At 37.5% G+C, this 118149-nt stretch overlaps 2 protein-coding genes across 5 annotated transcripts; one reads left to right on the forward strand and one right to left on the reverse strand.

Annotated features, from left to right (window-relative positions):
- Positions 1-2827: 2827 nt before the first annotated feature.
- HMGCLL1 (3-hydroxy-3-methylglutaryl-CoA lyase like 1) lies at positions 2828-81076 on the forward strand (the record flags this gene model as incomplete). Of its 4 annotated transcripts, XM_082303406.1 has the most annotated exons (10): positions 2828-2932; positions 24650-24727; positions 25696-25803; positions 29179-29274; positions 31005-31153; positions 45975-46038; positions 50518-50706; positions 75446-75571; positions 79693-79786; positions 81000-81076. In XM_082303406.1, 10 exons carry the CDS (start codon positions 2828-2830, stop codon positions 81074-81076), a joined length of 1086 nt encoding a protein of 361 aa, XP_082159532.1. The 4 variants fall into 4 exon arrangements, with proteins under 4 accessions (XP_082159532.1, XP_082159533.1, XP_082159534.1 ...); XM_082303407.1 differs by lacking the exon at positions 81000-81076 and having other exon boundaries at positions 79693-79830; XM_082303408.1 differs by lacking the exons at positions 29179-29274; positions 81000-81076 and having other exon boundaries at positions 79693-79830.
- A 6955-nt stretch (positions 81077-88031) lies between these two features.
- On the reverse strand, positions 88032-114507 carry GFRAL (GDNF family receptor alpha like; the record flags this gene model as incomplete). Its single annotated transcript, XM_082302598.1, has 10 exons — positions 88032-88119; positions 89133-89214; positions 94643-94741; positions 97768-98027; positions 100695-101022; positions 101649-101705; positions 102398-102835; positions 104332-104490; positions 111181-111315; positions 114486-114507. 10 exons carry the CDS (start codon positions 114505-114507, stop codon positions 88032-88034), a joined length of 1668 nt encoding a protein of 555 aa, XP_082158724.1.
- Positions 114508-118149: the final 3642 nt, after the last annotated feature.

Here is a 118149-nt window from a genome sequence, read left to right on the forward strand (position 1 = left end):
ACTCTGCATGTTACACAAATATGCCTGTTCTCCCCATCTGGTTGGCTTGATGGCATGACTTCTATGAGAGATTATTTATTTTAGTGAAAAGCATTCCTTTTAATAAATGTTTTAAAATCTTTGACCAGAATACAGTGTGAGCCAATGACAATGATAAATTCAGAGGAGTATCAGAATGATAAACAGTTTTAAGAGACAGATGGAAAGCCAAAAGCCAGACATGGGCAATTTCTACTCACTATCCTGATATAGCACTAAACACATCTGAGCCCTTCCATGTGTTCTAGTAAACTGAAGTTGTTCCAAAATGCTGTTGATGAGCAAAAGATATGCAGAATCAAAATAAGGCACAGCACAGGGCACATAAAAGTCCAGGCCATGAGAGGCCCACATGCTGTTACAGAAAGATCTGCCAGAAGTGTCCATTATTCTTTACATGATTCTGCAAACCCTTCAATTAGTTAATATACTGGTACTATCACATGACAAGGGTATCTGCCTTCATGTTAACTCATAAAGTGGGGTGGAGTAAGTTTTGTAGCCTCTGCAAGCAAAGAAGAGAATCGAGATGATTTTATGTGCCTAAAACACAATTCTCTTGGAGCTTCTTTCACTCTGTGCTGTCCCATGAGTCTCATGTTTAGCAATAAAAATTCATTTTAGCTCTAAAAGTTCTAACACACAGGGCCTTTTTCAACAGAAGAATTACCACACCCTTCTCCCAAGAAACATGCAAGTTTCAGACGAATGTGTTTTATTTATACATCTCTTGTTTTTGAAACAACTCCTTGCATTTAGAAGGACCAGTTGAAAAATCCAGTGCTAAATTGGCAAGGGTGAAAAACCGAATTCTGATTGCAGGGAGAATGAGAGGTGGAACAGAAAAGAAACAAGAGAAACTGTTTCATGAGAACTGAATTTGGGATTATGTTAGAATGTATCTGTTATATTCTCCTTCTCTGGCCAATGACCCCAGGATTTCAGATAAAGATGTTCCTTTTTGGCATATTTGGTGGCACTCTGAGCCTTGAAGCAGGTTTGTGACAGTAAACATTCACACTGGATGTAGGCTGGAAGTGCCCACTGAGGTTTTAAACCGTACAAAAACAAAACAGTACAGACATAGAAACAATACCATTAGAAGAGATTTAATGCGGAGAAAACAGCAGTTTGATGTAAAAGCTACCTGCAGAGCATTACAATGCAGCTAATTTCAGAGGTATTTGTAAGAAAGATGGTTAAAGGCCATATGAAATTTGACTTTGGAACTGGAGTAACTCGAGAACAGGCGAGGTAGGAGAACTACATTTTGTTCACAGTCATACTCTAACTTTCTTGTGATTGCAGTTTTTATACTTTTTCCAGCTTGCTATGAAATGTACAGAAAAGTGAAAATGAAATTATTCATCTTAATAAAGTGTCTTTCCCTTTACATATACCACGACTGATAAACTTTCTCTCACTGGGAGACAAAAAAGAAAGGCATGATTTTTTTGCCAGCTTCTCTATATTTTATCCCTAACTTTACAGGTAACAAGACCAAAGCAAGTACCCAGAGTCAGCATTTAATGGAAACTTAGTGGAATTTTGAACTGTGAAAATAAAAGAACACTGAATTCACAAATATTTTACTGGGAAAAGGCAGAAAAGATACTAATTGTATCAGATAGTAGTCAATAAAAAAACCTCCTGGCACTTTTCAGTGGCCAGATTTGCAATTGCAGAGGTGACCACCAGCAGTATTTTTAAATTTTTACATTGTATTTTAAATATCTTATTTCTGAAAAACCATAATTATCCTCGAAAAACAAAAGCTTCCCAGCCAATCAGTCAGCATCCAGTTTTGGTTTACAATGGCTATGGAAATATAATTTTTAGTTGCCCAGAACAGCAAGCATGAAATACAAAACTGTGAAAGATGGGGCTTTGAGAGCATCATGTCTATCTGTGAACGACTGAAACAGAGACTTGGTGGTAAGCCTGATAATCTTTTGCAGAAAATGATAGAGGGAAAGGTTAATATATTTAACAAAATGTCCCTGATATCCCAGAAAACAAATGATCTAGAAACAATTTTTGCTTGCGAGGAGTTTGGAAAGTTGGCTGGCACGATAAATGTAAAGGAGCTGACAAAATACAACTTGCTGCTGCGGAGAGAGGTCTTAAAACCTGAACAGTATGCCATTTACTATGCTCTAAGTTTCTGCTACCCAAATAGAAAGCAGAAATGCCAGCGCGTGCACGAAGCCCCGTGTCAGCTGGACGACAGAGCGAGCACGACCTGGTGTATCCTGCATCGTTTGCGAAGTCCCGGGATGCCGAACAGGACACGTAGGCTTGGTCTGGAAGCTGCCTTGTCCCTTCCCCTTGCTCCTCTCTTTCCCCCCTGCTGCCTAAAGCCCTGCCAGGTCAGGCTGAGCCCCGTGTCCCGCGGGCGTGCCAGGGAGGATGTGGAGCAGGACGGCTGGCTGTCCCTATGCTCTTCCCTCCCCGCCTCTCCTCAGCGGTTTCTCCCGCACGCACACCCCGCGATTGCAGGCAGCCGCGGCACCGGCCGAGCCAGCAGCGAGCTCGGGCACCCACTGCCGCGGCTCCTCAGCCGGGAAGGCGAGAGGGGCAGAAGGCCAGGGGCGCACAAGGCGAGAGGGGCGGAAGGCGAGGAGAGGCAGGAGGCGATCCCCGGGGCCCGGCGGGCGTGAGGCGGCGGCCGCCGCAGCCGCGCGGGAGGGGACGCGGCGGCGCTCGCGGTCCGCCAATCGCGGGGCTGCTCGCCTGCGGGTCGGGAGGCTGCGCCCACCCTGCGGCGGCGGCGGCTGCCGGGTGAGCCATGGGCACGGTGCCGTCCGCGCTGAAGCACTGCCTCAGCTACCAGCACCTCCTCAAGGAGCAGCTGTGGATCGCGGAGCCGCCCGCGGCCGCGTACCCCGCGCAGGTACCGCCGGGCGCGGGTCAAGGGATGGGACGGGGCTGGCCCTATGGGGCGCGGCCGCCACCAGGGGGAGGACGGGGCGCTCAGGGCGCCGCCGCCCCCTCGCCGCCCCCTCGCCGCCCCCTCGCCGCCCCCTCGCCGCCCCCTCGCCGCCCCCTCGCCCCTCAGGCCCATCCCGCGCTGCTGCTGTCTGCCCCTGCCGCTGTCCGTGCCGCTCGGGGCAGGGGGGCGGGGGGCCTTGCCCACGGCCCCGCGCCGCTGGGCTGTGCCTGGTCAGTGTTTCAGCACTCGGGCGGTGTTACACCGTGTTCCAGGCAGCGCTAACACAGGTGGGCGGCGCTGGGACGGCGGTGAGGCAGTGGGAAACCCACCCAGAAGTGGTCCTCGCCGCGCGTGATCGTTCCCTGTGTGAAAATCATAAAATGGCAGGGTGACACGCATTTGCGCGAGGTCACGGCACTGCCCTTGCTCCGTGCAACTCACACGAGTTGCGGCGGGCGCGTTTGCTGTGGAGGGAAGAGTCACTGGAGCCATAGGGGTGCGGAGGCAGAGCCGGGGGGTTGTCACGGAGGGATGAGGGAAGGTGTCTGTCAGCTGTGAGCAGGTGTGGGCAGTGGCTGCAGGGAGTGTAGGTTGGATGAGGAGGCGCCTGGGCACGTGGGCAAAGGAACACCGTAGGCCTTGACTGTCCTAATCATGGCTTTGTAGGGGAAGAAGTGAAGGAAAGTTACCTGCATTTCCTGCCTGAACGGTCATTCATTCCAACTCTAACTCCAGTACTCAATCGGTTCTTCAAGCCTTTAAAAACATGAGCCAAGCCTATAACAAAATAGTTTAAAATATATTTAAATATATTTTTGTTTTTATTTTTTTTAAAGAGCACATCTTGTTGCATTTTCTTCTGTTTGCAGATATACGGTGGAATCATCTTCCATTTTTTTCCACTACTTGGAAGTGAAATTTAATTATTAGGTAGCAATGTGACTTCAGATGTGGAGAGATGATGAAAAATGTTCTGAGTGATATGAAAACTGGCAGCATTTTAATTTTGCTTCAGATAGTCTGAGCCTGATATCTCAAAAGATGCGTATATGGAATACACAAAGTAACACTGTTGTGAGCATAGGGTTTTGTATAGGTAAGCCCCATACAGCTTCCAGCTATCATATTTCCCTGGGAACAGTGTCTATCCAGCATTAAATTTTGGGGAAAAAAATAAACCTTATTTTCTTTTTTCTTCTTTTTAAATAAAAGTGGAAAAATGTTTTGTTGTGGTAAAGAAATAAAAGAGAATTAAAGGACTTTTATGTATCAGGCCTGAAGCAAAGCACCATAATTCTGTTCATGTGCCCTCGCTATGTTTTGGTGCATCATTTCCTTTTAAAAGATCTGAACATTTTTTAAAAGTTTCCTTCAAAATACCATGATATGCCACTTGATTGTGTCTGTCTCTGTCCCCGTATCGGACAAAGCATTTGAAAGGGTTTTTGCAACAGAGTGGGTTTGCAGTCAAAAACAGTCATTAATATCTTCTCAGAAAATAGTAGATTAAAAAGGTTTTCTTATTTTAATGGATAATTTTACTTAATTTTTGCAGTGCTCTTCTTTCATTTTCATCACTAGTTTTTTTCCTCCAAGGATACAGAAATATGTCTTCATCAGTAAACAGCAAATCTGAGAATCTACAGCAAACATCCTCCCTGTGCACATTGATGTGGCTGTGAGCTGCACAGTGCACTAATTAAATCCAGAGTTGGTCACTGTTCATATTTTAACATTTGCTTCTGCTGTGATTTTACATGAATCTGTTTAAATTTCCATTTTTCTCATGTGGATTCTTAAACAACCCACAAAGGTCTTCGTTATGTAGGAGTGCATTCCATACCAATCCTGTTCAAGAAAAAAAATGTTTCTTGTTATGTGATCTAGAAACTATACTAGCTCAAATAATGGTTGTAAAAAGGTTTGTTGGTCTTTTTTTTATGACCAGTGTATGCAAGATAGTTATGGCAGCACCACTACAATGACATTTATGTGGGTACACTAAGAAATAAAATAGGAAAGGGGGTTTAGGTCCAAGAGCAGTCTCCTGGAAATAATGCTTTCATGGCTGATGAAAATAAAGTTTATTTACTTGCCAAAATATTTTCAGGAGTTCCTCGGGATTTTTCTTTAAACGCCAAGTAAAATGTAAATGTTGCTGCCAGGGCTGTTGTAGAAATAGAATCATTCTATTTTGTCTAAGAACCCCAAATATATAAAAATTTGGTTATATACTGTGCTGACTAATTTGTAAAAGTCTAGGTTTAATCACTTGAAGCTCTACTGCAGGTGAAATAGTAGGTTCTAAAGTGCGTAGTGGGATGTCTTTGTTTTCCCTTATTTTTTCTGTTTCATTTAGCCAGCCATTTTTCTGGTATTTTTAGAACCACATTTGACTTTAAAAGATAGAGTTCCTTGAGTAGTTAAGTTATTGAAAAGGAGAGATGAAAAGTAAAAGATAATTTGGTTAGGTGGCTAAATAGACAGTAAACAGAATTTTCTACTACCTAGTAGAAAGTTACTAATAACTTCTAGTAGAAGTTACTAATAACTATTTCAGTCTTACTAAGACTAGTCTGCATTGCATCAAAAAATTACTGAACACCTGACTAGTCACTGAGGCACATCATTCCTGTTGCAGTGTGTTCATCTTTCTCCATATTCTTAATTTCTTAACTGTTTGCTTCAGAATGCTTCTGTAATGCTTCATATACAAGGAATACAGTTCAGCTTCATTTTCTTAGCATTGCCCCAATGTATATAGTTTTTATTAGTAGTTCTGATTAACTTAATATTAAAGGTCTGATTTACTTTTACTAAATAAGAGCTATAGTCACATGAGAATTTGTTAAAGACATGGATTTATATCAGAACTGTAAAATGTGCTAGCATCTACTAAGAAAGGAGGTGGCCATAGATACTGCAGTGTTAGGGAGATTTCTGCAGCGATCAGTGTTGTTAGTGATGGTGACTCACTGGATTTGACTGGAGTTTGTAATGTACTTTGTGGTCTGTTTTGTGAAATGATCAGGCTGAGGGGCAGGGAAGGTGTTTGCTGCTGGTGTCCTCTGGTGTAGCAGGGACCTTCTTGCTGGAGAAGAGATGGTCTGAGAGTAACTGACACTGGTCTTATCCTGCAGACTTAATCTTATATTTTCATGTAGGCTAGAATGGAATTTTGATGCACTAGGAATATGCTGAGGACACAGCAGGGAAGAGCTGGATGGCTAAAGTGTAAAAGACCGGGATGAAATTCAAGGATACAGAATGATTAGGTGCTTTGAGACCAATAACCAAAAGTAGAAACTTTGACTTTATTATTAGAATAGATTGAAGAAGAACTTTGTAATATTCACAAATCATAGGATGACTATGAGCTGCCAATATAGCTGTTGAAAAAAATCAAGTTAGGTCCTCAGATAGAGTAGATCAGCAATTTCCAGTCAAACAGGGAAATGTTGATACCATTGCAAAAAACTGCATTTGTTCAGTTTCGGTTAGTCATGTTCAAGAAATTGAATTCCAGCTGGGAGAGGTTAGGTCTTGCACCACTGGAATGGTTGGGAAAAGGAAGGTGAAATGTAAATGGCTTGGGTTTGTTTGATACCTAGCGTTAAGACCTGGAGGATGTGCAGGCAGGGTGGGAAGAAGAGGAATTAGCTGCTTAAAATAAAGGAAGATGTTGTTACCCACAAACACACACTTATACTCAGTCTATATAATGAATATAAAGTAGAAATTTAAAAGCAAATTATCCATTGGTGGCATTCTTTAGGAGCTTTTTAATCACAGTCATGAGGGTAAAAACCCTTTATGATTTAGGTTTACTAAAAGGATTATATGATGTTGTTTCTGTAGTAGTGAAAATTATTTGATTCTTAGGAGCTTTTAAAGATTATATAAGGAATAGAGGACTAGATATTTAAGTGTTTTAAAAACAGAGAAAATTCCATGTCCAGTTTTTAAATTACATTTCATGGCTTACAATACTTTGTTAAGGTCAGAGTGTCAACTGTAGCATGATTCATCTGCCACTTTAAAATGGGGAATCCTCCTCTGCAAGAGGGTAGTGGCTAAACATAGCTAAATAACAATCCTCTTTTTCTTAAACCCTTGAGTTTATGTACTACTAGCTAGGTGTACTAAGGGGTATAGTAAAATAAGAGTATATTAGGAGTCATATGGTTTGGTGAGGGCTGCCTACACCTACAACAAATAAAGCAAAAATAAGACAAAAATAAGACTAGTCTCTTACTCTGCTGGATGTAGCTGTGACTCTAGGAAGTGTAATCTGTCTAAATAATGCTAATGTGTGCTATATTATGTTGTAGGATTTCTGTCACAGACTTAGGCTGTCACATGGAATGCAATATCCAGAATCATTAACAGTTGTTCAGGATATTACCATTGGAAAGTTTTATAACTGGAGAGGAACACAAATGCTAGGTGCTAAATAGTAAAATAATGAGCAAAAACTTGGATCCTCTTATTTAGACAGCTAACTTCTGTTTCAGAGCTTTGATTGCAATGATTTATATGCTACGTGCCTAAATATCCAGACTGAAAACTCACGGACTAAGATTCCCTCATCTCCTCACTGCATGATACTCTTGGATCAAGAGATGCACACAAGTGTATTACTTTTGCAGTTTTAATTTGCTAGTTTAGATTTTGTAACAGATTGTCATGTTTTAAACATATGCTAGAAACCTCTCAAATTTATTTTTAAAGTAACTCAAGAATAACAACAAAGCCCACAGTCCATGTGACAATTATATATGTCTTACTTATGTTTGATTCTTGATTCAAATTACAGCATAAAAATGAGACATATGGTATTATGCAACCTGGGAGGAGACAGCAGATCTCTTTTATTTGAGTCTTTTAGCTACACCTCAGAGCAACTGATTTGAGACATACTGTATTTCATGTTCTTTTTATCTCCATGTAATTATATAGTCCTGGAATAAATTAACATTTGCAGGCTCTCCTCAAATAACTATTTAGGCTATTTTCATTTTTTAATTTAATATACCTAGTTAAGAAGTACTATAAAAAATTGCTGTCATCAATATTGCAAATTTATTAGTTTACTATGACAATTACAATATGAAAGAAATATATCATTGTTTACATTCTTTTTTTTTTTTTTTAAATCTGATTTAAATTGCGTATAAGTAAAGGAAAAAGAAGGTAGTTATCCTGGATTTTATGTTGCAGAGTTTTTGTTTTTTAACTCTTTCAAAGGATGGCATTAGAGAGAATTAATGAAACCATTATAGAGAAAGTATATTAATTTCATTGGGCAAAGATCTTTTTTTCCTTCTTTCTTTTGCCCACCATTCTTACCTCATTCTGTGTTTTCATCCTGATCTTCCAAGGTTTTCAGATGTGTTGTCTTTCATATAACCCAAGACCAAATAATTGATCACTAAGAGACTGTGAAATTCCTGTTTTCCAGCCCTTCTGTATTCTTCTACATGCAGAGGCATTGTCAATCCAGAATTCAGTAGATGGATAATTTTCTCAGTGAACACATTACAAGAATGTCCCAAGAATGGGACTTTTTTTTTTTGCTTTGTTGCAGATTTCAAGGAACATTTATTTTCTTAATGTTGTTAAGATGTAAAGCATACAAAGTTATTATAAAAATAAAATAAGTAGAATAAAGTAGGAGAGATTATAATTTAATGCTAAATTATAGCAATCTGTTAAGTTTGTATCAGCATGCTGTGTTTTTTCTTGTTGAATTTGGAAATGATGAATGACATATGATACATGCTGACCCTGAAGGTAGTAAATAAAACACACTCCCACTGAATTTTAACTGGAGTAGGGAGGGTGCAATGCTGAGCTTTTTCTAAAATGTTCTTTGAAGTCAAGAGGAGTTTCCCCTTTAGAAGACCCAGTCACTAGACTCATGCCAACTTTTTCAGTCAGGTATTTTATATGCTGCAGAGTAAGATCTCAAGAACCTTGAAGAGAGAAAGTCCAAAAAGGCTGAGTGCTTGGTTTTTTAGGGGTGCCAAACAGGATGTTAGAAGTTAAGAGGCTGATTATAAAGTGTAGGTTTGACCTAAGTGGAGTCACTGACTTTCAGTTTTTGTATACCATTGGCCTGTAAATACTGGATGGATAACAGGAGCTTTTTAGTTGATAGAGATTTATGCTATACTGGGATTATTAAGGGAGTTTAAGATTCTATAAAAAAGATGGAAATATTGTAAAGGATTTGCTTTGCAAATTTGGGAATTAAAAAAATGCACAAGAAGTTTTTCCTCAGACCCCATATCTGCTTTTTCGTGAGATCCCATTTTTAACTTTTCCCACCTCCATCTCCTTCAAAACATAAATATGGGCACAGTGATGTTCATTTCCTCCCATGCCAGCTCAAGGAGGAGAACTGATTTAAGACACCCCGTGTGTCAAATCATTGTTTTTATAATTCATGCATCTTGAGATCATTCTTTTCTCATTGCTTTGGCTGGGAGTCAAGATAAGTGAATTGCCGAAGATCAATCAGATCCAAATTTAATTCCTACTGAAATAAATGAGTATATCTTTTAATAAGGATCTTATTTACAATTTGTGGATCTTCTGTCTTTTAGTTTTGGTAAGGAAATCTCACCTTAGAAGATTATTGTACCAGCTGGTCAGACATAGAAGTTTCCATAAAGCAAAATATTTGCTGTTCCTAATTAATCAAATTTTCTGCTTTTGAACTGTCTGATGTGATGACTAATAAATAATAGTAACTGTTGTCTCTGTAGTGGCTTGTATCTCACTTTAGGGTTTTTTTTTTTCACTTAGAAGGAATGCTGAGTACCTAGAATGGTTAAATGTGGAATTCTGGGTACCTCAGATGAAGTTACACTTATTTCTATACATTTTAATGTTAGGACTATTTTTTGGTGCTTCTGAGGAAAAAGGTAGCTTAAACTCTTGCAGCACTTGGGTTGAAAGATTCACGTATTTATGAAAGTGTGTGTTTGAATTTCAGTTTGTGTGTGAATATCATGCAGTAGGAAACTGGTGCAGTGTAGGTACAGTTCAGAGGTAAAACTGAGTTCACTCTTAATTCTTTCACTACATAAATATTTCAGGTGTTTAAACAAGGTGATGATTCTCTGAAATTTTAGGAACTGAAGACTATTGAGAATCTTAATGTGTCAAGTATGAAAGAAGTTATGTTTAAAGAAACTGTGGAGGGCTTCAGAAAAGTAGTTATTTAGTACTTCGGGCTGTGTTGAGTTCTCTTTTTTTGTTTAGCTCTCTCATTCACTTAACAAAGGTATAATATTTTCTGTAGCATTCTTCTTAGCCCCCAAATGTGTATTTAAAAAGATAGATGAAGTATGAAAGAGAAATGTGTATTAAAGATGGGTGTGTGGTATTGTGAAGTTCTGGGGAAAGTGTGCCACCTTAAAAGTTTGCCAGTGTGAATGATAGTGCACATGTGGACCTTGACATACAGTGTCTTGAGGTACTATGCACTCAGTAAGGATCATCAATTAATTGAACCTCAGAAAATACTAGAACAGAAAAATAATAATTTAAAGAATGAATATAAAAATCAGGCAGAAATTCGTAGGAAAAGGTTCTCTCTGTCTATCTAATATATCCTTCTTCTGTCACTTAGGAAAACTCATCAGGGTATTGAAGTTCTGAGAGTAGTTGCTTTATTGGTTGATCTGAAATTTTTGAGATAAGAGCATGATCTAAAAAATCAGACTTTCATGCTGTGCTAGATACCCATAAAACAAATTCAGCGTTTTCGGAAATATTTTATTACTGCTGTGTTAATGTACACTTATATAGCCCTTTTGGGGTAGAAATGTCAAAATGGTGCACACATTTTAAAATTAAGCAGTTCAGTAGAGATGAGGGATTTTTTGTATTTTGTAATATGTTGATAGGGACATAACATGCAATGAAGAAGAAAAATTTTATTACAGAAGACATTATTAATCAGATACGTATTTTATTATCTGGTCTTTTAATCAATCACTTCAGAGGAACCAGAAAACTGCTAAATGCATGGTTTACATTTCAGAAAAATAATTCCAGGGACAGTTTTAAGGGTTGCTTTTCAAACTTAAGTTATTACAGTTAGAAGTAATCAGCTCATAGCTTTTCTTTACTGGGTTAGGTATCATATCAATGGTGAAGAATTTGATTAACGTTTGGGACAAAGTTCTAATCTTGCAAAAGATGGAAAAGATGCTGCAGCTAATAAGAAGGAAATTATACTTACTGTCGGAATGTTGTTGTAGCCAATATTATTTTTGGATAATTCCCTTGTTAAATGGAGTTTTATTTTAGAGTTTGGTGTAAATGAATGAAAGTTACTCCAATTGTGGCATTACATTTAAATTTATTTGGATTAAATATTCTTATGAGAGTCATTCTCACAGCTCTTGTGACAAAAACACAGATTTATTACATGCAAAAACTGGTAAAAGGTGAGCTGGTGAAAAAACTGTGCTGGGTAGACATTTCTTCTTTGTCTGAGTGGGGGTTTTTTGTCCACAGATGTTAGCTGTTTTGTATGGGAATAAAGGTGTTAGTTTATGAGTTTCTTGAAAAAAGAAGTTTAAAGGCTTTGAATGGATGAGATGTGTGGACTGAAGCGCCAGAGGACATTGCTGGAATGTTAGGTGAAACCCATAGGGAAATAATTCAACAGCAGCAGCTGGAAAGGAACTGTATGTGGCTTTAGGGCTTACTTTTAATGCAAGTAGTTAAGATGAGATTAAATATGGGTGTTAGTATGTGAGAAATGGGGGAACAAGGTAAGTGATGAAGGTGTATCATGTGGAACACTGGGATTAGGGAAAAGATTTAACAGAATCCGCAGCTGATCACAGCTGAATTTTTAAAACCCTGGAAACATAATTTGAATTGAACTTTGTGCTGGCTTCATATAAACTAAAGCAGTGTTCATGACTATTTTATTGGGCAAAGAGAAGACAGAGTATAGGCCAGTTCATTGGCCTTGCCATGTCACTTTTGCCTGAATGGGATGAATGAAGATGATGGAAAGGTAAGCTACTAAGCCAGCTGGCTGTTCGCTATGCAGACAGGAGTCAGCTGGTGATTGAGAATTTTCTGGTCTCCCTGCCATTTTTGGATATTTATGACTTGATTCAATTTCCTAAGTGCTCTTGTATGGTGCCATGTGAGATGCCCTAAGGTAGCTGAGATAGCTTATAGGGTTGGCAGGTATCAAATAGGATTTACAGGAGTCTCATGCTCTCTTGGCACAATGGCTAGAGGTCAAGTCAGATGCATCCCAAATGCACAAGGTGCCTGTAATTAGCCATCTGACTTGTGCCCCTACTGTTTGCTAAGTTGTTTGATATGCTTTTGGCCATTGCTGACAGTGCTGAGAAGTGGCTTCATTCAGTTGGCCATGCTTCGGTGATGATGCCATTTAAGATGCCGTATAATATCCTCCTTTATCTCCAGCTTCCAAAAAGCTGCAGATCCTGTGTCCTGAATGCTGTGTTTAGGGAACCTTAAGACATTTTATGTGAATATATACATTGACTGTACAGGGATACTTAGGACACATGTAGACATAACTGTGTAGATACTTAAGTTCAGGTGTTTTAAAGTCCAGTTGAGTCCTATCATTAAGAACATTTCAGGACCTTTTGAGCTTAATGAGTGGTATGGCTACATTGCCATTCAGTTTATAAATAGTACTATCTATTGTCAGTGTTTGGAAAAATCCTTCAGTTAAGATTATGTGTTGTGGTAAAATGAAAGTACAGCTAATAGTAGTACTACTATATATTTTTTCCTTTTTTTTTTCCTTAGTTAACACTGGTCTTATTATGAATTTTACAACAACATATGTTTCTTTCTCATCAGTTGAGCACTTTATTATCCAGAATATGGAGGCTTAAAAAAAAAATCTTCCGAAATGTGCAAAGTCTAGAAGTGAAAGCAATAAAAAATTAAGAAATATCATGATTCATTTTGTCATGACAACCCTTAATCTTTGCAAACAGTCTGACGTGTTATGTTCCCAGTTTGGTTTTGTCTTAGTCATAGTTCCTCCAGTACCAGTATATTTTCTTGTACTTCTTCCACGTCACTGTTTTCAGTTTTGCATGATTAGAATGCGCTAAAGTTACTATTACGTTACTATTAACTGTAATAAATTGGAAATTTAACCAGTACAGAAGATGCCATGATATATCATTATTTTATGAGTATTTTTTAGTAAGGTCATAGAAAGTAATAATTTATTTTAAGTGTTTATTGAAAAACTACCAACTTATATTTACATATTTTTAAAATTTCATATAAGGAAATTTTTTTATGCCTTTAATTATTTTCAGCAAAATAGGATGCAAATTATATTCTTTAAATATGCTCACATTTGACTAATTTCATTGTGAAAATGGAAGATTTTTATAACATCAAGAAAGGCATAGTGTTCAAGTTATAATTTCCTTACCATTATTGGGAAATTATTATGGTAACACTTTACAGATGTTACTTTTCTAAAGAGCTTTACAAACTTTAAATTCTCATGAAGGATGAGTTGCCAACAGTGATGAAATAGATAGCCATTAAAATACTGTCATTTTAATTAGTGTCTTTTGGAGAGAGAACTATGGAAAACATAGTGGGGGGCCACCTGTACTTGAATTCATGATTTACTTGATCTTTTAGGCCCAACCTTTGGACACAGAAGGTGATTTTGGTTGCAGTAGTAATTGAGAATGGTTGATTTACTTTCAGCTTTTTATTTTAATTCTTAAAGTTTAATGCATAACTCACTTTTATTGAAAATGAATTATTTAGAGAGACTTATCTGATAGGATGGATGGGCTGAATTGTCAGTATATTCATTCCCATCCCCCCCCCCGATATCCCAAAGTATTTGCAAATTGCTTGCACATGTTGGATTTGTAATGATGATCATGCCTCTGCTTTTTCAATGTGTGTGGAAAAACACCACTCTTTCTCCTTTCTAGAATTCTGTCTTTAGTCTTGCCGGTAAAACACCATACACACCATAATACTATTACCATAAATAATAGTGAAGGAAAGTGTGGGAGGTTTTGGCTCCAGTATCATCAGTATGCTGTTGATCTCCGTTCTCTGTATCCTTTTCATCCAGCCCAGATGGCAGAGTATAATTGCTTTTCCAGGCTTTGACCAAGATAGGGATATGGATATGGATGAAAGTGAGTTGGCTGTAAATCAGCTTGGTTAATGGAGAAATGCTGATTGTTAGCCAAGGGAAGCATTTAGGGAAATAGAGAAAGGTAATGTATACGCCATGTTCTGAAAATACATTTTTAATTTTTGCTAAAGTGACTGGCTGTGTTGGCCTCCTGTTAATAGCAGAGGTCTCTAGTACCATTTGTTATTGATTTCATTGTAACACAAGTCTAACTGTGGTTGCCTACGCCTCTACTACCACCTGACTCTGCTAATAGATTCCTTGATCATTATTTTTCAAGTTATCAAAAATTGTCTGTGACTACAGCACATTTATGTGCTTTTTTAGGTTGTTAGCTCTAATTTGGGTATTCAGATCTCTGTGATTCCACGTACTCTACATTTGTTGACAACAGCAACAAATAGTTTTTAGAAGGTGTCAAGTCATCATATTTAGATAATTTAGATAATTTAGAAAGTTCAGTCTCATCCAGGAGACTGTTATTTGACAAATTTGTCCTATTATTTTTGTTCTGTCAGGTTATGAATGATTTTATGTAAAATACAGATATGAATATCAAAGAAGGTATTTCTTTGTTTTCAAAGGTAGTGAAAAATCTTTGGGCTTGATTTTATCTTTTTGAGTGTTTGTCCTGTAATGCTACTTCTTTTTTTTTGAGAGCATCCAACATCATGACAGAATTGGACATAGTTTCCAGTTACTCCTAGAACTAGCTGCTGCTTGTATTAGAAACTCAGTCTCCAGTTCCTGAAGTTTCCTTCTTTGAAGACCTGTCAGAAGAGCAGTTTTGTTAGCCTGCCATATGCCTGTGGAATTTTCTGACCTACTGGAGCTTGCATTTGGTAAATTTTAAGCCATGACCACCAGAGATGTTTGTGTGACTCTATATGTTTGTGTGACTCTATACTGACTGTAATAAGGTGTTGTCCTTGGCCACAGTTAGAACGTAGCATGGACTGTCATGATTTTGATGATCACAATTTATAATGTGTAACATATATAATTCAAGTGTTCACAGTTCTTACCTTTGCTTACTAAAGAGGAAAGCTTCTGGGGGTCTGTAACTATCTTCACATAAAAATCTCTTTTATGTATATTTTCCAGTATTGAAGTTAAGAAAATAAAAAAAAGTCTAAATTATTAATAAATCTTAAATGTTGATAATTATATGCTTATGTTTCCCCATATTTATTTATATTATTTGAAATATTACTAGAAATTGTATTTTATGAATGTTTATATTAATAGATTTTGCTTATGACTATGATGTCAAGTGGGAAATACTGCTTTATTGATTTTTTATCCAACATAGTCTTTACTGTGTCCCTGAGATAAATCCACCAGTTAAGTTGTTTGCTATCATTTCACCATATCTATGCTTTGTACAGTTTTGGGGTTGGAAAGCTATATAGGAGAAGTTACAAAGTGAGGATTTAGTCAGGACCAAAGCTAAAGAATATGGGCTAACAATTCATGGTTTTATATCCTGCTACTCAGGAAAGCACTTGCCCAGCATAGTAGTTCAGTGTAGCTTGTCAGGTTTGGAAGAAACACTGTTAGATTTTGTGTTCTCCTCAAATAATGGAGAGATCAAGAAGAAAATCTAGTTTATGAAGAAACTGAAAAGATCATAAAGAAATACAGAATAATATTGTTGCAAGATCAGTATGGTAACCCATGTAATTTGTGTGACTAAGAGTAGTAGTTTCAGAATGCATTCCAAAGCCAGGACATGGTAAAAATACCAGTCAAGAATCTTTAAGCCTGTTTACTACTTCTGAACTCAGCACTTCTTCCTGAAAGGGGAAAATGAACCTAAGAAGGAACATGAGTTTAGTCTTCAGTGTGATATGAAAAGTACAACAGAAAACAACTTTCATCCGCTCATGCATTTAAAAATGTATTATTATTATATTTTATTCTTATGCTCTTAAAGTAAAAGTAGACACCTCCAAACAGTATTCAAATACATGACTACCCTGTCAATTAAACAAAACAGACAGTGCCAGGGTTTCAGTTTATATGTGTTCATAGTTCAAGCTGAGTTCACTTCAATTGGTTATATGAGGCAAATTGTGTGTTGGAGGCAGCTGCAGGTTCTGGTTTCCCATCCATTAAGGACATCCACTGTAAGCAAAAGAATAAACTACAAATCATAGAAAATAATCAGCAGGTGCTTCACCCAAAGTATGTGAGAGCTGATCTCTTCTGATCTAATATAAAGAAAATAGTCTGGGAAGTGAGGAATTCCTCCTGTTCCCTCTCTTAGACTCATGTGGACAGAAACTATATTCATTTATTAACTCTGTAGCTCTTTAGAAAATGTGCTATTTTGTGTTTGTCTGAAAGAAATGTTCTTTCTTATAGAAAGGAGTTCCTTATTTGTTTTGCTACATCTCATTGCATTTTGCTAAGACCAGGGAAGTACAGTGCTGTGAAACTGGTTTGCAAACTTAGTACCTCTGTGGCAATTGTCTGTGCAATAGGTGATTTAGCACAATTGCGTATTATGCTTCAGTGTTCTCTTTTATGAACATGATTCTGTTTGTGTATCAGACAGAGCTCTTTTACTATTAATTGGATTTTGGTGTATTTTTTCATGTCAAACCCTTGTCTGTTGCTTGAATAAGACATTATTCTTTGGGATTACTGTCATAGCATCTAATGGCTGTAGCCTCCAGTGGATAAGGAGATAAATCAGAGAGAGTTAATACACAAACCACTAACTTTCAGATGTATTTTAAGAGTGCTGCTACTCTAATCTGAAAAGTGTGATAATTCTGGCCTCCATCAACAAAGCTTATCCTTAGGGTGCTAGGCATTAACAACTACTACACTTTCATTTTAGGTGCAACTGGTAGAAGGGGGCAGAGAAAGGGAGAAATAGGCTGCATTCTAATCCCAACATTTTTTACTTAGGGTAAAGAAATACTCAAGGAGTATTTATCTAAACTGTGTGTTAAGGGGCATGGTTCAGATATTACAATGAATCCTAGAAAAAGGAATTTCTCTGTTGGACAGGGAGCAGTGAGGGCCAGCAGCTCCCTAAGGGAGGGACCTGAGGGTAGTAACAGGCAGGTCTCCAGGCAGTCCCACCATAGCTCAGTGGGGTGAGAAGGGTAGGCCTAGAGGTGGTATCCTAGAGGGTAGGCCTAGAGAGGGTTCAAGCACAAGTGCAGGTCATTGGGTGAGTTTGTGGTGTTAAGGGAGGTCCAAGGTTACAGCTGGGAGTGCAGGTCAGTGAGTCATGGGCAGGATTCGGTCCAGCAGTGGTTAACAGAGTTGGCCATGCAGCCCTGTGCCTGTCAGGCATGTCCACAGTGATGAGAGAGATCCAAGGTCAAACTGTAAAGTTGGTCCATGGGTCTAGGTCTGAATCGATGTGAATGCTCTGTTTACAGAGGAGTCATGGGAAAACAAGGAGGTAAGAATTAAGTTGGTCTGATTTGCTTCTAAGATGTAGTTTGAACAGAAGAATAGAGGTCATGCCAGTTGCTCCAAAGAGATGCTCTGAAATGACTTAGTATCTTCATTGGACTGGTGCTACCTGAGTATTCATGTGCTATATGATGCATTTCATATACCTGAAAAATTGTTGATACATAAGATATCAGTTGCTGAGAGTATATTTTGGATTGAAATTGTCTGCAACAAACAGTGAAGTTACTTACTTTCTTTTATATATTTATCTGTATTCCAGTTTTTCAGTGAGAAAGCATTTAATGGCAAAGGTGAAATCAGCAGCAGGATGGATTGGGAATCATGTCAGCAAGGAAGGCTGAAAACTTGATTTAGAATGACGGAAAGAATAAATTGCCTACTGAGTTCTTGGAGGAACTCAAAAGAAGTTCCTCTGATTTCTCTTGGTAACTCATTAGGTGACACATAGTTCATCTGAGGAAAATGTTTGCTTGGGATTACAACATCTGAATGAAAACGTAAGTAGGTATCTACAGCATCTGATGTTCCTGTGATAGCCACTGCAGACATAGGACAGGACTCAATTGTCTAAACATAGGTGCCTAATGCCATTGGAAACACAAAGGATATATGAGACATCCTTCTGGGGCAGTGATATTCTACACATTGTAAAACACACAAGAGACCTATGCCCTTCTAGAGTGGCATTCAGTTCCTAACAGTTAAACAAACCTGGCAACCAAGATCATCAGCCACTAGGTGTGAACCTTAGGATGACCTGACTTATTCTTTATCTCCATCAGCCATATTGGAGCTTCTTCAGCTGAAATGGCAGTTTAGACATCTGTTATGCCTTCATACACATGCATGGGGGGAGCCATTTAAAAGCTCAGTTTGTTGCCTAACAGATGTGTCTAATGCCATTTGAGATGCCCTCCAGTGTAAAGACATCTTGATAGATTTGAAGTGAGACCTGCAGTAAATGGACAAAGTGGGAGCCCTGCCCTTTCTGAGCAGCACTTGGAGGCCAGAAGTCATCCAGAATGATTCCAGGTACATCTGTTAAGGTGTCATCAATGAGCTGAGGTTTCTTAACCTTGAGCTGAATACCAGTCTTAAACCTTGTCTTCTGTAGCTTTGGAAGACCTATTCTAAAGGATTTTCAAAAGGAATAGAGATATATAGATGGTATTTTGCTTTTTAAGATTTGTAACTATGTCCATGAGTAGTGTAGTTGTGTGTGACTTGAATGTTCTAGTTTTGTATAAGAATAGTATTTTTAACACAGCAACATTTTTTTTAATCTCTGGGGCATTCTTTATTAGTATCATTTGTTGCCAGTTGATTTGCCAGTTCATCAGAATGCCAGTTCATCAAATATCATTTGATTTGCCAGTTCATCAGAACACTTGACGGAGTTATTTTTTTTCCAAATCTTAATTTCTGTTTTCTAAATAAAAGTAATTTTTCTTTCTTTATTAGTTAATATTATTTGTACTTTATGACCTCTGTCTTTACCGTTAAAGTCTTCTTTGTAAACAGGATTAGATCAAACAACTGGCCACTCCAGCAGCATAAGCATTCATAGTTCAGTTTAAAATCATATTTCTTATCTTTTCATATGAATGAGTTTTATTATAAACAACCCTGCAACAATAAGAAGTAGTATACTAGCAGATTATACTGGAATTTAATAGTTAATGTAAATGACAGTAGAAATGTTAAGCCTATTACTTTACCACAGAAATCCCTAGAGTGAATTCTCATTCAGTTCAGACAATCTCTTGATATATGTAAATCACTACTCTTTCATGAGCTCAAACAAGCCTTCTGCCTCAACAATTACTTGGTTTATTCCAAGTAAGTTAACCCCACACTTAACTAATTTTATTCTGTAATGATTTACTTGCATTTTATATTTTGCCCTCCCCTGGACAATCTCCAGTGGATTGAATTATTTTTTGAAGTAGGAAATCACAATATTTCTACTCATTAAGTGCCAGGCTACTGTTTTATCTATGACAGCCTAGTTTATAGCCCAGGATCAGTTTTGCTATTTCATTTTCTTACTTAGTCAGTCAGCATCAGAAACAATATGGAGAGTTCTAAGTGTTATGTATTGCTTTTATTGAAATGCATCTGCTGTGTCAATGGAATTTTGTACTCTGTTGTAATTGCTTTGTTTGTGGTATATCTGTGTTAACATTCAGGTCATGCATATGAAGTGATATAGTAAGAAAACTTCATTTGATGAAAGATTCTCAGGGGTTGAGAGTTTTTGTTAGTCGTGGTCTGTTCATGGTTATTCTTCTTCCAGTGGTCATGTCAGCAGCATACAGCAGAAGTTCTAGAATGAATCCTCAGTTTATCTTTACTGAGGGATATTTTTCAGGTGCATCCCACTGTTTTTTGAATCTTCTCAATTTTTTTTTTTTTTACTAGGCTGGGTATTAATATGTTTCATATCTGCCTTCCAGTAATGTGAACAATGTGAACAAAGATTTTAATTTCTTCCTGTTTATTTTCTCTATGTCTTGTAAAGTTTAGAGTCATCGATGTGTTCAGAAGATTGACCACTGTTTTCTTTGTTCTCTTTCCAGCAATCATATTATTTATCTTAGAGCCTTCTCCTGGTTTTTGGGCATTTTTCCATGTCACTGCAGATATACATTATGGAGTTACGATGCCACCTCCCTGCTGATTCTTGTTGAAAACTGCTTTCCTGAGTAATTCTTTGTATGAGATGGACCTGCCTTTGTTCAGTTGTCCTCTGTGCCAGAACACCACCTTGTGGAAAAGGAAAACAGAGCTTTAGCTTGCTTGGTTAGAAGGATTAAAAAGGCCTGAAGCTCCAGATCCTTCTCCCTTACTTCTGTGTTCTTTCAGTTACATTTGAGAAGCTCTGGGTAATATTTGCCATTGCTGCTTCTGCCCATATGAATGACCTTCATGGAATAAAAATCAGAATGCTGAAAGAACCTCAGCACCTTTAGTAGCAGTAGTGAAGCAAAGACAGAGCTTTAAAAAGTGTGTTTATTTAATTTGTTTACATTTATTGTTACATTAAGAAGATTATACTGCTTTAATTAGGAGTTACTAGGGTTTTCTGTAATGAACCTAAATTTGCAGCTATTTTTAGTTGAGAGAAAATGTTTCCATACAGAAATTTGGCATTCAATGTCTCAAGCTAAATGGTTTGGTTTTCCTTTTTCTATTTCTTTTAAAAATACTCTTTGGCTGCATTCTGTTTTGAGGGAGGCAATTTTTTTTTGTGGTTTTATATGCTTTTTGTGCTTCCTTGGCAAGGCTTGATACATGGAAAAACAAATTTTCCAGGCTCTTAGTCTTTTATGTCAGCTATTTCCTTTTTGATGTTTAATACATGATGCTCTGGTGGTCATTACTTTTTAACAGAGACCTTGTATTATTCAAGAAGCAGTCGCCCCTAAATATTTGCCATAACTACTTTTCATATATTGTTACATAAAAATGGTTCATATAGTTGAATTTAGTAAATATTTTTTCTGAGACAAAATTGTATATCTGACATGTTTAGTGGTACTAAAATTGGTACTTGTGTATTTCTACAAAGTTCACAATTTCTTATTAATTTAAAATATAAAAACTGTTTTAAATTTTTCTGTTTATTTCTATTTTCTGATTAGTATCTGTAGACCATTTGATGCCATACTTGAAGGTGTTGAAATTCTCTAAGTTGGTCTTGTTTGTTCAAAAAATCATTCCTTTTACCCAGGGGTGTGGTGTACATTTGAAATGCTCCAGTTGTTAGAGTTTGGGGAAATCAGTCCTTCAATTCATGAAGCCCAAGTCCTGGTTAAGGTCTGATGCCATCCAAATAGTAAACAGAGAAGTATTTAAACTCTGCTTAAGTTCTTACAGACTTCAGTGTGTTCTGTGCATTTGAAGCTTGACTAGGGAGTGCAGATGGCATTGAGCCTGGCACAGAATATGACTCGTGGCTCAGGCAACTTCTTCAGATGTAATTTAAGTAATATCCAGATATTCTGCAAGTGTAGCACTGTGATCAGAAAACTTCCTAGAAAGTGGAGTCTGCTTTTTCTTCCCAACAGTATTATCAAGTACGTATTTCTTTCTCTCTTAGAAGAATGTCCCAACAGCTAGTTACCAAGTATTCATTCATAGGACAGGTGAGATTCCTTTACTCCTTGGATTCAGCTTGGGCCACAGAATAGAGGAATTAGCTAGAGTCACTTTAGCAGAAGATGATACATATACTCTTATAGTCTTCAATTTGTTTCTGAGTTCTATCCAGCAGCTATGGACTGTAAAATGTATAAATAGTATACAGGGGCCTGAACCTAAGTATTCTGCCTGTCTTTGACTTGCTTGTTATCTGAGCTTCAGCAATGCAGCACAAGAGAAATGACTAGTCATGCTGGGGAGAAGGATGATCAGAAGATAATCTGTGAGATGAATAAGAAACTGGCTAAGGAGGAAGTAAGAGATAATCTGGAAGGCAGATTTATTAGACTGGAAAGACATTGCTGGTGGAATTCCTCCATGTTTTTTCAAAACATCTTTCTTCTATAGCACTAATCCAATTTTTTTTAGATAATATATGTTTGTACTATAATAAGGTAATGATGTTAGTCCAAAAGTTTTCACAAGAAAGTATCAAGGTAGTAATATCTGCTGATAATAGAAAGAGAGGAGTCATTTTCAATACAACACTGGATGCCACACAGGAGAAACTGAGTGACATTGAAGATAGGAGAAATCAATGTACCATAAATAAAATTAGATTAAATACAATGCAAAGACTCTTCTGGACTCAGAGCCAAGAAGTTTACTCTAAGCTGTTAGTTCATCAGCTTGAAGGGTGTAAGGATTTGTTTGTCTGTAGTACTGCCTTGAGTTTCCAGTATGTGGGAGTCATTCCCTGTGTGGTTCTCAGTGTTGTTCTCACTCCAAGAACGGTGAACTCAGTTTGGGGCTGAATAGTGAACAGGAAGGCTATAGAGAAAATCAGGGGCTGAAAGGCCTGGACTATGGTTCAAAGAGATTGTATATCTGTAATATCACAGACAAAAAATAAAAACCAATACTTGAATGCCTTTCTGCAATATCCCCTCCAAACTTTTGACCCCTATGAACTTCAAGAGCTGCAGGTATCACCTGATGTGACTGCATCTGTTCTGAAAAGACAGATACTGCTCTTGATTTCCACAAAAGTTTTGCCACAGTAGGCACTAAATAGAATTTACAAGATTTGGCCTAGAAATTGAACATTTTTGCTCTCAACGTTTTATTGAAATTTTTCATGCTCTAAATTAAGCTTTGGGTTACATAATCTATTTTAGCTCCCTTTTTATTTTCCAGTCACAGCTTCAGTCACAGCACAGCTGTGGCATTTGTCTTGCAACAAGAAGGATCTGATAATCATGAAATAACCCACATTTATGCCTGTAGTACTGAAGCAGTGCCGTATTTGTGAAAATAAATTAAGAGGAACAATATGCAGCAGATGTGAAGGTTTTACCTTCACATTTAAGTAGGTTTATACTGTCAGTGAGTGTGGGCTTAGCAGGGCCTGACAGAATTTCAACTTACCAGATGTTCCATGTGATCAAATAGATGCTATACAGCTGTTTCCCATTCTTTTCACCAGGCTCAGATAAATACAGTAAATGATCTGAAATATATTTATTGTATTTTGGCAACTCCTGCAGAGAATTGCCCACAGGCCCCAAGAATGCAGGGAGAAATGAAGGGTACTCATAGGCACGCTCATTTTCCATTCCTGAGGAGAAATTAGCAGCCATTTGGTTAAAACAACCCTGATGATACCAGTCAGGGAGGAATAAAATGTGAGGTTTTCCTTTGGTTGTTGATGTTGTGAGATAAGTGGCTGTATTTAGAGAGTGTCTCCGGTCTGGGGGAGCTGTTACTCCCGTGGGCGGGAGCTGTCCCCCTGTGCTGACAGTGTCGCCCATCCACTGGTGTTAACTCCTGGGAGAAGTGGGGGTTCAGTGGAGCAGCTGTCCTGCAGGTACCTTGTGCTAATAATCCCAGCTCACGCTTTCAACACGGCAAAGGAGAACTGGTTTGGTTTCTGTCTTCAGTGCAATACAGAAAACAGGGTATTTCCAGAGCTCCTGGCAGGGCTGCCTGTGTCCCTCCTGCCCTCCTGGGCATGGACAGAGTGCCCTAAATTAGCCATGGGGTGTGTTTTTAAGGGCACACAGCCTTTGGGGTTCAATCCAGCCAACTGCTCTGAACTGTTTCAAGACTTAAAAGGCCCAGTTTACATTAACTGCCACACCTGTCAACTTGATTCAATAACAGAGCAGCTAAATAATAAAAAAGGAAGTTTCATTTCCCTTCACCTGCTTTTCTGTTCTCATTTCTCCTTCCTCCCCATCCAGTTCCCCATGCTCTCCTTAGCCCTTTGACCTTACTGCTGCCTTCCTTTCCTCCCGTCCCCATCAGCCTCCTGCCTTTCCATAGCTGCTTGTACACCTGAAAAATTCTTCTTATCTACTAGAGGCTTTCCTTATTCTCCTTTAAATCCTTTTTTAAAACCTTCATCTTCAGCCAGAGAAATAACTTTCATTTTTCATTAATAATCTCTTTAACATTTCTTGACTGCTATGTTATTTTCAGATTTATAGCCAAATCTTGCAAATGTTTACAGAGAAGTACCTGCTAAGTTAAATTGAGAACATTCAGTTATAAGTTTGGAGGACTGGATCGTTCATTGGAAAGATTTTTGAAATGGAAATATTTCTCACTGTTAAACTCAATGTTCATTTACGGTTCTATATACATTTTAAAGAAACCTTTGTGACCTCAAAGGAGCAGGGGAACATTCACTAACTTCTGTTTTTAACTTTTATTCCTTAGGTCAAGGTGTGGAACATGTTCTCACAGATTTTTAAATGCCCTGAGCAAACTTAAAGTTGACAATATGACTTTATACCCAGAATCATATGAAAGGACAAGTACAAGCTGTATGTTTTGATCTTGGTTACCTTAATTGTTTTGTTTTTCAAACAATTTGATTTTTATTTCAGGAACCTCAAGCATTTGGACTGCCTGAGTACATAAAGATTGTAGAAGTTGGGCCAAGGGATGGATTACAAAATGAAAAGGTAACTTTTCTCTTTTTCGTGTGTGCTTTGACATGGACGTTAGTGTTATTTTCATTGTGTAGAACATGTACATCCTGCTAATTAGGTTTCTTCCATTTTTTACTATTAAATATATCTATTTCTTTTTGTATTGATAACTTTTCTTTATATTAGAATAAAAGTGTATTCCTATTTACACAGCTTTTAAATCATATAATTTCTTTCTATACTTGGCTACCTAGCCTTTCTGTTACTTAACATTTCTTTTTGCTGGAATTTGTCTTGTCAGTCAATAACATTCTGTCATTACATAATTGGTAAACACTATGAAATGCTGGCTATCTTTATAACTTGTGTTTCTGCTTCAAGTGCTAATATAGAAGGAATAGTAAAATAGGTTTTATCATGCTTCCTGCTAAAGAGACACGGGAGAAAAATGTTACTCTTTTGATAGCATTATTTGCCTGAAGGGTGGTAGGGAAGCATGGAAGAAGATTGAAAGAGATTGTAGGGTACATGTATTGAAACAGTCATCTATTTCCACAAACTGGAGGATAAGCTCACATAGTCATTGGTACTGATACCAGAAATGTTAGTAGTATTAGCAGAATAGAGTTACTCTGCCTCAGCTGTGGAGCTTTTTTTCTCCCATTTTTCTCTGGTCGCACTATTAGTATTTCCTTTGTCACTTCTTGCTAGTTTGGTGTTTGGCTAATAACAAATAATGCGGCCAGATCTATAACCAGTTATATAGAAGTGCTTACTTTTGAGATGGACAGAAAATGCAGTAAGATCATGTGTACTGCCTAGTACCTTCCTTATACCTTCCTTATACTTCCTACTGTCAGGAAACAGTAGAGTTACAGTAAAATGTGCAAGTGTAGTTCATCATTGAAAAAAAAGGTATTGATTATGTACAGGGAACATTTCACTTACAAAAGTTTCTTATGTATTAAATACTTTGCTAAAGTATGTCTCCATGTCTATAGGTGATAGTCCCAACAGATATGAAAATTGAGTTAATCAACCAGCTTTCCAAAACAGGCCTGCCTGCAATAGAAGTGACCAGTTTCGTTTCATCCAAATGGGTGCCTCAGGTATGTAAAATTATCTCCATTCAGAACTATTTCAATTTAAATGCCATTCCATTTATTTATGTAACATTCAGTTGTAGCTAAAGATTTGGGATGGTGACACATCATTAATATAATTTAATGTTGTTCTCACTTCTTTTCTACCCTTCTAAAACTAGTAGTCATTGATGTAAAAAAGAAAAGTAGTATACGTTATTTTCTTTTTCGCTAAGTGAAATGTAATTTTCCACATTTGGAAATGTGTTTGGAAGATCTAAATTTGGGACTTCTGTATATGTAGTAGCAGTTAGGCACATTACTTATTTTGGAGTTCTAGCACTCTATCAGCAACTGCGCTTAAATTTTGATGAATCATAATAATTTGCTCATTATTTTTCCAGAATTAATTTTTACATTTGGTAGAATTCAGCAGAAAACCTAACCTTTCTGGAATTGGCAGCAAAACTGCCTTGGCATTAGAGTGCCACGTTTTCATTTGAGATTTAACACTGCAAATGCAGACTTAGTCCTGAAGTTTACTGTTTAGCTCCTGTATGTGCAAATTAATTATTTCCTGCAAATAAGAAAATAAGTCAATACTTGTCTATGTAATTTAAACTATTTTTCAAGAAATTGCACTCTTGTTTGTACAGAAGAATTTGAGTACTTTATATTTGATAAGGAGCATACAAGTTATTTACAAATTAAAGCAAGAAGTTACTTAATTAGAGAAAAGACTTCAGTTTTAACAATGTCTATTACATGTTATACATCTGACAAAATGTAGATAAAGTTTGTCCATTTTAAACGGAGAACACATCCCGGGCCTGGACTGTATTCTAGGCTTTTCTCTGAGAAAAATATAGTACAGCCATGCTTATTCATGAGTTAGCAAAGCAAACTGTCCAACACTCTGAGGGACTCCTTTGCTTTATCTCAGTGCTCTCAGGGTCACCAGGGAAGACTCTAGAAGAAGGATAATAGGAAAGGGGAAGAGAAGAGTGACAATGCAGAATTTCTTTGGTGTCAATGGAGGGGCACTGATATCTTGTCTGTTAAAAGGGAATAGGTTAAGTTTTTCCAAGTGCCATCACACTTTGTCAGTTACTGCAACAGAGGATAATGCAGTTTCTTAAATGTTAGAAGAAAAAGCCTAAAGCAAAGGTGTATTTCTTCCTTTCTTGTTTATTTCCTTTTCCTGTGAGCCATTAGTACCAAATATAGCATAGATTTGTCAGTTTAGAAAAAAATGACCAATCCCTTTTTATCTTAAATTCATGTCTGAATAGTTTGTTTTAATGGCTTGTATTTAAAATGTTTTTTATTTAAAAGATAAGATTGTGTTGCTTTGACAGAGTGCAGTCTTCACTTTGTCTTTTCTTTGCTCTTTCTTTCTTTTTTTTCATAGGTCATGGGAATAGAATTTACAGTTATGTTTAGATTACTCATTCACTTATTTCTGGTTTTAGTATTTTAAATTTTTTATGGTTTCCCATCCACTGTTGTTTTTGGCAAAGATTTTTTTACTGAAAAATCTAAAAGAAAAAGTTCCACAGTGACAAGGTGCCATATAAAACAGGATCCCACACCTATAACATAAATAGCCAAAAATTATAAATACCTACTATTAGGAAGCTTATTTTTAAAGAAATTGGGAAAAGAAATATTTTATTACAATTTAAAATCTTATAATATGCAATATGTGCAAAGATGGGATTTTACTTACAGGAAAAATAACAATGGGACAGATTTAATACATATAATATTATTTGGATCTGGCAGGTTTATACTGTTTGAAAAAGTGTCATTTTGGTTTTCCAGTATATTTTAAGCCAGCTATAATTGTGGAGTGTGAATTTAGTTCCAGCATTTGCCATTTAATTTATCATTTGGTTTCAGACATTCTTCTTTGCCCTGAGAAATGTAGCTACTACTTATATTAAATTAAGGAATGAAAAATTGTTCTTAAAAACCTAAGGTGTTAACAAAGGTTTTTTTGTGAGGTTGTCTGACCAATTTAGTTCATATAGGAGCAAATACAAGAAGTTGTTTTGTGCTATCACTTATTTCCTGATAAGAAATGAATTGTGTCTGGTGATAAAATACCTTTTGTACCATATAGCCACTTCCTTATAGGTAGATGCTGGGCTTAAATTTGAAGAGGAATACATGGATTTTTCTGATACTTTTAATCTATTCATTTTCATAGAAGGAAGCCAGTGCCAGGAAGATTCCAGGTTACCAGTAGTATTCTTAGTTAATAATGTGGTATAATTTAATACCATGTATTTAGAATTGTGGTACTGCATAGCTATCAATAAGGTATCTGCTGAAAGTAAGGAGTAGTGAAAGCTCTATAGTTCATGTATCTTCTCATATGGTGCTTCTCAAAATACTTTTCACCAGTGTGGAAAGAAACAGAAATCCAATTTAATAGTGTTTGCTTGAGAGATTTGCTTTTATGAGAGCTCATTTTAAAAGCATTTACAATGCACTATTCTTTTTTTAAAACGCAGAATCTTTAAGACTTGAAATAAGGGGATATGTTTTATTCACTGTATTGTTTTCAGGCATTCACACCATTGAAAAATATTTGTTTTCAACCCACTTCTTTTAAGAAAATGTGGTTGTCTAAATATTCTGCATTTTATTAAATGAGTAAGTCTTTCATTCATCTTCTTGATTAGTACAGGGAGTATATTTAATCTTGAATGTGTGAGAAAAACGTAAGAGTATCTTAAAAAGGCAGATTTTCTTTTGTGAGGGGGGACTAAGGAAAAAAAGTGCTCTGATCTTTGCTATAGTAAAGAAGTATTTTCTTCTTTAGAAAGAAACTTCTAAATATATTAAAAAATTACACTATGCAGACAACTGGATTTTGCTGTATTTTTAAGAAAAGATGTATTTAGTCTTTTCAAATGTTCTGATTACAGTGTTGAGTAATACAAGTTCAGTTATGCTTAACATTGTGAAGTTGCATTCATCAGCATGCTGAAGTTGTCAAGATTTGTATGTTTTTTTACTCTGTTAGTTCCATCTATTGAGTCCAGCGAAGCAAAGTTAAAGTTGTTGTAACAATTCATGTGAACAGCATGATCATGTCTGTCAATTTGTAATGCAAATTATATTTTTACAGATACACACAAAGGAACACTGTAGAAGTCGTAACCCCAGTTCTATATTCATGTAGATCTGAAAAGATTACAATGCAAATAGTCAAAAGTAAAGAAATTAAAGAAGAGTATTTGTACAAAATCAGTTTAACCCCCTTGTTGTTAGACTTTTTCTATGAAATGTAAAAGTAATGAAGGCAAAACCACAGGCTAAGCCAATTTCTGTTTACATATAAAAAAATCAAAAAATAACTTCTGATCAATACAAATCATTTATATATTTTAGATGGCAGATCACAAAGAAGTAATGAGGGGCATTGAGCGGCATCCTGGCGTCCAGTATCCCGTTCTCACACCTAATCTTCAAGGTTTTCATTCTGCTGTAAGTGCCTTCATAGGTGTTGTCCACATTTACCTCTTTTATGTTTCAGACACTTTCAGTTCAGTACCAGAAACTAGCTATTTAATGTTAGAAATAGGCTATAGTTTTTTTCACTGAAAACGCTCAGTTTTCATTATGAAAAACTGGGAAAATCACAGAGTGATGGTAAACTCTGTGTATTCATATTTTAGTGGAGGCATTGACCAGGAACTTTGTAAGTTCCTTTAAATGGTGCTTGTATATAAAGGGCAAGACAGTTCTTTGTCTTTGTCTTGTTGGCCCTAGAAAAGTTTCTGAAGAGTGTCTTGGTGGAAAGTACTGAAGAAGGATGAGGAAAGACTCATTTAAATGAAAAAGGTTTATAGCAATTCTGGATTTCATTTTGGTTGGGTTTGAAAGTTTAAATTGTTTCAGTTCTTTCAAAATATTCAAAATTATAGACTCAAAGTGTTTAAAAGTGTGAAAATTGAGCAGTTCAGTCTTCTCAAAATATACACGTGTCCAGTCAAATCTTTACACTTTTTTTGTTTTTTGAAAATTTTTGATGCTTCTGGTTTTGTCTTGATGTAGGACAAACTGTATTTGGAAAGCATACTACTTGGTGGATATTTGTGGTCTAGTCTATCATTCAGTTCCTATACCGAAATATCTGTTAAAACAGAATCCTGTGCATAGTTGACTTAACTATCAACAGTCATATTATAGTGCCACAACTTCGTCTCAATGGTAGCTTGTATGAGTTGAATTAATTGTGCTTTAATGCTATACTGTATTTAGTGATATAATGAAGGGAAAACAATGAAAAAAATAGTTGTACATGACTCCTGTATTCTTCCTTGCTGATATTTTTTCCCTCTGTTTGAAAGACTATTTGTCCCTGTAAGGGTTGTTGAATTTTAGACATTATCCTGCAGAGGCAGAGAGTAAAGGCAAAAGCTCCATACTTTTTCATTGAACAAGAGTATTATTCTGACTGGAGAGTGAGAATTAGTTAATTATTCTCCTAAGCTTAAATGTTTTCCTCTCCTATCAGTTGGCTTTCAGCCTTCTAGTTTGCCTCGTTAGTTGATTTACTGAGGTTCTGTGGTACTGAAAACAAGCTCGGGATAATTGCCCCTTCAGTGAAGTCACCACATTTACACATTTTCTAGGCCTGTGTTTGCTCTGAGACTTCTCTCAGCAGACTCTCACGTACACATTTTCCATATTATCCATATCTACTGTGACACCAAGACCAGTGGAGCCCTTGATCCTAGAGTTGGCTCTAACAAGGAAATCCCTGTTGGATATTGTTGCTGCTCTAGACATATGCACACAGAGAGCTTTCCCAAGCATGAGAATGACTTCCTGGTATGCAAGAGGAGCAGACATTGTGAGAGTTGTTATATGATCTTTTCCTTTTCTAAGAAGATGAATATAAATATCAATCATTTTTGTTTGTATAGCTGGTCCATGTGATTTCCTACATCTTATTACCTTTATCATTCATCATTTTAAAAACATGTTAAACTAATTGGAAAGAAAAGGAAGAAAATATGCAATGATCTCAAAATTTGATTCAATCTGTCTATATGTGATAGCTTAGAAAAAATGGAATTAAAGTTAGATTTTAGATATGGATGGTATACTTAATGTACTTTAAAATTTTAGAATGTTGTACAGAATTAAATGCTTAATCTAATACTTTAATATAGTGTGATGATTTTGTTTTCTTGAAATGTATTTTTTAGATCGCAGCAGGAGCTACAGAAGTCTCAGTATTTGGTGCAGCGTCTGAATCTTTTAGCAAAATGAATATTAACTGTTCAATTGAAGAAAGCATAGAAAAGTTTGAAGCAGTCACTAAATCTGCAAGGAATATGAATATTCCAGTGCGTGGGTAAATATACAGATTCTGAAGTAATACAGAGTTATTTGAGTCATTGTTACAGGGGTTGTTTGGTACCAGTAGGAAAGTTTATTACCAAATTTTCACATTGTAGATGAATTGTAATAATAGTCTTTACTGAGATTTTTTATTTTTAAGATTGAATAAGTTTAGTTATTACTGCGATTTTAACTACTGATGGTGACTCTTTTGCTGTGGAAATTGAAAAAAGAAAGCTGTGTTTATGAGATAACTATTTTATTATACAAATTTATATTTACTACCGCAGATGACAGAATAAAATTTCTTTTGTGCTGTTCAAAATTCGTAACACTTGCTGGAACTTTAAAAATTGCCCTACAAATTTTTATTTTATTGTAGAATTCATAATATATCACTTCATACATTTGTAGCATCAAGGTATGAAAGTGAGATAACAAATTTACTCCTAAGAAAAATCTTATTCTGTATATAAGTTATCTTGAAAACCTAGGCACTGAAAATTTTGAGTCTCCAGTGCATGAAACTCTAGAATTGTCCAGCATTTATTTTTTAGCTTAAAATTATCCTGAATGGTACTCCCTCTTGAACAGTATATGTTTTCATTTCCATTTTCTTTTGCATTACAGGTAAGAACTACTTACCTAAGATTATTTGTGAAGGTCCTTGTGAATGCAGAAGGGCTCACATAGATTCAAGGAGAAACTCAACAGTGAGATTCCTTGAGGATTATTAGTAATGTAAACTACATCATGCTTAGAAAATACCTGGACTTGAAAACAGGTGGAGGTAGATACCTCAGAGACTAAGTACTTGAAAACCTGCCTGGGAATAAATACTGGGTTCTATCTTTGCTCCAGAAATAGTGATGAGGTAATGCTACTGCACACTTCTTTTCACAGCAGTGTGTGGTTGTTTGGGCATTTGCCTTGAGAATGGGAAATCTGACTTCTAGTTATACTTCTGCTGCAGAGGATCACAGAACAGCAGTATGGTTTAGGTTGAGAGAGAGCTCTGGAGATTGTCTTGTCCAGCCCAAGGACAAAAAAGCTCAACCTGAGTGCTCACAGCCCTGAAAGGCAGTTGTATCCTGGGCTGCATCAAAAGCAGCGTGGCCAGCAGGGCGAGGGAGGGGATTCTGCCCCTGTACTCTGCTCTAATGAGATGTCACGCGGAGTGCTGCATAGAGTTCTGGTTCCCCACCATAAGAAGCACATGGAACTGTTGGAGCAAGTCCCGCAGAGGGACTGGAGCATGTCACTTACAAGGTCAGGCTGAGGAAGTTGGTGCTGTTCAGCCTGGAGAAGAGGAGGTTTTGTGGAGGCCTCAAAGCAACCTTCCAATATCTGAAGGAGGCTACAGGGAAGCCGGAGAGGGACTCTTTGTTAGGAGCTGTAATGATAGGACAAGGGGGAAAAGCTTCAAGAGTAGGTTTAGAGTAGATATTATGAGGAAATTCTTTACTGTGAGGGTGGTGAGGCACTGGAACAGGTTGCCCAGAGAAGGTGTGGATACTCAATCCCTGGAGGTGTTGTTCAAAGCCAAGTTGGATGGAGCTCTGAGCAACCTGGTCTATTGGAAGGAGGTGTCCCTGCCCATGTCAGGAGCGTTGGAACTAGATGATCTCTAAGGTTCCTTTCAATCCAAACCATACTGTGCTTCTATGATTTCCCCCCACACACAGAGCCAACCAAGAATAGCTCATAAATGCTTGGGTTCCTTTTCCTTAGCCTGGATATGTTTCAGGAGGAAAATCACCAAATAGGGAAGTAAGGATGTTCACTGTATTAAGAAATAGTAACTTGTACCAGCGTTTAAATACCATTTCCAGCTGCTAATCTGCCAGGTAGAGTCAGGATTTGCCTCCCTGAGCAACTTCTCGTATAAGAGGTCTGTTATTTAAAAGCTCTCTGCTACGACTTTTTGTCACATTTTTTCTAAAACTAAATTCTGACCTGAGAACATAACCAGAAATTTGAGTTCTCCTGGAGGACTAAGCACAGGGAGGCGTGAATTTCAGGTCCCAGGCAGGTGTGGTTAAGGGAATAGGCAGTCAATTCAGAAAAACCAGCATGTGTATAGCAACAAACCTTATGCACTTGTGAAGGTTTTTACACTAAACTTCTGTTTTCTGGTTTTTTTCAGATGTCTAGGCATGTCAGGAGATACTTTCTGTTTCATTTCCCTGTATTTAACTAATAATATTCAACCAAATGGTACAACCATCCGGGAAATCCTCAAGGCCTATGTATTGTGGAAGTTTTTGGATTATTTTTTATTAATTTTATTATTTTTTTATTATTATTTTTGATTTTATTTTTATTATTAATTATGGAGGATGTCAGAAAAGGGGCTTTGCAACTTATCCATAAGATGTAAATTGTAGGTGATGAAGAAACCCCTGTAGTGTACTGTGGATTGATTTTTCACCTTAAAATACTAACTTGTCTTCTTTGCACTAATTTTCATATGTTTAAAAAAGTGGCAACCTGGTGCTTTTTTCCTCCCACAGTTTATGTCTATTGCATTTGTAACATACCAGAAGCAATTATTCTGGCACTGATAGACTGATGTGATGGAATTAACTGTTCTCATGGCAGAATTCTACAACATTCCCAAACATTTATTGTCTACTGTCTGACAAACCATGTGGCTTTTATTTTTCTTCACACAGAAAAAAAAAAAAAGGAGAAAGAAGTAAGAAGCAGAAAATGGTAGAAGAATAGCACAGCAAAAAAAAAAAAAATTAAAGTAATAATTTAAAGAACAAATCAAAGCAAAGAGTTAAAAGGGAGGAATATCAAGAACCAGGTAGTGAAGCACACAGAACAGTACAGAGATGAAGGGAAAGGAGATAATTGATCTCAGGGAAAATACAGTCAGATTATATTTTGAAAATTCTTACTTTGCGTATCCAGTACAGATATCTTTAATTTCACTGCAATATGCAAACATAAGATAAACTTCATACAGTACATGCAGGAAAATTTTATTGAGTCTGTCATGGCAGGTGCAGTATATTACAGAACACTTCAAGAGAGAACTGCTTAATATCAGATATGCTGCAAAGTGAGCAGATTCAAAGTTGTGAATGAGAATTATGTAAGTGCACTTCAGCTATAGCTTTCTTCCTTAGGCTTACAGGTCTAGGAAAAGTTGTTAATCATTCAGAATTAAATAGCCATTAACAGAATAATTCAATTTGTGGGGTTGTAACCAAGTAAAAGATCCAAATAGAGAGGATATGTATATTGAAGAGAAGGTACATTTCTGTGAATGTCACATGTATCTTCATCACATTATATTAGTTTGAGAATTAATTTATCCAGTAAAAAATAGAGATTGAACCACAGGAGATAAGATGATGGATTAATGTTAGACTTTAACAAATCGAAAAGTTTAAGGGAGAACTGCTGGTATTTTTCCAGGGGGATCTAATACAACTCAATAATAGTCGCCAATCTGCTAAAAGCCTGCTGATAATCTAAATTGCAGAATGTGGAGCCTTATTTCATAAAAGTAACCCTAACTTAGGTAATAATTCTGAGTATTCACTGAACATGGGTTTTCACTATATGAAAATGTTGAAAAGAAGGTTTTGAGCACTCTAGTAAGTTAGAAGATGAAAGAGAATTGGTTAACACCATACATTTGGATTTTGAGTGCACTTTTAAAAAAATCCATCTCAGGAAGATTTTGAGGAGTAAAAATAGTAATTAATGAGAAATAAAATAATACTATGGATCAGACTCTAGGCAAATATGCTTTAAAGAGAATAATTACCAAGCATTGTGATATTTTGACTAGTGTCCCTCCCTGTTCCTACTCATTCAGATGCAGTCCTCATGGGTTGCAGAGTTAAAAGACTATGGGAAGCATTGAGACAGAATGATTTCTCAGAAATAATAATCAAAAGGGTTTGCTTAATGCCCATGTACTTCACTGCTTTCTTTAAAGCTCCAGTATATTTTCTTGAGTAGAATTCTGAAGACCAGAAAAAAATAGCAGAAGCCCGAATATAGAAATACAGAATTCAGAAGTGATGCCTTTTCTTGGTCTTAAAATTAAGAATCAAACACAGTTAGAAGGAAAAAGGGATTTTACTTTTGTATTTATTTTAAGGATCTTTAGGTGCACCATGTCCAGGTGGAATGTGCCAAAATGCACATCCTCAATGCACACACCCGATAGATTGGGTATAACATTATAGGTCTTACTAATTAGCATATCTATCAAAGATTCCTCAGTGAGAGGCTCAAGTGAGCCACCCTCCCCAAGGAACCTTCCCTTTGGATGGGTTCTATTTTAGTTTACAAAATGTGTTCTGGAGAGGACCTTGGTGTCTGGGGCTTTCTGATCCTTAACTACGAGGCTTCTAAGAGAAGGACTTCTTTTTTTTAATAGTACATCTCTCAGCAGTTGAACAAAGGTCTAGGAGGTAGACTTAAAACTTTTAATTAGTTAAAAAATGAAAAAATGCCCTTAAACATGAAGCATCAGTTTTGAATTCCAAATCCAGGAAGTGAGTAGATCTGTTTACAACATTTCAGCTGCTTGTGAGGGGTGGATTATAGAAGCAGATAGATATTCCAGACAATTCTAGAAAACTAAACCATGATTTTCTCTGGTAGCAAAACCCAAGAAAAGCCTGCACTACTACAGGGAATTCATTAGTTCTTGAGAGAAAGTAGTTCATTAGTTCCCAAATACTGCAGTACATTTGGAAGACTTCTGGAGTTTTTCATTGTATTTAGTGAGATAAAACACTGGGTTTATCTCCCTCAATGAAAAAAATTAAAAGATAATCAGAAAGTAAAACTTAAACTGAGATTTCACAGAAGTATTCAGTGCAACCATGGTGACTTTTCCCTGGAAATAAAACAATCAGAAAAGAATTAGCTATTAAAGTCTGTGCAAAAGAAGCTGCTTTTAGTGACAGATAAAACAAATGGCATTTTGGTATCCCGATTCCATCAAAAAATTTTGAATGCTGAGAGAGTCAAGGGTTTGTGGCAAGTTTTTTTGATATTCAGTATTTTGAATAGGGCTCATGGTTTGACTGGTTGTTACTCAATTGAAGAAGATTAGTTTCAGGTTTTTTGTTGTGTGGCTATTATTTACTGACAGTAATTATATGTTGTTTATAACTATGGTAACATGAGGCACATCTGAACATGACCACAAAACAAGTCTGAGCTTGTCATCCTAAATCTTATTGTAGTTACTAGGGGGAATTAGGCAACCTTCATGCTGTGGTTTACTGTATGTCCTTTTTAAAGGTACTTTTTTTTAAGTTTCATCTTATCCTAAGTGCCATAGGATAAGATGAAACAGTCTCTGGATGGTCCATCCTTTTGGCTGCAAAGAAGTATAGGTCCATCCAGTGTTGGTCATTCTGTAGGTGACCTGTGTAAGGCTAAGGATGATTATCTCATATATTAGAAGTAAGAGCAAATGAATCCCATCCTACCTGTGCATAGGCTAAGGATGAGAACCTTATAATTTGTGTAAATTACAAGAGATGGAAGAAATGTATTAATAGGCTTTGTGCTGCAAGGTATCACAAAATGAAGCTGTTGACTGTACAGAGAAATATTTTTACTCTGTAGATTTAGTTTTTAATCACGCTTTTAGACACTGGCAGATTTAGAGAACCATAGCCAAAACCTGCAGCCCTTCCTCGAGTAAACTCTGAGGAATACACATTTTAAATTCTAATATAAATTTTGTAGGCTAAATATTTTGCTAGAATTACTAAAGTAATAAAAATAATAGTATGCATGAATTGTATTTGTGTTCATTTCAATACAGAGATTGTTTCCTTTCTAAAGTGCTATTATTTTTTAAAGCGTTATTTATTTGCAGGAAATGGATAATTTAGTGCCTTGCCCTAACTCCTTATTTAAGCAGTTGAAAAATACTTCCAAAAATAATTTTAAGGGGTTTGAATTTTATTTCCTATTTTTACTGGCAATTTACAATTTATGTAGTGAGTATAAATCATTGGCAATCCTTGAATCTTATGAAAAATGCACTCAAACAGTTGAAACTAAACTTTAAGCTTTTGCATGTCTTACTATTACTACAGCTGCGCTAACATTGACTCCATCATCATCCAGAAAATTTATGTTGTCAGCTGTCACATTTAAAATCTGTAGCACAGTCCACAGTTTTCTAAATGTTTACTAAATTAGTTCAAATGTTTATGAAGAATTGAAATGTTGCATATGGTCTTAGAAGTTAGACCATTTATTAGCATCATAAAGGGCTGGGGTTTTGTTGGTTTTTGTTTGGGCTTGTTTTTTTGGGTGGGTTTTTTTGGTATATGCATAAAAACTTTAAATAACATCTGGGACACACTCTGTGAAGACACTGAGCCAAATCAGTTATGAACTGTGTGGTCAGCTAATTACTGTTCTGCATGTTTTACATGTAAAGTGACACAAAATAGTGCTGGTTTTAAATTTGCACCTTTTAATGCATAATTTAGGTACTATTAAAAATCAAAAATTATTCAGAGATTAAAAATTAAGTCTAACAGCCAGGGTTGATAAAAAATGGTGGGAAATGGTAATTGGAAGAGTCACTTGGAGTGTCCGTAAAGATATCATGAATGTACATATGAAGAAAATGTTAAGTAAATTCTGATTAAGCTGGTTTCTTCCAAGTTAATGTATTCCATTAAGCTAGATTCTTTTAAGTTAATGTATTCCAAAATTTAAAAAGACACGGGAATGAATTGCAATTAGTACAGTAGAACAGTAAAGGAAGTAATGACTGGGATTTTTCCCCCTTTTCCACAAATGGTGCTTTGGGTCCTCTGACAATGACATAAAATCAGACTACCTCCCTCTGAAACATTCAGTTCTATATAGGACGGCCTTATTCCTAATAAAAAATGAACAGGGGATATAAGCCTGAAATGTTGTAATATTTTTCCTCTACTGAAAAACCACTTCCCCATGGTCAGCAATTAAAAGCTGTATTTATGTCCCAGACCTAAAAAATTTTCATATGAATAGCCCTTTTAAGGCCATTTGTGCAAATGTGAATGCCTATGCAAATGTTTAGGGGTTCAGCGTTAGAAAAACAGATACAAATGGTTGCTGTAGAATACCTCTAGAAGCATTTCCTTTACAAAGCTGCTGCTTCATAAATTAAAGCACATGTAATCACACCTTGGTTCTAAACTGCTCTGTGTAATTCCTTTGTTTATGTCCTATGCCTTTTAAGAATGAGTTGTATGGTGCAGTTCACAGTACATAAAAGTATTTTGAAACGTATCAATATTTGGCTTATATCTGTGTTTGTACAGAATTTAAATGCTGATTGATATACTTGAAATATAGCAATATTTTTTCCATGAAAAATAGATAACAAACAAACAGTGGTGTGTATTATTATTATTATTATTTTTATTATTATTATTGTCATTACCACCTCTTATATTATACTATAACAAAACTAACAGGTTGCAACATATGTAATTCCTTGTTGCTTATAGGAAATAATTATTGATTCACTTTGATGCTAATACACATATTAAACAAAATATAATCAAGACTTAAAGAATTGATTTTGTCTTGTGCTAATGATATCTGGATTTATTTTGAAAAAAAAGACATGGAAGAACATTTTTTTTTTTAATTTTAATATACTTGTAACAATTGGTTTTGGAAACAAATAGTGAAGTCTGGTTTTTTTATCCAGAACTTCTGATTATCAAGATAATAAGAATTTATAACTCAGTTCAACAATGTTCTTTTTTTTTTTTTTTGTTACAGTCCATCCTGAATAACTTGAGATATTTGGATGGCCTTACAGTAGGGAATTTTTGATATGTAATTAGAAATACCATAAGATAAACTCAACAATTCAGTTTTGCAAAAATACATACAGTTCAAAGCTCTGTGTGTTTTAGGAATACAGACAAACTGAGAACTCTTGTTTTCTGGTATTCTGGAATACATAGGGCTCAAATACACATGTTTTTCTACATTGCTTTAAAATGCCCATTTTAAAGACTACACTGTGTGATTTAGCACAGTCACAATTATTCTGATAATATGGTAATTTATACTGTTATCACTTTTCTAGATGGTAAAACCAGTGTAACACCTTCATGTCACTGTAAGTGAGCCTATATTTGGGGTTATGGAAACAACAAAATGTAGATGAGCATTTAATAGACTTGGAAGCAGCACATTTTTTTATGTGAATGGTAAACAAATCTACAGGGTTGCGCAGTATTAAGCCAGCTGGAATCAGTGCCCTGGAGAAGTTGACAAAGCCAGAGATTGCTGGGATGTGGGGACTTAGTGAATTTCTCTGTACTGGGAACAGGTTAAGAAAAGGATCTCAGAGCTGTTGTACTAATTCTATCATACTGGATGATTGCACTATGTGAGGTGAGGGGTTTCCCTGAATTTATACCAACTTTTACCCAATGTTTTTGTACCTGCAGAGAGAAAATATTAATAGCAGGCCAGAAGAGCTGTTTAAAAAAAAAAAAAAAAAAAGAGGGATCCCTGTGGGAAGTAAAAATGATCCCCATGTCTTCTTAAAGGGTAGTGTAATTCAGATGTGAAATGTTAGTATGAAATTATAAGGTAACAATGTGATGTGTTTGCTACTATGTTACTGATTGCTCCACAGATAACTTGAGAGATTTATTGAAAGTTAAATGGTTAAGTGGACCTTCATTATTGTAACAGTTTGGTTATATTTTTAGAGAAGCAGCTGTTTTTTAGAACATAATTCACAATTTAACAGTGTTTTTTGGGCATTCTAAAAATATTAACAAATGTTTTTTCAGTAGAAATAATTTTCACTGAGAATAGGATATATATTACTTGTAACTGGGCACTAAGTACATGGAGAGATTTTTTTCTTTCATTGGGGGGGGTATTGGGGGGAGGTGCTTGGGGATTTTTTTTGGTTGTTTTTTAAGTGAAATGTGGAAAAAAGATCCTGGCCTTATTTACACGTTTTGGACTTGGCTTGGAGATTCTGTTTCTGGAAGAATCTCCTTTCTCTCTTCTTTGTGTTTTCTCTCTCCCTACAGTAAAGATTGCCTGTTTTTAACAAATGGTTTTCTTTGCAAAGAGACAGAATAGATCAACCTTAATATTATGAATTCACCAAATGATAGGCATGTACATTTTAGCACAAACATCCAATAAAAATAAATACATCTGCAGTGAACATGGTAAATTATATGCAAACTTACACTATAATAATAAACAGGAAACAGCAGCATCTGAGTCTGCAACTGGCTTCTCAGGAGGCTTCATGCTTCCAGCTGTGGTAGCAGCTGTGGAGCTGGCTCTGGGACTCCTGCTGAAACAAGCTGACAAAGGGCTGATTACAACATGGAGTTCAGTTTCTGCTTGGATTCATTTTCCTTTAACACACTTTGGTTAAGAAGCGTTTGCTTATTTACCCTGTTTATGGTTTTATATCCTTCACTTCACAGGCACTGCACTGATGTGACTATCACCATTTCTAGTGACCTTGATTATGGGGACCTTATACTATCTATATCATGTGTGGAACATTGAAATTTGGTTTTGGCATTCTGGAAGAAATTGAAAACTCTCTTCCTTCTCCCTCCCCATCCCCAGAGGCTGTTCAGCATTTTTGTGCAAATTATTACACAGTAAAGTTGTTGTGGGTTTTTTGTTTTTGTTTTTGCTTTTGTTTTATATGCATAGGAAACACTTTAGTAGAGGACTGAATGATACTCATCTGCAGTGAAATCTGTAGACAGATGAAAGACTGGGTAAACTCTGCCAGGTGAAACAAGTAGAAAACTTCTTTTTATCACTTTTTCTTAGAGGGAAGGATTCTGATTTCACAAAACCTGAGTGAGCAAAACAGCATATACCTGCGTGTTGCTAAAGCAGCTGTATAGATGTGTTCACTTGAAAATCCTTTCCATCTCTGGCTTCATGGGCTGGTTTATTTTTTTGTGTGCTGAAGATGTAGTTAGGCTATGTCTGGCCTTAATTCAGCGAAGATTTAAGAACATACTTAGAATTAAACACTTCCATTTCAGACTCTACTTTGTGAACTCCCAGATATTTGCTTCTGTGCTCATACTGTGGAGTGTATCTGGTGAATATTCTGAGACCAGGACAGTCTTTTTCCTTATGGTATATTTTTTTCTTTCAGTCCTGCTATCTTTTTAGAAAACAGCTGTATTCTCCAACTTATTTGAATTCACAAATTAAATCCCAGTTGCCTCTGTAATTTATTGCTCAAACTCTTTTTCCTATGCTGCTTTTCTTCACATAGAATCTTGCTTTTTCTCCTAAGAAAAATAGATACCATATTCTTTTCCTTCTGTCCTTTCTCCTCCACTGTCAGAACAGCAGAAGTTTCTTGTCTACTTTCCATCTGTACCCCTTCCACTTGCCCCAGTGACCCCATGTTCTGTTCTTCCTCTTATTTCTTCCCTCACTTATTCTCTTTCTTAACCTCTCACTGTCCTCTGGCTCTTTTCCACTTGCAATATAAGCAAGCATTCGCCTCTTAAAAATTGCACCTTTGACCCTACTCGGTTCTTCATATCATATCTCATTGCCTATCTCTTCTTCATTCCTAAGCTCATTGAAGGCGCTGTTTAGAATTACTGTCTGGAGACCCTCTTCTGTGATTCCCTCCTATAACTCCTACACTTTGGCTTCTGTTCTTTGCTTGCAACTGCAACAACTCTCACCAAACTCCCTGATGACAAGATCTCGGAAACAGTAGTCTATCCTCATTCTTCTTGATTTGTCAGTAGTGTTTGCTGCAGTTGACCAGACTGTTCTTTAAACTCGTGTCTTCTGTTGCTCTCTGTGGCTGAGTCTTGTTAATTTTCTTCTTTCCAAGCAGTTCTGCAGCATGTTCTTCAAAGTTGTTCCCCTTTTGGAGTCACATGGGTGGAGGTTTTGGGGCTCTGATGTGGTTGTATTCTCTTGTGATTTTAATGCCCTATGGGTTCTTTCATACCTGAAACTAAAAGAAAAATATAACAGCCAAATTTATCTGCAGATAACAAGCTACCTTTGTAATGAAACCTATTTCCTCGCACTTCCTCTTAATGGTTTGGAAACACACTAATGCAATTACAAAGCATCCCACTCAGCACTGCCTTAATTCTAGATATCCTGGGAAATACTCAGACCAGACACGATTATCTTCCCTCTTTCACACAGACATGCATGTTTTCTCCTTTCACATGCTGGGCTCTCTGTACCCCACTAGCAGTACTTGGCACTTGTCTGCATATGTTTCAGCTTACATGTAGTTCTCTACAAATTAACTCAAATTGTGTCTCTTATTTCTGATAAGAATACAGCAAGACCTTTTCAAAAGGAATTTCACAGGGCTTCATCTTGGGCCCTGTGTTCTTCAACATCTTCATAAATGACTTGGACACAGGACTGGAGGGGATACTAAGTAAGTTTGCAAATGATACAAAACTGTGAGGAGCTGTCAACTCCTTCCAAAGCAGGGAGGCCCTGCAGAGAGATATTTACAAGTTAGAGGGCTGGGCAATCACCACCCATATGAAGGGAAAGGGCCAGATTCTGCACCTGGGGTGGGGCAGCCCTGGATGTATGGACAGACTGGGGAATGAGATGCTGGAAAGCAGTGCCTCAGAAAGGGACCTGGTCAATGGCAAGTTGAATATGAGTCAGCAGTGCCCTGGCAGCCAGGAGGGTCACCTGTGTCCTGGGGGACATCGGGCACAGCAGCACCAGCTGGGCAAGGGAGGGGATTGTCCCGCTCTGCTCTGCACTGGGGCAGCCTCACCTTGAATATTGTGTGCCGTTTTAGGTGTCACAATATAAGAAAGATATTAAACTATTTGGGGGCATCCAAAGGAGGGCAATGGCAATAAAGATGTTGAAGGGCCTTGAGGGGAAACTGTATGAGGAGCAGCTGAGGTCTCTTGGTCTGTCCAGCCTGGAGGAGACTGAGGGGAGACCCCATTGCGGTTACAGCTTCCCTGTGAGGGGAAGAGGAGGGGCAGACACTGATCTCCTCTCTGTGGTGACCAGTGACAGGACCCGAGGGAATGGCCTGAAGTTGTGCCAGGGAAGGTATTGGTTGGATATTAGAAAAAGGTTCTTCATCCAGAGGGTGGTTGGGCACTGGAACAGGCTCCCCAGGACAGTGGTCACAGCACCAGCCTGACAGTTTGAGAAGCATTTGGACAATGCTCTTGGGCACGTGCTGTGACTCTTGGGGATGGTGCTGTGCAGGGCCAGGAGTTGGATTCAATGATCCTTTTGCGTCTCTTCCAGCTCTGCTTATTTTGTGATTCTGTCCTCTATTTAAGGTCCTCTATTAAAAATGCTTACCCTGATATATGTCTGGAGTGCACTTTACTCCTTTATAGCTGCATTTTAAGTATTTTGCTTTCAAATTTAATGCTATCACCACATCTCTACTTCTTATTCCAACTCATTAAGTGAAAATATTAGATAAAATTCTGCCAAGCTCATTCTTGATGAACTCTACTGAAAATTTGTTCTTTCATTCTCCACAGGACTTTGTTGTCTCTCTGGTAGGAAGTTCTTTTCCTGTCAAATTCTTCAGTAATCCCTATTTTCCCCAGTTTAATATTGAATATCAGATGCCCAGATATATTATATCTACCATATTTTCCTTGTTTAACATGTCAGTCTAGTCGCAATGGAGTAAGTATGCAGAGTTCATAATCTCAAACAGATTTGTGTATTGTAGTAGGCAGATTCCTCAGGTCACCACATACTTTCATACCCCAGCAGGCCCAGCTGAATTATGTGAGCTCAGGCAAGTTTCTGCTCACTGGTGTGAACCACAGGGAGTATTCCATTGTTCTCTAGATACCTTTTGGCCTGCTTTTACTTTTGTTTGCCCTACTCCACTCCAGATGTCATTCATGCCACATTATCACTACCAAATGCATGTCTTCTTGATCTGACATATGTAGCCATTAGGAACCTGTAAAGATATGTAAGTAAAGGGAACGTGCACATATGTACTGTACGTTTTGCATTTACTTAGTATTTAGTACTGTTCTTAATCACTTCATAAAAAGGGCTGTGGCTAATATTGAAAATAATTTCAGTAAGTGTATGCAGTCACTAGCTCTAGGCACTGTAGTATTATGTAAAAAGCAATCCTTTGGGTCTGAAGTTCTTCATGCTTAGTTTCATTTGAAAAACTGTGTATGCATAAAAAAAATTAAGGAAATTATCCTGAATTGCTTTTGAGTTATGTGTCACTGAAAATCAGGACAGTGTTTAACTGTTAACAGTAGCTACATTTTTATCTATAATGTAGATATGAAAATTCAGAATTTTGAAATTTAAACAGTGACATCTAAATTGGGGCTGATAGTTAATGAATTCTGTGGCCAAGTTTCAAAAACCTGGTTTTCATAATGACATATAGATAATTGAAATCATGCCTATTAGGCATCTGGATTAAAATTATGAGCAGGATGTAATGGACCCAACCACTTTTGTGGAAACAAAATTCATTTCCATTTCTTTGTCAGAGCTAATCAAGCTGGTTTTAGATTTAAGGTTTTCTTCATTTTTACTATTGCTTCTAGTGAACCAGCACTGTACCTTCACATAAGGGATGGAATATGCTCTATGCATTGAAATATGGACATTTTTTTCACTTTTTTTTTTTGCCTGTTACTGATCCTAATTTCACATTCTATCAATCAGTTTCTCCTTCAACTGCAAAGAAACAATACATCCTTTACTCCACGGATCTTGACTACATACAAACTGGCATCTATTCAATCCCTTTTGCATTATGCAGTGTATAATTTTGCATTATATCCTTCAGTGTTGAGGAAAGGGAATGATGGGAGATCGATGAAGGCTCTTGTTCTCCTATTAAGCAGTTGAGCAACCTCCCACTGGGACTGGGGCTCTGCATACCTCTGAATCTGTTGTAAATCCTTTTACGGTCACACTTTTGATTTTGACTGGGTGTTTCTGGTTAGTTTAATCATATTCCTAATCAATTTAAGATAAGCAATTAGAAGTTTAATTAGAATTTCATGCTCTTAATTGTCATTAAAAAGAGGAAATTTAAACTGAATTCTATGCTAATAGAGCATTAGGGCTGAACAATGGAAGTTTGATTGTGGCTTTCTATTTTTGTGCTTTATGAAGCCAATAGCTGCTTAGGGACACAGTTTGGCTTCTCAGTTTCTTCTTGTCCCAAGGCATACCTAAATTACAGCTTGCAATGGAGCTATAACTCTTCTGGGGCACTGGGGCAGAAATGCCAGTACAAAGAGTGTGAAAGCTTCCTCATTCACCACAGTTCTGATGACTTACATCCTCATCACAGTTCTGATGAGATGGTGGGATTGTCAGAAGTAGTTTGTGTCCATGTGTTGCTCACTATGATCTGGGTAGGTAGTACAAGGAAGAAAGTGGTATCTTCCTCTAAATACCTTGTGAGGACAAGGCAAGGCAAAGTTTGAGCTGGATCTTGCAACTTCAGAAGGAAACACCAAGAAAAACAGTCTCCTACAACATTGTTAACTTGACTGCATTGCCAGTCCTTTACAACTTGTTACATATATTGAGCATAAGTAAAGATATAAATCGCTGTTCTGTGATCTGAAAGGAAAATTGATAAACCTTCAGTTTTCATCTGATGTAATTTTAACTTTTCATTCAAATCTTTATTCTACATTGACTGGTTTAAATATTCAAAATTATATTTAAACTATTTTTTTAATGTAACATGGATGAATACATACATATATATGTATATATATATGTATATATATAAAACAGAACATTGTGTGTTCTTTTTATTATAGGTATGTGTCCTGTGCCTTGGGATGCCCATATGAAGGAAATGTCATACCAGAAAAAGTGGCAGAAGTAAGAGTGAATTTCTGGCTTGTCTTTTTGATGAATCAAAAATACATTTTAAAATGTCTATAAGTAATTTTCTCTAGTTAATCATAAAAAGATCTTTAATGGGTAAAATTTAAGGAAAACAAGCAAAAAACATAGCTAATGCTAAAATTTGGCACATAACCTCACTTAACCATATACAGTCAAATGTGAGAAAAATAGCATATTTTGATTGTTATCAGTCGTGAGAAAAAAAATATTATGCACTATTTCCTCTAGCAAGAAGGTAAGAAATTGCTTAAGGAAATAGACTCAAGCACATATGTCAGTGAACTATGTTGTACAAGAGGGTTTCCAGCACAATTTCTTGCTTTTAAATCCATTTTATGCTGGAATAAGCATACTGTGTTGTCTTTGGGCTTCTGGTGAGGGTCATGTGATTGACACATGAACCAAAACTCATCCCCAATATGACTTCTTAAATTGCTCTACTGCCATGATGGTGTAAGTTGCACCTTCCCTCCCTGCCCCTTTTTCCCATTTAGAATAAAAGATAAGGAAGAAGAAATCTTAGTCCAGCCTTTTTTTTCCCAGCAGAGAGATGAGTGAAACACAAGTGTAAAGTTTTGCAGGAAAGCAAAGAGGGCATCAAAGCTTAAATAGACAATAAAAAAAAAAGTGGAGCGAAAATTCCAAGAGGCTTAAGGCAGAACATGCTGGCCTTCCACCTAGAGACAGACTTGTCTTCTCTGTTACACTTAATCACATATTTCTGTTGATCTAGCAGAATGTCCAAACCATTACTTTTTAATTTGTAGCACTAGCAGCTAGTCAACAATTGTCTGATATATTATGTTCGGTGTGGGTGGTTTTCAGGTCCTGTTCTCCTGCATCTTCTTCTAGTATACACTCCAGATGGAATTTGTGATAATACTTCTCCCATAGCAGCCACACATACTCAGACTCTTTGAAAATAAAAAGCTAATTTGGAAGGTACTCAGTATTTCTAAATTTATTTGTTTTAATATGAAGTGAAGGTTAGAAATGACACAGCTTTAGTTAGAGCAGTGATGACATACTGCTTACCATGTCCCCCAACAGGCTTCTTTCCATGTGTTGCTTGTTTTTTACCGACTCTCCTTGCACAGAAGAGCTCCTTCTCAGTTTGCCAGTGGGATTGCTATTTAATGTTCCAGACCTGCAAACTTTTACTCATACTGCTATTTTATTTTCTATCTTCATCCTAGTAAGTGTCTTCTTGCATACCTCTATACCACTGTGGATGTGTTTATGAATAAAAGCTACCGCATTAATTTTTTTAATTCCATCCCTGATTCAGCAAGCACTGATGTACATCTGATGAATTTTATGTAAATACATCCAGAGAATCAGCATTATCAAAATTACTGGCTGAGTTGCTAAACTCTTTCAGAGGGCTGCTGCTCTGGTCATCATCTTTTTGGGATGGGAGCATTTTGACCCCCTTGACTGTGCATTGCAATCAGCAGCTACAATTGAAAGGTTTAGGCAGTTTCTTCTGCAGTCAGTAACAGTGACCATTTTTATTTTTTTTTTTAAGAAAAAGATTTTTTAACTGAAGCAAAGGCAATTAGAAGAGGTGGATTATTTCAGACTACATGCATTATTACAGATTGTTGCAGACTAAATTAATTTATGGTATATTAGATACATAACTGCTTTACACAGTTATCTAGAGTGCAAACTTCAGATGCTTTCAGACTTCTGGAATCTATCAGATATATCTGTATGGTTCTTTATTTAAAACAAACAAAGAAACAAACAGTTATCATATTCTAAAATAAATTGTGTAGTCCTATTTTATTACTCTGCTGATTCTTGAAATGGAGTCACTGCTTAACCATTTACCATTTTGTGGTTTGAGAATTTCAAGTTTAGGCAGATAAAGCTTGAAAGTTGTTGGAAACACTGTATAACATCCTTGAAACCAGTTGTGTAATCCATTATCTTCCTGTCATGTGCTTGGCTGTTTTTATCTTTCTGTCTGCTTATTTCTCTCTTTAGCTTCCTTTTAACCTAAAGCAGTGAATTAATTAAATTAAATATTATCCAGGACATATTCTGATCAACCTATAGAAAATGTACCTACTCTTGTTTGAATATTATTGGATCATTAAAGTTTCCCTTACAGCACAAGAACTGCAGGTCTTTACATTGTTAGTTGCTTAAAATAATCTATAACTGGATTATGACCTTTGGTATTCACTATAAGAGTATAGTTTCTGATATTATTTCCAGGAGTAGGACCATTCACGTGCCTAAGAGGTTGCAGTGCTGGTTCACCAATTCCCATTTTGATCAATGCTTGGTGTCAAGGCAGTGTGTTCAAGGGGAGTAGCACAAGACTCATGCATAGTAAAACTGCTCAGTGGTGCAGAACACAGCCCTGTTCAATCAACAAAGCTGCAAGCTCATAATCACATCCCAATTACATAGAAAAAACAGTGTGTTCTCTTCTCCCTCCTCCCAAAAATCCGCATTGAAAACTTACAAAAACATAACAGGCTGCCTTCTACTATGGTAAAGTAGCAATTTCAGTACAAAAAAACTCCCATTCAGCTTCCAAGTATGCTTATTCTTATTGAAATTAAATATAGATCTCTTTCTAAGGATCTCTTTAAGGTTAGATCATGACAAGTCAGTGATGATGCTCAGCTTGTTAGCAGTTTCACCCTCTGTTCTTCCATCTTTCAGAACTCTGTATTCAGGAAGCTGAAAAACCTAAGGACTGAGCATGAAAAAGAAGTTAATGCAATATGATTTCTAGCAGTTTATATAGTCCAAGTTATAACTAAAATGCTCATCTAGAAAAACTCTGAATCATGAATTAAAAAGAATGGGGGGAAAATGCAGTACACTTCTTTGCCCTGATCTTAAAGAAACACTAAGGTTTGAGGTTTAACTGGATATAATCCACCACTAGCTGCAGATGATCCTTTTTTTTCTTACAACAGTAGTCTAGTTAAAATGCCTGCCATGTGTTGATGATATAAAAATATGCTGTGAGATTAATCCCTTTTGCATTCCAGTGAATGTCCCTTTCTTATAACATGTGTTGAATTTATGTGTATATAAACCGGGGAATCTGACTTTAAAGCACAGTTTTACCACGTTTGCAATAATCATAGCACTTCCGAGCCTTAAACAGGATGATCCAGACTATTTGAAGTTCTTTTTCAGCTGTTCTTTGAATTAAGTGAACAGTAATATTAATCCAGCACTTCCGAGACTTCTGGTGCAGCACTTTGTCAGCTTCCTCAGACATGCTCATAGCAATCCCACTGATGAAGTCCTGGAATTGTTTTAACAGCAGACTGCAGTGCAACTGAAGATGTCTTGGAAAAGGGTTGTATTTTTTCATTTTTAAACAGTTAATTTCTAGACTGGGATTTTGTTCCAGTGGAGTGGTCTTTTGAGATCTTTCATACACAGTAGGGAATCCTAAAGGGGACAAACATATTGAGCAGCTGAAAATAAGGAAGAACCTTTCCAAATAAATCCAACAAAAATAAGATGGGGAGTTACTGCATTCAATTCCTGAAGCAATGTTTTCAGTAAAAACATGATTTTGTAAATATCCAACAAATAAAGCCAACAAAAATAAGATGGGGAGTTACTGCATTCAATTACTGAAGCAATGTTTTCAGTAAAAACATGATTTTGTGCTTCTGAATATGTTTCTCTCCATGCAAAAATTATGGTGCCAGACCTCCGTTCTAAGCCATGCAAAAACCTCCTCAAAGATGTAATTCCTGAAATATTTAGGGCTCTACTTACGTAAGTAAGACTTATTTGTATATGGTTTTGTTTGATATTAAGAAAAATTTTAAAATTTAAGGACTAGAGTGGTAATTAAGTTGCAGTTTTGTTTTCTTAGTATTTTAATGTTTTGATTTCATGAAAAGCAAGTAAAATTAATATTTCAAGATTAGTATTGACTGCAGGATGTTAACATTTCAGTTTTCATTGATTTTTTAAGTGCCAAGAGAAAGAAAAATCAGGCTTTTTGTTAATTATTTATTATCTTAGTTGTGTCTATGTAATATGCAAACAAAAGGACAGGTCTTTACCATGTGCAGTACATGGAGAAAACCAAACAGCTGGGAAGTCTCCAGAGAGAAGAAAATGTTAGGAAAGAGCTTGACAGAAACGTAATTCATAATGTTAAAATTTTGCTTATTTGGATTCTGTGGGAGAGTCAGAAAGCAAGTGTTTGATGGATTTGACTTGGTTGGCTATTCCACGTACAGAACACAGCAGAACTATAATTTTAAAATAAGAGGATCTGTGGGATGTTCTTCAATGGCAGTTTTCAAGAATGAATATAGGGTGTCTGATAAATAGATCCACCTCAGTAGGTCAAACCTGAAACCTGTACAGAAGTATGCCCTTTATAATGTATGTTCTTGACCCTGTTTATACTCTTTTATCTTGACCTCTTGGTGTTTTTCGGTTTCTAATCAGGTATCTAAGCGGCTGTACAGTATGGGCTGTTATGAAATCTCTCTGGGAGATACAATTGGTGTGGGGACGCCTGGAAGTATGAAAAAATTGTTGGAAGCTGTTATGAAAGAAATTCCTTTGAGTGCTCTTGCTGTTCACTGTCATGACACGTATGGCCAAGCATTAGCCAATATCCTCACAGCCATACAGGTAACTTTGTTTCTCATTTTATATATACAGTAGTAGGATTCTTATTTTAATTCAGTGTGCAATTTTAAAAAATCCTGCCATTAAAGAAATCATTAGAAGAGCAAAAGGCACTCACTAAACTTTAGGAAATTATTGCTCACACATCAGATTGTCTACTGATATTATTGCTGTTGGTTTTGCCCGGAAATGTCAAACCTTATCTATTATTTACCTTCAATTCCAAACAAAATCACTAAGAAACAGTGGTGATTATTACATTTCACTGACATTAGATTCCAGTTTTCTTTGGAACAGCTGTATGTTTTTTTCCATTAAACTAAAACTTCAGTTTTACAGGTGTGTCTAAATATAAAATTGAATAATGCATAATTACATCTTGATTTCAGATGGATAAATCTAAAATATCAGTAGTTATGTACACGGAATAGTCTAGATAATTTTATCATTGTTCATATGCCTTCATTATTCTTTTTTCTTTATCAATCATACCTTCCAAGTAAGATTAGCAACAACTTTATATCTTATTTAATCAGCTGTGCCTAAATAATCAGAGTTGATTTCCATAACAGATTTTTCCCCTTATGTTGACATATTTTTCAGAATAGGACACGATGCAGAAAAAACAGACTGCAAGTTCTAATGTAGTTTTTGTAAAGATATAATCTTGAGAAATATCTTAATATGCCTTCCTAAGGAGAGCTACTTTTACTAAGTGTTACAGAATCAAAAACTGTTTACAAATTGTAGTCCTTTATTGTTCTATTTTATACTTAGTGGCATCTTCTGTTTCCTTGAAATTCAGGCAGTCATTCTGAAGGTCAAACTTTCCTTTGTCTGACTTTTTATTTTGGTAGAGCTCATATTATGTTATTTAGATACAATTGTGTCAACAGTATTAGTGGTATAAGCCACAAGAAGGAACAAGGAAAGTTTCAATATGGGAATCTGCAGGTATTCAGTGAAATAAGCAATGACAAAATCTGGTAAAAAAGATTCTAACTTTTACTCACAACATTCCCTATTCACCCTTACTCACTTTCACTGTTGCAAATGTGTGTGTATGTACCATGGGATAAATAAATTGCTAATTTCACAGTTAGCTTCAGTTGCAGATGCAATACCTAAAAGCATGAAAACCCCTGAGCATGGGAGGAGTTGGCCATAAAAATACTTGAAGCATTGTTTTTCAAATCCTTCCTTAAAATGATTGCTGTCATGGTGCCTACTAACACTGAACAATGGCTATGATTTGTTAACTCCAGTATTTGTTGTGATTCTTGTCCCATGTTTACCTCTTGCTCCTATCTTTTTATTTAGTTCTTAAATCAAATGTGTAAAAGCTAAAGGTATAAAAAACCTCTTAGGTACCTAATGTGCAGTTTAAGATAACTAACATGCAAATTCAAGAGAGCAAAAGACTTAAAAAGAAATTCCTGTGCAACCCTCTCAGATTTCTGGGAAGCCAGGGGTGCCTGAGACCCACCAGAAAATTTCCCTCTGTGCTCAAGGTCTCCTACAGTACATGTCTAAAGGTGCAGTGGTTTTGGCTGAACTGAACTTGTCATAGAGTTTGCCAAAAGTTCTTGATGAAGCAGGCATTACACAGTCTCTCTGACTGGCTTTGTGCAAGCAGCTCCTTGGCTCATTTAAAGGAAGGTCCCCAGGCTTTTGGATCCTCAAACAGGTCCTGCACCTCACAGCGTCCTCTCTTGTCTCTGGTCAAAAGAACAAGGCAGCTAGCAGTGAATTATAGCTAAGCAATACTCCTAAAACAGGACAATTGCAGGTCGGCTGTGTGGTGACGTGCTAAAGCCAGTGGATCAGAGTGGCCAGGTCACTTCTAGTCCCTGCTGTCGGGCTTGCCTGTGCTTTCCTTTCTGCCAAAGATACAGGAATGGCAGAGCACTGGAATAAAACCCCTTGTCTTCAGCTCAGCTGCTGTTTCCTAAACCAAACGCTTCTCAGAAACAATTCCTTTCCCTTTCCCCTTTACGGGTCTGTGTGACCGACACAGTATTTCATCAAGAGTGAAATGTGTTTGGAGGGTCATAGAAATAATAGGCTACAGTTATTGTTTGAAAACAAGTTTAAAGAACATTCAGCAGACAAATTACATTCTTCCTAAGACATCGCTGAACAACCTCGGGTTGAGTATTGTTGTATTGTATATTGTATTTCCTAAGAATTAATGAATGGCAGCTGGAAAGCCACAAATCACTCTGCACTAATTCAGGCATTGCTTCGATGGGAGATCTCCTAGGAGTGGAAAGAGTTGCTGGTGATTCAGTAAGTGATTTTTTATACAGATCACATTGTTTCATGCAGGATTATACTGCCCAGAATATTTTCTTTCATTTGGGGCTGATCCAAGGTCATTTAGAACTGACAGGCCATATCTGTATAAGAAATTAGCAGGGCAGTAGTCTTGCAATTTTAGTACTCAGTTTTATATGTGTTGTTTTAGCAAAAGGATAGGTAGTGAAAGATGGGAGAGAGATTAGCCAACTTTTAAAGCATAAGTAATTTTTTGAATTGTTGAAGTGAGTAATACAGATAGAAAGGAAATTCACTTTCTTTTATGAAAAGAGTCTGTGTAAAAATGTGAGGAACATGAGGTGATGCTTCAGAACAAACAAGTAAACATTTAAAGTAGAAACATGACTGGCTTTTGGTTGCATGGCTTAATATAAAACTACCGGAGTGTAGAATTTACCAAAGAGACAATTCAGAAGATGGGAAGTGATGTGGAGATCTAGTTAGAGGTTATGGTATTTTGAGTAAAGTTACATGTGTGGGTTAGCTGATATGACAAACACATAGTGTAGCTGAAAGAAATAGTAAAACATTTATAGGAAATTGTTACAGACCTCCAAGGAAGAGTAAAAAGATGGGTCAGGAAACTTCTTTCTGGAGAGGCCCTGGTAAGGTAGGCCACTGATCTAAGGAGATTTCAGTTTCATTGACAATTGACTCCCATTGTTCATATAGAATGGGTATGGAAGGGAAAGTTTTTAATGGAAGCGTTAAAGAACTCTTTTCCTGTAAAGCTTGTGTAGTTGCCAGAAATAGATTTGTCTCTCTTTATAACATATATTCAAACATAAGAAAGAGTATGCTAAGAAGCAAAGAGGATATTTGTCTGGCTGTGATACCTGAATAAATGAAACAATCACATGGGAGTCCCATAGAATTTTATCAAATTCAAATTGCTATCCTAATTCATTAAAATGAACTGATCCCTACAGTACAGGGATCCAATTCTAACTTAAAGAAAACAAGTATAAAACTCTAATGACTTAGAAGGACCAAGGATTTTTACTACCTTGGGTAATCATTTTCACCTTATTGGACACAATGAGATGAATGAGAGCAATTACTTGCCAAATGAAACTAGTTTTTATTAATTCTTTCTTTTTACAGAAAACATGAATTTTGAAATAAAATCCTTACTTTAGTACCAGAAACAGAATTTAGCAAGCCTTTAATTAAAGTTTCAAGGTTCAGACTGCAAAATCTAGATTTGTGATTACAGGTTTTTATTTCAAACATTATAATATATCCCCTTATAGAGAGTTTAAAATATTTAATAATATTTTATGAATTTCTTTAAGATGCTTGAATTTTAAAGATGAAATAAACTTAAAAGAAGAACAAATCCAAATAAGACTGGCTGACCACTTACCTCTTCCCTGCATCACTTAACTAAATTGATTCTAGCCTCTTTGGTGTATGCTGGAGACACTAACCAAACTGCATATTTTTGTGCATCCAGTTTACTTATGTAGTAAAATCTAGGTTCACTCAAAGCTACTCAGTTTTGGTCTGGCTGTTTTAACTGCCAGAACCAGGAGAGGAATCTGAGCATAGGTGCTGAAGTTCATGGTTTATTAATTTACAAGCATCATTTTGTTAGAGGAATAGAGTTCTCAACAGCCAGCAGCACAAAATGGTAGAGCCTAAGTTAAGTGACTAAAAAACCCCTGTGTTTAAAATTCCCTCCTCTGTGATTTACGTGAATTTCCATGGAAAACATGAGATAAATTTTCCACCCAAAACCATCTCCTAGATGTAGCTGTCCATCTTGTCCTTTTTATTTTTCATATACAGGATTTGGTTTTTATGGCTATTGAACTTGCTTGAAGTCACAAGCTGTCACGACCTCTTTCAGGTGCAGGTTAGAGGCCAGCTTGTTGCTGAGATCTCTTGTCCAGGAGCTGCTTCCTACTAAGGATCCTCAGCGCAGGCTCCCTCTCCTTCATTTGGCAGTGGCTTTAAACCTGAAGCTCTAGTGCTTGGCCCTTGCCCAAGCTACTCTGCAGTAGCACTGCAATTGCACTTGTACCGTCTTGTACCTCCCTGATTCTCATCCTCATCCTCACCTGCTGGCTTGACTTACTGGCTTACCCTCAGACCTGGCTGATCTTGTCTGTTCCTGGTTATTGTCTCCAGGCCTGATTCCAATATTGAATCTCTGACTCAATTTCCTGGCTTTGTTTTTCTGGTGATGTTGCCACCACTGCCTACCTGGCTGTGACTCTTGGCCCCTTGCTTGCCTTCTTTTATGGAGTAGTCTGTCCTTGCTGCTGTTTAAGACAGTCAAGTCTTTAGAGAAGGGACTGTCAACCAATAACTTGAGCTTTAAAGATGTCTTTTAATGGTGGGTAGTGGAGTGGGTGCTGAGAGCTGGCGGGTCTCATGTGCTTGGAACTCAGCTGGAGGCTTTGTCTTGCAGAGGCAAGATATTCATACTCCGTTAAATTTAGAAAGCATTTTGTGGTGTCTGGGTGTACACAAAGCCCTAACAGTTCTCCAGTGGCAGCTCTGTTGGTAAAAAAAGACTCAAGAAAGCCTGAGAAATTGGTGTTGGTGTCTGACAGCATTTAAACATCTCTTTCAGGTGCCAGATTACGTTTGCGGACATTTTCCTCTTAAGTTTTCAGACCTGCATTTCTGTGACTGACATAAAAGAATATACCTGTAATGCCCATAATGATGAACTTCCAAATAAATATATCATCTGTAAGAACATTTCTCTATTAGAAAATTCACTTAACATTTGTATCCTGCAGTCAGTTCTTTCACATTCGATTTGTCTGGCATATTTTAGTAGATACCCTACAAGGATGAGGACTCATCCTAGCTTATGCCAGTGAATGACTAGTAGTTACAGCTAGAAGCCAAGCAAGTTAGAGAAGCTAAATAAAATAGAGAAATGATAAAATAAAATAATGGCAAAATGGCACGAAGGTATGGATAGAAGTGGTGGAAGGCTGAAAGGGAAAAAGGCAAATGCATGTGTATAGTAAATCCAGATAAATCGTTTCAGGGTTTCTGTTGGTGATTTATTACCTTTTTACTGAATTACACATACAAACGTGTACAGTCACTGTTTAATCTCTTGATATAAAAAGAAGCGACAGGATAATTTTCTTGAAGTACAGTTTTACAAAACTATGTTGTAAAAAGTTATAAGCCCAATTCCTTTAGTTTAGTTTTCATGAGATTTATGTACTGATCAAGAAAGAAAAAAAAAACCCCAAACAATACTGTATTATTCTTTATTTGTAAGCAATGCTCTTTTTTATTTCCCTGGAAAGCACAATCATCCAGAGCTATAGTGCAGTACAATGAATTGACACTTCTGTTTTAAGGCAGAGAAAGATAAGCAACTACGAAAACATGTGAAGCCTTGCTTGTACTCATTGTGCTAGGAATTTCTCCTATAACAGTGCATACAAACTTTTTAGCTGAGGAAGCCAGTCCAGCCACATTTGTCTGTTGCACAAATCAAAAAATACTAGTTTTGGGGAGTTCTATAATAACTGACAAAATGAACTTGTAGGTATTGATCTGCCAAAATTCTTGCTTCAATAATGCATTAAGTGATACTAGTATTTTGGGGTTTTTTCAGCAGTGTGCTGGGGCACTCACTACGTGGCAATTAAATTATTCATATCTGATCTAAATTTTGACAGAGCAAAGAATAGTCATGACAGTTCAGTTAAAATTTCAACACTGTCTTACAGACTATTTTTCTAAGCTAATAGGGAGGTACTGTATGGAATTAAGGAGGTACAGGAGACAGGGGGCATAGCATCTTGGCTTGGCTTTTTCTTTTTTTTTTTACTTTATTCGTAAAACAGAAATAAGGCTTATCTCTTAGTTTGTGACATGCTAGAAAAAAACCAGAGGAAGATCATCAGACCAGTACAAATAGTTTTTATGAAGATTTAAAACTAATTTTTGAAATTGGAATTTAAAAACAGAATAGATTTCAAGTTTTGTGTAGAATGTAATTTTTAGATTAAAAAAGCTAAGGTATCTGAGTAAGCAAATGAGCAAAATACATACATGCCTAATCAAATTATCTGAGCCCTGTAACCTTCCATTTCTTTTACCCTGCACAACTTGGCACTCTGACGACATTATGTAGCACAATGTGAGCATAGGAGAGACTTGCCATATGAAGCATGCACATATTTGGGAATATTGAAAAAAAAGTTAATATTTTTGAGGAATAGCATAGAAATGGAAAGGCTTCAGCACACCTCACAAATTTGCTTTTCTCTGCTGTTTACAAATATATGCCAGGAAGCTGCAGAAGACTTAACAGAGATCTCCAGAAACTAATTTCAGGGTTCAGATAGGGAAAAGTTGCAAAAAAATTCAGCTTGACTGAGAATAGCTGTACAGAATTCAGGAAGGGCTGGTCATGCTTCAGTATTTTACTGGAATTCTTTGAGGCAATCACTGCCAAAGAAGACAAAGGATGTACAATGGCCATCATATGCTTTGATTTTTCAGAAAACAATTTGAAGTGTTCAGCACTGGAAGTTAATATTAAGGTGTGGAGGCGTGTAAGAAGTGGAAAGTTGGCTAAATGGCAGGAAACAAATGGAATTACGAAATGGAATTTCTTTAAGCTGGAAAGCACCCATCAGCAGGGTTGTGGATATATTGTTTTGTGGGTCCTAGGTTTTCCTGCTTAAATGAATACTTTGCAATACCATAATGCTCATGTTAAGGGCAATTGTTTTAACTTGTAGAAATTAAATTTTTTCGAAGTTCAGATTTCCATTGTGAGAAACAGGATAGCTAGCACAATTTGTAAGTGGAAATCTGTGTAATAGTCTAAAACAAAAATATTTGAGATCAAACATAAGAGAATGGGAATACACTTAATTTTAGGTAATGCAAGAAACTTTATTACAACATGCATGTTCTTTTAAATAAGGGTATTCCTAGATTTCTACTTTTGGATTTTTTTAAGAATTAAATTATCCTGGGAACTTACTAGGTATTTTCTGGATTTGAAAGTACAAACAGTACTTCTGAATTATTTGTTAGCAAACTAGGAGAAGTGTTGGCAGTAAAATAAAATTCTTTAGAAAACATCAATTTGCCTTTTTTTGTTTCTGTTTCTTTTTATTCTCCCTTCCCTGTGGAAATGACATAGCACTTAGCTAAAGGTAGCGCTTAAAAAAGCAGATGTTGGAGACAAAAAAGTACGTGATATTAGGAAAGAACGTGAGTAGAACTGTTTGAGATTGAAAGCTAACAAGACAGGTGAATAAGACTCTATTTGAAAGCAGATAAGTTGGGGGGCAAATGGCAGGTGAATTATGAAAGAGTACCAGGCTGCAAAGTACACATTTTCTTCCTCTGAAGAGAATTTAAAAAGAGGGTGTCTACTTTGAGAAAGTAGAAAAAAACTTACCTTTGATCGAATAATATTGCTACTGTGAGCAGTCAGCTAGTTACTATTGTAAGTGAAAAAATGTACTGCACAAATGAATAAATCAGACCTACATATGGGAAGAAAATGAAAACATAGGTGTTCATGCTCAAAATCTGACAGATATTTTCCAGTATTTTGTCTCTCTCCTCTTTTTTTTTTTTTAAATACATACTGGTTTTATGTTGTTGCCTGTAATATCAGCAAGATAAGAAATCAAGCAAATGAACAGGCAGCTCTACTCCTGCTCTTTTCTCAGATCAGTACAAAAGAATTAGCAACCCTAGTTTTACTCTTCTCTCAGATCAGTACAAAAGAATTGGAAACTGTATTTTTATTGCTTTCTGCTGCTTTTTGCAGAATGTGCATAGTATGCAATTTCTGACCAGCTGAATGTTTTTGACCCCTTTCTTTATGCTTCAGAAAAACTTGACAGTCTGAGAGTCCACAAATAAATTAATCATTGCTATTATTCTAACTGTTACAGTATAATTGGGGAAGAAATTAAATGGTAGGCTTTGTTTTAAGATTCTTATCATTTGAACATTTTAGGATAGGAAGGGGAATATATTTGTTATTGTATATTGAAATAGCAGTGAGAATTCCTGAGGCAAAGATTTGTTTACATGCATATACCAGTAGGTATTCTGTATGTATGATTTTTTTGTGGGTTTTGGTTTTTATTTAAAATTAAACTTAGCATACTATAAAGGATTAACATATAAGAGAAATCTACATTGTTTTAGCTGCCTGTAATATGCCAACTGGATTCCAGAAACTTTCAGCCCTAGTTACTGAACCAGCAAACCTCAAGTCTAAGTCTGTTTCAGGATACTAATCAAAGAGATCCTTCATCCAGTATAGATTAGTCTCATCTTCAAATTACCTCACTAGAGCTGACTTGGGATAGTAGACACGACTTCCCTTTGGCTTACAATCGAACCTCAACTGTCTTCTAAAATATTTTTAAACATTTGATTTTCACATGCAAATCTATGCATCTTTTTTTATATCTCTGAAAATTCATACATACTTATCACTCTATGTCTAAATGGAATTTGAATGGAAAATCATTGTAGCAACTATACAGATAAAATTTGAAGTGGTTTTTGTTTTCTGTCTTAAAAGCAAAGATCATTTCTGTACAAACATTATTGAAACTGTGTATTTATAAAAAAAAAAATAATTGGGCCCAAATATTTTTAGCTCTTTTTCTGTGCTGGTGTCCTCCTTGCATGCTTCTACTTTTTTTTCTTGGAATGCTGTTTTATTGTGTCTTTCCTAATTACATCTTAAATTATTTAATTTCTGAGTTTCCCATCCTGTAAGTGGCATTCATTTGTACATTTTATTCTTCAGTGTCAGTGGTACATTCCAATTAAGGCTTCATGATAATTTTCTGATTCATTAAATCTGGAATCATTAATACCATACTGATTTGGTTGATCAGTACCTAAAATACATTTCTAATATTGTTTTCATTGCTATGCATCTTTATACTCTTGTGAATGCACTTCTTCCTATGCAAAAATAAACAGATTCAGAGAATTTACTTTAAATGATTCTCTGGTCTTCATCAGATTCAGTTCTGGTGCATCTTTAGTTGTCATATCTGGAACTACAGTTTGCAAAAGGGAAAGGAGCTAGTATTAATAAGATATGAGGAGACAATTCTGTTTTTTTCACCTTTTACCAGATTACAAGAAGCTTGCAAAATAGTGCTTGCAAACAAGGCTCACATGAAATAGCATAGAATATAATTTAGATACAAAATTAGCAGATTATAGGTGCTTTTTAGGGTTATACTCCACACAGCCACAGTTAGTGTCTACCTCCCCTTAATTTGTTCTCCTTTGTAATGCCTTTTTGCCATTCTTTGTCAGTGCTTAAGCATAAATATCCTGCTGGCAGCCCATTGGCAAGAGGAAAGAATGACATGAACAGAAACCATGCTCCTGCATTCACCTAATCCTAATGTTTTCCCTGGCATTTATGTTAATTTTTTTCTCCCTTTCACTATTTTCCTAGTCATTGTTTGATAGTTGTAAGTCCACATGGCCTGAGCAATAGTCTTTTTACAGACCTCCTTTTATCATCCCAACTGTGTCTTGTTTAACTTGACTATTTAAATGGCTAAGAGTCAGCATCATCCAGTTCTGAAGTGGATTGGGCAGTAATCCAGGTCTTTTTGTTAGAGACAGACATTCATCTCTTTGGACTAGAAACAAATTACTTCCAAATGCTGGAAATGTAAGAAGCCTTAAAAAAAAAAAAATAAAAGGGTTTCAGGTGTTTATAGAACAAATTAGTATAAAATAGTTTTCAAAATGCTAAGCCACATTTAAAATAAATATTTAGTGCTTTTAGAAGCTGTGAAAATACAGCACTAAAAAACTGAAATCACTGATCTTTAGCATGCTTAAAAAGTATTGTTAGGGCATGCTGGTGTCAAATTCCTCATGTATATTTCTGTTGTGCCTTGGATTGCATGCATAAAAAGTAGTATTTTGGGGTGGTTTTTTGCGTGATCGATAATGACTGGCTGTAGGTTTCATGAGATGACTTCCTGCAGCAATCAGAAATTGAACTGATAACTGTTATTTTACAACAGTGTTTGATTCAATTCCTAAAAATCAAAGTCTTGATTATCTAGATGACTGGAAAATAAAGACTTTTCATTGGTCTGAAGATTGTTTCTTGTGCCTTATTCAGCATTACATAAGCACTCTCTCATTCACAGAAAGACAAGCTAGTTCTCCACAATTGTTACTTGTCCCTTTCAGTTTTATGGTGTCTTGCTTGTCTCTTCCACACCTTCCAATTTCCACAACAAATGAAATGGGATTTCCACAAATAAGTGTGCTACACAGCTGGCTCATCTCAGAACCCATCCTTGCAAGCCCATCCTATTCTTCCTTCTCAGCACCCCTGCCATAACATGCATTTCTTCCTCAACTGCTATCTCATCAGGAGCCATGGTAATTTTAGAGATGAGGTTGTATGTCTGAATAGGGTTTGCATTCCTACAGTTGCTGTATCACTCCTTTAAAATGTTGCCATGCTCAGCACATCCTGGCCTCTCTGGCACTATAGCCAATTGCTTTGTAAAGCTTGCATCCTGAAAATCAAACTCTTACCCTCCAAAAGTCCAGACTGACAACTATGGATGATCCCTAAATGGTGCTAGTTCCCAGACAGTGCCAGAAATTGCTTGGTGGACCTCTGTCTGCCCCAAGGCAAATCTGTGCCAAGGATTGTGCAAGAGTTACACACAGTGGACAATTGAATTCCAGTCCTGATGCCATTTAGGTTTTTGGTCATATATATAGTCACAAAAGAGAACAACTTCCTGTGCATTAGCCACGCAAAAGAGAGATTTTTGCTGTTGTTCCTAGTACCATTTGTGGTGTTCCACAAATGACATTCCATAATGATCTTAAAGGATGTCTCTGGACATGAGATTTCAGAGATTCTGGTCAGCTCTGAGTGTGCTGCTGATGTCCCTGGGGATTTGAGCTTGCGTGCTGGACAATAAAAAGGTGCAGTGACAGAAATAGCATACAATATTTCAACATAATTTTAAAAAGAATTGTGAAAGAAAAATTTCAAAAGTGTGGTGAAGATACAATTAAGTACCTTTAAAACCAGGTTTTTTTCACAATTTAATTCCTCATTTAATTTACATGGTATTTTGAAAATTAATTATTTCTATCAGACTTGCTTGACTTGTTTTTAGAAGTTCTCCCTATAACATCATTGTACTTTAATCTGTACACATCAGGTAGAAGAAATGTCTTTTAGACATATTTATTTTTCTGCTTAATGGGAATGACTCCCTCTCCCTTTTTACCCTAAAGTAGTTTTTCTTCAAAGTTTAATAGCAACTGTAAAAAAAAGGCAGAATCACTACAATGCTTCCCTCCTGGAAATGATTGTTTTCATGACCTTTCATTATTTATGAGTGTGTGTATTCTAGATTTTTCCTGAAAAAGAAGATATTGCATGGAACCTGGATTTCAGACCTAGGCAAGGATCAGAGTAGTTTGCTATGACAGGAGCAGACTCGGGAAATGACAAATCCCAGGGTCTTCAGTAGGGAAGTGTGGTGTTTACAGGATGATGCTTCCTTCCTTTTTGGGCAGCTCTGCAGACAGCTGTGCTGAGGGGGTGTAAACCTCTGGCCATTCTTGCATATTTACAGCTCCTCAGAAGGAATTTTATTATCATCTAGCAAACAATGAAGGAGGGAGAGTTACTTCCTATACTGAGATGCATCAAGTGGCTTTAAACAAGATCAGGGTGTTTTCTAAGGTAAACTAAACAGCAGAAAATCTGTAGATAACTGTGACCAGACAGGCTGGAGTTCTGAACCCACTCCAAATGAGTGTGTTGGGTGGATCTTTGTAGCTTGGGAGAACAAGTGAGCATTTGCATAAGTTGAAGATGACTCTTCAGCTAAGACAGAAACCAAAGCTGATGTAGTACTTAAAGTATGACAATCATTTTTTCTTTCTGTGCTGTGAAGAAGCAACACTGAAACAGTCTCCTGAGGCAGATAATTTGTCATTTATCTTTTTTTCTTTTGAAATGTTGCACTATGAATTGAAACAGCCAGACATTCAGAAATAAAATCTTTTTACTAATTTTTAAACATAAATGAATGATAGTGTTATACACATCGTATTTTTGCCAGCTTTCATGTTTGTCTGTTTACTTTTTTTCTCCTTTGTTGTGTAGTGCAAGTGATATGTGGTAAGATTGCCAGAGGCAAATGATGTGATTTGCTTCACATAGTCCATTCAAATGCATAAATACTTATAGAAAGAAAGATTTTTTTCTCTGATCAATGTTCATAGCAATTAAATTTTGCTTGCACTAAGAGTTGCAACAATAGGCAAGAATTTTAAATTTGATGTAGTATCTTTTCCTCTAAAGAATAAACCAAGTAAACAAAATAAAAGATTTAGCAATATAACATGCATCTGTAGCAAAAGATAGATGCTAAGTTGAATGTCTTTTTAACAAAAGAAGTGTTGTGGCTTTACTGCTGGCAGATACATTGAACAGACAATTGCAAATGTGTTTTTATAAAAAGGAACTTTCATCAGAATAAGAGAAAAATATTTACATGACATTTTACATTTTTTGGCTCCCCACCTTAATGCTACCATTTAATTAGTCAACGCATTTGAAGGGAAGATTCTTATGGAGGCAGTGTAACATGCTAAGGTACTGTAATGTGATGAACGTTATAAAATTGATTCAGCTATAATGGAACAGTAGAAGATGAGAAACTATCACACATTTTAAAAAATGTTTCTTGCATTATAATGAAAGTTGTGATGAAAATTTTATTTTAAGTAAAGATTCACTCTGCCTTGAGTGGCTAAAAAATGCCCTTTTTGATTGCATCTTCTTTGCTTATGTTACTGTAATTATTAACTGCATATTCCCATCCTGGAATTCTGCTCAAGACACTGTATTTTGCACAGTGCTACTTCCTTGAAATTATACAGATGAATGACTAAAACATATATTTCATAGCTGTTGAAGGGGGGTTTTTTCCTTGGTTCTGAATCTTTGCAGTAGGTGCTGGATTTTCCAACAAGACCTTAGTGGTCCCATTTGTTAAATACATTTGTCTGAGTCTTGAATCAAATAAGGATGTGCACAGCCATTTGCAAGTTCACAGGCTATTTAGCGAGAATGAATTTTAAGAAAAAATGCCAAAAGAAGTAAATTTTTTTCTTGTTAAAAAAATATAAAGGGAATAATCAAATTGCAAGCAAGCAGAAATATCTAGTACTTTATTATACCATCATGTTTACAAACGTTCTTTGTAATATTGCCATGACTTTTGCTTAACTAATTGGGAAACTAGCCTTTAGTTTCTCTAGAGAATGAGGTATACAAGAATGAATACATTTGGTTTTGGTTTTGGGTTTTGTTTTATGGTATTTGATGGTGTTGTGTTTTTTTACCCTTGCAATGATTTTCAAAACACAAATACCAGTGGAAAAAAAAACCAACAAGTAGGATAGCTGCTGTAAATATTTTGTAAAATGTCCATCTGAAGCCCCTCAACCTCTAATAATTAGAAGCCATACTGTGGAGATTGACAGGGTAAATTTCCAGTTAATGTTTACACAACAAAACATATGCCCAGTACAATATCCTACACTGATGTTACTGAAACCAGAGTCCGGAAATGTACAGTGGAAACAAGATGTGGTACTTTTCTTGTGCCAACATAAACAGCAATTACAGCACAGTGTGAGAGAAGTCATAAGAAATACTACTGCATATCAGTAGTTCAACAAAGTCAGCACTTTTGTGTAATTGCAGGGGAAAAGGGCTGAAAAACATTGCAGATCTCAGCAAGAAATGGCCCTTTATACTTTTAAACTGATCCTTGATAAAACAATGCCGGGGTCATGAGAAGGCTACTCTGCCAATTTTGCTTCACTGTGGGATCCATTGACATCTGGCTGAGCTGCGGAAGCTGGAAAACTTCTTTAATATTCTCTTGACAGTAAAGTGGACATGTGGAAAACATTCTAATCTGTTAATCTTTGGTGCTCCTGAAGAAAAAGGACATTTGGCTTTATACTTTGTGATGATAAATATTGTCTCCAGTCTAGCTGTAAATAAGTTAAAAGTATTTGAATGGAGGATGCAGTTCTTATTTTCCATATATGGGAGAAGATGGATGTGCACCTGTGCAATCCAGATGATGTAACAAATGCCAGGAGTTTTTTTCTAAGTTTACCATACATCTTGGAAATCCACTTTTCTTTGTGCTGAGTATGGTTTGTCAATGAATATTGGCGAGCAGAGTCTCTGAATCTCTGTATATCCTACATACTAAAGTAGAATAAAGTATTGTTTCACTCAGGGGATTCTGAAAATAGAATTAAGAGAGATTTGAAATAGTAGTTAAGTCTGAATAAAAAGTGAAGGTTTTATTTAACAGCATGAACTGTACAAACTATTTTTGGTCGACTCTAATATGGAGTGATAGTGGATGATGGAGATATATATATGTTCAGCTTGAGTAGGATGCACAATTGTTCATTTTTGTTGTGAGATTTATCTCCAGAAATGACAAAAGGAGTCTCTTGCATTAGAAAATAACTGCTATAAAATATATTATGTATTCCAAGTACAAAAAATCTATTATGTATATTAAAATAAATTTCAAAAGATACTATGGATTATGTAAAGACCAAACAAGAATTCAAAATTCTACATATCCTTGTAGAACATTCTAAAATAATCTCAAAATTTGTAACAATGCATGAAGATAGTACTTTTCTACACTTGATGAAAGTTAGATTTCCCAGTTCTAAGTAACAAATTATATCATTGTAGCACATGCACTCTGTTGAAGATTTGTGACTTCTTTTAGAAAACTTTTATCTTCTTTTTAAAAATAAGTAGCTTCAGGAATTAACAGAGCTCTTTCTTTTTAATTTCCCCCCTGTCCTCAGAAATAAAACCCATAACAATAGTTAAACCTGAAAGCAGACTTTTGTTCTCTGATACAGGCAGATCCCTTTCTTTCTGCCCATTTATTAATGAACTCTGTTATTTCATTTATTGTTATTGAGATCTACAAGATCTATGAACTCAAATTGCAGGTTAGAAATAATAATAATGATGATGATGATGATGACACAGTCTTGAAGTCCATACCTTTGCTCAAGCAAGCTCCCAGTGAATAATAATTTCAACAAATTAAGAATTGATGCAAACCACTTTTGTGCAGTTGAGGCATTTCTTGGTCTGTATAAAATGTCATACTCTTCTAACAAGTTGAACTTTGTTGCTAGGAATTTATATCTTGCTTTTATAATCTCCTTGCCTAAAGAGATTGAAAGTGCATCAAAACCAGCTTGAAAATTGAAGGGCTAAAGATGAGATGAAGTTAGTGATGGGCTTGACTTCTCTGGGATGTGCACAGAAATCAACACCTTCCTGGGGTTTCTGAAAGAGTTCAAAACTTAAGCTCAGCAAGCTCTTCCATTTAGTTTCACAGTACAGTTTGGGTCTCAAATGAGAAAAAATCTGTAGACAGTTTTGTGGTTCGCTGTCTGGATGTCTCACATTACCCAATAGTTAAAAGTATTTATTTAGAGGGAAGGTGAGGAAGAACCTGAGCCCCAGGCGGGATAGTACCACTGCTTGATTACTCTGTGTATCTGTGTTTGGATGCGTATGTGGAGGTTCTTAGCTCCACTGTTGAATCTTGAGTCTTAGAAATCTCAATTTCTAAGTCTGCTGTATCTTTCTGGGATGGTTATTGAGATGGAAGGAAAAAAAGTTTGCCTGTAGCCTAGATATTTTTCCTGTTGTGTAGGTGAAATTGGAAGGAAAATGTTATATTAGCTACAATAGTAACCTGAGCAGCTATCTGGAAAGCATAGGTGCTGACATCAGAGGAGAAGCCTCAGAAACGTGAGGGAGGAGCAGTCATTTACTTAAATTCTAATGTGCAACAGATAATTTAATGCATCGTTAATGCCACCATGTTTGGGATAGTAGCCAAAACCTTCAGCAGATGTTCTGGTATGTGGCAGAGACAAGGGAGACTTACCAACCCCTCTCTTGTTTTTTATATCATCTCATCCAGAAGAAAGTGGTATAGGTCTAGTTGACAAGGTGTGAGTGGGAACAGTACTAAAAATCACTAATATTTGAAAAAGTCTTCTCAGTTTAAATGTGGAAGCTTGATATACACTTGAGATGGGAAGCACTGGGTGAAACTCATTTAGTTGTGGAAGAAAATGTCCTTGTAGTAGAAATAATGGGCAGCAGTCTTAGCATCCATCAACTTAAATTGAGGTCTCACCTTTAGTCTGCCTTAAATGTCCTTGGAGAAAGCTAAACAGAGGAAGACAGAGAAGAGGTTGATCTTAGTGTACATTTTCAGACACCCAAAGGATCCATTAGAATTCCTGATGTCATGCTGAGGTCCCTCCACCTATGTTGGTCTTTCCCAGCTCCAAGCCAAGGAGCCAGCAGTGGTTTTCAGACTGTGAAGATATGGTATGGGTGATCACCCCCCGACCTGACACTTCGGTAGGACTCCACAGTACATCTCGAGATGAGCCCTTGCGACATGCAGGAGCTCCCCATTTTTTCTGAGTGGCAGGTGGGTGTGGTTTCAGAGATAATGTTAAAGAATAGAATGAAAGTCAAAATAAAGTGGTTTTCATGGGTGGGTGATGTCCCTGACTCTAGGGGAGGCAGGTGCTGCTGTGTGAAGGCTCAGGCTGAATTGAAGTCAGATGGGATTTTAAATGCTGTTGCCGTTTTTTTCCTTTAGATACCCTGATGCTGGTACAATAGCATGCTACTGTGGAATGAAAATAGTTCTGCTCTACTTCCTCTCTGTTTTTATAAATGTTGTCTTTGCTATGAATTTATTTTAAAACAATAGATGTTTTCTGCCACCCATTTATTTTGTTTGCTTGCATTGGTACAACGTAGTGTCCACTGCCACTTAGTGCATAATGCTCCAAGTGTTCTGGTTATATGAACTGAGGGAAATTACACCTTCAGGAACAATTTGGTCACCCAGCTTAAGCTGAAGAGTGACTCAACACAAATTGGTCTTCCAGTAACTAGAAGGGTTGGGAGTTGGCAGAAGCTAACAAGGACAAAAAACCCAGATCGAAAGAATTTGTAGTTTCTTTCTTAAGTACAGATACCAATAAAAGGGGTACATAAGATAGATTAACTTCATTATGTGTTCCCTGAGTGTAGGAAAAAGGGGCCTTTTCAAATACTGTGACGTTTGGGTCATATTTGCCATTTTCATTGATAGATTCATGTTTCACATTTGCCACGTGCACTTCAAATACTAGACCTTTCAAATCAGTGCCTTTCCCTAATTCTTCATAGTAGCACTCTGCCCTTTTCAGTATTGTAGTTCACAGAGAAGTGCACTGTCTGCAGCCTGCATCTCAAACATTGATTTTTACCTGTTCTGTCCTTCATTCAACTCATTCTCAGCTAATGTCCCATATTAGGATAATTCAGCCATTTTATTTTAGTGGGCATGTGTCTACTCAGCTTATCCTCTCTGAGCCATCCATGGAAGTAAGTGGATATTTTCATCTTTCTTCATTGGACCTTGACTGTCAGCAGCTCCAAACATTCTCTGTCCAGTCCCAGCTAAACTTGCCTCTCCCAAAGCTACCCTCGGTAACTTTAGCATGGAGTTAAGTAGTCATTTATCTCCCCTGTCCATTCAAAGCCCTCTGTTTATTTTCCAGTTTACTTTTATTCATTTACACTGGCATGTAGCATATGAGAAAAAGCCTTGTTACCTGACTACATGTAGGGAACAAGCAATCTGGCACAGCTGTTGCACTTCTCGACTAGACAGCCTACCTCAAAGCTTCACTTTGCCTTTTCTGTCTAGTTCCCTCTTTCCCTACAGATCCCAAGATTATTATTTTCTCTGCTCTATTTCATTGGTCTTCTGACTGTCCAAACTTTTGTTGGTAGAACAAGTATCTCATGTTTATAGGTCTGCTTATTTTATGACATAGTAAGCAGATAAACTGTTGAACCATCACAGGTTTGCTTGAGAGCAGCAACTTCTGCTGAAAGGCATCTGGGGCAGTAGCTACTTACTTTTAGTCAGCAGCAGCATCTGGCAATACCCCGGCTTGCCTGGGGAGGGAAGGAAGGGAGACTGGAAAGTCACTGTTTTGATGATTATTGCGTCTCCATGGGTTCCAACAAGACCTTGGCATGCCTCCTGCTCCCCCTGCAGCTTTGTGATCCTTAGCAAGGGAGAGCTCGAGATGTGCACAGCCCCACACCAGCAACCCCCAGTGTTTTTTAAATAAAAGAGTGCACATATTCCTGAAAGGAGCACAATAAGCCTGCATAGGCGATAAGAAAAATTTGTGACCATCTGTTTCACAATATTAATTGTGTTATGGCGTAGGATTTTTATTAGCTTTCCAAAATCTCAAAACCACTCTTGTGTTGAATGGAATTGTTTCCCCCTAAACATACATGTATGTTCTCTGAAGAACTGGATCTGCAACACAGATCTCACTGCTCAAGCCCACCAGAGAGGCTTTTTGTGATACATTGTCAGTCAGAGACACAGATTTCCCAACTCAGTCTCAGAAAAATTGCTTCATAGTTCTTTGTTTAGGTTGAGAAGGAGCATGGTCAGCTGCTGCTCTCTTGACCCTTGGGCATTTTAACCCCCAGACTGACCAGCTCCTGACAATAAAGTGGAACTTCCCTAAGCTTGTAACTAAGTCCAGACTGGGATCTCTTAAGATCAGTATCCCTCCCACCACATTTGAGAGTGCAAAGCTACAAGAATATCTCCAAGAAACTCATGTAAAAATTATTGAATATTAGCATAACAGAGTGTTTTTCTTCCCCAAAACTTGTTACCAGAAGTGGCCAAGCCCATTTTTCACTAAAACTTTCAAAACAATCCAGTCTGAGGCAGAGACAAGGTACAGAAAATATAAGTTCCAGCAGTTAAAGGCTGACAAAGTAATAAACAACTGAAAGTAGTGCCTTATGATGGAAAGTGTTAGGGAACTTTAACTCTAGATGTCATTGCCAGCTTTGCTTATAATAAATGTGTCAGTAGCAATATGAAAAGATGTGTACAATAAGTTAAAGGAATGCAGTATTAACCTATTTTATGTGGCACGTCTGCCCACAAATTGCTTGCATCTCAATATGTTTTGGGAGAAAAGGAATTTTTTTTTTTTTCCCCCGCTGAATGTATTAATTTTCAAACTACGTGAACTGGGAAATTAGAGCTTTTAATGTAACAGTGACACCTTGTGGTCAGTAGGGATGACGTTAACTCTGAAAAGCACTTCTGTGATGTGTTAACCTTTAGCAAGAGCAGAGAAAAAAAGAAGCAGGAAGGAAATGCGGGTAACTTTCAGGGATTTCCACAGAGAGATGTTATCCCATTTTATTGCCTTATATGTAGAAATTTATGCTTCTAGTTTCTTAAATACCAAAGTAATATTTATTTGCACACATTTATTTTATTGAAATACAGGAGAATGGCAAGCTTTGATTTTAGACAACTTGACTATGTAAATTAGGGAAGGGTCTTTGTGGGCACTGAACATTACACAGCGTTGCTGGCATGGTTATTTATGTTTCTGTGGTTACCTCTCTGTCTCTCTACAGGAGAGGGTGTTTCTGTCAGTGGCACACCATGTGGTAGTGGGTAGCAGGCTGATGCCAGAGAGACACATTAATATGGCAGAACCACACCGTTCCAAGAGTGCCAGCTAGGCACTGACTGGGCTGCAGGATTAAATAGCTTGTGCTGCCTTTTATGTGGGCAACCTTTGACCTGACATATGTGGGTTCTCCTCTTACTTCTTCCTGCCAGCCTTCTCCCTTCCTTGAACAAATGCTGAACTAATGCAGCTATTCTTTGCCATACCTCCATGCACCTATATCTAAGACATTGGGCAGTGAACTTCACAACACTGTGGCCCCTAGACTTTGTGGCACAAATCTTTTCCTGTTTAATGCATACCTGGTATCCTTGATATTATGGTTTCAAAATCTCATTGTTTAGAAGAAGCCTAATTTATGAAAGACCTGATTAATAGCTTCTGATTTATGCCACATACATTCCTGGAGTTAGTGATGCTGACCTTGCCATTTTTAAGAAAGGAACAAAGTTAAACTTCCGCCAGACAAACCAGGTTTAAAGATCAGTAAGGAAAGAGACTGACTGTCCCAACAAAAAGTTATGGGGAGCTAGTAAAGCAAACTGAGAAACATGAAGCATTTATTATTCACTGGCAATAATGGTTTCCTGTTAAAATTGGCTGTTTGACAAAGGTGATGAATTTAATTCCTTGCTTTCTCATTGGGGTATTAGGAAGTTAGCATAGGACAGGAGCAAAAAGTCCTATGCCTTCTCTAGAGAGTAAGCTAAAGCTAGCCAAATCTAAAGTTTGGAAGGTGTTCAGGGACCACTGTCAGGAATTTAGTGATTATCAAAAAGTGTCAAAAAATATTGAAGTATTGTAGTTTTCCTGGAAGCCAAGTCATTGTTCACCCTCACACATGTCCATATGTAAGCAGCTTGGTGTATGCTTATCTAGGACATATCCTATGAAAGAGCTGCAGTACAACTTCTCAGAAATGTCAGCACAATTTAGTGCCTGTCAGGAAGCAACAGTGAGACTGTTGCCTTTTTAAACATCATATTGACAGTGAATTTTTTGCAAGCTTGGATTGCTAAAAGGATTGAAACTCATTGTCTCCTGTAAAAGTCTCACAAATATTTGACATGTGATGAAGGAAAAGACCTTGTTTTACGTATTTTGTCAATTCTTACATTTTCTTTTAGAGCTGCTTGTGCTTTTAATGGCTGCAAAAGCAGAACAGCTTCATAGCTGCTCAAGTTTGCAGAGAAGTTATTTATTAGGTGCTACTTCAGACTCTGTGCTTGGACAGGCTGGGCTGTAATATCAACCTCCAAATTAGTTAGTAGCACCGCTGAAGGATGCTTTCCAACATCTGTTTTTAGCACTCTTAAATTGGAGCTTAGAGTATGGATTATTTTAGGATTTTTTTGAATGGGGCCGCACTGAAGATGAACTGCAATGATTCTGCACTTGAGTCAGCAAACACATTATAATTGACTGCACAACATGCATGAGCAGACAGATGCAGCTGACCTTGCTGCTGAAATAGTAATACCTTGCAGTAGAGATCATATCAAAAGCATCATGAAGAGAACTTTAAAAGACATTTTCTTAAAGGAGAGACACCTTCTCACTGTATATTAAGACCATGGATTTGAAGAACTGTCAGATTTGGAGGTCAGTCAGGGTTGCTGTATTATATATGCCATGTTAAGACCTTTTCTACCACTGGCTTAATGTTCAAATGGCAAATACATCCTGATAGAGAGACAATTTTAGAGACTTAGTCTTTATACACTGTTTCTGGGAAGTAAAGGACTAAGTGTCCTGTGCTAGGGTTAAAGCCAACCACCCAAGGATGCTACCTAAGTGAAGGTGTGATTAGACCTCCTCCTTTTTATATTTAGCCATAATAGTCAATGATTTAAAAGACAGAACAATTATCACTGTCCATCAGGTGGAGGTTACTGCTCCCACTGCTTAGCCAGCAGAAGGCATCAGGGTTTTATATGCTCTTGCATCTATGATAAGATAAATTGTCTGAGTTACTCCAGCGTCTGGTGTGGGTACTTTGAATAACTCAGACAAGGCTGCCTGAGAATACAAGGGTGTGGTTAGACAAAGATAGGTGTTTCACATTACCTTCAAGTTGCTGTGATATCCTTTATCTGTCCAAATTGTCACCAGCACTTTCACCAAACAATTATAAGCAACCTGTACCTCACTGTTGCAAGATTTGCCCTGCAAATTCAGAATTACTGTGGTATCACTAGTGTTTGTACAAGGACATCAAGAATTAATATGTATATGTATTCAATGCCTTTAGAAAACATGCCTTTTAATGCTGGAAGGATACTGTTCTTGTTTTTGCTTGCAGTGAGTGCCCTGTGAAGGACTGGAGGAGGCTACTGACAAACCTTTTTGGCTGTTTTTTACCAAATACAATTTAGTTGATATTTCCACCCATTTTTGCAAAAGGATAAGCATTTAATGTGATAATTTGCTGGGATTAGAAAGTGACTGTTTATATGCTACTGAAGCTGTTTCTGAGTCTGCTGATACTCCTTAGGAATTTAACAGCCATTATGTGCCTCACCACATTATTTGCCTATAGCTTTTATCCCATGCAAATGTTACTGAAAATAAGTACATGGAGAAGAATGCTCTAGCAGTTATGACATAACCTTACAGATTGGGAAAAACTCCATGAAAGACACTGTCTTTTACCTTTTCATCTCTGAAACAGTAATTTCTGATGCAAATCTTAAAATCAGACTGAGAGAGCAGGCTTAGTAGTGGGATCATGCTTGTATCATTACCTGTGCATCCACATGTCAGACACCCTTTTCTGCAGACCTTCACCATACTCTGAATCTTTCCAATAGGAAGCTTTAAGTCTGTCTCTGCATGGACGCAAGCTGAAAGCTGCCACTGTGGAGCTTGGAGCAATGACTTCTAGAGTAAATGCATGAATCCTAGCAGCTAGTACAAAAAGAGACAGAATTTCCAGCTGTCACAAATGCATATCCTCTGTGTACTGGACACAGATGTGTTGTATAACACATTTTCTGACTGATGGGTTACACAAACAAAGAGTGTGACAAGCGACCGAAATGCGAAACGTGCACTTTGGTGATTGACTCTGTAAGTCACAGATTAGTGTACTTTAAGGTACAGTAGCTCTTTTTAGAGACTCTCATTGTGTGAGCAGTATTAAATAGTGTTGTCTTGCCTGTCGCAGTTATGCACCTCGACTCCTTTGAGGTATTTATTACAGGCTTTGAGCAGCTACCTAGCTCAAGATAATATTCTCTGTTCAAGAATAGGACCTGGGACAACACTTCATTCTTTATTATTGCTCTTCAGAAATGTTGGACTTTGAAAGAGACTGTAAGGCCAATGATAAAACTATGGAAAGCACCATTAAAGCTAGAAGCAAGTACAAAAAAATACTAGAACTAAAAAACCAACTAATAGGTATATTTGGAAAGGGGACTTAGCAACTGCAACATGCAGGACATATCATCGCCTAGCTTGCCAGCTAGTTGTGTGCATGTCTGTGAAGGAGAAGCTCAGGCTTCCAGACCAGTCTGCAGGGACAGGTAGGTTCCTCAGAAGGGAAATCAGCAATCTGTGCAGTCAGGCCTCTAAGCCAAACTTACTGACTTGCATATGAGTAAGAGGCATGGTTTAATCTCTGAATCTCTCTGTACCCAAAGTCAGAGTTTTGAAAATTTATCTATGCACTGGAACTCCTTTCCTGAATTTCAGTCTACCTGACCTGTCCTTCTACAGTTTGGGGGTATGTCTGTCTAAATTATTCCTGCGGGGAAGGGAACCCTCTAGTGTGCTTAAGGCAGAGAGGAGCTTGTGTCTTTGAAGACCTAATAATTGTTCAGCCTGATTCCCTTGCCTGCTTCTGATTATCTGTAGAGCCTAAATGCCTCCAGAGGCAAGGGGAAGACTGAAGAGCTTTCTCTGACAAGGGAGACCCAGTGTCCTGGCTCACATACCTAACATGTTGTAACAAAAAAAGATTACTTTCCAGTTTCAGCTTTATTTTAAAACTAAATCATAGAGAGAAGAGGATGCAAGAGCTCACTAAACAAATCAGTGGAAGTCACTGGCTCGGTTTTTTTCCCCCTCCCTTATAAGTCTCCTAAGGAAGGCTTTATTCTATAGGAAATGTAATATTATCTCCTGGGTGGAGTTGGTAACTGGTTTACTATTTTTTATCATGAATATGCTGAGGGGATCAGAAGAGAGAAGACATTTGAATGCAGCAGGAAGGAAACAAAAAGCAAAAAATTATGAATTTACAACAGCTGATTGTTTTTTCAAGTCTTAATTTAAGGCTAGTTTAAATGAGAAAACTTAACACTGTGCACCAACTATTGTCTTAAAAATATTCCAAGTAAAGCTCAGAACTAATGTGTATCTATGGAGAACTTCCATTGATTGTTTTTTTGCATGAAAGCCTTTGCAATACTAGATGCAGGTTATTTATAAACATCATATTGAAAGATAAAGAGAGAAAAGGCTTAAACCTCAGTTTGTCTCTGAAACAGCAATCATCTTATCTGCCAAAGTCACATGTAATGGACTGTTAGTTCTTTGTTCCGTATCCTGTGTTTGAAAAGTCTTACCTTATAAAGATGTCAGGACTAAAGCCATTATAAGGAATTTCCTTCAAGGAACACATCCATTTGTGGAGAAATGCATATTTTATGCATGGTAACTAATACATATGGCCTGCCATTTATGAAAAATTATAAATAATACTCTGTGCTGATGCTTGATGCTTCATTTTTGTGTTGTTATTTTCCAGATGGGAGTTGCTGTAGTGGATTCATCTGTTGCAGGACTTGGTGGTTGTCCCTATGCAAAAGGTGCTACTGGAAATGTAGCCACAGAGGATGTGATATACATGCTGAATGGTCTGGGGATCAACACAGTAAGATATTTTTTATCTTTCTACTTAAGACTTTAAGGAAAACAAAAATATTTTTCCAGGAAATGTACGATACATACCTGACAATAACCTATGCTGTACAATAAAATATTGAGGGCCCATAGTAGTTTTTGCAAACTCAGTGCTTTAATATGGCTTGACATGTAACAGGAATGATGTTGTTTTCATTAGCAGTTTAGAGTAGAAATGGTTTGTGCATTTAACATAGTTTTAATAATCCCCTTCTTCTTACCTGGAGCTATGAGGAACTTAGTAGCAGCTGCTTTGTGTCACTGCTCTGCCTCAGTAACCACAAAAAATTCAGTACTGTAGACATTGCTCAAGAAGGCTGGTCATCTCTGCAGTGGAAAGACTGAGCAGACTTCAGTTTCTGTCACAGTTTTGGATTTGGCTCATAGCGCTTACTAATTTGTTGTCAATTTTTCTGACTTAAAAATTGAAAAAAATTGTGATGTTTGGAGCCCAGGCACAGGACACTGATATTTCTCAAGTATCCACTTAATATATTTCAAAATTGTACAGAACCTGTTACTGGCTAGGAGGCTTCACAGTCATTTTTATTACTAACTCTGTTCTTGGAGGAGAGAGCAGAGCAGCTTATCTGCACTGAGCTGCACTTTAATGAACCTTACCAGTGAGAATCCACACTTCAAGAGCACACATTTAGTACCCCTGGCTTGGTTGGCATGTTAATTATTCTGTATTCCTACTGCCTTCTTCAATAAATGTGCTCTTTGGTCTTTCTGTCGGTCACCATTGTTCTGAATATGTGGCATAAGAAGTTTGTGCTAACTCAGGCACTGCAGTAACTTTATGTTTAATTTAGACATAGACTTGGAGAGTCAAATTCAAAGAAGAACATATAAAAAACTGCCGAAACTACAAAGTGTGTGGTTTGCATTTAAACTACTGCAGAAAGAAATATAAATGTCTGATGTCTGAAATAGTAAGATTTGAATTATCGAGGAGCTCATTGGAACTTATCACTTGCTTGTAGGCTGCAGTTCTGTGTGGTGTACATGCTGATGGAGTTCCTTGACATGAAAGGATTACATTTCTGAATTGCACATTCTCTGGGTACTGTTAAAGCATATTCAGTGCCTTACAGAGTTCCCTGTAAGCACTTATCTGCTCTTATTTGCTTTTTAGGGAGTTCAGGGTAGATGTCAGACACATGTTTAGGAAAGGTTCTATCACAAGTGTCCACTGTATGAGTGGACTGTGTTTTGAACTGTTTGTACACACTTTTCTTCATGAAGGATGTTTATTCTTTTGTAACAACACTATTCTTTGAAATAAGGAGGAGAAAGCATGCATTTTACTTTACATTGCTGTGCACCTTAGACTTAGGCTTTCAGTGTAGTCTTTCCTTGGGCAAAATACTCATTGACTTTCCCAACTGACTCATAGCAAAAGGAAGCAATTAAGCAAAAATAGTCTGATTATATGAAATATACTCTGTCCCAGGCTTCTTGATAAAATTGATTAATCTGTTAACAATCTGGTGGCCAAGAAAGAATCCAGCTTGTCCTAAAGGCTGACACCAAATCCCATTGAGACAATCTCACCATCAAATGCTTAGTTCTTCTTTTGTTTGGTTTGGTGGTGGTTTTATTTAGGTTTTGTTTAATTTTAGATTTTAGATTATGCAATAGCAAAACACAAGGCTTTGTTTTTTGAATCCTTTCTGGCTCATTAAATAAAGAGTGTTTTACTGCATGAGAGACCTGGAGCCTCAAAGTTATTACCATAATATACGAGCTTTTGTCTTTATAACGTTGGTTGTTTTTGGTACTGTTGCCAATTCTGTAAAATCATTATTGCAGAAAACTATTAATATGTTCCTTTTTTGTGTAATGGCACAAAATGAAATTGTAATTGCTAATGTTGCCCATTTGCAAGGAGCACTTTCTCATGTTCATTTCAACTATCCACTAAAGTTTTCCGTTTGTTGACTGAACTCACCTTAAGTGTCAGGCACTATTGGACATTATTTAATCATACATTATTTTAGCTCAGTTGGTCAGAGCATGGTGCTCATAACACCAAAGTAGCAGGTTCCACGCCCATATGGGCCATTCACTTAAGGATTGGACTCTGTGATATCTGTGAATTATTGAGTTCAGATTGACTAGATACATCAAAATAATAATTGATGCTTTTTCTATACTGTTCTTCAGAACACATAAACAAGAAGTGACCTGTGAAATGAATCTTTGGCAGACTAAATGTGAAATAATTTTTAAGTCAATAGGAATGAAAAGATTTTGCCTTTTTGCAGAAGCTTTTCTGATTTAAGGCACTTATCCAAGTTTATAAATAATATTGGAGGCACTTTTGAGTTTTTTTGGGGGGCAAATTCATTCCTTGGTGTGAAGGAGTAATTCTGGATATATGGAATGATTACCAAGTATACTTAGTAAGTATATTCTGGGTATCTGAAGACACATTATTTTGTGGACAACCTTACAAACACCTATTCCTGTCCCATTCCCATCTGTGAGTCACACTCCTGAATGCTGGGTTGTGTGCCCTCACGGTAATCCTCTTTGGTTCACAACACTTTTATTGAGGAAGACAGTATAAAAAGCACAGATACATGTATTCCATTTAATGAATGTGAACTGTGAATGTATGTTTCTTATCAACGCATATCACATTATGCAGTATCACAGTGATGAAAACATGAATATTTTGTAGTTTGGGGAGTTTATTTTGACATCTTCCATAATCTAACTACCAGCTATGTCTGTCGGGGTATGTTGCTCATTTCTTCCTTTTTAAAAACACAGATGGATTAAAATTTTTTAGATTATGTTATGTGCAATAGCACTTTACAAACTAAACCTAAGTAATGGCCCATAAAGGATAAACAGAATAAGCTGAAATTACCCTTGTTATAACTGTATTAAAATGAGATAGTTATAAAAGGATGTCTTTGAATTATGTAGTTTAGATAGTGCTAAATATTAGAGCTGATTGGAAGCTCCAAAACATTTTTTTTTTCAAATTAAAAATGTTTTTTTGATTACATTTCTGCTCAGTGATTTCTATTCTCATTAACATTTTTAGCCAATTCCAAGAATGAAAAAGGCAAAGTTTACCACAGAACATGGAAATAAGTGCTAGATCCAGTTTAAGAATTAAGTATTTAAATCAGGTTTTGGTCTGAACATTAGTGCATCAATGTGGGAGTGTGATGGAAGTGTATTTCTGGTGCAATACAACTTGTACTATTTAATGGAGAGTGACACCCTTCTCCCAGCTTTTTATGACTGCTCACTGTATTGGTAGTTCAAAGTCCCCTATTGCATCCTTTCTACAGGAACTTTACTGGCTTCTACATTGCAATCTTTGGAGCAAGTACTTACATCACTTACATGATCTAACTTTAAAACTTCTACTATACATGAGCAATAAAGGAGTCATAATGAAGTGGGTTTGCCTCTTTAATCAGTGATCTGATTTAATTTTAGCAATCAAGCAGCACTGATACGTACCTTAGTTACAAAATAGTTGCTCAAGGGACATGTTTTTTTGGCATGGGCAGATCAAGCAGTTGTGAACTTTTGCTCAGCTGTGCTATCACTGTAAATTGTAATTTTGTATTGAAATGGACTCCTTCCAGAAAGAGATTATAGTTATTCAAGACAATACAGGAGCCTGTTTCTCCTGCATTCAGTTGCCAATGCAAGTGTGTTTCCTCCATTTTCCTGAGCTGCAAGGAGGGTACTTGCAAGCATGAAGTTTTATAGTGTTGGATGATAAATAAGTATAGCATATATTTAGGCACTGTATTTTTCTTCTAGCTTCTAATTGTAATTCCAGTCCTTTACTCCAGATTCTTTTGGGGTTGAAAGATATTACTCCAGTATTTTGTCCACTGCTGATGGACACTACTCTCGATGTAGTAGAACCTTTCAAACAACTGGAAGCTGTAACTATCTGTAAATCACTGTAGCTTTACTGATCCCCATTCCTGACCTATAACATGAATCAGGCCCTTTGTTTGCAAAAATTAGACCCTGGAGCAAAAAACTTGGAGTCTAAGCATTTTCAACATGTGCATTTATTATTCTTCACATTTTTCATCTCTTTTTTAGGGAGTAAATCTTCATGCTGTGATGGAAGCTGGAAACTTCATCTGCACAGCTTTGAACAAGAAAACAAACTCAAAGGTTGCACAAGCTTCCTTCAGTACTGGCACTATCAATTAGATGGATTTTTCTTTTTGCAGCTTGATTACATTTCCCATTTACCTTGAACAAGGACGTTTGCATCAGGAAAAGAAGCAAGAAAACCATTGCATCAAAGAAGCAAAATCGAACCCATACATAATTTTTTTTTATGGGAAGAGTTATTGTACTGTACTGTCTTGTCAACAATTGTTTGATATGTCAGTAAGAAATAAATGACTGAAGTACAGAATCCTGTATGTGGTACTTCTACAGATGAGGAAAAATGTATAAACACCAGGACCTTTTACCATGTTTTAAATTGAATTTTTAGTTCTTTTCAGGAAAACTGGGTAGAAGCAGTGAGTACATAGTTAAATTTTAATCAAGATGATTTCAGAACAGTACAAGTATTTTCAGTAGTTTATGAGATCTCACACAATGTGTGGCCATTCTATTATGTATTTTATTTATCTGAATTCTTGCTTTTCATTTGTCAAATCACTGTTATGAACATGGAGCCAAATCTGAATTCACTGTAAGAATTTTTTAGCAATAGAACTTTTTAAAAATTTTGTTTAACATCTGTTAAATTATGGATAACTTTATCTTGTTCCAAGACATTGTGGTGAATGGCACTCTGCCAGATCCTTCAAATCCTCCTGCAAATTTCCTTATTTGTTACATATGTTAAATTTGTTGTAGTTTCCTTTTTTGGTCAACTTATTAAAACCTAATTATATGAAACAAATAAAAATCAGCAAGGTTTTCAACATCATTCAGGTTCAGAGTAGTGTAGAAGGGGCTACATTTTCATCCAAGGTTTCATCAATTAGATTTTTCATTCTCTAGGCTATGAATTGATATTCTCATTCATAAGTCACGAGCTTTTTAGGGTAATAGTATTCTGCTGGACTAGCTTACACAAAGGAAACCACTTACAATTTTTTTCTGTGCTCTGCTGATAATGACATTGTTCTTTTAAATGCCTTAGTTCAACAAGATGCCAATGAACTGCACTGTAATTTTTAGATCAATAATGGGGAAATGGACAAATTCAAAGAGCCTTATCCTATTTATAAATGTTCAAGTGTGCCATGAAAATACTGTCATTTTTTTCAGCCTGAAACATCAGTCCTGTTGCTCGTTGGTTGTGCAGGGTCTGTCTGTACTTCTCTGTGTACTTAACCTTGATCTATGTTTTTTCTGAGCATGGCCTGTTGACATGAAAATCTAAAACCCTGGACTATGGTCTTCTTCCATATTCTCAATTTTCCTCAAAAATATGAAATCTTGTCAAAAGGTAAGATGAAAGAAAGTGAAAGATAACACATAAAAAAAGAAAAGGCTGAGTCTTTTTTTGTCTGGAACTCGTCTGCCAAGTTACATCTGAGTCTCGGTTTGCCTTTGAAATTCCAAAGTGAATTTTTCTGAGATCTTTTAGTCAGTTGTGTAGTTTAGAATTGGCATAGCTTAAGAAAGCCAAATTTTGCATGCCAGGCAACACAAAGCCATAAATTTGACATAATACCTCTATCCTCCTTATGCCATAATGATAGTCAAAATTAATATAAGCTACTTTGTTTCACTCTTCTCATGGTAAAAGTCAAAGGATAAACAAAGAAATGTGTTCAGGTGAGGCAAGAAGTATCTTGCCTATCATTCCAAAATACTGAATATTTTCCTGCAGAGTCTAGTAAGAAGACTTTCAAGTACTTCTGAAGGTGTGAACCCCCTGATTTGCTTGACCTGGCCTGGATGCATGGTTGGGTCACCAGAAAAAAGCTCTTCCTCTTTTCCCCATGTTTCAGCTGGGGCTTTGCTATTTAGCAGCCACTATGGCTCATATATCAAAACATGAACTTAAATAAAACCAGGTCTTGAACCATTCACAGACTTAAAAATTCTGTAATGAATTAGATCCAATGAAGTAGTGAGGAAACTGAAGCAGTACTTAGACTGTACTCAGTCTAATAATTAGTAGTTAAGCATAAACATGGTGCCAGAATTGACATTTTAAAAACTCCTTAATTTATGTGCCATTTACCCCTGAAGGTGACTAACCTTACTGTAATACTCTCCTATTTAATAATAAATTTTCCTTTTTAGTTTTCTCTGTAGGTACAGAATTGGCTCATTTTGAGCTGAAGTTTTCATGTAGGGCCTGATGAATTTTCTTCCATCCAAGACCCTCTGAGCAAGCATATTTAATTGACATAAACAATATTGAGCTTCTCAAAGACTGAAAGTGAAGTCAGCCCTTGAAAAAAAAGCAGTTGTGATGCAAACCTGAATGTGAGAGTAAACAACTAAACTGAGATTGAGCTTGCTGCTCAGCCTGGGGAGATTCAAATGCACACCCATGACAGGACCCAAGGGAATGGCCTGAAGTTGTACTGGGGAGGTTTAGGTTGGATATTAGAAAAATGTTCTTCCCCCAGAGGGTTGGGCACTGAGCAGGCTCCCAGGGCAGTGGTCACAGCACCACCAGGCCTGACAGAGTTCAAGAAGCATTTGGACAATGCTCTCGGGCACATGGTGTGACTCTGGGGGATGGTGCTGTGTGGGGCCAGGAGTTGGATTCAGTGATCCTTGTGGGTCCCCTCCAACTCAGCATACCTGAACTGAAAAAGAACACACTTTCTAGTAAATCTGGATGAAGATGTGCCACTGAGTAGAGTGGAATTAAAAATTCCGAAGACCAGAAAGATCCCAAGAAAAGAATGTTGTAAATGCCTCTGCAACAGATTGAAGGGTTCTGTTCCTTGAAGGTGGTGGTGAGGGCTTCAATTATCGGCCAGGTTAGGAACTGAACATAGGGTCCATTTTTATGCCTCTGTGCACGGTGCATCATAGGCTTCTCAGCATCTGGGCTGTCTGGTTTGCAATTCTAAGGCTCTTAATTCTCCCTATGCAGTGAAACAGAGTACCTATTAAATCATGTGGATGAACAACCTAAGATGTCTCAGTTCTTTATTTGGTCTATTTTAGAAACTACTTGGAAGCTTGTGGAGAGCCTTAAATGCAGGTCTGTTATTCTGTAATGATGTGAGCATTGGAAAAGATGAGCAGTCACATCTGGAGCCCATACTTTACCCACATGCTCAGCTTCAACCACTTTGTGAGTTATAGTAATCCAGGGTGCAGGTCACAGACAAATAGATTGTTTGTCAGGATTGTTACAAGAGAGAAAGAAACATGGAGCCAGAATAAAAAAAAGCAACCTCCAACCCAGTGTTTATGTGCCAAAATTGCCACCTGGGATGGATTTAGGTCTGTGGGTCCAGGTGAGCAATCCCTATAAAATCCTTGTTTACTTGCAGTGTGACTGAGAATCCTGAGACATCTTATGTTCTGCCTACTGACATTTTTTAGGTGTGTTAAATGCTGCTGCTCTGCTTTCCTGGGCTGGCATAATTTTTGACTGTGAAGAACATTTTGACACCTAATGTCTGGCTTCAAAAAATAAGCATGTCTTGCTCTTAAGATCAAAGGCTAATCCAGTAGCTATTCCATGAACATGCATCAGTCACACAGGCAACACTGAATTCAGCATATAATAAAACAGTTGAGACTATACCCCTTCAAAAACATGTTAAGACATGGGATGATGCTCTCCAGTGCTTCTGACTTCCTAAATCTTTATGCTTATATTCAGAGTAACCCATCACTAGTGGTGTCTGCTCTTACAGTCCCTATCAGTGCCCCCAGCTAAGTACACTGCTGTCACTTCATTCTGAAGTAGCCCCCTGGATGTGGAGGACTTGCATCCAGGTGTTTGGCATCCATGAGCAGGTGTTCTTAACGCTATGTCATTATAAAAATTGTAAGTCAAGATATTACATTGTTAAAGGCATGGCTGGTGTTCCTTGCTGGAGGAGAAGTTGATCCAGTTTCATTAGTATGGGCATAATCATTCTTCAGTGCCTTCCAGAACACAGCAATGTCATAGATCCCATACAGTTCTAATGTCTTTCAGCAGCAGCTTGCTTTGCAGTTTAAACTTTTATGTATTAGGACAACTTGGCTCTGGACCAGCACTTTAATTCTTCATTTTCATGTGTAACCAGAGCTTATGAAATAAGAACTAAATATTCTAGTCTTGTGAATAAGTCCAGAGAGGCTTTGGCTAATTTTCCTCTTTTAATAGTGTCATTTGAGTTCATAAAACTTTTATTATTGTATTAAGAAGTCACAAAATGAAGACTGCAAGTCTGCGAGGTAAAATTCGTATGTTTGGGATCAGTGCTCTTGAAATGAAATAATACTTATACAAAGAGTTAGTGTGAATGTATAATATAAGATCGGCCTATTTTTTCACTGAGTTGTTTTGAAGGGGTAGAAATATTGTTTAGTTACTGTGATATTAGAAAATCAGTATTCTCTGCCACTGAATTTTTCTATGATTCCTGACACTGCCTTAAGTTCTCTTCAATGATTGTGAAGTATCTAGAAAAGTGGCAAAACAGATAGTCTGGAGAAGTAAATGAATTCCAGTTCTTGACTTGCTGATCAATTCTTTTCTTTTGTTATATTTTCGAAGATTATTTTTCTCTACAGTCCTGCTGTAATGCAGTGTTGATCTTCATTGCTGCAAAAACACAGCAGGCAGAAGGACTACAGCCAAAGTCAACTTAGTCCTTTGAAACCAATGTCAAAGAGACGATATGTTTGTTAAGGAATTGTCATGTATCTGCCTGGTTAAATGCATTTGTGATTTTGCAATATGTGGTGTTAAAGCTGAAATAAAATCTGTCTCAGTGTTTATTGAAACTGATATGGTCATGTATTATGCCAGATTCAGCAGCTCTGACTAACCAGCTCATGCATACAGCATTAGCAAATATAAGCTGTCACTGACGTGTATGCCTGTGTTGACTTTGTTACCTTGTAATCCATTTTGAGTGCTTTTTCTTAGGATTACCTTTTAATATGGTGTTCCTGTGTGCTTTTACAGCAGACAAATCTCTTTTAAGTTACTGGGGAAACATTTCTTTCCTCCATTAACTAAACATTAAAAGCTACAGGACAGAAATGGAGGTAGGAGTTGAAAAAATTCAATGAGGCATTATCTAACTTCAGATGTTCCAATGCAGGGTAGAAATCCGTGCCATCTAAGTGATGTCTCAGATTCCCTACACACTTCATGGGAGACTGAATGACTTCAGCATGTGGTCTGAAACATCAAAATGTTGATGAGGGAACCTTCTTGGCAAAGTCAACAGCAAAATTCCCTAACCCCATGCTACTATTGAAGTGCCTCAACACGAGCTGCAGTTAGTTATCTTCACTAGCTTGAACATAAGGGTTAGTATTTTCCTTGGTGGAAAGACAGCCACAGCCTTTTTTTTAAAAGAACTGAATGCTGTTCTCTGTTTTATGGCACCACCTTCTGGTGTTGGTGCTGCTTCCATCCATCTTCCGTGTTACTAGCTTGGTCTGACACATAGCTCAGAGTACCTGGATGTGATTCCCACACCAGCCTGAAAAGGCTGAGCCCATGCCTATCCAAGTAGCTCATTCTTTTGACCACACAAACAGGTAAGGCAGCCAGGGGAAAATGTTCCTTTTCAAGACTTCAAGACTCACTGTGGCAAGACAGGAGAAGTACAAACCTGGGCTTTACAGCCTTGTAGCTTCACATTGCAGAAGGAAGAGCTAATCCTGCATACTTGTCTCAAAAACTCTTCACACATTTAATTGAAACAATCATTAGACAAAATGTATGAACAATCTTCAAAGAAATACTGGAACCCAGTATTCTCCCTTTCAGATGAGAGTGCTGTATGGCAAAAATTAATGCTTTCTCCCTCTAGTCCAATCAGACTTCATTTCTTCACTTTGGGATGTCCCAGCTCCAGTGGAAAGAGGATGAATGCTACATCCTTACCCAAAATTATGTGCGTCCTGGGAATCCTGCCATCAATGATACTTAATTTCCCTCATCTGGGTATTAGATGCAGATCTCATACTTCAGGGGAAAATATTTTAATAATGAAGCTCTTACAAAATACTGCTTTTTCTTCCATCATGGTCAGACTCAAAGATCTTAAAGTTCTTTTCCAAACGAACTGATTCTATGATTCTCTGGTCCCAAAACTGTTTGTGAAGCAGTTAGAGTAAAATCAGTATCACAGGAATACAGATCATCCCAGCAGAAATTCCTTTATTTAATAACTAACACCTAGATACAATTGACAGACTACTTTTCACATGTAGAGTGGAGGAAATGTACTTTTCCCATTAAGCATTTAAGTCATCTCTTTCAAGAGAGAGCCTGTAAAACTGCATAACACCACAAGAGCCACTAAGTGTCCTGCTGTCTTTCAGAGTAACTCACACACCCTCCGTTTCAAATACATTTTACATACTTGTTTGTGAGTGTGTGTGTGTGTGTAAGCACATATATGAGTTGGGTTTCTAGTGTCTAAATATAAGACAATTAGAAAACAAAAAGTTTCTAAGACAGAAGGTAAGTTTTTTGTTGTTGTTGATTGAGGTTTAGTTAAATCTGAATTTAAATGGAGCTCTTCAAATTTTGTGATATGGAGGGTTCACTGGTTTTTGAAGTCAGACTGAAAACCAGCGCAGGTTTCATGTCAGAAGTACATTTCCTGTATAAAGAAATATTTTTATCCAACATATTCTCAACAGTATTTTCAGTTTGAAGTCTTCCCACTTCACAGTTTCAAGATGAAGAATATGAACTTTGGTGGGAGGTAAGGCAGACACTGCAAATTGCTGGACTGCTAAAGGAGATCTTTTTGATTAGCAAACTAACTGCACTTTTCTGTTTCTGGATTTTTGTCCAAATGCTGATTTAGTAATGACAGAACACTTGACTGCAAAACAAAAAAGACTTCGTTTGGTTTTGTATTATGCATGCAGATAATAAAGACAGAGAAAATCCATGTTGTAATAAGTGTATCAGATTTCTAAGCCTCTCCCCAACAGAACTGCACACTTAAGATTTTGCTCTCACACTAGTAATTTCACAAGCTACCAAAGCCAGAAGCAAGAGTCACACTGAAGAGCAGAGATTCCTGCCTTTCTGATCACAATAATTTCTAGACCTAGATCTGTCATCTAGCCCTAGATGTACCCCTAGATTAGTCATCTGTCATGGTCAAAACTGGAGCTGAGTTACACTTAGTGATAATTCAGACAAAATTAAAACTAATCACATTCAAAATAAAATTAATTAATCAGATGCTATTATAACAAGACAATACATGTGCTATTCCTGGTAACAGCTGAATAAGAAATAGCAGTCCATTATCCTGTGGTCACCAGAACCAGATTGTTACAAAGGTTTAACAAAGACAACTCACTGGCAGTAAATACAAGCTTAAATCTAGCAAAAAACCTCAACTATAAAGAGAAATCCAGGGCTCATAGCCACAAAGTGGGATCCAGAATGGTGTTCAGGGACCATGACTCCCAGTACACAGCAAGGGGACAATTAGGCACTTTGGGTCTTGTCTAGAGACAATGAATAGGAAACACAGCTGATGAGATGGGTCATAAGCTTCTCTCTTGAGACGCAGGCACTTCAGACCCAAGCAAGTGACTTTCTCCACTGGGCATTCAGACCAAAAAATTCTTTCTAAAGTTATTGTATTCAAAGTGGCAAACCTCATTCATTTCTTTTAGAAACATATTGGGGGAGAAATTAAAAACAGTTTTGGCAACAGCATTTTGGAGACAAAGCAGATAGTAATTTTAGTTCTGAAAGGGGTTGTAATCCTGATCTCCTCCTACCCTACAAGTGCTCTACCATCAAACTACAGGCAGCTTATCTGTGACTGCTGCTTGACAAATAACTGCATCAGGTACTTGGTACCTGGGAGCCTGCTATACAAAACTGCCACATTTGTGCTCTTTATCAGGTCTCTAAAATGTTTCTGAGTGGATTTTTTTTATTTCTTCCAGATGAGTTGAGATCAGAAGGGTGGGCTTCAAAGATTGCCACTGTTGATACAGCATTTATACCAGTGTCATGTGCAGCTAAAAAAGTAGGAATTGTGCAGCTCAGGAGAGATCTGGCAATCTACACAAATAAGAGAGAGCACAGTTTTACCTTTTTTTTACCCCTTTTTCAGCTTGTGAAAGGTTTAAAATAAGCTAATAAATATAAAAATATTTTGTATGCTTAACTACAAAATTCCATAATTTATAGTGTTTTTTTAATATATATTTTATTATCGCATATGTACAACAGGCTGGCGCTCAGGAATAGCCTTGAAAAGCATAAGCAACAGAGTAGTTCATCTGTGACTTTTATAATGGGCCATAAATGTTTCAGAAGAATGATCTGGCGAGGGACTTCTTGACTCGTATTTTGTTCTGCAGGCTCTGAAAACAAAGAATGTGCATTTATGTAACAATAAACTATACAGCTTTTGGTTTGAACTTTGGCTTAATTGAAATCAGTGGCAAAATTCCCCTCTTTTTATGATGAACACTGTGGTATAAAATAATCCCCTTCATTGTTATTAATGCATTGCTCTTTCTTCCATCTTCTGTATTCTTTAAATCTGAATTTTCTTCATATGCTGATATTTCTGTAACTGCAAACCTAAAGAGAAAGCCTCTGTTCCCATATATCCTTGACTTGCCTTTTGCATTTTTCTATGATTCCTCTTTGATCTGCCTCGGAATTTAATAATGCAATTTGACTCAATATCCCTCCCACTATATATAGCTCCTGCTACATCATGCTCTGTTACCTATCATCTGACAGCGTAATTCTTGAAATCTGGCCATTTAATTTGGTCCAAGAAAATGTATCATTTAAGAAAAGGCCATGTTCATTTAACTAAGTGAATGCACATTTTTGTTTTCTTACCAAGCATTGGTGTATGGGCAGTTTCTCATATGGAGGGAGGGAGAGAGGGGGGAGAAGGAAAGGATGGCAGGGATGGTGGATGTTGTTTAAAGACTCCTATGAGCAAAAATGGCATTTGGCAAGAATATTAACTACAATAGCAGCATTCATGATTTGGTTTCTAAATACGTTATAATGCTGAATATTCTCATTTCCTTTTTGCATTACCACTGCCTGCTATGGGGCTAGGAACACAGTCTCACAGAATTTCTGAATTCAGATTTCACCTTCCCCTGCCATGGGACAGGAAATGAAACCTCCCAAAGCCTGGGATCTCTGCATGAATGGAGGGCATTGTAGATACATATCATATTTCACTCTTCCCTGCTGACACCCACAATGTCAGTTCTTTCCATCACTGGGACATGCTGGACTGTTTTTAAAGACAATCACAATGTCCACCTTTTAACTAAGTCAAAACGTTTTATTTTCTGTTTCTTCAATTTCCTAGAACCAGTGATTAATATCCCTATCAAATTACCTGATCTTTAGGAGGGTCAACAGGACTATTCCTAGGATGAGAGCTATGCAGGAGGAGTAAGCAATAATGTAGACAGTTTCACCTATAAATAAAAACAGAAAACAGAAATTAATCATTTACTTTTTTAGTAATAAGAATCAGATTTGAGATCTGTGTTGGAAAGCATACATATGTAAACTAAATTAGCTATCAATTTTGACAAAATTAATTAAAAGGAGGAAAAAGACCTAGATGTATGTCAGTGGTAGGAATAACTCTTCCTTTGCTATGTGATACTAAGTAATTTTCTTTTAGTAAATACCAGTTCCAATCGTGCTTCATATGTGTAGCAGTACCTTTCACTCTGCTTCAGGGGAACAGCTTGTTACCATGATTTTTGTTTTGGAGTATTCTCCCTATTGATTTTAAAATGTTAATTTTATTCTGTGTATCAGAGCAGACTTGGCTCTTATCTACTAGACTTATTTTCCAGTTTCACATCTTACAGTAATTACAGTGTGGAGCAATACTTCACCTAGAATCAAATTAATGTAAAATGGGATCTAACACTGTTTTTCTGGGCCCCATTCCCATAGAGTTTCCTCTTTCTGTTAGGCTTCTCACCAAAAAGTCACTTAGGTGGCTTATGTGCTAAAAATTCCAACTGTTGAAAAACTGGGAGCTGTTTCAAATTTTCTTTTCCAAATGAGGAGCAACTTATTTTTCCTGAAAATCTATTGCTTTTGATCACATATTCTGGAGGAAATGTTACAGTTGAGAGTGTTAATGTAAGCCCAGGACATGGGATGGAGAGGTGTGGAAGTTAGATGACAAGAAGGCACAAATGCAGAGCCACAAGCATAAAACACAAGACCGTCCTGTGACTTTCCGGTTGCACTGATTCTGTCATCTTCATACAGTCAATTAAGTTTTGTTTATATAGGAATTCAAATGCAGAGGGCCTTAGCTGCTCCCGAGCTTCTCTATCTTATGTAACCAATGGAACATTCACTAAGGAAGAGATGGATTCCTGGACTCAGTGATGAGTCAATGAGGCTATTTCTGGTCTCTGAGTAAGGTATCAGTTACAGTATGTTCCATGTGTTGTGTATATGCACACACAAACCCTAAATGAAGCATTTCTGTGTACACTGCATATATGCAGCAGGTGTAGAGTGTCATGTAATACAAGCACAGGTGGTATGGATGCTGGAGGAGCCCTGGGCAAAGAGTGAATATGTGTTCCACAGCAAGGAAAAAAATGAGCTGAGCAGGGGGTTGGACCTGCCTGGCTTTCCTTGTAGGAGGGTCCTCACTTTTCTCAAAAAACTATCCCAAGTTCAAGTTTTCCAATATAAGGAAATGAAAGCAATGATCAAACCACCACAGTTTGCACAAATGGAATGAACATTCCATTTAATCCAGTAACCTACCGAAAGAAACTTAATATGGTGAATATTTGAAGAAAGAGGGGTGAGGCCTATCTTAGAGAAGGACCGCTAATAACATATATTAAAAACTACATCAGCAGCTGGCCTAGCTCTCAAGTTACAACATTTCTTTAAGATGATGGGTTTTAGCAAAAGAGTGATTTGTAGGCATTTTTTTCAGTTTCTGAATCTTAATTGTACATGCAGCTACCTTTGAAAACTTTTTACAAGTGAAGGAGCAGTTGTATGGGTAACAGTTTCTTACTTTTTTGAAGTGGAAAGTGACTTTCACACATATTTTAGGCAAATGGAAACTTTTAAAGTACGTCACCACAAAAAATATTGTATCTAACAAATTCTATATTATAATTACAGTCATGGATGTTTAAAAATGGGCTAATAAACTTTCAGCAGAGCATGATGATCTTTTTCTTATAAAATTTCTGAAAGGTGCTTCATTTCAATCAAACAAAACACTTTGAAATGATGAAGTGAAATAATTTTTTTCTGTTTTTTTGACAAAATCTGAAAAAAATGCCACGTTTTTGATGAACTGCTGGTAAAAGAGATGTTGATTCAGTTCTATTGGGAACAAAGAGGGATTTCAGTGATGGGATCATGCTAGAAACCATGTATTGTCTTACACCTGCTGAGAAGTGAGGAAATTTGTAAGGCTAGGACAGGGCAAAGTTTAGTGGCTGAAAAGCTGATAATGCATTTTATATATATTTTTTGTGGTTTAACCACTTGAACGAGTAAGGAGTGCAGAGACCGAACGGACACAAGCGAGAGCCGGCATTTCCGCAGGGCTGTGAGGCGCTGGCAGGGCTGCCCTGTGCCACAGAGGTGGCCAGCGGCTATGAGAGGCTCCTGGGCCTTCTCACCCCAGGGCAGGTGTGGAGCAGGGCCACCAGGGCTGCAGGAAGCCTGTCTTGCCCTTTGCAGGATGAGCTGCAGACCGCAGGGACCCGCCGGCAGGGCTGTGGGTACTGCCGGGGGCGGTCTGCAGACACACAGACACTCCCGGCTGCGGGCCTTGCGGAGGGGGAGCGGGAGCTCAGCTGGAGCCGGCAGCTGGAACCACGGGTGGGGTTACACTCTACTGCAGAGCCGCCTGCTTACGTACACCGAGCGCAGATTCATCGGACAGACTAATCCCAGCTTGGGCTCAGAGGCTTCTTGGCTACCTGCAGCTTGTCACAGGCTTTCTTCTACATTTATAAACCTGTCAGACTGACAGTGTTTGACACCTCACAAATTCAAGTCACTGAAGCTGAATTAATCTCAGTTCTGGTATACTTACAGATAAACCCTGCCAATTATTTATCTAAATACTCAGAACTGCAAAACTCCTCAGTAGGAAATATATAAAACTACAATTTTCAACAGTTTTGGGTCAAGCCCAATTTTATTGTATCTCACAAGAACAAGGTAAGTATTTCTATCTTTCTCTTCCGTAAAAACCCCACAACTTAGCTCCAAAGTTCCATGCTGATGAAAGTAAATCCTTATCTTCCCACACGAACCATTTTTCAAATTAAAGTGCAGGAAGCAATCTTTTCAATTATGTGGTTCTGTAAAGTCATTGATGTAATTTGCATAGGATAAAGTCAAAACCAAGCTGAAAATGCAAAATTAGGTACACATATTAGAAGTTTGGACAAATTTTATTTATCACTTTTTGATATTGTTTCCAGAATGAGATCAAATTCTGGCCCCATCTAAGCTTACAGGAAAAGTCTCATTAACTTTTATATGGTTCTGACTCTGCCCACATCACATCTTGATAACAGAGTTGTATCAGCCCACAGATGACTCTGTGGGCCTGTTCCCTCCTGAGATTGTGAATGTGTTTAAATCCAGTCAAGATTTTTACATAATCCTGGTATCACATTTTTACACCAAAAGCTGGAATAATATTTCAACTTCCATAGTTCTATTTATTTGCAAATATATTTGAATATATGTATATCTGTTTAGATTTATTATTTATTGTGAAAGACTCCTTCTATTAAAGCAAACTTATCCAATGGGATGACCTGCAATGCTGCTGAATAAAATAGAGAAATTAACTGGTTTTTTGAACAGTAAGCTATATTTTAGAGTATAAAACTAAGAAAAAGCTGAAGACATACTGAGTTTCTTCTGAGCATGTTCATCCATAGATGGCCATTCATTTCATCTAGTGAAAGAGTTCCGTGTATCTTTCAATGACAAACTAAGTAAAGGATTCTTCTGAGATTTTAATGTAGAGACATCAGCAGATTTTATCTCAGGTTTTTCAAGAAGAAAATAGCCAAGAAGAAAATGTCTTCAAAAGTCTTCACACATGTGAAAAGCTATATTTGACAACTTAACTGTTTTGCCTCTGTGCCCTGAATTCTTCTTGGGATTTGATTTCATTAAAGAGAAATATTTTGTGAAGACAGTAACTCCCCTTGCAGCCTGAGTAATGCACATTTATTAGCATATGAATCTAGGACACTGGGTTAGATTTTTGGCAGTGGGATTTATGAAACAATATGCAGTATGGTTTTTACCATCAGGCAGATATCCTGAATCAAATTCTTCCTCTTGACCTGGCTTTCTATGAGACTTTTATGGCTTAAGAGTTCCCATCTAATGTACATGACAGCTACAAGAGAAAGAATATTTTATTGTATGGTTTAGGCTGCTCAGCATTCTTTTTATTCTAAGGCCATCCAAAGTTCTGTTAAGACTTCAAGGAGAGGTTTTTGGAAAGTATTCAGACTTCAATGTGAACAGAATTAACTGGATGCAGGCTGCTTCTTGCAAATATTTATCTGAATCTCTGAGTTAAATTTATAATGCATTTTACCCACTGAAAGGATCTGCAGTTAGAACTAGTCACAAGGGTGAAGTATCTTACATTTTGCATTTTCTCACTTAGTGTAGTATTTCTTGTATTATGACTTGCATTATTTAACCACTAGAGTCTTGCTCCAACTAGGGATTCAGGCTCCCTCTGTAATTGGCAAGGAGAAGTCAATACTTTCAGAAATGCAGTCCAAAAAGATTGGACTACTCTTCCTTAGAGGGTCCCTGACTTTCTTCTCTGGCTACACAGAGCACTTGGATGACATGCATGATTCTTAAGTAATTTTAATGCTAACGCTACAGCCAAATGCTTAATTGTGCACATACAGCTCTCAGGAATCCCATTCCCTTAATCCATTTTTATACTTCCGAGGTTGCCCACTTCAGCAATAGTTGAAGGATGGAGAGGTTAGAAGTCACTTCATTTTCTATTGCATGCAGAGATTGAATTATTTTTTTCACAGTTGAAAGTGTTCTGTATGAACAGTTCTGGGAAATAATTTGTAGTAATGTCTGGAGAATTGTAATCTGCCCTGCACAAGGTAGAACAGGTCATTCTCATTAGAGGTGGTATCTGTGCATTAAGCTCTTTAGTGTTCTCACTCTGTAACTGGGCCCCTCAAAAGGAAATATAAAATAGTATTATTTCAGCAATGAAAACATTTGTATATTAATTCAATATCCTTTAACCTTATGTTGCTTAATTTCTTAATTTTAATGCATGGAAATAAAAGAAGCTGCAGCTCTTCAGCCCATGGGATACTGTGTGCCCTTCTGTTGCATGAGAAGGTAGAGTCTGATGGAGTGTAACACAAGCCCCTTCTCAGACCACCACTTACTGTGGCTTCTAATTTTGTTGCTGTAACTACTACAGAAAGCTAAGAGAGATAGAAGTAGGTGTGACATCAAAGCTAATAATTGTATTACACATTATGACTACTACTCTCTAATGACTGTACAGAGAGTCAGGCTCTGGCAGGCTTAATAACCTAATTTTCCCCAATTATAATACAGTGATTGTGAGACATCTATTTCAAAACCATTTATCAGAGTAATTGGTTCAGTCTGATTAACTTTATTTTGTGGATATATAAGCTAAGCCAAACAGGTAGGGAGATATCCAGACTGAATGGAGGAGCAACAGGTCAAGCTCACCTGCCTGAAACCACCTGAGGGACCCAACCTTTGGTCTTTTCTATCCTACATGAGGGATATTTCAAGAGTAGTTCTGTGGAAATCATGGAGTGACTTGCCCAAACTCACCATTAATTGCAGAAGAATGGAGCTGTGCTCCGGAATTCTTTTCACCTGGCATTTCTGTATTTACCCAGTGAAAACCTTTCTTCTGAATAGAAATTCGACCTGAATATTGGAAAGAAAATATCTATTCAAAATATTACTTGAAAATAATTATACAAGTGAATATTTTTTGGTATTTTGCTAACAGCCACAGAATTTATAAAGGGAGGTATTTAAAAATACTGTTTACTGATACTTGATGAACAAATTGAATGAGTGCAAAAGAGTTCTTCCTTTTCCATCTCAGTTAAACCTCCCCTGTAGTTTTTCTTGTGGGTGACAAGCATGCTTTGAAAATATTCTCTGTCACAAAACAGCTTAAATTCTCTTTTCACATAAACTGTTTTAAAAATAGGCCCACCAAAAGAATTGGGTCCACCAAACCAATACAGAAGTGGAGAGAAGGGTAGTAGTCTGAAGTAATTTCCACAAGGCAGAGTTTATTCTCCAACTGCATTGCTAGACCTCAACAATTTTTTTCACAAAGGCCTGTCCTCTTAGTGGGCATAATTTCATTAATATATCTGAAAATACACATCTTCTGTTGAAATGAAAAACAGAAGGTTCACTTAAGTAGCATAGATTACAGAGCAGGAGGCTAAACCATACAAGGGTACATCTGGTCACACACATGAATGGCAAGACATGAAATTTTTATTCTTTTGTAATGAAAACAATATAAGAAAGGCATATAATCTGCAGCCTAGAACAGTCCATTGTTATTGTCCAAATAACAATGGACTAAACCTACCTGTAATTTGGTTTTTTTCTGTGAGACCCAAAATGTCTCCTCACCGACATTTTTGCTTATTCCTGTTGAGACACTGATCCTACAATGGCAATGATCCACACTGTCCTTCTGCTTCATACAGCAGCAGTCACAGTTCTTGCCTTTTACTGAGTCTGCAGCAAATGCAATCCTCTGAGCACAGCCTCGAGAGCAAACACTTGTAGCAAAGGCAGCGCCATGCAAGAGTAGGAAGATGCGATGGTGTAAACACTGCTTGTGGGTCTGTTCACACCAGTTCTGGAGGCAAAGATCCCTTTTCCAAATTCTGGGTATTTGCCTATTCAGAAAGGTCATTGCCATTGTAAGAGTGGAAGTCAGCCAAAGATCACCAGCAGGCCAGAGGGATAAGTCAGCAGATGGGCCTGGGTGGGTGCTGCAACAGAGTAGTCACTCCACATCTCTGAACTGCCACGCAGAGAATGGCATTAAAAACATGCCTTATAATAAAACCCATAATCATCACCATCATCAGTTTAGCTACATTACAACTGGCATCTAGACAAAAAAAAAAAAGCAATATTAACAATAACCTGCAAGTGTTCTGTAGAGCAGGTACTGATCAACCAAAGGCTCTGGATCCCCAAATTCTTTTTGCTTAACTGCCAGGAAATTGTTGCACCACATAAGCAACAAAAGCTTCTCTTCTTTAGTCCCAATTAGGTTAGGGAAGTTTCAATCACAAAAGCCCTCAAACCATTTTATCCTGAGACTGCTTCAGGGAATGGCAAAAGCTCGTCAGCAATTATTTGATTATTCAGACATGAGGATCATCTTTTTCTTTTGTAGGTTAAGAAATAACTAACACGATGATGTGTTCACTCATTCGGACCATTAAATTCAGCCATAAAGCAAACAAGTAAATAATATTCATCAGCAAAATCACTGCTAGAAATCTCAACTCTAAGAGTGTTCCATTATCCTTGTCCAGGGGAGTTATACAATTTTTAGTATTTCCTCGGAGTCTGGATTTGAATAGTGATTAACTAAATTAAGAGCAGTGTTTCAGCAACTTGATTTTAATTTTTGAGTAGCCTTCGAGTGACACGAAAAAAAATTACACCCTTATCATTGGTACCATTTTGGTTGCTAGAACTAAAAGAGTAGCTACTTTATTCAATGAAATGCATGCACACAATCCCTATGTTTTCAAAATACAGTCCATCAGATAAAACTATGAAAGAGCCATTTCTTTTCATTGAAATCTTTAGATATTGTTTGCTCTCCCAAGTTAGTTTAAGAATGTATATAACTGTAGAGTATACATGTAGAAGGTAACTGGCATAGGGCATGATGCACTAGTGAGTAACATATCCTAAGAGGATTTATATTGCAAAATAGTTGGTGTGATAGATCAGAGATTTGAAGAGAAGAGAATACTTTGGTCTTTGATGTGGTTGATGGACCAGATGTCTGCATGCAGCTGGAGCACTGCAGAGGCTGCAGATGAACCTTTAGGTTCAGTTTTATGCTGCAGGAGACCAGGACCCACCCTTTGACAGAGAACCACCCTGTGATGTGACCCATGACACAGTAAGTGGGGACAAACAGGAGGTTTGCTTTGAAAGCACATTGCAGATTCCGACTAGAACACTAATATTTGCTCCCATATTGCCATTAATTGCATTAACAATTCTCTTAACCAAAGGCTTGGCAAGGACATGTATATTTAACAAAAATAAGTAGCTGATTAAGCACATGAAAGCCATTACTGGTTCTGAGAAAGTACCTACCTACCTGAATTACACCTAGTGCTTTTACTTAAGACAAAATCCTAAAGCCTTCATTCCTATTTAACATCCTACTTAAATAATTGAAGTTATTGTTTGTGGAATGAAGTCTGTTGCTAAATATGTGTAAGGCTTACTAATATTTAGACTCCAAGAAGAAAAGAAAGAAAAACAAAGTGCTACATCATATTATTTGCAGAAACAATGTATAAAAGTACAACATTAGGCCAATGACAGGAAGCCTTTGGACTTTTTAAATCTGCGTATTGATGTAGACTCCAGAAATTATTTCTTTATTTCAGAAAATTCAAGTAATGAGACATGTAGTCAATTTCATTGGTTTACTACTGTAATAAATTTTTTCTCCAAAGCAGAGGAAGAAAACTGTATGTCCAGTTTTGTGACAATAGCACTACAACACAGTTTGTACTTTGATTTGGATTTTAAAAAACCCACAGCTATAGATCTTGCTGCAACCAGTGGTAGCAAAGATGTAGTAAAGATTTGGTGTAAATTAGCATCTTAATTCTCTTTAAAACTAATTATTCTGTAAAGCTGTATGTGTTACTCACGTAGGTCACTGAAGCAGGATTTGCTGTGCAGCATGTGGTGGAAGAGCTCGCACAAAGGCTGCTCCAGGGGAGGCAGATTCTGGCAGGTGCACTCCATGTGCAGCATCGTGCCCCAGTTGCTGATGTAGGCTGCTTTGCAATCAGCGTTGGCAGAACAGGGCATGTCATCTTTGATTAAAGTTTCAAGACAAGCTTCATCCTCATAGCATTTTTTTGTCACATGTCTCCAACACTTTGACTGAAAAGTTACATACTTTTTCCTGGTAGGGGAAAAAAAAAAGTTAAAAAAAAAGAAGTATGCAATGACATTTTAACAACTGTAGGAGCAGGGGGGGTTCGGTCGGGACGGTCGGATGGTCGGGGACGGGTTGGAGACGGGTGGTGACGAGAGATCTCTGTAGTCAGATCTTGGAACATGCGGTTTATTGCAAAGGGCGTGGGTACAGGGGCACTGCTTAGAGCTGCAGCTGGCAGCTCTGAGCAGGCCCAAGAGAGCAAGAGAGTAAGCGGGTAAGCAAAGAGAGAATAGTAAGAGTCTACAGTAAGAGTGTATAGTAAGAAGTGTAGTAAAAGAAGTGTGGTAAAAAGGTGTCTGAAGTCCTGGTTACAATACAATAAATCATCTTCTGTACTGAATATTCTAATTGTCACTAACCAATCTAATACAAGATACAAATCCTATAGCATTTACATACAGCCTATAAGAGTTCTTATATTACCATAGAGTGTTACATCTTAACTCCTAAAAACTACTCTTTGGACCCCTTCTGCTGAGCTAGTAGGGTCTGCTCTGACCCTTGGACCTGCCTGCAAGCAGAGGGTATTGTTCAATCAAGAGGGGATTACATTCAGTCGGCCATACCATTGTTTTCCAGTTGTTCAGTAACTAAGACTTGGTATCTCAAAGGTGGCTTTCATTTCGATGTCGCTTATAGTTTTCATATTCCCAAAATCTTTTGTCAGGCAATCATATTTATAAGGCTTTCCTGTTTCATCTTTCCCAACAAACAACTACAATTGTGATTTCATAAAAGGGGATTTAAGGAACACCACTAAAAGAGAGTGTAATTCCAAGGTACCACTTAGGCCTTAAAAATGGCAATATTCAGAGATGGCTGACAGAAATTCTGCTCTGATTTTGAGAAAAAGCAACTGCACTTCTAATCAGCACCTGCGGAGATTTTTCCAGAGTCCAGTAAAAAACAGTGTGAATTCCAACAGTCTCAGATACTCAGAGAAGAAAAGTGAATAGAGGAATCAGACCAGCCACCACAATGAAACCACACCAGGGGCCGTCCCAGTGGATCAGTTTTTCAGCAGTGTGAAGGAAGAATAAACATTCAACTTATTTTACATTAACTAATCAGCATCCAATGTCAACCCCTCAGCCCTGCCGAATGCTAACAAAATACAAGATGTCCAAGGCTCAGGAAAAAGTAGAAGTAATTCAGTTCAACTTAAAGACAAACTGATAGCAGAAATTACATGAAGAATTACATGAAGAATTAACTTGTTTCCCAGTTCAATAATCTCAAATTATTTCCATTTATTTGCTGTTAGGATGGAATAAAATTGGCCTTCAATGCACTGTATATGACAATAGAAAATATCCATTATAAATTAACTAAAAAATATGTGGATATTAATTAAAAGCAAATCTATCACATTAAATCTTAGGGGATGATAAAGGTAAAGTCTTTTATATTGTACAATATATAGGTTAATACAACATTAAGGTATTAAAATATTCTTCCTTAATCATAGAAATAGGTTATTAATTTGCTCTTGATATTGTGTAGTAGCTACAAGCATATCACATGGAAAAGCATGGACTGTTGCAATACTGGCTAGAAAATTTCTGCAAATATTTTCATTACCAAGCAAAGGTTTCAAAGCAGATGCCACCTCTGTTCTAATGGAAGTATTTTTATTCACCTCCTGATTTATGGATGTGACTAGCCATAATTCACAGACTAATTTTGGTAATTTTATGCACTTATTGTCAGTGCCAGGAAACATTAATGTTCCCAGAATGATGGGGAATTCAGCACTTTTCTATTATGAAATTACATGCCTATACATGTATGGACATACATTTGTAGCCCAGTTCTTTGTCCATTCTCACTGACATCAATCTGAATAATCTGCACAAAACCAAAATCATCTCCTGACCTTGTGGTTTGTTGACCGAAGGTTAATTTGAGCACAGCTTTGAGGTAAAATTCAGATCCAATTCACAAGCTGACTACACTGAAAACCAAAGTGGGCCAACTGACCATCCATAAAAGGTGGCAATTAAGTTGAGCTACAAACATGGGTAATCCTGTTGCATGTTTTACAAATATAAAACGAAACTTTGAGAAGGCATTATCCTTTCTGAGTTTGATGGTCTGTGTATGTTTCAGGCCAGCTTTTTGAAAGCTTTTTGAAAGTATCCTTGAGACGAAGAGGACAAGACTAAAGTTTTTTGAACAGGTCAAGGTGGTTGCATGGCTGTTGGGTACAAAGGGTCAGACTCTGCCCTCGAAAGGTAATTACGTTAACCAAACAAACTTTGTCTGGTCTGCTGCACAACTTGGGCAAAATGCTAGAGGGCAAAGGTGCAGACAGGCAGGTGTTATCTGAAGAAAGTGGTTATGAAAAGATGCAATAACAGAGTTTGTCCAGCATAAATGGTGTTAAGTGTCATAATACAGGCGTAAGAAAAGCCCACATTAGATTCAAGACCCTTCTGAAAATTAATCATTTCAGTTTACTCGTAGAATTACGTCTGGAATTACCACAGCTGATGCAAACATCTGTGAAGATGTCAAACAAAGCAGATATAGTGCAGAAAATAATTTTGTTATAGATGAGATATAGAGTATATATAAAAATGGTTTCACCAAATCATTATTCACTTTACTCGACAAAATACTTCTACTCACCTGCACAATTCATTCTCTTCACACATGTGGATTACATTCAGACATGATGGGGGTGGAACTGCAGTAACTGCACAGGGCTTGCCATGGAGAAGTTCCTTGGCTTTGTGGCAGGATTCATCATGATGGATACAGTCACAAAATATCATCATTTGGGCAACTTCAAAAGGCATGTTTCGATAGAAGAACCTTATAGCTGCTTGACATCCTTCCATGTCACACTTCTTATTTACTAAGCAAACTTTAAGGTACAGGGACAACTGTTTGTTACACACTTCATCTTCAACACACTCCCTGTTCACATCCAAACAGCTTCTGTTTGTTGTGTACACTAAAAAGAATAACAGTTTTTAAAATAAAATTGCAAGAAAATTTTTTTCAAGTGATGACTGGTAGGCATGCTGTCTACAACATTCCCAGTAAATCAAGCTTGACTCCCAAAACTCTGATCCAGCTCTTCCAGCATTGCTTCTTTTAAGCCTACTGAGTAACCTTCACACTTCTGTCTTGCACCTGCTTGGCCCTCATAAGCAACCCTCCTGAAACTGCTGAAATCTCCTTATGCTAGGCTATGTAATAAGTAATGAAGAAGAGAATATAAATGGCATTTTTGTGCTTTTAACATCAGTTTAAATATTTCTAGACTGTGAAATAAACCTTCCGAAAATATCTAGAAAATTCTGACCCTAAAATGATTAGATAAGATTTGCCTCTGTAAATTTAACAGGATCATGACTGTTAACCTGGTTTACATTTACATTACCTGATTGTTACCTGTTACATTTTTGGATTCTTCTCTACGCAGTACCTTAACTGAAAATATGTTGGATCTATTAACTCTCTGATCATTTATTTGAATGAAAAATATTCGTTTTTATCTGGAGGTACATTGTACACTGTCCAAAAACTGAGCTAAGATTATTTTTCATAAGTATTCATAAGTAAATTCAGACTTACCTTGTTTGGAGAGAGCAGATAAGCCCCATTGTAATTTTGTTTCTGTACTAATATCGTCTAGAAGAAAAAGATACAGATACAGACATAAGTGATAAATAATGTCTTAGATTTTCACTTTAAAGGATTGGCTGTCTTGCTGGCATAGTGCCTGTAGTAAAAATAAACAAGAATAAAACAAATTAGCTTGACCAAATAGAACCCATTAACAATTTCTAAACCCACTATTACATATATTCATAAGTTTTGGGGCCAAAGCATAGTTTCTCAAAGGCTGCTGCTAACATTTTTACATAATTATAGATCCAATGAACTCAAGAAGAGTTTTTTAGAGCTTCTCAGTACATTATAAAGTCAGGTTTCTTGTGAATAAATAAAAGCCAGAGGCCTTAATGTGTTTATCGGTGGACCAGTTTTCAACTAACTGCTTGTCATGATCTAAAGTCAAGGCAAGCAGACAACTCTTGCTATTAGAAAATTATTTTTATTGGTCTTACACTGTTTCTAGTTATAGTGAAAAACTAAAACCGACTGATTTGGATCAGGTTGTATCAAATTAATGTACTGAAGAACAATAGTACTTGCACTCAGGCTATCGTTTTCTGTCAGACTGTGAATTTATTTATAAATAAACCTCCTAAAATGATCATTTTTTCGATGTTGAATTACAAGTGGGCAAGAAAAGCTTTTTCACAGACTGTGCACAGTCCTGTTATGTATGAAAGCATTCAGACTGCTGGAATAGCACTAACCTGTGTCAGTGACTGGATTTTTCTCACCATCAACATCAGCATTATAGTCATCATCACTGTAGTCATTTTCACTTGCTGCTGAGGCTTGGCTCTCCTGAGAGTATTGTAAACAAGGGTTGTCAAATATTCCCTTCCATATTTTAATGCATCTCATCTGAAGTGGCTCTGAGCATGAGCACTTTCCCAGAACTGTTTTCCTCAGCTGTCTCCAGGCTAACAAACACTTTCCAGGCATGGGGAACCTGCACTTGGCTGCAGCTGCCTGGCACGCCCGCTGGAAGCTCCTGTACACGGCAGAGCACTGAGGCTCCTCTCGGCAGCGCTGCTTGGCAAGGCTGCAGTCGATCTCCAGTTCTTCAGAGCGCCTTTGCTCTTGAGGGTTTCTGCGTTGCCTAATGCTCAGTTCAGTGTCTGACCTTGGGAAAGACTCCACATAGTCTGTAGAAATAGGTACAAACAGAGTTATAAATCAAATGGACGATGGATCATCATCACAGCACAAAAACTCAGGAAAAGGGTACTTGTCTTAATGCATTACACTGAATGAAACAGCCCTAGTTTAATTCTGAGCTGTGTGTAAACACGTAATAGTTTCACAGTCTTACAGACTAACAAATCTTCCTCAACTTACTGTCTGCTGTTGGCTGTATAGTACAATCCACTCTAACAGTTCAGCTGCAAAACTAGTAAAAAATCCTCATTAAAATTACTGCATAAAGAGTTTAACTTCACATAATTTTAACCACCTACAGCTTGGACATATCATGGATTATCATCTTAAGAGAATGCATAATTTTTAAAGAGAGAATGACAATTCCAGAAGACGGTTGATTGATTACATAAAATAGTAATTTAAGTTAGACAGGGAGAATTACACCTGAAAAGTGTCTACCAACACCATATGCTATCCTTTGCAGGTAAACTCAACCTTAGTGTAAGTCCATCCAAACTTCTTTCTGTACTGAAGAGAAATGTAATCTCAGTTGGCAAAAAAATATAAAATTATGTCATTTTGCTAGAAGCAAAAGCAGTTGTTCCAATGACATCAACATCAGGTTTTAGATACCCATCCTTCTTGTTTGGAGCAAGGAGTTTGGGGCAGACCAGGATGTTATTACTTCCTCTGCAATACGGCCATATATTCTAGTACTGTATGATGAATGCTGTTTGATGCCAGCAGAGATGCCAGCACTGGCCAGGAATCAGCTTTGAAACTCACTTTGCACACTCTCATTCACTGGCTAATTTTACCTCTCTTGTGTCAGCTTTGCTAATCATTATGCCAGGAGGCTTCGGACCAGAAACTGCAATTTCTGCATGGTACCAAGTAATTCTCAATTACAAAGATAGGTTTTCTGCAGGGATTAGAGTTCTCAGAAAAATAAAAAATAGATTGAGTGGAGCTGGGCCCATTGATTAAACAGAATTTTTAAAAGATGCATTGTACGTACTATGTACAGCTTTATGAAGGTGGTAACTATTTCCCACATACAGTAATCTCTCCTAGATGTAGTGAAGGCCCTCCTGCAACTGTGTGACACAACTGCACCACTGTGCATCCCCATTCACTCCCGATCCCATTTATAAGGTACTGGATATGTTTCTCTATACACGCAACCTAGATCCAGTGGCTCTCAAACCTCCAAGGGAAATGAGTAGGCCTCAACACACACTATGTATTCACTCTTGCTTTTCAGTGGATTCAACAAGAGCGTTAGAAACCATCTGACTTTCTCACGTGCATTTTATTGCTTTTGTTTGTGGCATTTCTTTCATTTGCATGCTGGAATGTGAATATCATAGAAAAGACAAAACTAATTTTTTTGGGGCATTTATCAGACTTAAGGAAATGCAAAGAAACTTGAATCCACTTAAAATGGTGGTTACGGAATTACTGGGTTTGGTCTTCATAATTAAAACTTTACGTTAATTACCTTTCCTAATGCCGCACTGTTTCCCAAGCAAAGTTGTGATGCTACAGATATTGTCTGTAGTGCAGGCACAGTTTTTGAATTCTGGGTATTCGTCAGCCAGGACCTGGATTATTCTATTACATCCAACAGTGTCTTCTGCCTTGCATCTATTACCTAGAACTCATCATTAAAATTGTAATTTCATTAATGTTTATTAATGCTTAAGGGATATGGTTACATAAAACAATTCAACTGAAGCACAAACATAATATGCTTTGCCAAGAGAAGATGGTTTGTCACATTTTACAAATTTTAAATAATATTCAAAGTAATATAAAATTGTGGATACAATATTGCCTTCTTTTATTTGATCTGATCCATTGCCAGAATATCTGCTCTCATTTACAAAGTACATAAAACCTTAAATTCATGTCTTTTGTTTTAGGCAGGTAAGGCACTGAGACCAAACTAAAAGGGTGCCCAGGGGTGGAAGGGACACAACCTGAACTGAGAGACTTATCTTGGTCCTGTGTAGTAGAAATGAAGTGCCTGGTACAGGGACAGGAACACACAGTGCAGGCTAAGGCATTGCCATGGAATGGAGTGAGAGACAGGACACAGAGGGCAAACCCAGCCCTGTGATAATGGTGATGATAACCCCACACTGAGGAGATGCCAGCACTGGGTCAGATTCTGTACTCATGTGAGGATCGTGTGAGCCTACAAACGCCACTTGGATATTCCCTTGAACTGCTACCCTACAGAACAACTTCACTGCCTAAGTTTGAGAACGACAACAAATTCAAAGTAGTCCAAGAATAGTCTGATTTTTTAGGGTTTTTATAATAAAAATGAGGGAGAAGTTAAAATAAAAAAATAAATGTGCAGAAACCTTAGTTTGCTGGCCCAGTTTCAAGTCTGTTTGCATGTGCACTCGGACTCAGTGACAAACACACACCGGATGTCAGGTCATATTTTCCTTGTATGTGCAGTGAAAATAAAGAACATGTACTAGTTTGTGGTACAAAGGTACATCAATCAATCATCTACTTTATGACCTAAAAGTTTTTCAAAAATATTATTATTATGATGATAGTGGGATTGAGTGCATCCTCAGCAAATTTGCTGATGACACCAAGCTGTGTCATGCAGCTGGCATGTTGGAGGGAAGGGATGCCACCAGAGGGACTTTGACAGGCTTGAGAAGTGGGCCAGTGCAAACCTTGCAATGTTCAATGAAGCAAAGTGCAAGGTCCTGCACTTAGGTCATGGCAATCTCAGACACATCTGCTAGCTGGGTGGAGAAGGGATAGAGAGCAGCCCTGCAGAGTTAGACTTGGGTGTGAAGGTTGATGGAAAACCCATCATGAACTGACAGTGAGTGCTCACAACCCTCAAAACCATGTGTGTCCTGGGCTGCCTTAAAAGCAGTGTGGCCAGCAGGTTGAAGAAGGTGATTCTACACCTCTACTCTGCTCTCATGAGACCCCACCTGCAGTGCTGCATCCAGTTCCGGTGGCCTCAGCATAAGAAGGACATGGAACTGTTCCAGCAAGTCCAGACTGAGAAAACTGGGACTGTTCAGCCTGGAGAAGAGAAGGTTGTGTGGAGACCTCACACCAACCTTCTAGCATCGGAAGGGGCCTACAGAGAAGCCAGACAGGGACTCTCTATCAGGAACTGTAGTGACAGAACAAGGAGTAGTGGGTAAAAATTGAAAGAGGGGAAATTTAGGCTGGGTATTAAGAAGAAATTTAAGGTGATGAGGCACTGGCACAGGTTGCCCAGGGAGGCTGTGAATGCCCCATCCCTGGCAATGTTCAAAGCCAGGCTGGATAAGGCCTTGAGCAACCTGGTCTAGTGGGAGGTGTCCCTGCTCATGGCAGGGGCATTGGGACTAGATGATCTTTAAGGTCCCTTCCAACCCTTAACATTCTATGATTCTATGATTTATTATTGCTTAAGAAAGTTACACATTACTTAAGAATGTTACCGGAGAAGCAGTTCAATATAATTTAGGAAAGCTTTATTTTGCGAAAGCCATGATCTACCTTGTCAAAACAGGTGTGTAGGTCCCCAAACCAGCACAATTCCTCTCCTTACCTCACAGATATTAAATGTCTCACAATACGTAAGAGAAGCAGTATGTGGCTCACAAGACCCAGGCAGGTCACAGGGCAGCATGAGGACTGCTTTTAGTCTACTGAGCACATAGGCTGATGTCTCTGCCCTGTGAATGGTGCTGTCTGGCTTCCTGCCTTGCTGCTTCCCCACTGGTGTGGAGCAGCAGAGACGGTGCGCTCCAGTAAAACTGCGAAGCGAGAAGAAGTCATGTGTCCCCAGCCATGGGCAAACTTTGATGAGATCAGAGTTTTAAAATCACTTATATGTGGTTGATACAAATAGCAGTGGAAGGCAATTGAGGCAAAGCTCTGCAAGAGGAAACAGTGCATTTTGCCTGTCCCTGAAGGAATGAGAATCAGCTATTCCAGACTTCACATCCCTGTCCTGACCCCCCTTTTTCAAACAGTCTCTGCATTATCCTTTCTCCAGTTGCTGTTGCTGACTAAGGAGGGCTTGGGGAGTATATCAAAAAATACACTACTGGAGAGGAATGTCACGGGCCAGCAAGAGCTGCACTTCCCAGCTTCTGCTCCCACTCCACTTCTTGTGTCAGCAAGGAAGGAGGTGATGGTGGCTGGGATTGCCCATATTACTCCAACCCCATCTTCAACTATCCTTCTGCTTTTTCAGAAGTAGAGCATGACCTCCGACCATTAGCCCTCACAGTTCCAGTACACAAGGAGCTCAGGAGATCTATTGAAGGTCACAGACATAGGATACTCCCTGACCATAAAAATAAGTCAGAAAGAATGTGGTGACATGGACCATGAAGATGAGTGTGTGGATATTCTACTCCATATTTTATCAACTAAGGGATAATAAAAGAATTTAAGGAGAATATATTCCAGTGGTAGAAAAAGAGCAACAAAGATCAGGATCAACAGCTTATTCACAAAATTTATGACTGTCTTCTTCAAGGTCCAGAGTACACTTCAAGAGTGGAGGTGAGTGGAACTAGAATAAAACCCCATACCCCAGCCTCACTTAACTCACCTATCTTCATGACACTGACAAGTCATGGCCAGGGGTCAGGGGCTGCATTCAGTGGCCCCCCAGGGATGTTCTGTGAGTGCACTGTGCTGAGTCAGCACCTGACAGGCAGGGCTGGGGGGCAGGTTGTGGGGCTATGGACATGCAAAGGGCATAGACAGAATCAGGAAGCATCACATCAGATTTATGGGGCTCCCTTGCATGGCTTCTTGAAGACTGTGTAGAAATAGCCTATTATCAGTAGTGGTCTGTTTGTACATGGTATTGATTCAGCTGTGATGAACAGCAGAAAATATTTTATTACTGGTTTTCAATTACTGTTGCTTTACCAGAGATTAGTTCTAGGTAATATATTTTATCTTATACATATGCTTCCAAGGCATTTACAAAAAAAAAATGCTCTCTTGACCTGATGTTTGGCAGCAATTATTTATAATTTGATTTATTTATAGGTACATAATTCATGTACACAAGACCACAGAGAGAAGCATGACAGAGTAGAAGCTGACATTTCCAGAGTGATAATCTCTTTTTTTGCTTAGTCAGCTGTTCAGTTGTCTCAGTGGGAACTGAATTTGAAGACAGCAGAGAAAAATCTGGGGTCTTCCTGTCTAGCAGTGGTGAGACCACAGTCTGGATAGATCTCTAGAGATCCTCCCAACCTCAGTGATTCTGTTATTCTAAGAAAAGTAAACTCATCCAAATCTAATTCAAAATGTGATTCCTTAAAATTTAAGTGATATGAATTGATTTTTTTTTCCTTTTGAAGACAGCTGCTTCCCATTCAGAAAAATTAAGACGATTTGTACTTATGGTTAAATCAGAGCTCGTAAATGTCTTTGTTTTTTCAGTGAAAAAACAGAAGGAAAACAAACAAACAAAAACCAATCCCGCAAACAAACCATAAAAGCCCAAATCTTAAAATCTCCATTCTGCAGTGCTGAAACTCTTTTGACCTTTTCAAAGGGAAAAATCTTATTCCATCAAAATTTAATATTTCTATCTTTTCTATCCTGACCTGGAAGATGATTCATAGACATTTTCACACCCTGTTTTTTCTTTCCACCATATTTTGGCCACAGAGGTGGATGGAAGAAGGCTATAGAAGAGGACTCAGAAGACTATGTCTGAGACTCTGGAAATGCTAGTAGTGGGGAGGCAGTGATGGAAAGTTTGACAGAAGAGGAGTGACTTAGGCAGTAGTTTGGAGAGTGTTCCCAGACCCGCACTGAAGAGCAAAAGACGGAGGTCTTCAGAATGTACACATTTAACTTTGAGGTTACAGTCTGAGGGACTGAGTTGTTGAACTCATATCCCAAAGAAGGAGTGTAATTACAATTTGTAGTTAGGTTTTGCATAAAGAATCTAACAAAACAAATATTTCCCCCATTGTCTATTGCCTCCGAATAGCGTGTTTGTGCTCAAAGGACCTTTTCCATTCCTACAGCTCATCCATGATGTTTCTAGACCTGCACATGACAGACATTACTCCTACTAATTGATTCCTACTAAGGATGCTACTGGTAGATTTTCTATTACTGTTTCTGTGGGCTGTTTGAGAGGTACCGTCAGCTGTCTGACTGGATTTACATGCTCTGGGATCATGGTACCTAATAAGCACATTTAGCATAATTTGTCCTAGACCCGACACAATATCTGAGTGCTCTGCAATGCTGGAGAGTCCTTGCCAAGAGCTATTATCCTAAGGAAACATACAGATGCAAATCCAAACAAGCAATCACAAGAATAATTATTTTTGGAAGGTTTCTCTGGCCCAGTTACAAATATCATTAATATCAGTAAATAAGTACATAGGACAATAAGAGAGAGAAACGTCATATTATAGCACAAGGTACATCCAAAGGGGGAACCACAGAAGTAATAATGCTGGCCCACTTCATTTGGCTGCAGGGTATCCAGATTAATAGGCTACAGCACAAATACTGATCTTTGTGGCAAGTAGTCTTGGTGCTAATGTCCTCATGAATTATATGAGAGAAGCAAATTCAGCTTGTTCTGTTTTGGTTCTAGAGAGCTCATCTTTAGGTCACTTGAGCCAGAAAGTACTGCATATTCCAGTATTTTTTTTTTTCCAAACAGTAGCCATATCTTTTGAGACTGTTTCACCTCACATGAAATATTTAACAGATCAACAGAACATGGGCTGAAGCCCAGTTGCTTTGGGGACTGCTGCAACTGTTAAATTATCATGTATTTTTCATTTACTCCATCTGTTCTTAAAAGTATTCAGCCATTCTATGCAAAGTAGATAAGTATCTGGAAAAGGACACACTAAGAAAGACCCCTCAGAGAATTTTCTGCTCTAGTTATTTTAAATATTGCCTTGTGACATGGGATATTTGAGACATCAAATGTATGCAACAGACAGACAGAGGCATTCATTCAGGTAGCCCACACTGCAGGTGAATGTTTTAGCAATGGCTTATTGACCATGAAGCCAAGCAACTTCTGCTGCCTGGCTTCCCCCACAGGTCAGACTGGGTCCTGACACCAAGACAGAGGAACATTCACTTTGTCAAATCTGCTGCAGCTGAGGCTCAGAACAGATTATGGCACCACAACACAGCTTGTTCTGTTCAAATAATGTCATAGTAAGAAGAAGGGAGATTTCCACGGAGACGTAGATAACACTGACTTACCACTACACACTGCCCCATGACAGGTAAACGCAATCAGAAAATAGTCCCTGGCCCTTATCATTTGCTAGTGATGATGTAGTTGCAGATCACTTGATACTTATCAATCAACAAAGGTGTCAATACTAGCTTGGCCTAATGACACTAGCAGACTATAGAGCCACTCTTCTTCTCCCTTCCATATTCACAGCGCCTGGAAAGTGGATTCTCATCATTTAACAGCGAAGTCTTGGAGGGATTTTAAGAAAGAGGTGGTGAATGACACCCAAGATTTGTTCAAGAAGACAAGATGTTTTCAGGGAAAGGAATATTTTCATTTGAATAATCACAGAGATTAAGATAAATTTCAGGTCAAACTTATAATACCTGGTCTTTCCCTACTTAAAACATTGATTATTTGGAAGTGAAGCACCAGCTACTGGAAGTGCAATAAACAGACTAATTTTCTGCTTTCATTTACATGAGAATCTGTTTAACAATTCAAGGGAGCTTAGTCATGTCATAACGTGCACTTTATCATACCACCACCCTCTGCAAGTGAATCAGTGTGATGTGTTGGTACTATTCACTGAATAAATACAGACTATAGAACGGCTTAGGTTGGAAGGAACCTTAAAGATCATGTAGATCCAACCCCTCTGCCATGGGCACGGACACCTTCCACCAGACCAGGCTGCTCAAAGCCCCATCCAACCTGCCCTTAAGCACTGCCAGGGAGGGGGCAGATCAACTCCTCCAGATTGTGTAAAACAAGGTTGGAACTTCTTTTCCAGCCAAATGCTGGCTTTATTTAACAGGATCCCACAAGAGGCTGATTTCTGCTGAATTTAGACTTCTTGAGTTGGTTCAGGCTCTGACTTTGTTCATAGTGCAGAAATTTCATTTATCACTTTCTTGAAGACAGTATGACTGTTACTAAAAGTGGCATTGGCCATTGTAAAGGATTTCAGAAGCTGACTGTCTTTTGCCACAATTTTTCTCTTTTAAATCTCACCACCTTCATTTAGTTACCACAGCATATATGTAATGAACTATGATTATGCAACCATACAAATTCAAAGCAATTCAAAATAAAGCCATGTACACCATACAGAATCACCTGAAATATTGCAGGCATCTTCAACCACATTCCAGACGCTCTCACATCCGTTTGCAGCATTTATACATTGCTCCCTCAAGTGCAGACAGTCAGCAGTCTGGACAGTAGATATACATGTGAAGTAAATGAACAACACTGTAAAAACAGAATATAATGACTATTTAATGCAGTAGATACTGTACTGACCTTCTTCCTTTACACTTAGATTGTAAAAATACAATTTAATATAGTTTTTCTATAGATTCAAATTTTCTATTGAATTAATTTTTAGCAGAACAAAGCTTTTCCTCAGTTTTGCAACTGGAAAATTAAATTTAAATGTTCAAAGTTTCAGTGTGGCATATTTTGCATTGGTTTTACCCCAGTATTATAACATCAACCATAGCTATATATGACATCAATGCATAGATATATAGAAATTGCTGCAGTTCTGAGATACATAATAAATTACAGAAAGGAAGACAGGATAAAATTCAGAGAAAACAGCATTTTATTCATATGAAATCTCACTAAGCTAGGCTATATAGTAATTCCTATGAAGAGACTGTGTGAAAGAGATTTGACAAGTATACAACTGTTAGATAATAATTGTGATTTTATATTATAAATACAATACTCTTCACCCTCTTTATTTTTACTTCACAGATGCATCATTTCTTGAAAGCAACCCCCACATTTATGTCTTTATCTGCCTTCCTGAGTGCATTGAGCCTGTTAATTACATAAAAAAATTCTGGAGGTTTCAAGGTAAAAAATTTTAAAGCAGCTTCCTGTGACTTATCAGTAGAAAATTAAATTGCCTTGCTAAGAAAAGATAAATCAGCTGAGGTTTAGCTCTTTCATTAACATTCCCATGGTAAGACAACCTCTAATTTGTAATTATGTGTCTTTATTTTCTATAAAATTAAGTTTCAGTCACTGATTTCAGGCCTTATCAAACTACCTGATGAACACCTGATATGAGTGTTTTCTTTAGTTGGTGAAGGACACAGCATCTTCCAGACAAAATATCTTTTTTTCCCCCCCTCATGTTCAGGTAAGAGTTCATATGGAATTTGAGTAGTTTCCAGCATTGTTTAGTCACTTAAACATCATGTGCAAGAGCCAGGAAATTTTGCTTCAGGATTTGGCCAGACCCTATCCAAGGAAATTAAATTTTTCCAATTATACATTTTAGAATAAAAAAATTATATATCAAACATCCCTCTTGATAATCTTAAAAGAGCCACTACTGATGAGAGGTGATGCCATCCCTTCTGGAAATTATTTACCTGTGATATAACAGTGCTGCTGTAGGGAACACTTTTTGAATACATGTCGATAAATATGAAGCAATATTTAACACTTTTTAACTGACAGGTGCAACAGCATCTAGTGTGCCTATGAGACAAAGAAGAGGCCACACGTGCTTATTATAGCTGGTGCTAATCCTTCCTCAGTTGTGCATATTCCCAGCAGTTCTCAGATCTGTGCAGGTGGTGATTTCAGTGAGTTCCAGCCTGAAACACTCTTAGGCTGTGTCTGTTCATCAGCCTCGAAGACATATTGATAGAAACAGCTCCTACCTCTTGAAATTGAGGAATGTGCAGCTGGTGCTATCCATAAGGACAATTTTGGTTTATTATAACAACATTTTAGTTCTGGGACTGTCTCCAAAAGGTCTTCCTTATTGTGAAATTACTCTCTATTTAGTCAGATGACAGAGAAAAAAAGTTGTCAAATACCTTACAGGTGAAAATGACTGTATATATAAAACAATACAAAATTATAAACCCACAAACTCATTAAGAAAGGGTATTTTGCTGGATGACCATTTACCTATTTTGTAGATTCTAACACAACAGAAAATTTACACATCTGACTAGGATTCACAGCACAAAGACTCTGTGCTGTCTTCCTCCTGTTCACACAGTTTTCAAGGAGCAGTGGCTGAGACAGTCAAAACAGGACTGACTGCACAGCCTTCCTGTTACTTTTTAAGGAGTATTTCCCACTGTTGCTTATTTTGAACCTACCTGGAAAATGCCCACAAAAAAGGACATGATGTTTTTGCAAAATAAAGAGCTGAGCAGCATAATCTATGATTGAAGGCAATTCAGCCTAAGAAAGGACTTCTTTAGGTCTAATGACATATTATGGATGGGTCTTTGCTTCCTTACCAGTACAGAGGGGGTACACTGCCAGAAGCCTACATGAAACAAACTGTCCTACACGATTTTAGAATCCAGGGCACTGTAGCTTATACAATTGCTTAAATTGATAGTTATTACTACAGTCACTCACTTTAATTATTTATTTCTAATGTTTGTAATACAATGTGATTTTTACACAGAAGAGTTCAGGGCATCTAAGAGCTAGTAGCAAAAACTTTTAGAGGGATCCATATTGACACGAAGACACACATTTAAATTTCTACAGATGTCTGTACTTTTATGCAAGAGTCTACTGATTCACTGAGTAGGTGTAAAATTCTTGCTTCTGTGTAGAATTTGGTCAAAAGCAAGGAAAGTCAAAAGCAAGGAAAAAAGGAACATTTTAGCACCTTCACTTTGAAGATTGGGAACTGAGGAATGGAGGAATTACATTTCCCAATTTTGCAATCTTAAAGTAATGTAAATAAGTAATAATGAATATTGGGAAACCAAGCTAAGGTTTCCATCCAATGTCAAGGGCAGCGAGATAACTGGCTCCTAAGGCAAAATGGCAAACTACAGCTGAATAGACTTTGAATATAGTTGAAAAGTGATAAATGACAACTTTATTCTAACAAAACCTGGGGCAGAACTACCTACAGAATACTTTTAACACAGGAATATAAGTTTGGAGTAGCGGGGAGTTAGAGAGAAGCAGCGTGTATACAGTATGTAGTGAGTAGAAAAGGAGAGTAACAGAAATGAAAACATACTTGACCCATCCTACTCTCCCGTACCAAATCCTTCTGTGCCAGCTTTGTTGATTTTCCCTTTTCCTCCACTCAAACCCAAAGTGTCAGCAGCCCTTTGTGCAGCACTGCCAGCACCCAGCGCTCCCCAGCCAGCAAACAAGTGGCTGCTCACTCAGACAAGGCGTCCCAGCCGGGGGTGTCCCCGCCGCTCCCACTCCTTCCCGCCGCCCGGCCCCAGCCCCTGCTGCGGGGCGCTCCCGGAGCTGCCCGAGCCGCGGGGCCGAGCCGCCGCCGCGAACCCCGCCGGGCACCTGCGCCCCGCCCGGAGAGCCCCGGGAGAAGGCGCCGTGAGGAGGGGAGCGGCCGGGGGGCGCGGGAGGGTCCCGGCGCGGCTGGAGCTCCCCCGCCCCGCCGCACTTACCGCTGCCGAGGAGCGCGGCCATGGCGGCCGCGGGCGCTGCAGCTCCGCGCTCGGCGGGGCCCAGGTGCCGGAGCGGCGCCGCCCCTCAGCACCGGCCCGGGGACAGCGCCCGCCCCGCCCCGCCCCGCCCCGCCCCGCCCGCCGCGCCGAGCGGCACCGAGCGGCACCGAGCGGCACCGGGCGGCACCGGGCGGCACCGAGCGGCACCGGGCGGCACCGGGCGGCACCGGGCGGCACCGGGCGCGGCACACGGCGGCGGGGGCAGGCCTGGCAGCCGCCCCTGGGAACGCCGTCTCTGCCCACCTCCTCGGCCAGGAGCAGGCAATGGAGCTTCGCACCCCCGTGAGCGGCCTTTGCTGCCACTGTCACATCCCCTGCTTACATTTCTTCTCTTGCCACAAGCGCTAAGCGGGACTGTGTCCAGATGAGACGCATGAGTTTTTCGGCATCTTCCACGGGATCTGGCACTCCCTCTGCACTTAGTTGGCCCTTGATCTCCAGAGAAACTAACAGAGCAGGTCTGTGGCTGCTGCCTAAAAGCTCTTTGGAAAATGCCTGTTGCTATGTCCGATCACCTTCTGTAAGCACTTTTCAACGCATTTTAGAAGTGAATTTGTTTTCATCTCAGATGTGGAATAGGATCTTCATCAGTTAAGGAGAGAGAAGACCTATGGAATATGTTGGACAGCAGACCAGGGGAATAAATAATTGATCTATAGTCTAGACCCAGACTGGACTATGAGTGTAACCTCAGGTGTTTCACTAAAATACGTCAAAATGTATGGCAGTTTTCCATACAAAAGTCAGCAGCTGGCTTGGTACTTAACACTGAAGCAATCAACCATAAAGGATGCAATCATACACCTGCTGGCTTCAGTGTGTGCTCTTTGCTTTTGCAGTGGAAGGAGGAGGAAGCAACAGATCCCTATTGATTTCTCCATGCTACTCATGAATCTTATTTTCACAAATGGCCTATTCCATACAGAACATTTTTAACTGTATTGGATCCTTAAATGCCTAAACTGAAAGACATCATAAAATTTACAGCTTAGCTATCAGAGAGACAGATATAGTGGTTGAAATCCTGTCCCTACTGACAAATCCAAACTTTACCCAAAGTCCAGATTTTGCGTATTTTTCTTAGCTCAGGAAAAATCAGTCTTGCATGTAATTTCTCTTCTTTTTTACACAGATTTTTAGCTTAGTTTTTTTAAATTGCATTACTTATGTAAGCTCTTAATGACAAAATTACTAAATATTTGTTTGTGTTTTTTTTAATTGTTCCATAAATAATGTATTACTTCAGCCAATATATCCAACCGCCACAGAAAAACCTAATTGTCAAGTAGAAGGAACAGCCTGAGACATTAACATAATTTTAGCTGTGAGACAGATTTTAGGTTGGAAAGCTAAATTTGCCTTTGCCTTAAACCACTGTAACATGCAGCAGTAGGTTATGATACATCATACAGGGCGGGCTGAGTTAAACTAATGTTTGTGTATTCTCCGTCCTATAAAGCACTCTCCAGGTTAATAACACATATCAATGTTGATAATATTAGAGAATGAAATGGTTCTCTCTATGTAGTCCAGAAGAAAAGGAAAAAGATAGCGTTTTTGGAGGTGGAGACAGGGAGATATTATCTTGCATTCATTGTCACTGCAAGGCGCAAGCTTATCACTACAGTGACAACAGTAAAGGAGAAACGGGTCAGGGTATCAGACCTCCAAGGCTGTGAAATAAGTTGAGAGAAAAAGCACCAGAATGAGGGTGGCATAACAATTTGTATCTGCAGGAACAAATATGTTGTGATTTAAACTCTGTGTTTAATGCTGCTGTGGACAAGCAGGGAAAATGGCATGAAAACTCTATTTCTCCATTTCTCTCCATTTCAATATTAGAATATTAGAAATATTTGAATAGCAAAACAGCTAGAGGTAACAAAACCCAATTAAGGCTCAGGTTTCAGATAATTTTCAGTATTTATACACTGGATAAGAAATGTTCATTCATTATACCCTCTCTTCTCAAAGCTATTTCTACCTCCATTACTGGCTATTGCTCACTATTGGGTTTATTTCTCCCAGTGATTATTTTAATTTAAAAAGGTATTTCTTGAATTTTGTAAAACTAAAGAAATAAAACCATAGGAATATTTGCATCAAAAATATTTATTTTTGAATGAAAAACATTTTCATAAAAATTACCAAATACTTGTCTTGATAACCACATTTCACCACTATTTAGCTTGATAACCATAATCTCTGGCAAAAATTAGTTAAAGCTCTCTAGCTATCCTTAGACTTTCAAATCTGATATAACATCTGGTTGTATTATTTGTGTCTGAAAGATATGCTATTTACTCAACAAAAATTGTCCAGAGAAAACCCAGAATCATTTGCTAATGAATGTCTCATCTTTTATTTATCTTCTCCACAGAAAAAGTACTGCTAAGTTAAAGTTGTGGTTAAAAGAAATTCCTAGAAATGTTGGAATATTTTAATTTTGGAGATCTAGGTGAAAATAAGAAAAGATGAAAAGAGAACCAAAGATATGATTTCTCTTACAAAGACAAAATTGAGGCCAGAACCTCCCTTTCTAGCATGGCACAGAACACCTACAGCCTCCAAAAACTGCCACTGAGCTTTAGTGATGTTCTTGCCTCAGAACTAACTTAGCTAACACAATTTATCCCCCTGGAGCAAAAAGAAGACAAATTGTGTCAGCAGGTGGTATTCACCCCCTCTTTAGAAACACGCTACTTAGGATTTTTCCATGAGTATCACTAACACTGATATTTTAGTTCTTTGTTTGCTGGCCCAGGTTAGGCGTACTGTACCCTTTTCCTCTCTGGTCATCACACAGGGATCTGGGCAACACACTTGACAAGGCATAAAACTTTTGCTGGCCTTCCACGGTGACCCATGAACTTTTATTTTTGAAAAGTATACATACTCCCCTCTCATGCTGTCCAAGGTTTCCTAAATAACCATTGCTTTCTACATTCTTTCTCTTTCTTCAAGGAAAAGCTAAAAATACTTTTGCTGAAATAAAAATATAGCTTTGCCAAATTTGGACATAATTGACATTTTTCAACCATGGGCTGAGATATTTCATGTCTCAAATAAATGATTACTGATAATTATTTTGCAGCTGGGTTGCTATACTAGTTTTTATTTGCTTATATATAAACAAAAGAAAAACTTACAGGACTTTTAAAATTCCATTTTCCCATATATGTAATGTTTTAATTCAGCAGCTGTTTGTTCAACCATTTCAAACTATATGTATAAAAATATATATCTTGTTCCACACTCTTGAAGAATTCTGCATTTTCCACGGTTGAAGAGAAAAATAGCCTTCTAATGGTAAAGGAATTGCAACAACTATGAAATCAAATCCTGCTGTTCTTTCCACTGTTATTTGGGTTTTATTTTCTTAGAAGAGACAAAGTGAAATAATTTCTTGAAATAACACTGACATAAAAGCTATACTTAAAAATTAAGCTTACACATAGGAATATTGAAATTCCTACTATTTTATTTGATAGCTAAACATTCTGTCCATTTAGATATTTTTCTTTATTCTTTTTTAATTAAAAAGGAGTATTCTCTTTTTTCTCTTTTATTAGAAAACTTTAATATACAAATGAATGCAAATCCT

This window comes from Coloeus monedula (assembly GCF_965178545.1).
Source record: "Coloeus monedula genome assembly, chromosome: 2".
In the NCBI taxonomy this organism is placed as follows: Eukaryota; Metazoa; Chordata; class Aves; order Passeriformes; family Corvidae; genus Coloeus; species Coloeus monedula.